Source organism: Brachyistius frenatus, unplaced genomic scaffold (genome assembly GCF_029030835.1).
Source record: "Brachyistius frenatus isolate BFR_SWC_R1_liver_20210118 unplaced genomic scaffold, ASM2903083v1 Contig_13, whole genome shotgun sequence".
Taxonomy (NCBI): Eukaryota; Metazoa; Chordata; class Actinopteri; family Embiotocidae; genus Brachyistius; species Brachyistius frenatus.
This window is the reverse complement of record NW_027210612.1, coordinates 4,127,785-4,271,963: the sequence shown is the minus strand read 5'-3', so window position 1 is coordinate 4,271,963 and position 144,179 is coordinate 4,127,785. Positions and strand designations below refer to the sequence as shown.

General features: G+C 41.6%; 7 protein-coding genes across 13 annotated transcripts; 3 read left to right on the top strand and 4 right to left on the bottom strand.

Annotated features, from left to right (window-relative positions):
* Positions 1 to 45,255: 45,255 nt before the first annotated feature.
* Positions 45,256 to 52,456, bottom strand: ubac2 (UBA domain containing 2). Of its 2 annotated transcripts, XM_069692859.1 has the most exons (10): positions 52,294 to 52,456; positions 51,725 to 51,849; positions 50,632 to 50,751; positions 50,185 to 50,291; positions 49,592 to 49,715; positions 49,400 to 49,447; positions 48,628 to 48,736; positions 47,583 to 47,725; positions 47,064 to 47,210; positions 45,256 to 46,886 (listed from the first exon to the last, which is right to left on the bottom strand). In XM_069692859.1, exons 1-10 carry the CDS (start codon positions 52,322 to 52,324, stop codon positions 46,779 to 46,781), a joined length of 1,062 nt encoding a protein of 353 aa, XP_069548960.1. In that variant the 5' UTR covers positions 52,325 to 52,456; the 3' UTR covers positions 45,256 to 46,778. The 2 variants fall into 2 exon arrangements, with proteins under 2 accessions (XP_069548960.1, XP_069548961.1); XM_069692860.1 differs by lacking the exon at positions 51,725 to 51,849.
* A 3,282-nt stretch (positions 52,457 to 55,738) lies between these two features.
* Positions 55,739 to 82,631, bottom strand: dachc (dachshund c). Of its 6 annotated transcripts, none has more exons than XM_069692884.1 (11): positions 81,107 to 82,631; positions 73,439 to 73,548; positions 69,966 to 70,076; positions 66,550 to 66,728; positions 64,514 to 64,652; positions 64,254 to 64,388; positions 59,595 to 59,791; positions 58,817 to 58,967; positions 57,907 to 58,035; positions 57,594 to 57,698; positions 55,739 to 56,326 (listed from the first exon to the last, which is right to left on the bottom strand). In XM_069692884.1, the coding sequence occupies exons 1-11, from the start codon at positions 81,688 to 81,690 to the stop codon at positions 56,292 to 56,294; spliced, it is 1,875 nt and encodes a 624-aa protein (XP_069548985.1). In that variant the 5' UTR covers positions 81,691 to 82,631; the 3' UTR covers positions 55,739 to 56,291. The 6 variants fall into 6 exon arrangements, with proteins under 6 accessions (XP_069548985.1, XP_069548988.1, XP_069548983.1 ...); XM_069692887.1 differs by having other exon boundaries at positions 64,514 to 64,634; positions 81,107 to 82,630; XM_069692882.1 differs by having other exon boundaries at positions 55,739 to 56,329; positions 81,107 to 82,628.
* Positions 82,632 to 90,012: 7,381 nt separating this feature from the next.
* Positions 90,013 to 92,151, bottom strand: mzt1 (mitotic spindle organizing protein 1). Its single transcript, XM_069692594.1, has 3 exons — positions 91,865 to 92,151; positions 91,562 to 91,707; positions 90,013 to 90,536 (listed from the first exon to the last, which is right to left on the bottom strand). The coding sequence occupies exons 1-3, from the start codon at positions 91,914 to 91,916 to the stop codon at positions 90,513 to 90,515; spliced, it is 222 nt and encodes a 73-aa protein (XP_069548695.1). The 5' UTR covers positions 91,917 to 92,151; the 3' UTR covers positions 90,013 to 90,512.
* A 483-nt stretch (positions 92,152 to 92,634) lies between these two features.
* On the top strand, positions 92,635 to 96,428 carry bora (bora aurora kinase A activator). The gene is made up of 11 exons (XM_069692593.1): positions 92,635 to 92,784; positions 93,326 to 93,432; positions 93,616 to 93,661; positions 93,770 to 93,848; positions 94,006 to 94,050; positions 94,162 to 94,218; positions 94,316 to 94,578; positions 94,953 to 95,115; positions 95,232 to 95,794; positions 95,928 to 96,068; positions 96,258 to 96,428. The coding sequence occupies exons 1-11, from the start codon at positions 92,635 to 92,637 to the stop codon at positions 96,276 to 96,278; spliced, it is 1,635 nt and encodes a 544-aa protein (XP_069548694.1). The 3' UTR covers positions 96,279 to 96,428.
* An 849-nt stretch (positions 96,429 to 97,277) lies between these two features.
* Positions 97,278 to 104,182, bottom strand: dis3 (DIS3 exosome endoribonuclease and 3'-5' exoribonuclease). The gene is made up of 21 exons (XM_069692858.1): positions 103,777 to 104,182; positions 103,204 to 103,361; positions 102,844 to 103,040; positions 102,656 to 102,729; positions 102,304 to 102,471; positions 101,952 to 102,119; positions 101,643 to 101,756; positions 101,350 to 101,487; positions 101,045 to 101,191; positions 100,839 to 100,955; positions 100,636 to 100,737; positions 100,173 to 100,237; positions 99,881 to 99,965; positions 99,598 to 99,725; positions 99,384 to 99,470; positions 99,136 to 99,292; positions 98,689 to 98,903; positions 98,346 to 98,514; positions 98,082 to 98,240; positions 97,843 to 97,965; positions 97,278 to 97,635 (listed from the first exon to the last, which is right to left on the bottom strand). Exons 1-21 carry the CDS (start codon positions 103,993 to 103,995, stop codon positions 97,567 to 97,569), a joined length of 2,859 nt encoding a protein of 952 aa, XP_069548959.1. The 5' UTR covers positions 103,996 to 104,182; the 3' UTR covers positions 97,278 to 97,566.
* A 335-nt stretch (positions 104,183 to 104,517) lies between these two features.
* Positions 104,518 to 121,001, top strand: pibf1 (progesterone immunomodulatory binding factor 1). The gene is made up of 18 exons (XM_069692857.1): positions 104,518 to 105,143; positions 105,298 to 105,398; positions 105,863 to 106,061; positions 106,195 to 106,314; positions 107,328 to 107,461; positions 107,711 to 107,819; positions 108,008 to 108,127; positions 108,232 to 108,293; positions 108,435 to 108,560; positions 109,050 to 109,148; positions 113,079 to 113,244; positions 114,276 to 114,426; positions 114,715 to 114,805; positions 115,489 to 115,591; positions 117,695 to 117,825; positions 119,135 to 119,219; positions 120,328 to 120,507; positions 120,796 to 121,001. Exons 1-18 carry the CDS (start codon positions 104,862 to 104,864, stop codon positions 120,847 to 120,849), a joined length of 2,313 nt encoding a protein of 770 aa, XP_069548958.1. The 5' UTR covers positions 104,518 to 104,861; the 3' UTR covers positions 120,850 to 121,001.
* Positions 121,002 to 122,421: 1,420 nt separating this feature from the next.
* On the top strand, positions 122,422 to 130,996 carry LOC138617675 (Krueppel-like factor 5). The gene is given in 5 exon segments (XM_069692856.1): positions 122,422 to 122,528; positions 122,530 to 122,934; positions 124,017 to 125,130; positions 126,483 to 126,542; positions 129,512 to 130,996. Coding segments are annotated over 5 exon segments (1,833 nt in total). The 5' UTR covers positions 122,422 to 122,453; the 3' UTR covers positions 129,691 to 130,996.
* The last annotated feature ends 13,183 nt before the right edge of the window (positions 130,997 to 144,179 follow it).

Below are 144,179 nucleotides of genomic sequence, written 5' to 3'. Positions count from 1 at the left end.
GCACATTTCCATCCCATATATTGGTTTACCTTCTAACATGCATATCTAACAACTGAGAGGGGTTTATGTAAAAAAAAAAAAAAAAAAAGTGGATTTGAGATGAAGCATAATTAAATGTTTATAATGAATTATTAAAAGATTACATGAAAAACAGTGAAACTCTTAAAGAAGAATCAGATCATATTTACTGAAATGCAGCTAAAACCACTAAGAGCCCTCAAACTCAAACACTCTCTCCTGACCAGAAACCCATCTATATTCAATGCACTGATGTGGTTTCATAAATGTGGAGCTAAGAAGCACCATTTATCTCGTCTTAGGTAGCTCAGAAAACAAAACCGATGTCACTGCAAGATGAGCCTCGTGCTGCCAACATCACAGAGAGGCTATCATTCGCGCTATCTGTGAAAGCAAAGACAGAGAAAGAAAGGAAGAGGGAGAACTTATCAATGTTCTCCCCCCATAAGCCATAAAGCTGCGAGATCTTGCCAAGTCTGATAAGCAACATCCAACACCCCTCGCTCCATCTGAAACATCTCCCCCCGACCCCTCCCTGCCGCTCCGACTTGACAGCTGGGGCCTCGGTACCACATCAGTGGAAATTTCCTGAACTGTCACTCCAGTAGATGGCCTGAGTGATTGCATAGCGTGGGGAGTATTGCTGCAAAGGCCATACACACAGACGTGCGCACAAGTCTCCCTCAGCCCATTGTCCCCAGTCCCCACACGATGGCTGTCACCCCAACTTCAGCACTTGGAGGCAAAATTTGTCCGGCCATGCGTGTATCTTTCTGTCTGCAGCCCCCGCTGTGACTCGCCTTGCTCAACCCCTTTCATATTGTGTCCTCACCTTAACGTTCTTACAGTTCAACCTGTCACGGTAACTCAGCCAGGGGCCAGAATGAAAAGGTGATGGGTCAAAGGGGACAATGGAAGTCCCTTGTGCCAGCATCCTCTATCAATCATTATTTTAAAGGTTAATACAATATAACATTTGGACAACTGGGTTCAAAAATGGTAATAAAATCAGAGTGATCACTTGTAAATGCTCATAAGGAAGGCTGGTGACGTATACCTTTTAAGATGGACTTCCATGAAGACCAACACTAAAAGTCTTGGGCCAAAAAAAAAATGCGAACGTCTTGGTGACACCAGAGAAAAATTCAGTGGATCATCAAATACAGAAGGATTCATCTTCTGATTGGCTGCATGACCCTGAGTAAAATAAGAATGATGATTTTCTTGCTTAGAAATGGGATCATAATTCAATCTCATGATTTTTTTTTTTTTATGTAATTGTTTATTGCATTCATTTCCCTGATACAGAAGGAAGCGCAACAAAAAATGTGATTATGCCTGAAATAGGTCTGACACATCAAATTTGGACAACAGAACGGGAATGCTCTTATTTTTAGCTTCAACGCAACAGCTTCATGAATCTGACGCTTAACTGAAAAAATGAACTTCAGTCTTGTCTTCTTTTATGAAACTCAGCCTCTGAACAATCATTATTCTGTGTTTTCTTCTCTTTGGTGTCTCTCTCTCGCACTCACTGGGTTTATTTTCCTTACTGTCGTGGCGTAACGCTCCTATTTTCGCTCTCAAAAAAAATGAAAACGTAACACTTGTTTTGATGGAACTGATGAATGAAAATGTGGTAGTATTGTTGTCATTTAGAAACGAGATAGAGTAGAATTTAAATCAAGGTTGGTTTTTAAATACGAATAATTGTGCAGGCCTATCTTCTGGGGAGCAAGAACATCTGATTTAATAGCAATTAAAACAGCAGATGAGATACTGTATATCAGTCTGGACCAAAGTGGTAGAAAAAAACAATAGACCAACAGATCTACTGCTGCTAGGATGGCTAAAAATGAAACAAAAGCAAAGTGAGAGGAACTGTGACAATGTCGTTTTATTGGATTGAGAGCTAGTTTGCTAAATCTACATGTTGGTCAACTACAGCAGCTATTAAAGTAGACTTTCACCTCACTGACCATCATTTCAGTGACCAAAGAAAGCTGCATGGATCTTGTCTGACTTCACTTTACCTTTACTTAGACCAACACTGGCTCATTTTACTGGCAGATTAATAGGTTACCAGTGTGTTTGAACAGGCCTGGTAGCCCTGTGTTAGCCACTCAGTGGGAACGTTGGTCCTGTAAGTAGGCCAGCCTTTATATTAAAGAAAATCACGGACATAAAGAAAAACACACAAGTCCTATGTGACTGTGTTTTTAAACTCACCCTTTCAACTCTTCGCATCTTCACTTAATCCTGCCCATGAGTGACATTGTCCGCAAGTTCACCAGGTTCAAAGAGGGAAAGTGTTATCGGAGGCCATGAACCGATCTAAGACGTAAGAGTGTGCAGCCGTGGCCAACCCACTTCAGCAACGTAGCAGCAGGGGTTACTGGCAGTTAATCAGACAAGTGCTAATCTAGTTAGGCGATCAACAAATGAGCCACTCAGTGTTGAAAAGGAGGACACAACCTGGCAGACAATAGAGGAGGTCAATGCCTTTGTGTAAGAGAACAACAGGAAGGACAGAAGGGTATTACTGTCATAATTCAGATCAAAATGAGGGTCGAGCGTGCAACAGCAAAATTAAACTCTGCTTTCTAGTGGGAATTTCTATTGGAATCATTTCCATTGGACTGACTGTTGAGGTGACTTCATGTCTCGCAGCAACACATTTAAAGTCTGACAGTGACCAAATCTGAATGTGCTCATTTCAAAGGATACTATTTGATATTTTAGATGTTTTAAATAATGTATAAATAGGAGTTGAGGCACTGAATAACTGGGTATTACAAATAAAATCACCTGTTCTTTGTCAAACAAAATTTGGTTTTGCAGAGAAGCTGGGCATGAAGGGCTATTAAAGGTAAGTGGCTGGCAGCACATATGACAAAGCCAGAGACCACAGAAGGGCTCCAGGATTCTCCACACCTCTTTTGGTCTCCATGGAAACAAGGACAGAAACGTTCAGGCGCAAGGGAGCTGCGAATAGACCATCACAAGGGAAGAGAAAAACATGCGTCCTGCTCCTGGAATTTCACAGACTCTGGTTTCAGACGTATTCTCACCCCCTGGAATCAAAATGTTGTTTGTATGCTACATATTCAGATTAGACCGTCTCAGCATACACCTGATGCCTCCCATCTTTCACTGTTTTTCTTCTATACTTGACTTTAAAAACAAACAGGCAAAAAAAACCAAGCCCATAGCTGGATGAAAAAATATCTCAGACATAACAGTGTCTGGCATATTTAACTACTGCAGGGCTCTGCTGCCAGTCATTTTAATCCATTTTTAAGCTCACACAGATTCCTTTTATAAGGATGGTTCACATTATTGACTGTTAAAACACATTTTGGCATCAGTTGCGAAAATGAAAGGTTTTTCTTGAAGGCCAAAACAGGATAGAGATAGCAGCTGTGCTTATAACTGTTATAGCGCCCATAAATAATCTGTTATTCTTCCACGAAGAGCATCTGTAAACTGTTATAAACACACTAAGACAGTGTTTGTTAAACTCTACAGTCACAAAAGTGGAAAATGGCTTTTGCTGTCAAGCAAATGCAAACAGTGGCTGGTCTGTGACAACCAAGTGTTTGACCATGGCTTAAATGTCTTAGGGAAGAACAACCTATTTTTAGCAAGAACGAAAACAACTGGCTGTATGGATAAAATGGTTTTATACCACTTTTTTTTTTTTTTTTCAAACTGAGCTAATTTATTCAGGTTTATGCGGTTTCATGCTCCCATATGCTGTTGTGCTGTAGACGCATAGGGTGATAAATGTTTTGCAAGGGAACAGATGATAAAGTATCAGTGGCCGACCCAGACAGAGCAGGTGAGCGAACGAGACAGGGAACCAGACAGAGAGAGAGATGCTCAGAGACAGGCCATGTTTACACCTGGCATCCTGGGTGATCTGATCACAAGTGGACAGCAGCAATGGTGTGAAGGCAACCAAGACGCATTAAGGACGCATCGAGATACTACCCCGCAGAGCACATTCGGAGGTGGTCTGGACCACATATGTGTCTCAACTGGTGTCCTCCTCGTAAGCAGAGGTACGTACTCTTTCGCACGCCATCGGTGTCATGTTAAAACCGGAAAATAACAAAAAGAAGTCAAGTGTTTTGTTGACCTCTTTTTATTACCCACCAAACCAGACAGTAGAAATTAATTTCTGCCTTGCAAACGGAAATAATGGACGTTTATTTGCATTTGTGAGCAACGTGAGTTTTGTTTAAAAGCGGCCACTTTACGGTAGGCTACATCAAAATGGATGTAGTCTTTGGGTTTGAAAGGTGAGGCCAATGTGGAAGTGCCTTTAAGTGCAATACAACATGGAGCCTCTAGGCTTTAAACTCCCATTTAAAAATGTTCAACTTCTTTCATCAGATACACAAGTCATTATGGTGTCATTTGCTAAATTCACTCCTTCCGATCAATGTTCTCGTGGTCCTTCTGAAAATGATTCCATCATCATCTATCCATCGATCCATTTCCTTCCGCTTATCCGGGGTCAGGTTGCAGTTGCAGCAGGTCGACCAGACTTCCCTCTCCCTGGCAACATTTTCCAGCTTATCCTGCGGGATCCCAAGGTGTTCCCAGGCCAGATGAGATATATAATCCCTGCAGTATGTTCTGGGTCTACACTGGGGTCTCCTCCCAGTTGGGCATGCACAGAAAACCTCCTGAGGGAGGCGCCCAGGGAACACCCTGATCAGATGCCCGAACCACCTCAGCTGACTTCTTTCAACAGAAGTAGTACTTTCTCCAGTCCGAGCTCCCTCCGGATGTCGGAGCTCCTTACCCTATGTCTAAGGCTGAGCCTCACCACCCTGTGCAAAAAAATAATTTCAGCCGCATGTAACCGCAATCTCATTCTTTTGGTCACTACCCAGAGCTCATGGCCATAGGTGAGGGTCAGAATGGTAATAGACTGACTAGTAAATTGAAAGCTTTGCCTTTTGACTCATCTTCCACTTCACCAAAACAGTCCGGTACAGCGCCTACCTTCTTACACCGCACCGTTCCACCTGTCAATCTCACGTCTATCCTGAGATAAATCAACTCCTTCACTTGGGGCAGGTACCCTGTCCCCACCCAGAGGGAGCAATCCACCGTTTTCCGGCAGAGCAACATGGCCTTGGAGATGCTGACCCTCATCCATCAATCAAATTTCCATCATTAATTAGATATGAGGCCTCAAAGAGAGGTATGTTTGGGGACATGCCTGGCTTGATTGACATGCCTGGGGTACAGTCATGTTGCTTGAATAGGTGGGTGGGAATAGCATCCACGGTCAGGTCCACCCCTCGATCCTCCCCAGCTTGTCCAAATATGGTCACTTCTGGCTCCAAAAAAACAAGATGGCCACATCCAAAATGTCAGACTCAAGGCTTCAAAAAAGCATTTCACACAGCAACGGGTGACGTCACGGTGAGTTGCCAGTTGCTCAAGGCAAATGTGGAGACGAATTCTAATGCCAGGTGTGAACTGACGTACTTGGAGCTGTTCACTTGTGATGCCAGGTGTGAAGAGGGCCACAGAGAGAGAGAGAGAGAGAGGTGTCTTTCCTCATCAACAGCAGTAAAACACTGTCCTCTTCATCTGATCTCAATCACAGCTCATGCTATTTGCTGCCTTTAAGATCCAACAGATGGAAATGCAACAGTAGAAATTGTGAAAATACACATTTGCAGCCTAGAAATACTGAAATGTTCACTATCATACACATTTAGTAACAAATATGTACACACACACACACACACACACACACACACACACACACACACACACACACACACACACACACACACACACACACACACACACACACACACACACACACACACACTCAGGGAGCCTTGTTAGTGTGCTTGCAGGCAAGTTCCAGATGCCACATGCTGTGTTGAGTGGCTGCTGGCTGTGCCAAAAGAGGAAATAGACATACAACTCGGCTTAACACAAACGTTTCCACTATGGCTTCGTCGAGCACGGATGAGCATACGCCCATCGTGATGCCCAGACACGTAAAGATAAGAACGTTTCAGTGGTGATCTGTCAGCTTTACAGTCTCCCTCCAATCTCTTCCTCTCTCACCTCCTCTTCTACCTCTCTCTTTATTCTCGACTGCCCAGTAAACTGGTTTGTCAGCAGGCTGAGAATGACGGGAGCTTTGATGTTGAAACAGTGTGTCTCTGTTTGTGTGTGCCGCTCGAAATTCTATCGTCCTTCAGGTTTTCACAGCTTCTTCCCATCACTCTGAGGCAGCTGCGAGAAAACAAGCAGACTGACAGTGAGGGAGGAAGCTGAAGAAAAAAGTAGACAGTTAGAGAAAAAGCAAGGGAGAAAGAGAGAGCTGGTGGTACAACAGGAGGCAGCGAGTGTGAGGAGAAAAGGAGGTCAGACAGTGGATAATGTTTTATTTGCACTGAGCCTGATAGTGTGAGCGCCTGACGGTGGAGGGTGCTGCTTTGTTTTGAGAGGCAAACAAACCTGGATGGATGGATATTGATTGAAGTAAGTCGGCACAGGTGATACGAAGAATTTATTGTTCAAAATAGATGATTTTAAGCAACTTCTAAATAAAGATATCAACAACAACGCAAGAATACTCTGGCCCTTGGAGCCACAAGCTGTCATTATAAATCTTTGCCTTTTCTCACACAGAAAAATGTAAGCCTTCAAAAGTGTTCGAAGACAAATCAAAAGAGCAGATGAGAATTCTTGAATTACCAATCTGTTTCATTACATTTTCTGTCAGACAAACTGCCGTTTGGTTTGGCCTTTTCACTCACTAGCTGCACGATTCTTTTCATTTTTTTCTGCCGCTCGTACTCACACACGCTCACAGTTAATCATCTCTCTTAGAAATGTGGAGTTTGTGCATCGCGTTTTTGAACGGCACCGTCTAATACAGATTATCAGCAGGCTGGCAGCTCCAATTAGCTGGTATTGTAAGGTAAAGTCGCACTGTAGAACGCAGATCATTCCCCTTCTCCTCCAGTCTGATCCCTGATGAGACTGGAGCAAATCCCTTCTGAAATTCATATGAAACACTCCCCGGTAGGATAATCTAACTACAAAGTCACATGGATATTATATCCAAGAGTGCCACCAAAAAAGGGCAACTCTCTGTCTTGGCCTCAAATGTCTTCTTTTTTTTTTTTTTGCTGTGATTTATGATTTATTTGCTGGTGCTGATTTTAAAAGTGGAGCAGAAGTCACGTTAACTTCGTTTGCCCCCCATCTCCCACACTGTCTGCCACATCCCTCCAGCTCTCAGCACATTACCCGGTCACAATCTCATGTAGAATCAATACTAATTCTGTCTTTATCTTATTCTAACTGTGACTGTGCTGGTAAAGCAGACAATTAGCTGCCAGTTTCAGTTAGGAAATAATATTTCCTCTGAAACGTATTAGACAGCCTTGTGTAGGAGCATCAATGATGATACAATGATGCTAACCAGGAAACTATCTGGGTGGGGGATGTTATTGAATACAATACAAGCTCCAAGCAGTGACTCCTTGTAGCAAAGAGAGTCCCACTTCTCACTTTGATAAATGATATGTGGATAATCAAAATTAGCAGCTTGAAATGTCTTTCTGGCTGTGCTTTTTGGGTAAGTAACACATTTTTAAAATTTCTTGCCATCTGGAAGAATGAAGTAGGGCACCTAGGAAACCCTGGAGACGCTTCAGTAGTCAGCTGCTCAAGAGGATGCTTGAAGCTTCATGTCTTACATACAGGGACATCGTCACGAACAGGAAGTCAAGTCCAGGACGAGTTCATGACTGAGCTCAGTCAAGTAAAACAGCCTGCAGATGAGAGGTGGGATAACAACCATCCTACACTGCATGTCAAACTGCAACATGGGTCTAATAACATCTCAGTCGCAATCTGTCAGACTTCGCAACTTTCAGGCATGCCAGATGGTGAAATCAATACGTGCACAATATAAATAAAAAACAAAATAAATGCAAGCAAAGACGTGATTAACTGACATCATTCTGTGTATCTCTTAGTTTTCAAAATGTATACAATTTAAACATGCTTTGGCCACAGTGGTGACACTTCTATGCAATTAAAAAGCGGAAGAAGAGTAAACAACCTAGTCTCACATGTATAAAATGTATAATTGCTACCTTAGTCCAAAAAAATGCATTCTTTCACTATAAGAGCCCACAACACTGGGAGATGCCTGTTTTTCTTGGCCTATTCTTTTCCGTTGGCCTGTATCAATGTGACATGAGCTTCCCGCGAACCCCGCTGGTGTTTCAGACGCATGCCTCAGGTTCAGGCACCAAAACCATGTGGTTAGGTTTCAGAAAAGATCCTGGTTTGGGTTAAAATGGGTATGTTACTTACCTAAATACATATGAAAGTTAATCGATGTTATGTACAAGTAAGATATAAATATGTGTGTTTACTTATTATCGTTACTTATAATAAATCCCTGTTAATTTTTGCTTCCTCTAGGACCAAGTGGACCAATCTGTGGACAGATTGGCTGATCTAGTTGTCTCGTTAACAATCCAGTTGACTGACAACCAAAGATTTAATACTTTTCTACAAACTAAATCCTCTTTCAACATTATGCTCAAATGATTTGATATTTTTAATTCTACGATTCCACAGTCAGTGTAAATGTAGATTTACCCGCAAATAAAATGGGATCTTCCTCAAAACCAGACTGATTATGCCACACGTTTGCTGTCTGGCCGACTACACCAGAGAAAATCCCACATAATCATGCCTTTATTTAAAACGTACCTCAAACCACCTCTTCCACGTAACTCTCTAAGGTGTTGTAACCTAGAATTACTGTGCATTGAAGATTTTTTTAATCATTTTTAGGAATGTGGAATTTTGCTAATATCAAGGTGTGTTGTATGAGAAAAAGAACAAGCATATTTTTCAGGGAAATAGCAGTTCTGCTGAAATTAAAGTGTCTTAAAGAAAGGTGTTTGGACAACTGGGGTGGGAAAAGACACCTCCTAAGAGATATCAGAGAGATTTGTGTTCTTCTTTGGCCTGACAAACTACTCGCGTTATCTTTGTGGGAGAATTATAAAAGCACTCTAATGGAGATGGTCCAGCAGTACACAATCATATGATTCAGATGACTCAGGAGGTTAAAGGCTGAAGAGAGTAACCAATCATTTGTATCTTCAGCTCTCAATTGTAGTTTGTTCTGTCACACTTTCTATCTCCTTCTTTGTCTCTGTCTTTTTGTCTTTTATATCCCACTGCAAGAAGGAACATACAGACACACACACACACACACACACACACACACACACACACACACACACACACACACACACACACACACACACACACACACACACACACACACACACACACACACACACACACACACACAGCCCTGATGAATAACATAATCAATCAAAGCCATAGTAGGACGTAGGTCTTTCCAGAACCACTCACTCCCTCTCTGCCTTGGCCAGTCAGGAGGATGTCTCCATTGTTTAATGACACTGAGGGAGGAAATGGTTTCTTTTTGTTCCCTTACAACTCCATTACTGTGTATCGGTGTGCGGTACTGTACTGAGCTGACAAGACTACATCATTTAGTAATTTTGACTCAATTTTTGGCACTGATCTTGTCTTCCCACTCGCTTTTATATAACACCCTCCTCTGCGACTGTTATCAAAGAAGGCAGCAATTTTTAGAAAGGCATGTTATGTTTAATATTACAGGATTCAGGTGCATGTAATGTAGTCAGCATAATCTCAATACAAAATATAGTTGAGTACTTGGCCTTCCCTCTCTATCTCATGGTTGTGTTGGTATTTGTCAGTGTCATTTAGTTTCCTTTGCACAGTGTTTTTCTCTTGTTCGTGCAGGTAATATTCAATAGTGGGGGATGCCCACAGTGTTAGACTGGCTTCCCCTGCATACTTCAGTTGTGCTGGCTAATTGATGATGGATGAAGCAATCATAAAAAGTCCCCAGCTGGTAAATTATGACTTGGCTTATCCTCTGTGGGTAAACTAGGCCACCTGGGATGAACTATAACTATGAAAGCATACTGGTCCATGCTGGGCTAGACAGCGAGGAGATTTCAGCAGTGATTTATTCATGACACAAGTGGGTGAAGACTAAGCCTTCCTCTCTATTCACTGCTCCCTCAGCTTTCTCTCTCCCCAGCTGCCTCCTAGACACATCATCCTCACATCCTGCTGTGTCCCACCATATTGCCCACACTGCCCCTCCCTCCTTTCATTTTCTACCTACTCATATTAATCACTGGGAGTCCGGCGCAATTCATTTTCACATCCTCTGCATGTACTGCATGTATGCAGAGAAATTAGTGTGAGCGGAGACTATTTCAACTGCATCATCACATACAATTTTTTGACTTTATTTATTTTAAACTGACTTTGTAAAACACAATCCAAGACAATAACTTTAAAATAAAAGTGTTACTTTTTGCGCTTATTCACTTTCTTGCGTAAGAGCTAGGTTGAGAAGGTTGAAACCACTCACTTCTGGTCGATAGTTTTCTGCTTTACAAGGGCTTGTGTACTAATTATTGGCTGGGAAAAGTAATTTTCACAAGTCGCAGCTGCTGGTCAGCAAATTGGAAAGAACCAGGCTAGCTGTAGCTGTCTGCTGAATGTAGTTTCATAATTAGCAAACAAGAGAGTGTTATCAGCCTTGCCATCAAATTCTCTGCAGCAAAACAAGCACATTTCTCAAAATGTTGAACTATTCCTTTATCTGTTCCATTGAAAAGTGGCCGGGTCCATTTTACTGGCTCAATAATGTATCTACTGCACTATTGTAATGTTTGATGAGGCAGTTGATGACAGAATGATCTCTGTATCGCCTCTTGTAAAATGTCCATGATGTTGTTCAGGTCATTGCATTAACAAACAAGTGCTGACACACACACACACACACACACACACACACACACACACACACACACACACACACACACACACACACACACACACACACACACACACACACACACACACACACACACACACACACACACACACACACACACATCCAAAGGGCATCTCATTAGCAGACTCACACCCTCACAGCTGGAGGTTGCCACATTGTGTGTGCACTGTCAGTGAGCACAGGGCAGGAGAAACCCTGTCACTGTTAGGAAAAAACAACCCACACACCAGTCCTCTGCAACCACAATATACACACACACACACACACACACACACACACACACACACACACACACACAAAATAGAAATGGATATATATGTGAAAACCTCATGCTATCCCTGTTCAACTCCCACATGCCTCATCTAAGCCTCAGGCAATGCTACTTTCATGCTTCCGCTTAGTCCAGTAAACACAGTTCCGTTATAGTGTTGTGTTGACACAACGATGGCAACTGTGCCTAGAGGGCCCTTTGCACAGGGGCCATAATCACTGGCCAATTTCAAAATCCATAATTTCCACTCTGTTTCTGGTAGCCATCCATTCTTAAGTAACACCTTTCAGAGTAAAAAGAAAAGTGATGACAATGAAAATGAGACTGTCCCCTTCTAAAAACGAGTACAGTGAACCCTCGTTTTTCGCGGGGGTTACGTTCCAAATAGAAACCGTGATAGGCGAAATCCGTGAAGTAGTAACCTTTATTTTTTTTACAATTATTATACAATGAAATACTCCATAATACATTGAAACCAAAGAACAAAACCTTTTTACAAGCCCAAGCATTTGTTTAACAAATAAAAGTACTGTATAAATGTTTTTTTTACAAATAACTACTGTACTGTAAAATAATCATTTTAATCATCAATACGAACTGAAAGCTTCAAATTGCTGAGATCAGCACCGCCCCACTGCGACCCGAGTCATTGGATTAGAACGGGAGGAAATGAAAAATGATTATGAAAAAAAATACAAAGTACAGTAGGACAAATAATGACTCACGTGTATTTCACTGCTCTTCTGACTGAGCCGCTGCATCCTGACTCCGCTCTGGAGCGGTTTTTTCTTCTAAAGCCCGCGGTGCAGGTGTGGTTTTTCGAGAGAAGAACATAGTTATCGGTAGTTGTTGTCGCTCTTTTTTCTTCTGGGCAAAAAGATTCTTATAAACCGACATGCCACCATCGATTATTTTTAATTTGGCAAGCTGTTTTACATACGTGTACATATTAAACCGCAACGTTATTGACAAACAGGTAGAGAAGAAGCGGAGAGACTGTTTAGCCAATCAGAATGCAGAACACAATGCACGATGCAAATCCGTGAAGCAGCGAGACCGTGAAAGGTGAACCGCGTTATAGCAAGGGTTCACTGTATATCTTTTGTGCAGGAAGATTATTATGACCCATAGTGACGTTTTTAAAATCAAGCAACCTCCAGCAGTTGGATAAATAACGACAATCTGGTGTCCTGGAGAGATGATTTAGTTCGGATGACGTGGGTGGATGGTTCAATACGATATGGACTTGGGTGCAGAAGACCACTGTTTGCTTCCTGTTAACAACCATAAGTCGGGAGTGTTTTTTTACTTCACGAGCAGTACTTTTAGTGTTTGCTAGACGATGAAGGTTGCATAACTTGAAGGAAGTAGCAACTTTAACGCACTACACGGTTCAAGTCATCCTTTTACCCCAAACCTTACCTTTTCCTAACCTTAACCAAGTGAGTTTGGTGCCTAAACTTAACCACAGGCGTTAATTCAGGAAGCACTCTTGTGGTTCGTATTTGAGGTTAGAAATAAACAACATATGCGGTCATATGATTAAGGACATATTGGGAAGAATCTAGCTTTTCAAACACTCTGATATGATTGTCAACCTTCATAGACATTTCTGAGTAGCAGCAACTGCCAGTAAAGGATCTCAATGTCAGGAATAACAGTGTTTTGCTTAGCACGAAGCACTTATCACATTGAATCAATTTACTATCGAAGGCTCATGGTCTTCTCTGACACAATTACAAAAATGTGCCAAACACCACCTTCATTCTGTATTAAGCCTTATTAAGACATAATAGGTGATAGACTCAGAAAAAAATTCAAGTAAAAGCTGCCACAATGGCACACAGTGGGCCAGATAAATAGGGCTGGAGTAAGAGGTGCTTGTTTGCTCTCTGAGGAGCATGGACTATCATCAAAGCCAAACCACATTGGTCTGCCTTCAACAGAAATTGAGTTATCAATATCAATAGCAAGTGAATCCCATTTGTCTGGCTCCTCCGTTATGGAGCTGTAAGAGGAACGTGGAAGGCAGAGCGTTAGAGAACAGGCAAGGTGAACATTTTTGTTATTCCACTGAAACCTGACAAATTTCACAGTTTTACTACAGAAGAGAGACGATTTTTTTTTTTTTTTGAGTTATGTAATAGTGTGATAAGGAAAAACTCTACGGTGCCATTACTGACACGGAAGCTCCTGAAAGTGTGGATCTCCAGCATGCCTGTCGGGGTATATTTTAGGTGTTCGTGTGAGCATTTGCTTGCATACATTCTTATACTCCTGCACTTCTGCAGCTCCTCTCCTCCCATTCCCTCCTTTGATTAACACCTCACAATCCTCTTTTGATTTCACCTGTCATCAAACTCTACACTTTGCTCTCTTTTAAAGAGGTGATTCTCCCAGTCCTCTTCTGCCTCTCATCCATCATCTTCCTCCACCTTCCGTCTCTGTACTTCTTCATTCCTTCCAGTCCACTTCCCCACTGCTACTGCACAATGTGGTGTTGCCTTGGGGCTCACATTATGCTGCTGTCATCCCCGAACTAAAATCTAAAAAGAGGGAGCATTTAACATGGTCCTTGTGGTCCATGTACCTCCATCCACCCCTGAGCTCCTTCTGTTTGTGCTGTTTCAAGAGCCCTATGAAAGGGTTGCCCCAGTAGAAAGCCACCAGACAGCCTGGGAGAATCCATAAAACCACGAATAAGGGAAGCATACCATTGTGGAACCCCTGCTGAAGGCTGATGGAAATCCCACTTTATGTAAAATTTGACATACACACAAGAGTGTTAATGGGAATTCTTGCCCCATGTTTCATTGATCTTCAAAAAGCAATTCTCTTTTCACAGCAAGGAAGGCATTTGACCAAAGGCCCAGAACAATGGTTCGCTATTTTAGGGAAATGGAACCTTTCAAGACAACCTTTTTACCACACTATGATGCCAATTATTAATATTAACTAATTTCTCCTCTCTGACTCTGAACAACCAACATTTATATTTTTCTCATTTGCAACAGCAAATACATTTGCAAGTAATGCCAGACTATATTATTTTAGCAAGGTTGTATTGAGGTTATATTTCTCAAGTCACAATATGTCGATACTAAACTCTTCAGTAAAATGATGATTTAACTTTTTTATGGTTATGTCTAGGTACTCTTTGAACTCTGAGAAGGTTAGGAGAAGAGAGTGGACTAGATTTAATATTGAAAAGGTCGACAGTGACTGTGGGCACGAGACGCAGCTTTACTTCAAAACATGTAACTAAAACACAATCTTTCTTTCACCTCAACCAAAGCACGTTTGTTGCCTAAACCACAGACAGGATTTGGGAACCCTGGCCCGTTACCACCGAAAATCGTGAACATATGGATCTGACTACGCTCCATTAAGGATTGTTTCCAGTTGTTGTATCCTAATGGGCGTAGACCTCGCATTACATTTGAAACTATTGGAGCAGCCTCTATCCAATCAGCATTGACCGCCATATGATGTATGATGTACACTGAATCTCACTAACTTGTAAACAGCAGAAACCGTCTCCAGTGTGCAACGACATGTCAGTAAATGACAAGACTTTGTAACGTAGATTTAAGGATACAGGAAACTTTTTGCTTCAGTTTCAATCCTTCAATATTTATTCGCGTTTCTATAACTGTTTTTATCGTCTCATCTAGCTTTACCACCAGCCATTGTTGGAACTAAATTACAGAAGAATATTTGACCTCAACATTGTTCCATCTAGCCACCACCACTGGTTGCTGATTGGTCCACCCTTTAGAGCGGCTGAGGGAATTTTCATGCAAACAGAGTTTCCAGACAATCATCACAGCACAGACTGAAGGTGTGAGCAATAGGTGGGTGGACATTGACCATGTGAACACAGCTGTCTCAAAGGAAGACATTGCACTTTCTATGGCCATCATCCATCCAATCACCCTTTCAATTTCCATGCACTAGAAGGACATTGCACATTTCACCCTGGACAAAAGATTCCCATTGAACATAATTCAGGCAGAAAATAGATGTCTAGCAAAAAGTAATAAAATAGTAGCATAGAAATGTAGTCTTGCGTGTGTCCAGCATGTTTCCCTCACCTGGTCTTCGGGCAACAGTTTAGCACTACATTTCAAAACACAGCCTCTGATCTGTGACTATCTGTCAGACATTTTGAATTTCAGAGGAAGCAAGATCTTGCTGTTAAGTGCATCGTCAAGCTGAGAGCCAGCAGAAGGGTCTTAACACATGGCAGCTTAAAGAGAGTCTGCAGCTACCGCCTCACAGTTGATTTTTCATTTCATATACTTATTTTGTTCACTTGCAAGCTTTCATTCTTCATCCCATGGAGGAAGCAGGGGTGAGCCATCTGGATTGGCTCTACTGTGGGTGTATTCCTGATCCCAGAATAGATCCTCCGACTTAAATAAACAACACCTGAGAAGCAGAGGAAAAGTGAGGGACGCAACCCCCTTTTATCCTCTTCACTAAATTATGTTTAATAAGTTACAAACAGTGTTGTTTTTTTCTGTCACTGGCACCATTCAGGTCAAAGCAGGGCCACTGTGCTGAAATCTGAAACTGAAATCTCGACTGTGAACACCCACGACATCTTGCTATGCGTATTTACAGTGAATAAACACAATCAGCCTGCACATCACACGTGATGAACAGAAATACATCACTTGGCAAGATGTCTTTACTGTGGGAATAGTGTGGTCTTTGTCAATTGTTATTCCCCGCATTGTGACTTATTAACAACAGTCATAAAACAGTTTGTGTATTTTTTTGTGGTGATGAACATTTAACATCCAATGCATCTGTGACTCATTTCTTTTAAGTATGGACTTTAAAAGAACAATTGATTTTAATGTGTTTGCGTACAGTGTCTCTGTCAGCCGTACTTATAACCACGGATGTTAAATAAAGGAGAAAAAAGGCGAGAGAAAGCTGCGGGCACATCAGGGTCGGCAGACAACAGTGAGCATAAACCACTGTTGTTGCTTTTGGTACGGAACAAAAGCTTTTGTTATCCAGCTCTGTTGCATTTAACGGTTGCCACGGCAACACCGGGCCAGAAGAGGCTTGAAGGAGGATCCCAAACTTGATAAAAAAAAATTTTTAAAAAAAAAAGGGGTTTCTAAATCTGACAGTGAACCTCTCTATTTGACTGCCTTTTTCGTCTCTTGTTTTCCATTACTGACTCGTACTGTGGAGCCTTTTTGAAGAAGGGAGACGAGGAATAGAAAAGAACACAACAGAGTAAGATGTAAAGAGCCTTCCGGACGGAGCAGTGGGAAACGGAAGAGGCTCCGGGGTTCAGGCGGCAGCGACTGCCAGCAGAGGAAAACACCATTCGAGGGGATATTAAAACACACATTAATACATTGTAGACGTTTCAAAGCTACTGGAGACTTCAGTCTGGGTCACCAAGCACTCCAGGTTGAAAATGTTTGGGCCTTTTTACATTTTAATTCTGTAGTAATTCAGTGATTCAGTTTTGTTTTGTTTTTTTGCTATATTTTGATCAAAAGTACACGCCAAAGATATTATTCAGCAGTCTGAAGTTGAATTTTCAGACTGAGGTCTAGCCTTCCTTATAATTACAGACAGGGTTCCACATGTGTTTAATAAGGAGCATTCTGATACGAGATTACAACCCAGCGCTGGCTATGGCTGTTATTTACAGGGAGAGAAACTCTTTTTAAATTTTTAAATCACTGGTATTGATTCATTCTCGCCGACAGACTTAAAAAAAACTAACCATGGCATTTCTTCAAATTGCTTGCTTTTGTTGATGGAGGGGGATGAGAAGGAGAGGTTTGTCGAGGGATAGAGCAAAGAGTGGCGAGCCCTTGTTAGTCCTTTCGGCTGATTAGGTCTGGTTCAACAGCCTTGTTAGCCGACCAAGGCCGCTCTGGCTTTATCTGAGGACTGTGTGTGCGTTTGTGTTTTTGTCTGCGTGCATTACACTTATATTTAAACTGAAGCCTGCTTGAGCTTATAAATGCTTGTTTCTTTGTCTGAAAACAACAGCTGCCTCAGGTTTGTATCCAGAGAGCAGGACTCGTAAGGTTCAGGTTAAGGTTTCAAATGTAGTGAAACTTGTGACGTAACCATGGTAAAAGGCAAACATTTTGTTGAGGTTGTAGTGAGAAGCTGGCCGACGCAATGACGACACTTTCTGATCATCTCTCCTCAAAGACGTTTTCGAAGTTATTCTATAAAAGTATCAAAAAAGAAAGCTAAAGGGACTAAGTTCAGACCCTGTTAACTCTGTAACCTTGCCACACTGACACAGATATCAATTAAAGTGGAAGTAATTGTTTAAGTTTTGGCGAGCTTAAGTGAAGATTCCATATAGAATAGATTCAGATTTTCATTTCTTTTTTGATTGTAGAGCAGGAATTGGCACTGTACAAATACTGTGAACATGTCAGAACGCTCAGTCCACAGAGAAATGCACACAGCCTGTATTCAGCAATTATGCCATTTGGACTTTCCTAAGTTTGTGATGCCTCAAACTCCCCCCTCATGTCATATATTTGCCTTCAACATGACCCACTGTCCAACCTTATAAGTGCAAGAAAATGCAGAGCAGTCATTCTGTCACAGAGCTAGCAAGCTACATGAGTGAAGAAAAGAGTGAGTCACTCAGCAAGGAGACATGCAATACAGAAGACATGGTACTTCATACCATTGTGCATTAAAGACACAAATCGGCCTGCTGTTAGTAGAGCTCCAAAGAGAAGCTTCAGAGTGGAGATGGAAACTACACTGAGATGGTTTTTGGAGCTTAAAAACACTAAAGTCTGTTATTATGGACATCAAAACTGCAAATAAAACACAGGAAAAGTGTAAAATACAGTACCATTGAGAAATACATCGTCTCCACCAGTTCAACATCAGTAAAGTGCGGGGGAAGAGGGTTTCTGAACCCCTCTGATGAAGCATGCTGGCCCCTTAAACCTACCCTACAGCAGTTTGGAGATCAAGGGAGAGCTCCAGAGCGACAGAGTGAAACACTCCTCCTTCACACTTCCCTCTACCCTTCCTTTCCATCGTCTCCTCTGTCACTCCTCCAGCTCGCACCTCACTCTCACTTCTCCGTCCTCTGTCAGTCTTTTCTGCCCCTCTCTATTTCACCTTCTTCTCTGTCTTCCATATCCCCCTCTCCCCTGGCTCCTCTCCTTCTTCACCTCATCTTTTTCTCATCTTTTTCTACCCCTCGCTTCCTCTCTCAGTGCAAAGACAGGAAGAGAGACGGTTCATCTGAGAGTGATGGAGCTCTGACAGGCTGATCCCTCTGCCCTCTCCCCGGGGCGTACAGCTGTGCCCGGGCTCTGCGACGCCTACCTACCCAAACACACATCCACACAGAAAGGGTAGGAATACACCCACCTACACACATGCATGCATAAATTTATAGAGCTACCGAGGGAGCACACATGTGCACTTGCTCACACCTCCACACTCCAACCAATCTAGCACATGTGCATGTGTGCGTGTGGCTTTATATAAGTCATCACATTTTTATGCAGCACCTCAGATCTGTTGTACAAAAAAGAAATGTTAAGGAGGTGTGATGAGGAATCCCAGGTTACAGATTTTTTTTTGGGGGCCTGATACCAACAAAGCCCAGCTTTAATATTTTTTTTTTTTTTTTTTTTCTGGTGCTTTCTGTGTGTGAGTTACTGCAAAAGCTTGCAGAGCAAACTTGCCATCCCACTAAATAAAAGTTTTGTAGAGTTAATTCAACATTGACTCCAAGTTTTTATATAATTTTAGCATCAAACTGTGTTCCATTCTTGCAATATCAAAACATAAAATATTCAACACCGTAGTGACAAAAGTAAAAATATCTATCACAGTTCTCCAGAGCAAATTTTCACATTGCTTCAGCAGAATCAAAAGAATCTTTGTCAGATGAACTAAACAATTAAGTAAATCTGCTTAATATATTAAATATTAAAATTTATAAAAAAAAAATTAAATATTGATCAGCTCAGCTCTATTTACCGTATCAATACTGTATTTTGCTCTAAACGTTCTCCACATACTCTCCAACAAACAGCACATGAAACACAACCTTCCCCTCTTAAGGATTTGGTCTGTGCCAAGTACATTAGCGTAATCTGAAAAACAAAAGCAGCACTTCCTTTGCTTTCTCTTAGTCTCGCTCCACGCACACACTTCACATCTTCCATCAGCACATTCACCAGTGCCCTGCTGTTATCTGGGGGGGGGCTGTGACGTGCCATTTCTCTTTGAAGGCACTGTCACAGAACGGCTTATTTCACCAGTCCTCCAGACGTGGGGCTCTCTGTCTCTGGCAGGGTTTTTCCATCCGAGACAAAGAACAGAGCTGCCCGAGCCTTGCTGCCTGGCTGCCTGGCTGTCTCATTAGGAACAAGACAACAGAGGCAACACAAAAGGGAGATGTGTTCAGCCCAGTGAAAAGTGGAAGGATGGACAAAATGAGCAAAAGTCATCACTCTTTTTTCTGTGTTCATTTTTGCTGCTGATTCATCTATATTACAATAAAAGATTTCACATTAAAAGTTCAGCTGCTTTGTGCAGGCTTATAAAAGCTTGCATGTCACGGCAAAAAATATGGCAACAAGTAAATGAACTCTCAGTGCTGCATGTAGTTGTGTTGGGAGCGTAGAAATATACTGTAAGGAGGAGCGGCAGAATATACTGACTGTGGAGAAATATGATCAACAACAGTGGTTTGTTTTGTGACAGAATTTCAGTGTTTCGGTGATACCACGTTCCTCAGCTGTCTCCATGCATCAGCGTGTTTGACAGAAGCCCTGTCAGAAGCAGCTCTGCTTAGGTTTTTCTGACAGAAGCACCTCTGCTCCGTACACAATCATCAGAAAGTCTAAACATGCAGTACATCTCGCAGTTAGGAGCAGTGTATTTTTGGAAGGTAAAAACCCAAGAAAACTACGGTGTTTTACTGGGTTTCAGTGTGAGCATCCCTTACGTAACGTTATGTTTACTTTGCTGGGGAGATTTATTTGGGAAAGCCAATGATGTGAGCAAACTGTACAGTCATCTTTTGCACTACTCTTTCTCTTTGTAGCCTGGCTATGTTTGAATTTTTTATTAATTTAATTTACAAGCTCTGTGTTTGCCCGTCATTGGAAACATGCTATACATAAACATATGGAACAGTTATGTAACTAATACATGAGGCGAAATAAAAATGTATTTTTTTTTACTGTTCCTGTTATCTAAGCTTTTTCTTTCTTCCTTAAGTCAAACACTTGAATTTTATTAGCTTTAGTTATTGGGATTCTGAAGGGGAGATACTTTTTTTAAGTCCTCCGGGGTCTTCTTATCTTGCAGACACACTTTTCTGCCTTATATCCTGTTCTCTTTTTGTGCAATGAAACTGTTCTATGTGCAATTTAAGCAGCTCAACTAACTACACTGGTATTCAAAAGAGCACAGCAAACCAGAAGTCCGTTGACAAGCGTGTACATGCACGTGTGCACGCGCACAAATGCACACACATGTTCAAATATGAAACGGGCTTCACTTGACCCAATGGCAGCTTCTGTGTGGTGGGAATATATGCAACTGAATTCCTGCTAATTCTGTGTGTGTGTGTGTGTGTGTGTGTGTGTGTGTGTGTGTGTGTGTGTGTGTGTGTGTGTGTGTGTGTGTGTGTGTGTGTGTGTGTGTGTGTGTGTGTGTGTGTGTGTGTGTGTGTGTGTGTGTGTGTTATGTAAACCTCATTATCTCTATCACTACATCGAATTCTTATCATTAAGCCTCTCTGAGATCATAGAGCAGTTGGAGGAACATCAAAGTGCTACACAAAAGCAGACAAACCAGACATGCAACACTTAAAACACACAAACACACACCCACACTGATAAGCCCAAATCATCACAAAAAGGCAAGCACAACATTGTGACTGATGTTGATTTACAACCCCTGTCATAATCAGGATAAGTCTGGGACCTTGAGTCAAAAGATACTTGATTGTATCCTTGAGCTTCTCCCGTCACAGCAGCTGCCTCATGAAAAATATATTTCTGTTCTGGCCACCAAGTTCACCAGTCCACCCCCTCTTCACTCCCTCCCTGTCCTCTCTCCCCAGTCTGCTCTCACCCTCGACATCTTTCGCTCAGAACAGAAACTAGTTGCCATGGCTACAATCATTAACACATCTGGCATAGTTATCTGGCAAGACACATGCGCACAGAGTGAGTCAGTCACACAGGCAGACTCACATTTGCGAGTGCACTCACACAACAAACAAACAACATACATATGTAAAAATCATTGATATGCATTATTTTTGCTGTGCTGTTTTCAGCTTCATGGCTGCAGACTGGAGCTTGTGTGAGAGAGATAACGGGTCGAGGCTTGTTGGGGAAAACACATCGACAGGGAACTTTGGGCCTCAGTCATAATCCTATTGGTGAATTCAACCCAAACTCCTTTATCTTAATCCGGTGGGGAACGGAGTTGGAAATGGAGAATCGTCATATTTTTGGTATTTTCCAAAGTGATATTAAAAATATAATTGAGGTTTTCTTTGTCTCTGCTTAATGAACAAGAGCCTCACTCGTACGGGATTTGTGACGCTGCACTGATGTCCTGAAGAGTTTTAAAAACTGATAATATTATATTGGCTGATACTCTTGAACCTTGGAGACACAATGTCTCTATCGTATAAACTGTATGTTGAAAGTTATGTATCATATTCCTGCACTACAATTTTTTTGTGACTTATTGGCTGATATTTAAGGTCTTGCCACACTAGGGGCATTTTTTTAATTATTTATTCACTTGTCAATATATTTACTCTCACTGCTGTGTTGTGCTCTAAGAATATTATGCCCTGAAAAAAACAATGTCTCATGTTAGTACTCCTAATGATAATGTTTATTGTTTGTGTCTGTAGCCATGTTGTGTTATATGACAAAGGACACACAAATGACAGAACGAGACTATGAGAATCATGAGTAGTTTTTGTAGTTTACTTTTGGATGTAGAAGTTGAAGTACACAGGCAACAGTGTCGTAGCAGGTTAACGTGGCTAACGAAGCAAAATCTTGTCTGGAGGGACAAAATCATCACTGGAAGATGTTGAATCAATTATTTGTTTTACGAATGAACAGGAATTAATCTATCCGAAACTTTTTTTCTGACAAGTGTTGCAAATTTACATCACTGCCAATGCTAAAAGTTTTGACGTGAAACTTTCGCTGAAACACTTAAGAATGCCAACATCGATGGATCACAAACTGACCAAAACATCCTGCACACTGTCGATCACTAGTACTCAATATATTGACAATGTTTTTCTCCTTAGACCTTCAAACAGTTCATGGGATTAACATGTATTTTGTATAAATACATATTTTGGTTCCATAAGGTCAAAGAAATTTCCATCTTTAAACAGGTGATTTAAAGAAATATTTCCAAATCCATAATTTTTCATATTGGCACTTTCTCTCCAACATTTATCTGAAACATCTGATCTTTTTTTCATACTGTTCAACTGGTAAACAAGGTCCAGTTCGCTCACATTTTCAGATTTTTAACAACCCACTTAATGTGTAGCATTCCACTGTGTGTACATTATTTATTCAAGTCAATAAAACATCTTGCCACTTGTCATTGAGGAACCAGACAGACAGCTTTACCACTGAGGGTGGCACATATTAAAGCAGCTATAAATTATTCAATTGGAAATAAAATACATTTCTCTCTCTCAACAACAGAACCACTCACCATGTAAAATGCATCGTTACCATCCTCTGTAACTGTGTCTCTTTGTGAGGCTTTGGTCTTTCCCCATCCTACAAATCCCAGATCTCAAGGGCCACCCCGAATGTTGTTTTAGCTCCAACCCAGCTCAAATGACCTGGAAAACACTCTTTGTGGGTGTTGTGTGTATTTTGTAAGACTGTTTGTGCATAATCAGTGGCTTTCACCACCAAAACACATTTATCATAGGCCAGTCACATTGGCACAACAGCATGGGTAGTCACCGGAGCAGGTCAGAGATGTGCTTTAGAGACCGCTGATATCACAAACAGACGCGCTCAAAGTATTTTAACTGCAAACCACAGCCAGGCAATCATATATAAGTACGCACACACACAAACCAGCATTCCACTTCATGAGTCAAAACATGTTTCAGTGGTGAACACCTTCAGTTAAAAGCCATAACAACAACTCCTGAGGAACACAACAGGATGCATGTCATATACAGCGCATGTATCTCACATCACAGACTCAGCTGTGAGGGAGTTTGACAGGTCAACAGATGCCTGTGCAGTTCCTGCATTATCCTGCCCCCTCCATAACCCCTAAGGACATCCCCTTGCTTTCCATTATACACACACACTCACTCTCTCTCTCTCTCTCTCTCTCCACTTTACATACATACCACGGCTCCCCCCGCCAGTCACCCACAGCAAAAACAACCAAACCGACCAGTTGCAACATCATGATTACAATAATCGGTGACTGACAGGTGGCATTTTATTTGGCTTTGGTTGCATTCCGGGTGAGGCTAAACAAATATTTTTGCCTCATGTCAAAGCCACAGACAGCAGGGTGAAAAAATGTGAGAGCACTTGACAGTAAAATTCACAGAAAAACAAGCAGGTGTTCTGACTGTACTTTAAATCTATCGGCTCGTATGTAATACAAATTTAATCAATCTCATGTGAAACCTGATGATCCAGCAAGACTTGATCCGAATAAATGGTCAAACAAACAAATCTTTTAAAAAAAAAACACACACCTTCACTCACTTTGTATTGGGTTCATCAACCTCACCCGTGAATCTCATCTCATTCAACAACCTCTTACTTCCCATACAAACACATATTTGCTGAGCAACAACAGATCAAAAGGAGGCACACCAAGACAAAGAAAGCTCTTCCTCTCTCATACCTTTTTGCCTTTCTTCTTGCGATGGGCTCCTTTCCCGCCGCCTGCTTTCTCCTTAGCTTCCTCACTCATATTCAGAGATCTCCCCCTGTTCCTCTCCTCTCTTCACTTTTTTTTTTTTTTTTTTTTAAATCCAGCATGTAGGAGCTTGTGGAACGGAGCGGCAGCAGCTGCTGTCTTCACTGGTGAGACGTTGCCACAGAAATGTCCACTTAGAAGCAGTGAAGGAAGGATTGTTCCATGCAAAGTGGGAGTGCGCGTGAAGAAGAGGAGAGGCTGGGAGGACTGTGCTGATGCTCTCTCTCTCCTCCTTCTCCTCTGCCCTTCCTCTCCACGTTCACAAAACACACACGCTCACACACACTTGCAAGCACGCTCGCTGAGGTCCACTCCCACTTGCTGCCTTTTGCTGTGCGCAATTGGCGACTCTCTCCAGCGCGCTCAGAGGCAGGGTGTGGAGGCAGGAGGAGAGTGGAGCTGTAGAGATGGAGGAGGAAGATGAGGGGGTGGAGGAGGATGTTGATATAAATATTAAGACGAAAGAAAGACAAGATAGAGAAGAGAAGTGGACTGACGGAGTGTATTCCTGGCTGGCTGTGGTGCTGCCTACCTGAAGCTGGAGACTGGAGACACTAACCGAGAAGAGAAAGGGACAAAGACACACAAAAAAAATGGTACATGGGAAGAGAGACACAAAGAGAGACAGAAAAGATGGAAAATTGGTGGATTAGACAGAAAGAAAGATAGAAAAGAGTGTGTCGCTGGTGTTAGTGAAAGAGAAAAAGGAGCATAAGGCTAAGACAGAGAAGAGAAGAGGGGAGGGGGGGCGTGATCCACAAAGTCTCTTTACTCTGCCGGCTGGATGATCTCTGCTGTTGCTCCCTGCCCAGACGTTCTGCTATGAAATGAGACTCTTCTCGAACAGGCCAGCAGAGAGACAGAACGAGAGAGAGAGAGAGGGGAAAGAGAAAGAGAGAGGGCGGGAGTGAGAGAGACATAGAGAGAGGATCATTAACACGATGCATCAGGTCCTTCCAGAAAAGGAAGTCTCCCCACTAGCCTCTGCCAGCAGGATCAGCTTACTGGAAACTGGAACAGAGCAGAACTGCACCCAGCGCTGACTGACTGACTCACTGACTGAGTTGAAGTGTGTGCGTAAAAGTGTGCGTGTCACACAGAGAGACGGGCAGGCAAGCACACGAGGTCGATATTATCCAAAGAAATATCCAAGCAATAACCATTCAAATGTCCATGTGACGTCTCATCAGAGGCCGACTTTAAAAAGAACACGCCTTCCAGGATTCAACAAGCTACCACGCTCCACCAATGAGGCATCTGGCTAATGAAGCAATCGAATCAGAGAGAAGGGGAGAAAATGGGAACAAAAAGCGCTGGGTGACACAGGACAAGAGATCAGAGGGAAGGGTGGGGTGAGCAGAGGGTGAGAAACGGAGAGAGAAAGTGACAGTGGGGAAATGGGGAAGAGTGATGTAGGCAGGGCTAAAAGACAAAGCAATATCAGTGAGACAGTCAAACCAAGGCGGCGTGGAGAGGATGAAAGAACAAATGAAAAAACAAGTGAGCAGACGGAGGCACAGAGAGGAAGGGTTTGTTGTGATTGCCTTCCAAACAACAGGTTCTTTATTCTAGAGGGTATATTGCTGTTAACCATCTCTGTCCTGCTGCTGCCCCTGATGAGCTGTATGCCATCACCACCATGCTATTTGATGTCAATTAGGCCATGACACCGCCCCCCCCCTCAACAGAGAGATTAAGACCAGTGTTTTCAGAATTTTCAAAAAAGAATATTTCTCCAATGAAAAAAGCAACAACAACAAAAAACCTCCTCTAAAGTTACAACAAAATGCAAAGGAATCAAACCAACAAGTCCTCCAACTCCACATTGGTTGTTTGTTCCGATCCTCAAACGCGACCCACGCACAAAAACAGCTAAGTTAGTTTTAGGCAAAGATAATGTGCATTAAAGTTGCTACTTCACGATGTGACTCAATAGCCAAGTGGTTGGGGTACATACGACAAGAGCACAAACGCCTTTAACAGCGATCCATCGGTTCGAATGCAGGCTGAACTTTTCCCTTGTTGTCTTTACCACCATTTCCCTTCTGTATTCAATTTTGCTGTCAATATAAGCATTTAATTTCTCCTCCCCACCCCTCCATCCCTCCCCGCCCCCCACAAAATAATCCTGAAGTTACAACTTCCTTAAAGTTATGCAACATTCATTGTCATGGCAACAGTAAATATGGTTTTAAAAGCTGTCCCGAATCAATAGCGATCTCTTACATCCAACATCATGCAATCCTCATTGTCATGGCAACAGGAAACGTGGTTTAAAAAAAACCAACAAAAAAAAACGGTCCAGACTTGTGGTTGGAAACGAGAAGCGGTCATCAGTCTCCTGCACTCAAGTCTTCTATTACTTGAAAGCATCCACCCAATCCTCCTCACAAGGGAAAAACTCCCCATCATACAGACATCATCTAAACTGCATCACTTCTACAGGACAGCAGACTGTCGTAATTTATAAGACCACGAGAGGTTCCATTAACTGTAAAGCGTACTGTAGGTCGCAATAAGCTGCTTGGACAAGAGAACTATAGAGTTGTTTTTTTTGGAGGATAGTGTTGGCTAGCTACAGCAGGCAATCCACATCATCTCCATCTGCTGGTTGAGGTTAAACAAGAACAGACTGCCAGAACGCTCCAGCAGTCAAATCCACACAGACAAAACATGACAAAAATATGCTCACTCATGGACTAAACCACATTTAAAATCCTGCAGCTAACACTGACAGTCTTGAACAAGGATTACTTGAGCTAGAACAATCAACCCGAGCAGGCTGACATATCAACCGATATTAGCTTGTTGAATAAAGTTGCGTATACGTCAGACGATAAAAGCTAGAAATTCCAGAAATGATAACATCCCTCAGAGAATTTAGAGATCATCTTTGTTGCATAATTTGTCCACCAGAGAGGACTGACTGTAAGATGGACCAAAATATAAGGGATCCTTGCCAAAAATGTTACACACACACACACACACACACACACACACACACACACACACACACACACACACACACACACACACACACACACACACACACACACACACACACACACTATATGAAAAACATAAAAGAGGATATATGGTAATCAATTGTTATCTTTTTACCTCCCATCAATCAAGTGGTAACGTCACCGTGATGACATCATACAGAAGGGAGCCAGAGTCAGATTAGGGTTAGATGTGACAGGCTGTGACCCAAAAGATGGTCCACTAACAACAGGCCTGGTGGTTTGATCCCCGGCTCCTTGGGAAAGACAAGGCCAGTCTGTGAGTGAGGGTGTGTCTGAATGCTTTGTCCATTAAGAAGGCAAAGTACCATGTAAGTGCTTTTACCATTTCTCACTAAAACATCCTGGGTAGTGTCATCCACCAAAATACATAGTGACGTCAATCTGATAAAAACTAGTTTAAATCAAAATCTGTTGAACCTGAATGTTTGTACTGACAGCAGATAAACATCAACATTCGAAATCAAATCAAATCATAGACATGCTCTGAAGTTTACAGTACGTTACCCCACGAGCTTTTTAATGTCGCTGATCTTGAGAAGCACGAGACGCAACAAGTGCTGAATGAAATGACGCTGCATGATTTCAAAATCAATACTTAAATCAAACTAGTTAAATAGTCCAGGTTTTTATTGACAATAACTATGATTTTAAGATTTGTAAGACTATCAGTATTAGGCGTTTACATGGCAATGGGTGTTGCCTAAATGGGCTCATGTAATTATACTTAATAACAGGTCCCCATACCTAATGATTAAAATGAGAGTGAGAGAAGATAGGAGCTGTGCCACAAACTTTGATGATGCTGTTCAAATGTGTGTTGCATTTGACAGAAAAAGTTGACTTTTGCTGAAAATAAATCTCTTTATAAATGTGGTTAGTGATGTTCATGAACTTAATAAAATGCACAAATAAAATTCTGATCTTGTCTTGTACTTTTCAACATGAGGACAGACCTTGGGAACAGGATTCACTTTCAACAAACGTTTCCTGAACCTGATATCTCAGGGAAAGCCCACGACAGATTACCAGCTCTAGCATCAGTCACATATGATGTCCTCCTCCAGTCGAGACTATCATCCTCCTCTCCATCATCTGCTCCTCACTCCACCTTCCCCATGTACAACATCAAGTCCTCAAAGTAAGAGCCGAGGAGGATTACACAGCTTCACACTGTAATCTGCAGCTGGACATGTTCTCTTCATTCCACTTGGAATGTACTAAAGTGTGCACGTTAGATTTTTTTTTTTTTGGGTGCTTAGGGCAGATGTGCACTGTGCACAATTGTATGATTGTGTGTGTGTGCGTGTGCGTGTGTGTGTGTGTGTGTGTGTGTGTGTGTGTGTGTGTGTGTGTGTGTGTGTGTGTGTGTGTGTGTGTGTGTGTGTGTGTGTGTGTGTGTGTGTGTGTGTGTGTGTGTGTGTGTGTGTGTGTGTGTGTGTGTGTTGCAGGGTGTGGTCTCTCTGAGTCTGAGTGGTTATTATTGATTCAGCCAGGTGTTTATTAGGATTTATAAGCCCCACACTTCACACTGGGAAACATCACAAATTCATAGAGAATTTAAAACCTCTCATACCTGCTTGTCTCTATTTAAAGCAGCGTATTGCCACTCAGTTTTATGGTAAAATAAATCACTAAAATAGAAAGATAAGCTACTCAGTTGCCAGTGTGTTAGTTACACCCAACTAAAAGCAATGCTGTCTGACAGTCCGACAATAAATCCAGCCTTCATGTATGTTCAGTATTTCTCGAACGTTTTCGAGACTGATTCAACAGATTATTTTGAAGGATGCAGTTTGCGCTGGTGTTAAACTGCGTTGCAATACACTAGCAAGTGTTTCTTTCCATTTTTTGGGGGCCCCTCATTTACATCAATAACAGCAGACTATACTTAACCTCTCCCCTTTATTTATTACAAAATGTCAGCATGACAAGGCTTAAAAATATACATTACAATTAAGGGAACACTTAGCTTGGCTTGCTTTGTGGCTAGAACTCCTGGCGCAACTTACAGGATATGTGAACTTCCTGCTGTGCTTTTTAGAGCTGCAGTTATACATGATTTGTGGGGATGTTGGATTTTTATATCAAAAGGAGTATTTCTCTCCTGGCAGTAGGCTGCCGTATTGTCTCTGATTTCACATAACCTCCCTGATAGTACAGAGAGGGCTAGAGTGAGTAAAAGATACCAGACTAACTGATGGCTGAGTAGAAAGAGAGAGGCAAAAAACATGGAGTCAAATTTAGTGTCACCCATTCCTCTTAGTGTCATTCACCTCTCAACACTAGTTCTGCACTGTTCCTGTCTGCTTTTGTTTAGATAATAATACTTTATTGAATAATGTTTTTATATTTAGTCTACAGTTATTGTAATTTTTCCTAGCTAAAAAAAAAAATGTCTAGCAAGTATCTTTTTGTCCTTAATTTTGGCAATCACCAACAATTGAACCCTGTAATCTGGTGTAAGAATTACATCATATACACCATATTCCCTTTCAGATAGTGAGCATCTTAGTGTGAGCTGTGTGCTTGCCTGTAGGAGGGGGGGGGGCATAGGTTATCATTGTAAGGAGATACTCACTAGGTTATCTCAAGTATAGTAGATAGGTTATCTGCAGGGAAATCAGTCACTGTGGTCATCCATGATTACCAATCCATATTAAGTGGTTTACAGTTACCAGTTGCCCTTAATTACTTGGAAAAGCTCTGCTGTTGTTCCTATTTTGCAAGGTTTTTTTTAGAATGATTTGAAAAATGTATTTTGTTCAAAAATGAAAAGACATTATGTCAAGATATTCCCTCTGTGACTTTGGCTCGGACAGTATTCACTGAGAAATTAAAAGAGACAAACTTTAAATGGTTTCCATAATCTATCCTCATTTGAGTCCTGTCCTTGATTCAAGGAACAGACAATGTCATGGGATCAGACTGTGATCTCTTGGCTGCAGATTCATCCGTCATTATTGTGACTTTGATCACACACACAGTCAGACACACGTGTGATGTCCACAAATCCAATTTTTTTTTCTCTCTTTGCTTTGAGACCTCAAAAACCAGAGATGTGAGTGTCTCAGTCGAGAATTGTGGAGGATATTAACATTTTAAGGTATTGTGAAGAGATGAATACAAAGACTACAAAGTTAAAAAGATGTAAAAGGACATAATCTGCTGTCACATGGAAATTTGATGTAATCAAATCCCCTGTGTGTCTACAGAGTCTATAGCCATGCAAGTAAAGAGTTATCAGGGACACCAGGACTTAGTGGCAAACACTAATATCAGCATGCTATCCTGCTCCTAATGACAATGGTAGCATGCTGATGCTGAGCCAATATAACGCTTATCATGTTCACCATCGCAGCATGCTAATTTGCCAATTGGCACTAGAGGCTGATTAGAATGCCGTCAGTCTTGCAGGTATTTAGTGGCAACCCACCGAGACATCACACATTGATTTGTGAACACATTTTGACCACCGCCATCTTGGTTTTTTGAGACCAAAAGTGACCGTATTTGGACAAACCTGGGGGGGGAGCGAGGGGTGGGTCCGGCACTATATCCGCCTACCTATACCGGAAACCTGACTGCACCTCATGCATATAATCAAACCAGGCATGCCGCCAATCATACCTGTCATTGAGGCCCAATACCTGATTAACGATGAAATTATTTTCAGAATAATCACCACATCACTGATCAGAAGGAGTGAATATAGCTCATGACACCACAATGACTTGTGGAAAAAAATGTATCGACTTTTTATTTCATAAGAGAAGTTGACACTCTTTGCCAAAATCTTTTCAGACCTAACCCTACTGGCCCTCGGTGGTATTGCACTTTACGGCACTTCTGAACTAGCTTAAAAAAAATTTTAGACCTGAAGACAACATCTATTTCTACATTCTATGGTATCTAGCAATACAATTTAGGAGATCTTCAAAGTCATTAGGATTTATTATCTGAGAACCCAGAATATCTCAACACAATTTCATGACATTGCATGCAATAGCTTTCAAGACATTTATAGAGATGTTTTACTTTGGACCAAAGTGGTGAACTGACCAACATTGCCATTTATAAAGTGAGGCTGCTAGCGTAGCTGAAATATTGAAAGTTACATTAATTGTGCAGATTACGTATGTCCTCTCCGGGATGCAGTACCGATTTCACTAGTCCAGACTAATCACAGAATCTACACTAATAGACAATTTGCAGTGACATGGATTAGCCTTTGTTAATGAACATGTAAATCTAGGATGGAATCTCCACCACAACGTTAACTCAGACATGTCAGCCACTCAGACTGGGACTACAGCCACCCTGTAAGCCTATGCACTGGAGTGTCTTCTCCCATCCATCATGCTTGCGATCGAACGTCTCTGATCAATGCGCCGTACGCCAAGGCCAGATAGGGACTGACAGACAACTCCACAGGGGGTTCCTACCCCAGGCTCACAAAGGGAGGGGCTCCTTACAAATCAAGCACTCCTCCATGAAAACCACCCTCCAATGAACAAAACCAAGTTTAGCATCAATTCAGTCGTGGACTTAGTGCAGAAAATAACAACGAATGCAACTTCTTTATCATTTCAACTCATATTTCAAAATTGACTGGCATGTTTATCAAGGATCAATGACTGCAATCGAGGTCATTATTATCCCAATCAGTTCTCCTATGACAGCAGCTCTTGTTTTATTGCACTAATATGCCGAGTCGGAATCTGCACAAAAAACATACAATTTTAAGACCTTAACCGAGCAATTTTGGAAAACTACTCGTGTCTTAGCCACCTTTGGGGTTAGCAGCAGCTCGCTGTACTTATGAAATGGATGACACTTTGACATTTTCTGTGCTAATGTGGGAAGTCAGTCTCTGAGCCAGGTCAGATTAAACATATTCTAACTAAAATAGGCACCACCCCAAGAATGGAACTGACAATTCACCTATCAATTACAGGTGAAACAAATATTACTGTTCTATGTAATTGTGTGCAGATATATTTAACCCATAGTAATCAATGGAATGAAATGTTTCCTCTTAATTAATCATTCAAACACACCCATTAGCTTGCATAAAGGACAGCGGTCTGGACATCACATTAACTTTTAACCAGTTTTACTAATAATCAACAATTAATTAACCAACTAGACATCACCAACCATACAAATATCTTCTAAATTAATCTTTGAGTAAATCTATAAACAATAAATATTCAATTTTATTCAAGTTCAATTCAAGTTTATTATTTGTGTCTCATTTGTTTAATAGGGTTCTCTTCTACTTTTAGGACGTGCACAAATTTGATGACATTTTTGGACATTTTTATGCGGAAATGTAGAAAATTAACTTTAAAGGGTTCACAAACTTTCAAGCACCACCGTATGTTGTACTTCAGAAAGAAGAAAATGTCTTTTCAATTTGCAAAACTGTCCACATGCTGTACCTGTCAAAGACAGAAATATACGACTACAGACAGCTCCCTTTCAGCTTTCAGAGTGAGGGGCTCATTTTTAGCTGTGTCCTTTCAGGTAGTCTGATGGGTTGAGGGTTAAATTCAGACCTACTTTCCTCAGAAATCAGGTCAGGTCCGGACAGGTGCTCCCTGACTGATAAAGAGCTGTGGAGATGGGGGGCTCCATTTTTACTGATGATTTTAACGTTTGGAGAGTAAGTTGCAATATTAACCAATATTTTCACACAACACAGTGAACCTGCTATTTAGCTTTGATCCAGAGGGATTTATCTAGATTTGAGAAGAAATTTAGTAATTGTTTTCTATATTTAGTCAAACCATAGTTTCACTATCATCCGTCTTATCTTAGCAATAAATCTAAACTCCTGAAATAACCAAAGAGGAGAAATTGTCTCCATTATATTTCCTAAGCTTGTAGAAATATTTAAGATGCTGCATAATTAAGCTTATATTAGTTCCTCATTGCACTGGAGTCAAGTTCTCCAACCAACCAAGTATATTTTCTACTGTGATTCCACCATCGACAGGTCAACATCATTTATCTGAACCCGCAAAAACTGCTAAAAATTACAGCTGAAAAATAAATCTAGTGTATTAATTGCCAACATGATGTTTTTATTGAGGTTTAGTCATTAAAATTACTTAAGTTCATGGTTAAAACAATCCAATGTTGAGTGTCGGTCAGAAAAGGTAAACACAACATCCTTTTCCAACCTTTTGTTGACCTATCCATCCACCCTGCCGACGTGGACTTTGTAGCTCTATAAAACATCACCCCACTTTCATTTTTCTTTTGTCCATTTGTGGTATTTTTCACCTCAACATAAAATGTTTTTAGGGATTTGCTCAAATTACTGATGGCGCCACTCTTCTTGAAAGTAGAGTCACGAAAATCAACACTGAAACTAAAAAAATGCTTTTCTTTTTCTCAAAATATTCATGCTCAGTCCCTTCACGAAATTTGTTCTACTTGTTTCCCTATCCGTGGAACTGTATCGCCTTGAATCACTTCCTCACAGTCATTTATTCCAGTGTGCAAATAATGTAAAGCTCATACAAACGCACAATTCAAATAAACATGACGTCTTTTAATTGGCGGAGACACATTCCGCACTCAAGTTTTCAGTGTTCTTAAAAATCAATACCGTTGTATTGTATTATTCATTGCATTGCTCCTCATTCCAAGCACTCCCATCACAACTGGCTGCCTGCTGTGAAAAATAATGCCGCATGCAATGCAAACATGACAAAGAGCCGAATATTGATTTGTGCATTTTGATTTTCCTCGACTCGCAGTTTTATGGTTGGGGTGTTGAGGCAGAGGCTTTCCCTGATGTCTGCATACATTTCTATACGCTATATGCACTTGCAAATATCTGCATTCATCTTCCGCTGTGCGTATCAGTGGGAGAGGGGCTTTATGAGACAGATATGTGTTCGTCTTATTACTGGCCTGTATCTAGTGAGCACAGTGTGAACGGTAGATGTGCTGAGAACCTTGCACTTGCCTTGCTGTTGCTGACATTGCAATGTCCAGAAGCTGCCTGATCTCTCCAGTCAATCCAGTCTTCATGTGCTGAAGCTGCCAAGGAAGAGCAGAGCAGAGGAGGGCAGAGTCAGAAAGCAGATCTACTCAGTCATGACAGTTAACTGCTCTAATTACTCTTATTATGCAAAATGACTACTTTTATGAGAAGGAGGCAAGTAACAGTTCAGTTGTGGTCAGATGCAGCATAGAAATCTACATTCGACCTCAAAATTCCAGTAAAACAAAAAAGGGTTAACATTTAACATTTTACCACTGTTAAATTAAAATAATTTCTTGCTTTGACAGAAACAGATTCTTTTCATTCCAGCTCCAACTGACATGATGAAACCTGAAGAAACCTGGACTGCAGCCAAAGATAATTGAAATGTTAAATACACCCAGAGGGCTTTGACAAAAAACAAGTGCTTGTGAGCACGATCGGATATATGCGTTTCCTTATGATTAAATGTTCTGGCTTAGCAAACGGCTGAAGTGAAGAAAAAACATTGAGGCTTCTGTTGTGTAAGTCAGGTTCACTTTAAACTGAATGTGTTGATCTGGTTGTGTGGTAATTTAACTGCTCATTTCATGTGATTAACAAGGTTAGTGTGGGAGAAAACTTTTTAAACGTACCTAAAATTCTGCCGAAAATTGTATTTATCTTCCACTTGAGCTCCACTCAGTTAGCCAAAAATACTCAGAGTAACACTTTGGGAGGCGAATTAATAAACCAATGGGTTAAGGTGCAGACCATTAAACGTTAGTAATTATGTGGGTTTGGATTTGGCACATTCCCATTGTTTCATAATCACCTCTCTTCTCTGCCCCAGTTTCTCAGTTGCTCATCTTTGTTACCTATCGAGCGCAGCAAAACAACTCTCATCTTTACACCAATCTTATTGAGTATATTTAAACATCTTCTTTTACACACAGTTCCAAAATCAGCTCATTAGATACAGTATAGGGTATCATTTAGCATCAGATTTAGATATAATTCATGGTACCTTAAAAATAAAATGAATTAAATAAATGTTCGGCAGATAAAACAAATTTGTTTGTACTTTGTTTTATTCCAGCAGTAAGTCTTTAGTAAAATTCTGCTTTATAATTTTTACATGGTAATCACAGATAACATAAAGCATCCAAAAAACATTATAAAAAGGCGAACTTTCTACAACTAAATTACAGTTACTGTTTGTTTGTTTTTTTATCATTAAATAGAAAAGCTTTATGATCTGCAGTAAATAATGCGGACAATCAATGTTGCTTCGCAGTTTGATTTTTCTGTACAATTAAAATAGCTGACTCATGGGATGATTGAACGAGATAGCATTTGGATCATACCATTCTATGCTGGGAATCCTTATTCCCGTGACTAAGCACAAAGCACCATTACTTGCCATTACAGCTTGACATAACATTGTTTGAAACAGCATGAAATTACATTTACCTGCCTAAATGGGCCATTAACGTCTGGATGGCATTCCCTGAAGATGGAGAACTGGTCTGGGAGAGCTCTTGTTTTCTAAGGAGGCCAGAGGCAGTGGAAACAAATGCAGCACTCATGAGTGACGTGATGAAAGGAAAAAATGTGAGGTAAGCTTTTTAATGAAGGCCTATTCGAGAAAACTATAACCCCTGGGTTCAAATAATGAATCAAGTACAACCCATATCTGTATGAAAGACTCATTTTTAGATGTTGTAAATATGAGGCGTGCTGTTTTATGCACCTTAAATTGTCATTTGTTTCCCCCTACGGCCCTGCTGCTACATCACTGTCTTCATGTTGAGGTCATGTGTTGAGAAATCTGATTATGCCAGAAGTCTGTTACCCCTCCAGTTTTAAACGTCAGTCATTGTTGTCTTGCTTAATATCATCATATCGTATTCTGCTATGCTTTAGCAGCCCTTTGGCACTGGAGTTCTTTTGCTGTGCTAAGCCCTCTGCACACGCTCACTCTGACAAACAGGGAGTTGAAAGCACAACAGAATCAAGTTAATTGGGCTGCTGTTGCTGCCTGTTGCATTTTGTTTTTAGGCAGCAAACATTTGGTCAATTTAGTTACTCGCAGACTCACCTGAAAGTTGCCTGGATATAGCCACTATAGCTACCTACCCTTAATGCAACGTTCCCTTAAAATGGCAGACTTGCCATGTAAAGGCTTGGCATGTAAAAATTATTATCCAGCAGTCCTCTTGTAGTTGAGATACCCCGTGTCTGTTAGGCAGTCTTTACACTTCCTGAACTTACATTTCTCTTCGGTAGATTAATACAGTCTCCTCTGTGTATTTTCTAAGCGATCATGAGAGGCCATGTCAAGATGTAGGGTGTCGTTCAGTGAGCTCGATCAGTGAAAATTTTGAGATATAGGTGTCCAACATTTCCCTTAGATGTCCACCTGCAAGCCAGCATCCTATATTAACTGTGGGTTTTGCATCAGGTCTTTTCTTAAGGGACAATGTTATTAAACTGATAATATCCTCTGATAAATCTGAAATTGTGTCCAGGTCTAGGTCTAGTGTTTTGGAGCAATACCTGATATTGTATGGACTGGATGCATAATACAGCATAATGTAAAATATCATACAAAAGAAGTTCTGACACAAAAACAATGGACTCGTTAGATGGAAGCTTTATTTTTCACTGCTATCTACCAGTCTGTCCATTTTCATCTGCAAGTGAGTGTCATTCACTCATATCACATAAACACACACCTCATCCTAAATAATGACTAACCAGTCCTCCCCTCGCTTTCCACCTCCGCCCCCTGCGAAATTGCCATTTACGCCTCTCCATCACCATGGCATCCAAAGCTTTGGAGTTTAATTTTAGTGAGGCAGGTCCACTGTGGGTCAACAAAACAATGTTTCTAGTGTTAAAGCCTGTGTCTCTTTTAATGTTGACTCACCAGCTGCATTGTGCAACATCATTATCATCATCATCACTGTCATCACTGCAACTCGGCGTGCACTGGCAACCTGGATTTGATAATTAAGATAATTGGCGGTTTAATATTCAGTTGAGAAATTAATGTGCTCACATGCAAACTCTGGATGCCACTTTTTGCCGCTCATCCTCTGACAAATACTCTCAGGTCTCCATTAAACTTCTGGATCAAATCCAGGGCACCAAACATCTTCTGGTCATTCCAGTTCTGTAGACCTGCAGTTTGTTTCTGGTATAATATTGAGTATCTGAACCCTACTGTAACTGTAAAACCAGATGTCAGGGTTGTCATGTTTCGGTTTTTTTTTTAGCTCCTCTGAAATCAGGTCCTGTGTAGAATTTATAATTGCTACCTGACAGATTTCAAACCTCTAATATCCATTTTAAAGGAGATGAAAAAAAGGGACCAAACCATTATTTTTGACATCTCAGTTTGAGAGCCAGTTGTTAAATGGGGCTTTTCTCTGCATTGCTTATCTATAATCTGAATATTTGAGAATACGCACGTCGCGAGAAATTGGTTGCACTCTCAGCTTACCACAACTTGTACCATCAATCAATGTTGAGCATGGCATTGTATATCAATACACGCTGTCTGTCTTTCTGCTGGGATCTGGCAGATCACGTAGTGATCCTCCCTGCCAAAAAGACACCTCGTGTGCATCGCTAGGCAACCAAATTACCCTTCTTTTGGAGACGGAAAATATAATCTTTGTGTGTTTGTCTCCTGTAATACCCACACATCCACACACTGAAACACATGGTTGATTCGGGGACTGCTGTTCTGCCAGCAACATCATCACTCTCCTTCCCACCCTTGTCTCCATGGAGACAAGCTTCCAGAGCTGGCTGGCTCCAGACCGTTGTGAATCAGCACAGACTAAAACGGAAAGGGGAGGAGGGTCTCTTTGTGTTTAAACATGACTGAAAGAACACTGTGAGCTCGGCGTTATCTTCGTCCCGACACTGAGGTGATCAAAGTGTCCGACCGTTCCTGCATGCAGATGTGAAAAGGAACCAGGCAGAAGATTTATGTTGCCATCAGTGGTCTTCACATGATTTGGGTGCCACCATTTTTCTGTGTGAAGTGAATATTTCCAGTTCTTCAACTAACACCACACCATTCATTCACCCACAACTAAAGAATATCATTTTGATCTGGATTTTGTTCATTTTCAGGCCCTTTAAAAGCAATTTCCACTTTATCTCATTTACACAACCAGACGAGACCTCGTAAAATGAGGAAATTAATGAGTGAATATTCTTTTATTGATTTTCGTGGCCTGACTGACCTGTTGTACTTACTACTGCATATGATTAACATGATCTCTGCATTTTACATTTCACAACTCCACATAAACTTGATGTGCTTTTATGAGTCATTTGCTTGCTTGCTTGTTTGTTTTTTTTTTTTAAGTGTGACAGAGAACTGAAAACACTATCCTATTAGAGACAATTTGATCTATATTATCATTGTTTTTAAAACCATACTAGCAGCATGGCTCTAGGAACACCAATGTCAGCCTGTAGGTTGGTCAGCCACTTTGTTCCAGACTGACATTACTCATCAATTAGTCAAGGGATTGCTGTGAAATTTGGCAGACACTTGTGCTTCCTCGGGATGAATTTGAATTATCTGTGTGAGCCCATAAAATTTCACCTAGCGCTATCATCAAGTCAAACATTTTTAATTTAAAATACTTTGGTTTATGGCCAAATGCATACACATATACAGTAAGCTACATGTACTTAAGGCAGTCAACTTAAGTCCACATTAATCTCCTTGCCGAAACATATTTTGTACATGTAAGTTGTTCCATGTAGAATAGACTACTTCTGCTTAGTTTATTCTGTCGGTTCTTGTGTCAAGCATTGCCTGTCTTTTTTTGGATTTCAGTTCTTTGCATCTTTGTTCCCTGGTTTTGTTTTTCTACTCTTGTTCTACCTCCTGTGTCAACTCTTGTATGTTTGGGTCCTCATTTCTGTTAAAGGTCAGAGTCTATTTGCCAAATATAAGTACTGTATATTTTCTACATTCAAATAATAATCCATACAATGTGAATAAACAGACTTGAATTGTCTGATTGTCTGCTGTTATTCTGTCTTTTGACTGGTAGCATTCAGCTTTTTTGTTTTATCTTGCACCTTTACTCCCCAAAACATTATACAACAACAATTTCAAAAGCATTGAGTATTTTAAAGAAAAATAGGCCCTTTATTCAAAAGATTAATTTCTCCAAACTAAAGCTATGATTTGACCAAGTGACAGCTGAAGTAGCAGAGGTGTTCAGAGCCTACAATGCCTGAAACAAGATGGTGACTCCATGATTTTCAGAAACAGGAGTTAGCACTACTTAGAAAGACTGACGGCGCACATAAACAGGTAGAGTAAGATCATGAGTAGGCAGAAAGCACAAAGAAGATGGCTCTGCTAAAAAGGCCTCCCTCACGGTTGTTGAGTCAAGGAAACATCTTCCTGCTGTGTGTCAGTGGTGCAGAAAGACAACCAGAATCAGCTCTAAGCCTCCATGATGAATGTGCAAGCAGCTGGACGCTTCCACTGTCAGGACAATGTCGGAAATGTTTAGTGAAGTCGGTTTTAGGCCGGATGTAATGGATCTGCGGGAGCGTTTGTGTACGCGTGTGTGGAGTTCACTCGTAGGGGCAGCGGAAGAGAAAGCTTTCATCGGCTTAACACCTTCACCTTAACTAGAAGTCTGAATGGGTACTCTGTGTTCATCACATTTATAGACACACACACACATGCATGCATACACAGAGGCATAAAAATAAACTCTCCTGCTCACTAAGCATGCGTTCATGCCATACCTTGCGTGTGTACGATTACAGAGGAAGTGAATCTTATTAAAGGTCAGAGGACACGCAGATATTCTTGGGAGTGTATTGAGTGCTATGAAGAGGCAAGGAAAGACCAAAGTGTAGTTTATTGAGGAGAAAGACGGCAACGAAGACTCCTGCACATCTGAGTTTTGCTATGGGTCTGTGGTGTATCGCAATTTCAGCAGGAAATGGAGTGAATGGAGTCAAAAAATGCTTTCATGTGAGATTTTATGAAATATTTTTCACCTAGAGTTACTGAGGATTGACTTCAGATGAAGCCTAAACAGAGGTGGTAATTACGTGTTTGTCCCAACATGCAAGTGCTGTTTATGAGGTGCAACGGAAGGAAGGACAACTGCTCCCAAAGCGTTCAGAATTTACAGACACAAGGACGGGTATAAACTTGTTTCAGGGACAGTTGATGGTCATGACGATTATCTCACAGTATTGTTGAACAGGGATTAAAGAGCTGGAGAAGACGGTGGTTTTTTCCAAGAGGCTGCGGTTACAAATGACTGTTTTCCAGAGCATCATGGAGGATTGTGGGTTTCTTATAATTGGGCTCAGGTAGGTCCAAGTGAATATCCACCAAGAGCCGTCAACAAACAAAAAGGAACGAAAAAATAAGACTAAAGGGGGGGGGGGGGGGGGACACATCCACTAGCTGTCATTATCACAGAAGATGAAAAACAGGTTGAACAAACCCACAGATACTAAAGTGAAGCCAAGCCCTAATGAAGATTGCTCTCCTTTTGACGTAAACGAAGCAAGCACAGACTAAACAGACCACAAGTGGCACACAGGACCCGGCGCACAATGGAAGTGAAATGCCAAACCTCCGAATGGCCTGGAGGAAGGTACGCTGTTGTGCCCCATTAACTTTGAAGTTCCTGTAAAAATGACTTGAGGAAAACATCAGTGGCCTTTGCCGCTCGCTCTCCGCCCTAAACGAATGGGATGCAAACATTCCCACATGTGCTGCACAGTGCACTCAAGACGCAAGCCGCCAGACATACATGCACGCACGCACTCACAAAGACACAGCGCCCGGTGAGTGTGAAAGACATGGACAGCCTGTGACTGTTAGGAGGAATCAAGCAAACAAATGATGTCATTATCTCAGAGTGCAGCAGCTTGAATATTATTACCATATCAGTAGGAGTCATTTGGCATTCTTGCTTTCCAAAGCTTTGGACTCACTATTGAGGAAGAAAAACAGACTGCATTGTTCTAAACTAGTCTCGTACATCTGACATATTTGCTCTCAAACATGCTAACTCGCAGTGAGGAAGTCATTCGGCTGGTTGGGTATTTTCACCATCCTGTGAAACAGCGTCAGGAATACCTGGGCCGTGTTTCTGCAGAAGGAAGTCCCTGAGGGCACTTCCCTGCGCTGCTAATGCTTTAAAAAAAAAAAAAAAAGCATTAGCGGTACAGCAGGCATACAAATGATCATGCAGAAACATGGAGAGAGCAGGCAGCAGGCTGTAATACGGGGTCCCCATGGCAACCACACAAAACGGCATGCACTCACCATGGCAACAGAGTTGGTGAGGGAATATAGCGGAGACAGCGCTGGAGCTGCTGATGGCCTCTGGGTGTTTGAAGTGATACATGCATGTCAGCAGCACAGCATCAGCAAGTAGTTCAGTCGCGCTGAGACATCAACACTAATAAAATACATTGGTGAGCGAATATGGCTTTTATTGGCATAATAGGTGCATATTTCAAAACCTGCCGAATTATAGCTGCATTAATCCAATATTTCTATATTAATAATGGATAACTGTACACTGTTTAAGAGAATCCTGCACTTTCCCTTTCGTCAAGAGCTTAGTTCTGCTTTTTACTGTTTTTGTTCACTCTGTATCGATCAGCTTATGTGCTGGTAGGTTAAATGTGTTACCTTCCCTCAGAGCAGTAGTGTCAGTGATATTTTTATCTAACTCTGCCACAATGTGGATAAGTGTATTACCAAAAATGGGCATTTCCTCTATGTTCTTCGCCTTTATCCAAACCCTACATGATGTTTATTGAAACTCAGCCCAGAAGCTAACAAGCAGTGCATAAAAGAATGAAACTCAAACCACTGGTTTCTGCTGAAAGACGCAAAAACAAGTGTTGGAAAGTAACCAAGTACATTTGCTCAACAACTGTACTCACGGTAAATACAATTCTGAGGTATTTGTACTTTACTTGAGTATTTCCATTTTATGCTTCCGTTTACTTCCACTCCACTACATTTCACAGGCAAATTTTGTACTTTGTACTCCTCTACATTTGCTTTGACAGCTTTAGTTACTTTTCAGATGAAGATTTGACATAAACATGATAAACAAACTTTCAAAATACTGTTGTTAAATTGTTAAAGATTAAAACCGGTGGTCCTCAACTTTTTGGGGGCTTTTGACATCTTACAAAAAGCAGTGTGTTCGACATCACACTTCAGATGTTGTTAACAGCTCCACCAAAAAGTTATTTTCCCCTCTAAACTTGTGAAATGATTTTATTTCAATAAAAGTCCAAATGATCATGATCTCAACAAAAATTAAAGACGAGCGAAAAAGTCCAAAAACTAAAAACAGAATTGTGGATTAGAACTTTCTTTGACCTTCTTCCCTCCCCCACTAATTATTTATCTGTTGTCTCTGTATGTAGATCTGTACACAAAGTAGTTAAACTAGCTCCACCTGCAGCAGCAGCTGTAACAGTAATATGCTGCTCACACACTGACGCTTCAGTATTACTAATCTAATGTTGTCATATGTTATAATACATCAGAGGGATCAGCCAGGACTCTTACTTTCATACTTTAACTACATTTTGCTGCTAATACTTATGTACTTCAACGGAAGCAGGGTTTTTCATGCAAGACTATTACTTGAATTGGACTATTTGCACAATGATGTATTGGGATCTGCATTGTTCTTCCATCACTGGCACAAACTCACAGACTCCACTCTGCTCCCATACAGTAGCACTCAGTCATGACCCACAGAGCCGTGGGCCTTGGTTAATAGAGTCACAGACGACTTACCTGAAATGACAAATAGCTCTCCACAACTGCTGATGCTTCAAGGCCGCAGTCAGCTCTCCTGTAATGACAATGGTTTTCCTACCAAACAAGGAGGAAACCCCCTCAACACACCATACATCATTATTCTGTTAGTGTCGCTGATGTACCTGGTTAAACACAGGGACATGCAACTACATTTTCACCCAGTGGTTTGAATATAAAGGCATGCTTTGCTTTACCACTTATGGACACCCATGAAGATGCATACTTCAACACAATTTTGAAATAAAAACGGCCTCAAACATTCAAAAAAAAAAAATCTAACTAATAACGGCCAAACCAGGCGTGATTAATGCTGCACATTAAGTGGGCAGTCCACAAAAGAATCTCCCTAATGAGTTTGGTTGTCAGTGAAGTCTTTTTGTCTTTAATCATTGTCTTTAATTAAACACTGAAACACAGACACACAAGAGATATCAATCACTCCGGATTAAGCTGCTTTTCAATTCAGCAGCCATTAAAAGTTGCACCGCTTGACTGGTTTCCACATCAGCTGAGGTTGTGGATGAAACGGTGTCACTGTGAACTCAGGAGGTCGTTCAGGATAAAAACAAAACAAACAACAACAAAAAAAACATTGGTGTTTGTGGGAGTTCAGATGAGATTTCGAGTAAAAAAATATAGGCTGCTCAGAGTCAAATTTGTTCTCTGTTTTTCAGGAAATAGTTGATGAACCATGCGATTATGAAATTGTTTGGCTTGAAGATATGCGTAATTTCTCTGCCTTCATATTTAAGACTGTCTGCTGGAGCTGTCTGCTCGGTGGGATAATGAGAGCGGGTGGGTGTGGCAGAGGCATAAGAGGCAACAGCGCTGCCACAGACCTGACTCAGTGTCTCCATCTAGTGACCAAAGGAAGCTCGACATGAACAGGTGGATTTTTTTTTTTTTTTTGCAGAATAAGAAAGCAATTATGGTTATTTTGTTTCTTAAAAAAAAAGCAAAAAAAAAAGCAAATCTCTTACAGCATGTTTTATAGTCAAATTGCAGACTAATGGTCTTTTACCGGCCGAAAGATATTTCTCACTTTTTGGTCAATATTATTTCTTTAATCTATTATCTACTGCATAGATATCTACTGCGATATACACAGTATTATGCAAGGCATGACAGTGTAGAGTAAAATGTAATAGAAGAGGTCTCCATGCATAAGTAGAGCCCATTTTGTAATTTCCCTCCTGCATTCCTACATTGCCTTTAATCCCAGATACGGTTCCACGCTGAGCTTTCCAATAACGGCCTCTGGCTATGAGAGATATTTGTTTTTGTTTTATACGTGAGTTTTTGCCCTGCTGCAAAGTGTTCTAAAAAAAAATATATATGCACAGGTTTGTTGTAATATGCATACAGGACTTGTTTTTCATTATTCAATACAAAAAAAAATACAAAATTTCTCCGAAGGCAGGGAGTGAGTCAAATCAGATTAAATGCAACGGCTCAAACAAAAATGAAGTTATACAGTGGTTTGTGCCAGACAAATCAGACTGATTGGCGACAGCTAACAGTGAAATGAGAAATCCTCAAAACAGTGGAAATATATATAGTGTACCTAGTATTTTGTCTTTATGCAAATTAACCCATATCTAATCTTAGTAAAAGAGTGCCATCGTGTGTTGAAAATAGGTACGGCAACAGTGTAGCGAATCGCTTTTCACCTACAGCATAGATTATGACATTAAAGCTATTCATCTATTGTTTTTATTGTCATGGGCTGCATGGAAAAAATTATGGGAATAGTCTTATAAGGCAACAAATTTCTGAAGATTGTAATTTGGAGATGGTGGTAGAAGATTAAAGAAATACTCAGCAAAGTCAGTATAGGATAAATTACATGTCAAGAAATAACATAACCAAACAAAAGTATAGTTGATCTCCTTGACCTTTCTCTCTGTTGTTAGAATATACTCCATAAATCATAGTCCAGTGTTTTGCATTTTTCCATTTCGCACACTGACTCAGAGTGGCCAAAAACGAGTGGGTGATTATGTCTCCACAAACCAATGTAAAAACCTCCAATCTAACTTAATGACCAATATTCAATTTAGGATTCATTTTAATCTAAGCGTTACAGAAAACACTGCGGAATGTTTGCCTCTCAGGTAAGCGCTCATCATGATAATGCAATATGACTCACTCAGCAAGATTTATTCCACAGATCAAGTATGAGTCATTACAGTTCATCAGAAAGTTGTCCATGCAACAACTCCCTCATCACACCCATATACTAATATATCACTCTCAAAAAAAAATACATACACACAAATGGCAGACTCATTTCAGTTTTCATATATTATCAATATTATTATGCACAAAATATAAAACTAGCATCTGTCTTTGACATCAATACACAGTGGCTGCAATATGACTTCTCTTACATGTATGTTTATACACACAAAGTAGTTACTATACAGTAATTTCTTCTGTCATGATATTGCATAATAAATATCAACCAACTTTTAAGACCTGCTATTATTTAGACAAGTGGGCTGGCAGCGAAAATGCCTCAGTTAAGATGGAATAAATAAAAGTCTGAGGAGTGTGTGCATGAAATGATGGAAGAGGACATTCAGCGGCTGCTGTAAATCTGTGTACGTGCACTCATGTCTGTAAATGTGATGTCATTAACAGAAGAAGTCGCATCACCAGTATCCTGCCAAACAGCCTGTCACCAAACTAGAATTAAATATGGGCCAAACCAGTCAGCTCCAAAGAAGTCTGGCTCCTCCAGTAGCTGTCAGTCAGCCCTGCTGCTTCCATGAAAACACTGAAGAAGTAGCAACCGCGCAGCGAAGTCATTGTGAAGTAGGTTATATTCTTCATGGATTCTCTTTAATCATAAATACTGAAGCTGTGATCGTGAACGCTGCACCTCCTCACGGAGTGCGTGGCCTGAAGTTCTCTTCACAGTCTTCTACTTTACCCAATGCGAGATCAAAAAGAAAAAAGAAAAAAAACCTGACAAGTGACGTATTGTTCTCCGATCCGTTATGTCAAAAACCTTGTGCACTTTATTCTCTTCAGTTATCAGGGTCTGGAATTCTGGTTACACAGTAGCCATGTTGGAAGTGGCACTACGTTACATTGGGATACGTAAAACTGTATGTCACATAGCTTTAAGCTGGTGTCCGTGTGGAGGGTCTGTGGCGTCTCAGCTAATTTCAGCGTCACTTCTGTTTTAAAGAAATAACCCACTTCAGGTTTCCTCCACCGGACTTCAAACTTTTTAAGATGCACTGAGAGGAAAGCTCGGACCTGTTTGGTTTCTGTATATTTTTCATGTAGCACCTCTTGGGAGTTAGAAGTCTAACCCGCCTGCCTTGAGCAATGACGCCAGTTTCACACTACGACGGTCTTGAGAAAGCTATGACGCAAATGTCTTCCACTTTGTGCTTCACACTTTGTCATGAATCAGCCTGCTATCAGACTCAGTTCAGGTCGAGTTAGCCTGACACTGCTTCAGGAGAGCAGTGGCACTGCCTCACGTGACATGGATAAATTCTATTTGTCTTCTCTCCATCATTCACCATCTTTACATCTTTGCATTTTGATTTTTGCTCCACTGCTTTGATTGCTTCTTTTCCTGCTTTCGTTTTGTGTCCTCACTCGCCTATTTTTTTAATTTTTTTTTTGTCACTGAGCTCATTCCCTCAGTGTTGCAAGAGGAAGTTAGTTGCCATATTGATGTCATTATTTGAAGCTCTGAGGGCCTCGAGGGCATCAATCCTGGAAAATCCCATTTCAACTAAACGTGCAACCTGGGGGACAAAAAAAAAAAAAAAAAAAAAAAAAATCAGAACAAAATTCTGCTGAGAGGAACAGCCTCTCTATGAGGATTCATCCAGGTCACGTGTGAACCACAGAAAGTACATTCACGCTACCGATAAGGAATAACGACAAAAGACACAGAATAAAACACACAAGCGAACACCCACCTGTTCCTCTGCGACAGGAGAGTTGTCCAGTAATGGTGGCTGTGTGGATTGGTGTGTCTGAGCCTGAGGGCTCGGCTGTATTGGGGGTTGGTTCTGTCCTCTGTGTCTCAAGGACGGGAACAACCTGGTCCACTGTAACAACCCAGCCTGCACACACACACAAACACAGAGGCAGAATAGTGCTTTGTATGCACGTAGAGACTGTGAAGGTACTATAACCAATGGCATTTGGTGCTTAAAGTCAACTAAGTTCTGATGTTGCGTGGTTATGTTTATGGGAGGTCAGTCTGTGCATCAGCGTGGTAATAAGCAGGACGGTACCCGACGAGGAATTCTATCAGTGAATCACATTTGGGGTATAGCTCAACCGTAAATCTGAGAAGAAAAAAAACAAACAACAAAAACGCAGCTACTGCTTGACTTGAAGAATCTCGGTCGACTGAGGGGTCTCCGAGAGAGGATTGGACTTAATAGAATTTTAGCAGGCAGCCCCAGTAATAAGTCTGTGCGTCCACCTACCTGTGGCTGAGGTCTGGTGTTCCTCCTGGCCTCGTTGTATTGGGCCAGCAGCATTTGTTGGTCGAGCAGGTCCATCCTTTGCTGCCTCTGAATGTCCAGAGTGGCTCCCATCCCCAGAGGTGTCTCATTGGTTGGTTGGGAGCCTTGACAATCATATGATGTTGATAACATGTTAATAGGCAGGAAAAAAACAACAACATATAATTCTCTGTCAAAGATTTTGACACAAATAGATAAAAGTGTAAAAAAAAAATTGTGTAAAAGAAAAATTGAAATATTCCTTTAGAATTAGTGACAGGTTTCAAGATATTCATATGTTGCTGCTCCACTGATGTCCCGTCTTCCAGACACAGAAACATCACAGTGCCCAAACTTCATAACCATAACTATTATTGTGCTCCATTTCAGTAATGGAACAAAATGTGGAAAGTAACATTGTTAGGCGCTGACTATTTTGAGGCAGATAAGCACTATTTCACAGCTAAAAGGCTTAAAATGACCATGAAGGACATCAGGGATTGTGGAGAGGAAGAGCCACTTAAGGCAGAGCATTAAATGTAAACAACCTTTCAAAGAAATGTTTTAAGAGCTGAAAGTAATGCGTGCATTAGTATAAAAAAATAAAAATGCACATCATCAATCAACTGCTCTTATTAACAAATCTCTAGTGTTATCTTGCATACTATAATTTAAATGATTACATTTTTAAATGAATATAAAAAAAAAAATCTGTGAAACCTGACTAACTTTGGCAGTTGTGAAGTATAAAATAGCAGAGACAGCTGATCATCTTAACCTTAGTTTTTACTTGAGGGATTTTATTGATATGAAGGAGAACAAAGAAATATGAAAGAGGATTTTACGTATTTGTTGCAAGTCATTCTGCATCATAGCACTGGGTAAAAGCCTAAAACATACATACTGTAACTGTTTATTCTTTAATTAGACAGAGAGACAACAACTCCATGTCAGACCCGGCAACACTGGTCACTCAGCAATGGATTAACATACAAAGGTGTTTGCGATCACAAACAGATGGACTCACTTGAGAAGAGTGGCTCCAGAATATAGCGGCCAATACAAGACACCCAGGCGGGTACAAAGAGGATCTTCTGTAACCAGAGGACATTGAAGTGGTACAGTGCACCCGAGATCTGAAAGGCAAATTTATATATAAAAAAAAAAAAAAAGAAAAAATATACATGTGAATATAGTATGGAAATCACAAGCTGTATGGTATGTAGATGAATCCACAGAGTGTTGCTGAGGACGCAAGGCAATAACATCTTGGTGAATCCATGTATTTAAAACATGCATAAGTAATCTGTAGATTATTTTCTCAATTAATTGTTTCTTCTATGAAAAGTTTTAAAAAAAAAATAGTAAAAAGTGCTCAACCAAGATGACATCTTCAAAAGTCTTGTTTTGTCTGATCTACAAACAAATATATTCAGATATGAGCTTTTTTTTTCTTTTCTTTTTCTTTTTTAAATGTATGATAAAGCAGGCCTGGGTGCTATAAACACTGTCAAAGGGATAAATGCACCCAGACAGTTTTCAGTAACTGTGTCATTTGAGCTGTTTGTACTTCTCAACGTTTGTGATGTCACAAACTCACTCAGAAAAAAAAAGTCAGCCAATTAGAGGTGACGGCCAATTATATTGAGATATGTATTGTGATGGTTTTTGGTACCTAAACCCACAAAAATATCTTCTCATGGATATCAAGACTGCAAAAAAAACCATAGAAAAAGTGTCAAATATAGAACCTTTAATGCTGGTACACGATATATGACAAGAAGAATGAATCTACTCACCAGCCCACTGAGTGCAAGGAGCCACATGAAGAGGCTGGAAGTCAACAGCTGCACCACAGACCGGTGAGAGAGGAAGACAGACGAAATGACGGTCAGATTAGTTAAAAGAAGCTATTCTGAAAAGTCAAGAGCGAGTGGGAGACAAAACAAAATAAACACACATGTGGCCACACGAGAAGAACGTGGGTTTACCTGCAAGCCTACGATGTAGACCAGAGACTTGTTGGTGATGTCGATGTGGCCCAGTACCTGGGTGACTGGCATCCTGGGAATGGACAGGTAGAAAGGCACAAACAGAGAGAAGACTGGAGCGAGCCTGTGGACAGGAGAAAAGAGACAGGGAAAATGTCAACACAAATATGAACAGGAATATTTCAGGCAATCTGAGGGACACGTTCTTTTTTTTGAAACTTTACAATGAATAATATCTAATTCTTTCACTAAGTCTGTAAAGAGATTTTTTTTATTTTATTTGCCTCCCTTTGTGGAGGTAGATTGTTTGCTGCTGTCACAGTCCACCACCATCTAAATACTCAAATTTAAAAGAAGCACGGGGATTAAGAAATGACATGGTGATACAGGCTTACATGGTGACATGGGGGTGGGCGGGGCGGGGGGGTTGAACATTACAGATTTTCCACTAAAATGACACATGGTTTGAGACCTAACTAAATAGTAAGATGATCTATTTTCAATTGGCGGATACTCAGTGGCCGTAAACCTGACTAAAAAAACAACTCCCTTTCATAAATGCAGCACGGGCATGACTTTTACATCCTACTTACAGTCCTGAAGGCAGTTCCTCCACCTCATAGTCAAACAGAAACTGGAAAGCCTGGACCAACAGAAAGTCCATCAGCGCAGAGAGACACCAAGTGCCCAATAGGAAGGACTGGATTTAAGAAGAGACCGTATATGATGATTAGAACAAGACATACATTGAAAACCAAAAGTTTTACCCATCTTCAGACATTTTACTGCAACCTGGAAAGAAGCAGTTGCTACAAAAGTGAACCTATATTAATTCTGACTGACGATCAGACTTAAAATCCTGATTGAAAAGAACTAACTTTGAGCGTTTTGGTATGTAAGTGGTGAAGAAAAAAGAAAAGAAAAAAAAAGAAGTAGTAAACCGAGTCAGAAAATATACCCAAATTTGTGACACATCTATTGTACATTTTTGGGGCATTCTGTACTATATGAATTCATATGTCGAAGGTTTTGGTACTCACAGCAAACTTCCTCGTGCCGAACCTCCGCTCAAAGATTCGAAAGTTGTAAATGAGCAGGCTGCTGCAGAAGGAGTCCTTCATGTCCAGACAGACGAGTCTGCCACACAACAACCTCCACACCTACCGCACAAGGGAGCGCAGAGTAAGACGCGCACACGTTCAACGCAGGCGCAGGGGAACTTAACAGCCCGGCGTAATCATTTCTTTTCTCAGTAACACAGTATATATATCACACAAATGTTATACCAGAGTCGAGTTCAATGCCAAATCATCTTTAAAGCAGTTTGATAAAATAACATTATGTCAAAGTCAGATTAGTAACTTTTGCAGAGCTTTCTTCGTGAGCAAATGCAAATGAGAGGGTGTGAGAGGAATTTATGGCTCTGGCCCACCGTACAGTCTCTCCTGGCGTTTTGATTGCTTTCCCTGCCCATGGCCAGTTTTCATCTAGCGGTGACCAGCAGCTAATGTTGTCATGGCAAGGCAATTGCAGTTTAGATATTCCACTACAATAAATAAAATATTTTCCTCAGGCTATTTTGCAATACAGCACCCCCTATCCTCCACTGTGGATTCAGATGATAAAACAAAATAACCCTTAAACCTCAGAAAAAAGTATTTTGCTCAGTGTCTTTTGTCAAGGGGTCTTGCCGTTTCAACTATTTAGTTCACGCAACACAGCAATGATTTTTTTTTTTACTGCCATTATGTGATTGATTACAAATGTAATACGATAAGCTTCCTAACCTGGTGAAGACTGTGAGAGGTGGTGATGGTCTTGTCTGTTTTAAAAGCTCTTATTTATTTTTTTTTCAAATAATTACTTTGCGTTCGGATGAGTTTGAGCCAAAGTGAACGGTCTCGTCCTCTTGTCCTGATAACGTTCATTGTATTAGTCTCTCCAAGGGAAAGATAACTTTTTATTATTATTATTATTATTATTATTATTATTGACGTTAAAGGACGGATCTACACAGAGCAGAGGGGACATGGCACCTACACACTATTGGATGGTATTAAGATATTGGTATTAGATGTTGGGTTTGAGCCTCTGTGTCGCCCACAAACACACAGCCCGCTGCTGGAGACATACCTGGTGTTGCTGTGTGATAGCCTGCAGGTTGTGCATAAACAGTTGTTGGTACTGTGGCAGCAGGGTGAGCATCACAGTCAGCCCATTGAGAACCAGCAGGAGGCTTTTACACAGAGGAGCCTTGTCTGGGCAAAACACACACACACACACACACACACGCACATACACCCAGTTTAAGATGACACGATGACAGTGACTTCAGCAAACTGCTTTGCAAATGATGGCATTTACAATATAAAGCAGGAGCTTTATGATGGGGGCTGCTTTGTGTACGGAGGCGGGGCACGTCTATCCTTGCACGGTGGTACGAATACGGCTGGATGTTCGTATTATTTCAACAACAAGACCTCGGGTGAATTAGGCTGCTCCCCCAGAGGTTGTTCATTAAGTAAACGCAGCAGTAGCCGACCGATAAAACCTCGAATCAATGAACGAATGACAGCGCAACGCTTTCCTTTCCTCGGCCGGCTAAGCTAACGTGGTACCGTTGAAGCTGACAGTGGTGGGGAAGCCGTGAAAAGACTGCGACAGCCCCGCTGGAGCTTTAACGGCGGATCCGGGATACTTACAGAGGCCTCGAGAACCCGTGGTGGTGAACATGGTGTCCGGGTGAGTTACGGAATTCAGAGGAAGACCGTTAATCCCGAGACAACACCAAACTAACACTATAACACCGAAGTAAAGTTGGACAGAGGATCCATGCTGTCACTGTGACGAAAAAAAGGGGGGAAGAGAATTTTCTACGGAAGCCCGACAAGGCCAAAAAGGTGTTCTTTTGCGGGTTCCTAAAATGAGGTATGAACTGACCTGTCGGGGGCGCTGTTGCTCTATGTTGAAGTCGTAATAAGGCTCAGAGACAAATGTATCATGAACTTAACACCGCCGATACATTTAAAGCATTTACAATTGATAAAACAATAGAGAATGTAAAATATATTAAAGTTGTTTCTGTTATCACTTTACTGAAGCCATGCAGCAACATTAAAAAAAACATTTTCCATTCACCGTTTTCAGTTTTAAACCACTAATTTATTTTAGGACACAAATACAAAAACTTACAAAGTGCCCAACAAATAAAATAAAATTTTTTTTTTTTTTTTTTTTAAATGGAAAATGAGCTTTGGTATATAGTAATAAACTACTACTAATACAACTCGGCCCACATCTACTAGACCTACTACTTCGACTATTAGTAATACTACTACTACTACTACTACTACTACCACTAATAATGCACTTTTAAAGCAAGGCACCAAACAAATGAAACAAACAAAACTAAATGCAATTAAATATGTATATATATATAATCACAGTAAAATAACAATATATATATATAAGCATAGTAGTTTATAGATTAAGGAGGACTTAAAAAGGAAAAAAGAAACCTCTCTGGACAGCAAAAATGCAAGTTAAGAAAAGCTAATTATTTTGAGTAAACCTCTGGAATTGTTTTAAGACAGGTCACGGTCCCCGCACACCACATCACTAGATCTCCATGTGCTAAGTGATCTGTACCCCCAGGTTGAAAACCACTGATGTCATGACTGCAGCGTCCCTGCAGCTGGGATTTAGTGTCCTGCTCACAGGCATTTCAGCAGGGCAGATGCTGTGTCCGAATGATCCTCCTGATGGGAGGCAGTCCCCTTTCCCATCTTGCCACCCTGCTGTTATCTTATGATGCTCAGACAGGGCATTCCCAGGACCTGAAACGCAGGTCTAATCATGTTTGATCTTTAGCCTTGTCATCTATGACCATTTTCTAAGTACGTAATATGTATTTATGGACTGGGTGTGCATACAAGCAAGACAGGTAGTGTTTCATGTCTTGAAGCCGTGTGGCCAGCTTTCTGAGAGTGGTAACGGTGTTAATTATCCTTAGGGGCCTTGAGCAGGATGTGGCTACACAAAGTCCAGATTAATGTCTTTTTTCTTATGGTTCTCTGCCAGTGTCCTATCTTGTCAAGGTCCAGACTTCCTATGCGAAGGACCTGCTTTGTCTTATGGTCCAATAGCTGTTTATTCACATCAAACAGTGTGTGTACTTCTTGCCCTGGCTGTGATTGCTCCTGAGCCAGTTGATACAGCATCCAAGCACATTTGAAAAGATACGGTGAACAGCTGTCTAATAGTGTTGCATTTCCCCATCATCCGCAGATGCAGTGGTGTGTTAGTTCCCATTGGTTAGTTCCCACCCATTAGGTCTATTTGGCTGCCTGTGGTCAGATGTGACTGCAAAGCAGATCTCAGTAACAGCTTGCTAATTGTGTTTCAGACCTTCTCTGTCACTGATGTAGGAGTGAGGTCTAAAAAGGTTGCTTTGCCCCTGTTCTCAATCAAAGATAATCAGATTAAACAGCGCGGAGATGTGTGTATGTGTGTGTTTGTGTGTGCTTACCAATAAAGAGACTCCAGATTTGGAGACAGCCTTGACTCCTGCTGTTTGCTTTGTTCATTAAGAGGAGATGAGCAGATGGTTTGCTGGTCTGTTGTGCAGTGCACACACGCGGGCACACACACACACACACAGAGAAACACACACACATGCAAATACACATACACAAATGCATGCTCGGTCTTGTCACCTTAGCTTTATCCTCCATTTATCTTTTCCATTACACATCTCTCGGCAGGACAATGCCACTCTGTGAATTGTGAGGGACGTGTGTGCGTGTGCGTGTGTGCGTGTGTGTGTGCGTGTGTGTGTGTGTGTGTGTGTGTGTGTGTGTGTGTGTGCGTGAGAGACAGAGAGAGATACAAGGGAGCATGAAAGAGTAGAGCGGTACTGAATGAAGTCACAAACCTTTTTAGTGAAGACAGTGGTCATCTGAAAAGCTGATGACTCATTCACACATTCATTTGTGAATCATTCCTATTCACTTGTCAGCCTCTCTGTATTCAGGAAGAATTGCTTGTACCGGAGGTATTGTTTCAGTCCTGCATCACAGCTTATCTGCCGGTGTCCAGGAAATGGCACACCGCACATTTAGACAAGGTTGCATGAACAAAACCTGGCTTACTGCAAAGATTTTTTTTTTGGCACAACAAATGGGCTCAGAACAATGTGAAATGTATTATTTACAAAACGTAATATTCCTTGCCAGTTAAGTTCAAAGAGGAAATTGCTTCTAATACTTCTAAACAACTGGCATGTTTTACCTTTGACCCCTTTACATAATTTATTAAATATTCACCCTTTTAACCTCTGCATCAGTTAAGGAGCACTTGGTGTATTTTTGCATGTCTTGGGCCACACAAACACACTATTTACTTTCAGTAACAGAACTGGTTTGACCTCAATTTATGAGTTTTTTTTTAAATATGTCTTCTATATGCATGTATAAAGACTTTTTGTAATTCTAAAATGCACATTGAGCTACAATTGATTTATATTTTCAGACATTCGGAGGGCTTTAATCCAAAATGAGTCCGAAAATCTTCTTCATTAGTTTAATTATGTATGGTTCCATCTCCTGCAATGCTAATACTGTATTTGACAGGCAGAGATCATAAAATAGCCACAAATTTTCACACAGTAAAATTGTTACATAATTTATTTTGTCAATCTCTTGACTTATCTTTCTACAAATTTACAAAAGTTTTTGTGTTCCTAACTATCTATTGACCCAAGTTCAACTTCAATTCCCTTAAGCGTCACGATCCTGAGGAATACAGGAATAAAATGAGTGCATCCACAGAGAGATACTGCATCGTCAACATGTTTTACGAACCAACAGCTTACATGTGACCCTCCGCACCATCATCCTGTCTGTCTGTCAATACTTACGTGTATGTTTTTTGGAGAGGGAGCAAGAATCAATGCCACATCAGTCCCCACAGCCTCACACACGGCACGTATTAACGATGCAAACACGGACCTTCCCTTCCTCCACAAGCCAAAAACAAATCTATATGGTTAACTAGCACAGAAAGACCCAAATCAGCTATAATAAAAATCCACACTTCAGAAATCGACATAAAAAAAAACATAAAATAAAGAAAGAAGCAATGACACGATTTAATAAAAAGGATTTGTATTGTTTGTATTGTCAAACTGCACTACTGCATAACATACACAATACAAGTCATTTACTGACTGTACAACATGCCATTATGTGTTTTTTTGATAATAATAATAATAACAAAAATGATGACTATATATATGTACACAACTCTGTTACAAGTTATATTCCTCACTTGTGTCCAGATAAACAGCACTGACAAAAAAACAACTATGGTCATCTTCACCTAGGATCTAAAAAACCTTGATTGAAAGAAAACACAGTCAAACACAACATCGGAATAAAAGTACTCGTCCCACTACGGCTGAGATTTGGTGATAAATGCAATAAATTAAACGAGAGAACAGTGGAAAAGTTCAAATGTCACCCTTGAAATGTAGGGGGGAGTCCTCTTGAGGAGGTGGAGATGTGTTATCTCAGATGCCACTGCACGACTGAGCATGCCTGTCGATTGTATTTCTCATAAATGAAGACTCCTCATCACGCTGTTCTTCCATCCATCCATCCATCCATCCATCCATCCATCCATCCATCCTTCCACCTCGTCTTCAGTACATCCCAGTGGTTTGCAGGAACACTCTGCCTTCTGAAAGAAATTTAGATTCATAAACATTAATTAAAATTCTAAACATTTAAGTTGTGATCAAATTTGATTCTTCAGCCTTGACCACCGTGACTTGGAACAGTGGAAGGAAGAATGTTTTCTGTAATGAATTCATTCATATAAATATTGAAGGAGGTCCTATACAGCCATGACTGAAGATCATTAACAAAAGAACATTATTAAGTGAGGCTCAGTTGAAAGCTTATTTCGGCCCCTGATCCCCGTTTTTGGCGATAAAACTTCCTGGCACAAAGGAAGCACATCCTGCCCTGCTGTCTGACAGACAATTCCCCTTTAAATGATTTATTACTGGGTGTTAATTATGCAAATGATGTCCAAACAAACTCGTCATGAGGACAATTAAGACAGCCATTAATTAGTGGCCAGTTCTCTTCTTGCTTCACTGACATTCAATTAAAAATTGCTTTTGAACAAGCACTCTGTCTGGTATGGCGGTGTTGGCACAGCGCGGAGCAGAGGTGGGCTGGAACCACGCACTCTTTTGATGAGGCCGGGCTACAGATCACGGCCATTTCTTTTTTTTTTTCTGTCTGTTTAAGATGTTACATTTGGGACTTTTCTCATTAATCTATCCCTGTGAAGACAACAATGTTGGCTAAAATAAATATATTAAACGCCTGTCTCCATTAAAACGGTAGCCCCGGTGAACTGTCTCATGCTTCATTTGATTTTGCTCAATTTCTCAGGAGCGGTCTCCCTGTGAAATCTTTGAAAACCCTTCCAGTAGACTGGTTAGTTAAGCATCAAAAGCAGCGAGCAGGAGAAATAATAAAATCTGTTGTCTTAGCTCAGTCGATAGGAGCAAAATAAATCCACATCAGCAGGTAAACCACAATTCTTACACTGAAATGGATTTATTTTTTTAAAGGCATGACAATCAATTCATCCCCCTTAATAATAAGTAAATCCTTCCCACAAACTTGAAGTGCCTATACAAATGTTAAGACTTTAATGTTTTTAAGTTATTATAATATATGATTTTTAACATGGCACAAAAACAAAAAAAAGTCAACTCTGTAATTCTCTTATTTCTCTGTAATTCTCATTTCTCTGAAATTCTTTTCATTATCTATTTGGTGACAGCATTTCATCAGTGACAGCTTTTCTACTTCTGTCTTTTCTGTCTCACAATTTCACAACTACAACATTTCTACATATTCACACCAGAGGCTGTTTTCAGAGCTGCACACTGAGGAAGCTGTGTTTGTTATGTGGACACTTGTACCTTGTACTGTTGCCTTGGTGTCTAGCCTGTTGTCATCGTGGTTGCTCCCATCCGCGTCCTGGGTCACAGATTCTGAGTGAGGCAGGGCTGCCGATGATTGATGGCCTGCAGTTTGGTCATTAATTAATAAAGACACTTCATTACAGGCTAATGAACAGTCATGGCTAAGTTGCAGTGAAAGCCTGGCGACATTTATTATGAAAATGAGAATGACACTTGTTACTGTAAATTTAAGATCAAGTTGGAGTCAAAACAGAAATATAATATCTTAAAATTTTTTTTTTTTTAAAAAGGACGTCTTTGGTGTGCGTACCTGTGTGTGTGTTGGCGGTGTGCAGCAGGCTGTGCTCTGCCTGATCACGGAGTTTGACCTCTTCTTCCAGGGCCTCCTGTAGTCGCCTTTTACTCCTCTTTTCCTTCTTCAGGCGTTTCTGGATCAGAACTGAATAGAGAAGAAGATTTAGAGGTAAATCTGCTTTGCAATTAAATGCAGGGTCCTCGTAATACTTTTAAACTTGACTTGTATTTTTGTTGTTGTAATTAGCTTATTATATTTCTTGTGTGCTCTCTCTGCTTCCTGACCTTCCTGGATATTTATGTCAGGAGATTTGAGGGACTTTGAAGCTGTTCTTGGAGTGCTTGCTGTATTGTTGTGCTTTTTCAGAGAAACAGTAAGTGAGGCCAAAATGCTCCTGGCTAACCATTTGCAGTAAGGCGTGAAATAAAAAAAAATTCAAACAGGTATGCAGCATCATGTGACTGGCTGTTGCACATTGTTCCACCCGGTGTGACCTCATCAAACAAAATGTCCTTGATTGGATTTTGCTCCGACTACGCTGTCTATGACGGCTTTTGTGAACTTGCCAAACTTGATTTAGTTTGTAGCATAGTGCCAACCTCAGTCTAATTCACCTCTGCAGATGCTTCGAGGGGTAATATGCAGTAGGTGTCCTCACTTCCTTATCTGATTTTCAAGTTAATGGACACCCTGTCAATTTAGAAGTGGATTAGACCAGCCTTGTTTAGCTGCGCAGCAGAAATGTCAGTGTTTAGCGGGTAAAATCCACATCATGCCAAGTGTTAATAAATTCAAGAGGGGAAATGTAGCACTTCAATCAACACTTGCCAGCTAGGATAATTTCCTGGGAAGTTAACACTGACAGTTGATTCGATGTCTACCAGAGCGTTTTTCTCTCTAAGGTACTGCACGTGATGAGGTCTACCTCTGTTTTTCTGCTCCATGCTAAGCTGTCTCTCCAAAGTCTCTCTGAGCTCCCTCTCTCGGACCAGCTCCATCTTTAGCTCCGTCCTCTCCAGCTGGTCCTGCTTCTCTTGCGCCCGAGCATTCTCGATGGCAACCCTCAGCAGACCCTGCTTGGAGACACACAGGCGAACACCAACAGGTTACACACTTAACAAAGTCAAGAAGATGTGTCCGTCTCTCCCCAAAGAGACCACTTACGTTACCAAATCACCTGAAGCTGAAGGAAATATTTCTCTATTATATAACACTTTAAAGGCATCATGGTTTTAATATTGAAAGATTAAAATAATTTATGATCTGTAGTTATTTTAAGAAACAACATGCAAAACATATCAGTTACATAGAAAAAGATTACAAAGATTGTGGCTCCTCTTCAGGCCATATGTTAGTGTAAAAATTTACTGGGGTGTCAATTCACCCAGATATATATAAATCTGATTTTGAGTGTCATTAAATTCAACGTCGGTCTTTTAAGTATCAGGGTCAGATGAGGTTAAGAACATGTTTTTTTTTTTCTCCTATGAAAATCTGACCTGCGCGGGTTTTCATTGTGACTGTGCTAACAAAGACATGTAAAATGTGAGAAGCAGGTCAGCACACGCCCATCCCAATTACCGCATATCCTAAATGTCTGCCTCGTCTGCTATTTACCATTTCAGGAAATCCCAAAGAGTGGCTCATCTCCCTTCCTATTCATCTTAGAGTATAATGATAATAAAGCCCCGGCAGAGCCTCACCTGGATGTTCGTGAGCAGTGTCTCTATGGAGGACAAGCCTTCCGGGAAGATGAAGGGAGTGTGGTGAAGACCTGCTGGGAGCTTCTGTCCTGCAGGGTAAGATACCCTCTCGCAGCTCTCCCTGCCTGACGGGGGTTTCTGGTAGACTTGTCTATCACAGCCCTCCCTGGTTGTCTGAGTGGCCAAGGAGCTGTTATCTGGAGGGCAGAGAGACAGTTTGATGTCTCATCAGTAAGGCTGAAACACTCCTGACTGCATCAGTTTCACACAGTGAGCTCATGGTTCACTTGGTCTACTTCGCCTCTGCAGACACTCTTAAGAAGTGATACACAACGGCTGACTTCACTTCATTATGTGAAGTAAAGACATCAATACCAATAAAACTAAGACTGAATTTGAGTATGAAACGTCAAGACTGACTTTGGAAAAAAGACAGGAAGAACATAAGAACATAATTCAGAGAATATGTAGGTGCTGTGGTTCACAATTTGCCCAAATAAGTTTAATTTGATCAACATTTGTCAGGGTGTGAAACCTTTAATTTACACACACATTTATATACATAACTATATTCACTTTGATCTAAATCAGACTGACAATACAAATCAATTCTTGACCTTGGGGAAAGCAGTCTGACAAAAATATTTCTAACATTTAACAGCTTTTTCTGAAGCGATCAACCATATCCTCAGCAGATAGAGGTTGTCATCACATGATCTCAGTAAAGAGACATGAAACAGCTGATTATTTACCCTTGCTGAGATACTGTTGAAAGCTCTTTTGTTGCTACACAACTTTGCAGGAGGTAGTTAGGTTAGGTAGTTAATTTATGTTAGGTAGTTACTTTATTAATCCCCGAGGGGAAATTTTTTCGCTACAGCAGCATACAGAAGCAACAAGATAATAATAGAACAATAGAAAAGCATAGTTTGCCTCCTGCAAAGTTTAAGAGATAAACTAGAATTACCGGCTTGCGGTTGTTTGCCTCCACCAGTCAGTCAAAATGCAGTTTATATCCCTGTCTGTCCAAACTATATCAATCCTTATATGTGTTTACATGCTTGAACAATAAAGCTGATTGACAGCACACGATGCTTTAACAATGGATTTTGCTGCAAAGAAGTTCCAAACTCTAGAAGCTTCACACACATCCTCAACCCAAGAGCACAGAAGATCTATATAATAAGCACAGTTTCCACCGAAAAGTGGGTTTGCAAAATATTATGATCCCACAGTGAAGTTGACCTGTTGGAAATAATTGTCATCACTTCATCATTTTATCCAATTAGACATTTGTATAAATTTGGTCATAATTGCTGCCTGAATTCTTCATTTTGGCCACATCCATATTTTGTGAGGTCACAGTGACCTTTAACCTTTTAACACCCAATTCTAATCAGTTCATCCCTGACTCAAAATAAATGTTGTGCAAAATTTGAAGAAATTCTCTCAAGGTTTTCCAGAGATATTGTATTTACAAGAATTGGAAGAATGGGTCCATACGTCCAGTTGTATACTATGTATACTATATATATATATATGTATATATATATATACAACATATACTGCCTATGGCCACAGCATGCGCCCGCATGGAGGCATAAAAAAGTCAGCGAACACTTATGAAAAGCATCATACTGTATTTGTTTGCTGATCTTCCAAATTATGATTTTGTGGGCTGTGCACCGCCTTTGTTTTTATACATTGTCTTGTTTGTCTTTTATTCTTCGCTTTTTTGTTTCCCTTCTGTATGGCACATTTTTGAAATGTGCTATATAAATTAGGTAAACTCACTCACTTATTAACTTGTCAATCCTTTGTTAACAGTCTCCACTATCTCCTTAACAACTCTACAAAATCCCCTGATTGGTATAACGTGTGGTTTCCAAGCCGTCAGGTGTTATGTTTGTTTAAAACCTGCAAAGGGATCATCAGACCTGCAACAACATGTAATCAAAGTGCAATGCAAATTTCTAGCTTCCTAAAACATTTACTTCATTTCTTGTAATCATATCAAGCCCAACAGCAAATAGGTGTTTACACTAATTACTGTGTGCAAGTGCACGCACACGTACACAAAAGTCCAGGTTTGGGGTTTTAAAAATGTGGTTACCCTTTATTAGATGGCAGTCTGCCTATTGATAATGCATCCCAGCTTGACATCTCCCATAAAAGCAGCTAAGAACCTGCATTATGGATGACCATCTGTTTGTAAACCTGAGAACTGCGTGTTCCCTGATCGTGACAGTGAGGGAGATGAAGAATTTTCAGCATTTTCTTTTTCTTTTTTTTTTTTGCTCTGCATCAGGCAGTTGCTCACTTTATGTGTTTACTGTCATCCGAGCCACTGAGGACCAAGACGTCCTGGGAGTCCGGCGGTTATTGAAGCAGAGACGAGTGCGAACGTGCGATGTGATATCTGGCACTTTTCTCTGTCTGTGACAAATGACGGTGTTTTCTCCACTTAGCTGACCACAGCATCTTCTGCTCCAAATCCACCCACCTTCCCCACTCTGCCTCGGCCTCACATCTTGGCAACTGTCACATTCAAGGTGTTTCACAGATGAGACGCAATACCCCCCACCCCCACCCCACCACCCCTCCTCCTCCGTCTCCTCCTCCCCTTTCTCCCTCTTTCTTGCTAAAAGCATTGCTCTGTAGAGAAAGGTAATTAGCAGGTGCTGGCGAGCTCAGCGGAGGGCATCCAACTACACTCCTGTGGCTCACATACAGAGACACACACACACACACACACACACACACACACACACACACACACACACACACACACACACACACACACACACACACACACACATTCGTAGCCGCTGAAGTGCGCAGTCAGCAGCGTGGGCTCCCCAGGCTCCTTGGATGTGACTGATCCTTTATTGAGTTACTGTTTTACGCCTACTTTACCTCACACTCACACACACGTTTGGCATAAATACACACACACACACACACACACACACACACACACACACACACACACACACACACACACACACACACACACACACACACACACACACACACACACACACACACACACACACACACACACAGACAGACACACACACACACAGCTGCCAGCTTGTTTGATCATTTACCCATCTCCCTAACCAAGGTCACTGTCTGTTTTTCTCTTTTCTCCTAACTTCATCTCTCTTTTTTTTCCCCTCTCTTATTCCTCTCCCAACCGTCCCCAGGGCTAATGAACTTCAGCACGTGAAGACTGCCAGTCAGCGGAAGAGAACGGGGAAGGGGGGGGGAGGGAGGAGGGAGGGGGGAGACAGAGAGAGAATAAAATTCTGCTGATGTTTGGTTAATGGGAGTGAGGTGTCAGGGATGGCCTCTGATCTTTGCTGCATGGATACGTTGTTCAAAGACCACTGAAACAGCCCACACAGCCAAAACTGACTCGCATACACACTCACATACTATTATAGAAAGGATTGACAGAATGACAGGGCTGAAGTGCTCTTTGAAACTCTGTTCAATCCACGATAAACCTATCCTGTGATGTTCTCGGTCAAATACAAAAGCTTGCAATCCCGCAAATGTACATGTGTTTCATTTGCATGCAGGAAAATCAATCGAAAACCAATTGCATAAATGTGATGTGTGATGCATGGCATTCACGTTGTTGGTGCCATCACTGCTTTGTCAATACGTTCACAGATACCTGACAGCATCTGAAACCTTGCCTTGGAAGCCTTTGTGATTTTTAGATTCGATTACTGAATAATGCGATTCAGTATTAGAATACATTTACAAAGGTGCGTGCACACACATACAAACTCACATACAAACAATCTCTCCCTCTCTCTCGCTCTCTCTCTCCCTCTCTCTCGCTGTAGATTTCTGCTGACTGTTTGTCCTTGAGCAGTCCTCATTAAGCTAATGCAAACCTCCCTGACAGAGAGAACCAAACAACTGACGTTGCAGCGCCGTGGCAACGCGGGCCCTAACGACAGGGAGGCAGTCGTTATGCAGATGAGGTCCAGCTGAGAGCGCGGGAGGCCGCCTGGCTCGTTAGGCCGCGGCCCGGCAAATGGCTCGCTAATGTAACACCGCTTTCTGGTCTAATGGAGTCCTGTTTTGCAGAATTATTTGTCTTTGCTCTCCGCGGGAAGTCGGGGGGCCACTGACAGCGAGGAGGAGAGGATGTGGAAAGAAAAGGGTAAGACGGTGAATCCTTATCAACCCGTTACTGATATGTCTTTCTTTAACCGTTAGAAAGCCTTTCTCTTTTAAAATAAAGGGTTTCAGAGAAAACGGTTGCCACAGGTGTTTAAATCCACCGAGTATAAATGATGACATAGATGGATGGGTTGGATGGAAACTGCTTGTTGTCCTGTATTGACAGACTTTGTTCAAAGGCCATTGATTTGTCTGAGAAATAATCATTTCTCATTAATAATTATTAAATGATTAATGACTGTAATAAGAAATTCTCAGAAAACAGCAAGAAGATGACCTTTGAAGTGAGGTCGACACTGTAATTCAATAAACTTGAGTGATGCAAGACACTTTAAAACCAGACATCTACATACAAGATGAAAGATTCATATTTGAGATTTTTTTTTTTTTTTCTTTTCTTCTGCTGGACGAGAACTCAGAAAACGAAAGCGTAATAAATACACTAGTGTGTTTTACCTCTGTCACTGTGGCTCCTCTTGTTTTCCTTGTTGTATTCCACCGAAGTCACATCTGTCTCTCTGGGCCCCTGCACCAAACCAGGTGAATGTCCCAACACGCTGTGACTCGACGACAGGCCGTCATGGAGTGCGTCTGGAAAGAAAGATCGAAACAGTCACAAAGATCGAACTCATATTTCTCACAGGTATCGCTACCAGCTGAAGCATCCTTCATTTTTGCGAGAGTTGCGCCGCCAGATCGCACAGGTAAGTACGTACGTGTGGTTTCTGCAGTACGTTCTGTGTGAGACGGCGAACTCGACCCGCTGCTGCTGTGATTGGACGACATCTGAGCTTCCTCCAGTGAGGGAGTCGGGGAGGGGCTGTCACACATTCGCTCCTGACGAACAACAAAATGCTGTATAGTCACAAAATGTACCAAAAGTTAGGGCTCATAATATACAAAAGTTTCAAATTAAGAAAAACACAAAACATAAATCGAACTTTATAATGCTAGTATTAACTATATAAAGTCAGGTTGGCAGTCACAGAGCTCGTAATGCCTTTTGTGCTTAAATTGAATGCCTTTATGTTGATTTTTCTACTCAGTGAAATCAGACCAAATGTGGAATACAAGAAGAAAATGTAATATCCACAATTAAGAGGTATTATTTCAACGTTCTTGCTCATTACAATTAGATGGTATAAGAAAACAATAATAATTTATTGTCCCTAAAGAATCTTTTTTGCTGTTCCGTAACAATTTCAACTACTTTTTCTTCAATTTAATACATAATATGCGAATTAAAGGGAGCAAACCAATTTGGGCGACTTCCACTTTAAGGTTACAGGCTGAGACAGCATTTACTGCTGCTGCCGGCGAAGTCGGAGGTGTTTACCGTGTTCTCCAGGAGGAGTTTTTCCACAACATCTAAATTTTCTGAAGGCTCAAGAGTTCAGGAGTTGTGATTTGTTTGCCGACTTTTTTCAGAAATGGTGGAGCCCATGTCAGTTCGTTTTTCTACAAATGTCAAATTAATACCATTTTAGCCTTTTTCTTCACAATGTATTTATACATCTGAGGAAATTGTTGATGTTCTCCTTATTCTTTACTTCTCTTTTATTATGCCTTTGCATCTCCTGCGTAATGTTACCCGCCTCGTAGCTTGCTAAATTGTTCGCCTCTGAGGCTTACCATTAATAGGCTTTTTAGTTCGGCGTCCATGCTGTCGTTGCCGAGCAGCGATGTCTCCACGACTCAATCACACCGCGCACACACAACTTCCCATGTTGTAACCACAAGCTCATCACTTCCATTTGAAGGCAGCACGCTACTCTGCTAGGCTAACGTTAGTTCAGCTGATTTCTTCATCAGAACTCCTATTTAACTCCTAGTTACAATTGGTTATACATTGAATTACTAACAATACCATCACAATGGCTATTTTTAAATTACAGTGAGAGCTTAAGCAAGGTTTAGCTTGTGGCAATCTAACCAGCTCTTGATTTAGATGTTTTGTGCATCTCTGAGTGCAGAGTGTGATGCTGGGTTGTAAAACAAATGTTTTTTGCAATAATACATTTTATACAATTGTCAAAAGATTTTTTGGGATTTAGTTTTAGCCTGCGTTGTGGCACAAATCACCTGTAGTAAGAAAAAAACAAAAAATGCTATTCTAAAGGGACATGGGAACGCTTGGAAACATTACGGTATTCTTTTGTGATTATGGGAAAATTTGGCCCTCGTTTCAACGTGTCTCGTAAACCATCTTAAGGATCCAGCTCAACATCTGAAAACAATGGTCTGCAATCGTTAAAACTACGACCGGGGACACAGCTTCCTGCAACTGATGAGGACATGATGTCATATAATAAGACTGACGCCTACATTGTCAATTTTTTAAATGCGTAATCCCTTTAAACCTCATTTAATTAAACTTAAAGACTTAAACAATCTTTTTAAGCCAAGTGAAGAACTTTGTTAAGAGGGTTGCAGTTCTTGTCTGAATATCTAAAAAATGTCAGCTCTCGAATTTGGACGAGTGGACAGTTGCTGGTTTTTAGCCGTGACTTGATTCTAAATTCTGCATGCAAAGGATCAAAAGATGAATTCATGTTGAAATTTAAGGGGTAAGAACTATATTTCTTTGGATGTTTAAAGTAAATTGGAGTTGTGTGACTGACTAATGTTTTTTGTTTTTACAAATATTTCATTTTGAAGCAATATTTCTAAGTACATGTCTCTAAAACTCTGAGCATCAGGTGGACTCAGGCACATGGTCAGGTCCATTGGGCTGATGGGCCACTGAGTTCACCTTAATGACGGAGGTGGGAGCCCTGGCGGGGGGGTTGGCGTGGAGCTGCGCCACGTTGGCCATGCTGGCCAGCGTGCTCAGTCGGTTCATCTGGCCCATCGCCATGGAAACGGAGGCCGGCGCCAGGCTGGCAGGGATCAGGGGATGTGACATCATCATGAAGGGCAACTGATCCAAAACTATAAATTAATAGAATACAATAGAAATTAATAGAATGCAATAGAGTAGAAGGAGGAAAAAGTGCAGTAGAATAAGTCTTCTGCTTCTCATAGCAATGCTCAGACCAGCATTGTTTGAAGGCCATCGAAGTTGCACTATATGCAACCAACATGAAACCGGTCCTCTTTCATTTTTGGTTTCAGCTGTATTTATTCATTACAAATTAAAGGCCTTTTTCCACTCAGTCCTGTGAAATTAAACCCTCTCAGAGTCTGATGGCATAGCGAATCATGACACCAATGTCAGTACTCTGTGATGTAAGTGTTACCTTGATGACTGCTCTGCCTCTAAAACTCCAACTTGAAAAATGCATGTGTGATGTGCAGCATGGAAAAAGATGAGCTGTGATGGCCTCAAGATGTTTAAACATAAATTCAGTCTCCTTGGAATCAAGAAAAACTTTTCTTTTGATGTCTCTGTGTTCTTTATTGTAAATCCATCACGTTTTTAGCAGTCAAAACTAAGTCTTATTATCTTTGCCAATCTGTTGTTCAGACTTCTCTCTTTAAGACAATCATCCACTATCTTTTAAGAAAATCCTTCCTCTCAACAGCACCCTAGTGGGTTGTTGCAGCCCTTCTATTCATGAAACAAACAATCCTGTTGGGGGGAGGGGAGAAAATGACATAAATATTTATCATTTAATAAAAGGAAAAACAAAAACAAAAGAAACACAGGGAGGAAGTGGAACAAAAGAAGCTGATGGCAGTCCTGGTGCTGGGCCAGCAATGCACGCTGGGTAATTATAAACACAAAGGAAAAAATCTTGGACTCTATTCCGCACAATTGTCACAAATAATAGAACGAGTGCATGGAAACAAAAAAAAAAGGCTATCCAAAGAAGAGAGATGAAACAGAACAAATAAAAGGGGAAAAGGGAAAGAGAGGGAAAAAGAAAAAGAAAAGGCAAAGGCAAACTAAGAAATAAAGGGTGAGGCGTTGACTTTATGAGTCGGGCTCGCTGGACATATGTGCAGTGCTTTGTGCATTTGGCAGATTAGTCTCTCACTTGCCCAGAGCAGAAACCAATCCAAACAAAAGATCTGTGTGAATGGAGCTGAATAACCAGATGCTCCGACAATCAACTAGCAGCCAAGTCCAAATATTAAGCCTTGGTTAGAAACCAGCGCTCCACTTTGGTCACCCCCCCTCCTCACCCACCCACCCACCTCGCTCTATAATTTCATTTTCACTCTCATTCTCTCCCTCTTCTTGACTGTTTTTTTTTTTTTTTTCACCCCCTTCTCTTCCCTCTCTCTGGCCTCCTATCACTTTCTCTTATGTTTCATTAAAAAACATCAAAAGTCAAAGTGCCTCTCTTATGTTCATCCAAACAAACCATTACTGTAAACAAACAGTTACTGTAAATTTCCCAGAAGATCTTGTTAAATGCAGAAATGGCTGCTCCCTGTTCTTCCGCGGTCCATAAGGTGTCACACTCAGCATTTGTGAATGTGTGCGTGTGTGTGTAATCTGAGATTGCCTTTGTAGTGGTTGAAGCTCTGGTAGGGGCCTGTCCTTCCCATAAGGCCGTGGGTGGCGGTATGGAAAAAAAACACATCGTGCTTATGTGTGTATGTATGCCTGCGCTGTGTTTGTGTGTTTGTGAGTGTGTGTGTGTGTGTGTGTGTGTGTGTGTGTGTGTGTGTGTGTGTGTGTGTGTGTGTGTGTGTGTGTGTGTGTGTGTGTGTGTGTTTCCACTTGACTCTATCATTAACAGTGATTAAGCTTTACAGGTTTATAATGGCTGGTGGTAACCATGCCACCTAACTGCGCACAGATGCTGGCAGTCGTAACTGAGTGTATACAATGGTAAACAATGCTAAATACTGGGAGTAGAAAGAAAAATCACCACAACACAAAGCCAAAGAAAAGCGCAACAGAGGGCTTAAACACAGCCGATTTACTTGTGTCTCTTTTTGAAAAACACAAGGACAATTTTTCATTTCTGTCCTAAAGCCTTGCAGTGTGCTCCACATGTTAAGTGTGCGTGTCCCAGGTTGATAGCGTATTCCACACAGACCTCCATAAGCCCTGTCATCTGTCTAAACACACTGATGTCGCTTTAACCTGTCGATAACAGTGGGGGCAGTGTGTCCGATTTGTTTGTGCGTGTGTGCGTGTGTGCGTGTGCGCGTGTGTGTGTGTGTGAGTGTGTACGTGTTAGCGCGTGTGCATGTGCGTGCGTGTGCCCATCCCGCCATCGATTGTCCAGCATTTGTCGTTTGCATTCAGGATAGTGAATTAGAGAGAAGACTATTGATTTGGCTTCAGCCTCTCATCTTATTCATCTCTCTATCATCCCAGTGTGCTTACTCTTGTCCACTGATGCTGGCCGCTCTCCCTCACTGCAACGCCGGAGACGGGTGCAGCAAAGGAAGCAGTTTTTACCGACACGTGACGAAAAAGTCTACCTGCACGTGCCATGAGGAGCCAAAGGGATTCAGCTCCAGAATGAGGTGATTCTCTGTTTTTCAGGGACAAAATGACTTCACTGTAAATGAGAACATACTGCTTACTCCACTCTGACAGGCAAAGGCTTCCTGTAAATCCTGATTTAATTCTACTCCATATGATAGACAAATATCTCAGTCATATTGAGGATGAGTAACATGGCTCGTTCGGGTTTACACTCTTTCGATGTGGTGACTAATAAGTAATAATGATTTGCTGGCAGTGTTTTGAGACTGCAGAGCAGATGACCAACTGTGTTTTTTAGGAAATGTTTCCTGAATCTTACTGAATACCACAAATGTGCAAATAAATCCAAGCTGAGGGAATATTCAGCTGAATGCACAGTCATTTATCACAAACAAGAAAGAAAATTGGTGGTGACAAAATACTTATTTCTACTCTTTATGTTTTGATTGTTTGGATCACCTGATCCAGATGTTTAAGTCTGAAATTTAGCTGACGAAGTGGCTCACTGCTGCTGTAGTTTGTTTTTCATTTGACATCTCTCAAAGGAAACGTACAAGCGGCCGAGGTGATGTCACATCCTGGTTTTAATCAGCTTGGTTCAGCGGCGGCACGTAAACACAGCTGCTCAAGTTGTATTGACTTGGCATCACAGATGTGTACAGACAACAGGCGTGCGACGTGTTATACGACCGTAATTAAACATTTCGTAGGTGTGTGTGTGTGTGTGTGTGTGTGTGAGTGTGAGAGTGCGGATGGTCAAAACGGATGAGACTCACCCAGGCCGGCGTTGTGATCACCGTTCTCGCCGTTTGGCCCGCCATGTTGCTGGTTGCTGTGGTAACTGGCCATCGCCTCCAGCTTGATCTTTTTGGCCAGGGCAGAGAGATCTGAGAGAGAGACAGATATATAGAGGAAGAAAAAGAGGGAGAGGAAGAAAGGAAAAGGAATCAATAAGAGGCAGATCAATGGCCCCCGGTGGAGGATTAGAGCGGTGGGTAGGCAGGAGGTTGTCATGGGAAGACAGAGGCCAGCCATTCATTCTGACTGCACCGCTGCACTGGCCATTTAGTCTGCCAGGGAATCAGCAGTGATAGGAACAAGCCAAGACATTCATCTCTCCCACACAGGGATATCACATCTCACAGCAGAGCACACAGGACGACACTCAGCGGCAGCAGCAGCTCCACCTTTTAGCCACAAAGAACTTCTTTATCAGTACGAATTAGAGGCCTGACACAAAAAGTGAAGATGCTTTTTAATGGGGGTTGTGCACTTTTGAATAATATGTAATGGAGAGTGACAAAATGAGGCAGGAGGGCTGAGCCACATTTTAATTTGTGTCTTGAACCTCAGAAGGTAGTTTGACCCACAGAGCAACCTTTGAAATAGAAAATTAAATATCTCTTGCACTAATACAGACAAACATGGTGAATTATTAAAGTTGGGACAAACCACACAACTGTGCAAACACCGCTGAGGAAATACAAACAAGCCATAAGTCTTAATTTCCTGATCTTGGATACATCTAAACATTTGCAACAAACTGAGCTGCTGAGTGGTTTTTTTTTGTTGTTTTTTTTTCTTCCACAGACAATGGGTGTCTGAAGTGAATAGTTTGTCTGCCCGAGACGTCGACAACCACAACAAATTGTTCCTTTTCTTCTGATCTTCTCTCCGTCTCTCTCCTGCCCTCTCCCCTCCTCTTCTCCCATCCCCTCTACTTACTTTACCTTTTCAAATGTCAGCATCACAGCGGGACATAAGCCACCGTGTTGCATGTGTGTATGTGTGAGCACACGAGGGAGAGAAAAGGAGACTAAGGAGGATCACATCAAAGATTCTTCCTGCCTTTTACGCTCAAATGTCCTCCCTCTCGCTGTCTCCTTCTCCCCTCTCATGTGGCCAGTTCTAATCAGTAGCGCTGACATTGCCGCCGTGCCCTCTCCTTTGGTGGAAAAAGACTCTTTTCCCACTGAGAAAGATGCTCTTGAACGTTCACACAAACACAACACACACTCGCAAATACACACACACACACACACACACACTCAAGCACCTTTGAACAGTGAGAGGAAGCGGAGGCTAATAGAAAATGGCTTCTTTTGAGGCGGGGAATGAAAAGATCAGGTTGCAGCAAAGAGCACAAAGCCAAGGGCAACTTTGAGAGCAGTGAGGTGCTAACAATTACTTTTTCCTCCCTTTCTCTGTGAGACACACACACACACACACACACACACACACACACACACACACACACACACACACACACACACACACACACACACACACACACACACACACACACACACACACACAAAACAATAGGGACTCAAACACAAAACTGTTTGTGACGAAAACAAGCAAAGCTCTATGGCCTTTAGCAGGCAGTTGACTGAGACTGCTTTTAGAGAGTTAAAATATGAAAGTACAAACATACAAATCTACAGATTCTGGCAGTACAAATAACAGCCTTCCACTCAGACACAACGCATATCATCTGCCACTGCATTTATAAATACTTTCATTATCCTAAAACTTTCATACATTAAGACAATTATTGGGTTTGTCATGTTTACACAGGAAGTGTTAGTCAGTAATGTATTCTCGCTTCAGAGATAAAATGAATTTCAAAGGTACTTCAGAGGTCTAAAAATTAAGAATCTCACTCAACTTAACAGAGGACTTTGTGTACTTGAAATTCAAGCAAAAAAAAAAAGACCAAGCTTGCAAGTTATGAGTTGTTTCTCATGTGTCAGCAGTGTGTATGCTAATTTTATTAATCAACACACCGGTCACCTCACAGAACCCCGCCTCCTCATACTATTGACGAGGGGTGAAATGTGTCATTATGGGGGCCTGAAGGAAAAGATGAGAAAGACGCCCCATCCTGTATCTATTCTGCATAAGCAACCTAATTTTTCTGTTAACTAGTGGGACGACTCAGCGGGTTGCAGGTCATTGCTTTCACTTTCTCACGGCTAAAAAGAGAACATATCTTTGCTGTGGGTTCCATGACTAAAAGGGGAATTTCTACTTTGTACAGTACTGAAGAGTTACAAACCGTGTCATTAGGAAACAATTGTGAAATAGCGGAATTTAGAAATTTACAGAAGCTACATTTTCCTTTTAGTAAATCTTTGGTACAGAAATCCCCAGCTTATGAGTGGATGTGTCTATTTTTAAACTTAAAATAGAATTTTCTTTTAAGATGTAATTAAAAGTCTTTAGTTGAAAATTACTTTATTATGTCACTTCACTGGGCTACACTTACAATAAAGTAATAGAGGTGGTAGTGGTACTGTTAAAGATACATTATTATATCACAATTACAGATAAATCGTTTTGTAAAATTCCAGAACCCAGATGACTGAAGTGCTCTGCAACACGACTGAATTTACTCGAGTTAAAAATGTTTATAAAAAGTAATAAAATATATTTTTGTTGGGCTCATTATTGTATGCTTTTTGTTTTAACTTTGCTCAAAAAACTATTCTTTGACTTATTTGAATAAATACATTTCCACATGTTTAACATTTGCACTGAAATACTGCACTCTAACTACATATGTAGTAGTAACTTCAATTCTTTTGCCAAACATGGAGCATTTTTATCAAATTATATATGTTCCTTTCTATTTCCTTGTTTTCCTAATTAGAACTATGTTCCAGAGATGCCATGTGGTTGGACAAAAGGCTCTGATGAGTCACTGACTGATTCATCCTCACTGATGTGTTTGATTACATGTGTGCTGATCCTTTGATTGACCTGTTGAGACAAGCACAGAAAAATAAATCTTAATTTTTCAAACAGCAGCTGTAATTTTGTTTTTCTAATATGCACAGTGCTTGACAGACTGTTAAGGGATCCTGCTCATGACCATTTTAATAATATTAATAATAAGGTAAAAAAAAATCTGTTGAAACTGAAGATTAAAGCCCATCAAACAAGGCAAATTGGAAAATAGGATAAAGATCTTAGAAATGGTGAAGTCAAACGATCATGTGAATCTTGAGAAGAAACAGAATTGAAACCAAATGAAAGATTTGAGTAAAATAAAATAAAACATATTTTCTGTTATTTTTCAACACTTTTTTGGAAAGTGCCGATGGTGGACTTTGTGTATGATTGCCCACAAGTCAATTTAACTCAAATTAAGTTGACAGTTTACAATGCTCATGCACTTGTGTGATATTGTTTCTACAGTACATACAGTATGTGCTGTGTTGTGTGACGAGGCCTGGGTGGTCACCTGCAGGGGGCATGATCCCAGCGTGTATCAGACCACTGTGAGACAGCATGTGGTGAGTCCCGCCCTCGGTCACACTCTGCAGCCTCTTGGGCGGTCGTCCAGGCCTCGAACTGCAGGCGGAAAAACACAGGCTAAAGTTAGTCATTAGGCACTTTTATACTTTACCCCCGAGTCAGTCACTTTGTCATGCTGAGACTGAGATGGGTGGCCTGGTTTGAGAAAGTGTCCTTCAGTCTGTAAACCTCTGATCCTGCTGAAGTGTCAACAAGCAAAACACTGAAACCTGACCGGTTCCAGGAAGGCTGCTGTACAGCAAATCTGACCTCCCTGTGGATACGAGCAAGCAAAAAAGGAGTTTCCCTATGGCATCAATAAAGCACCTCATTACTGTTCAGCTTACTCATTCGTTTGTTTGCTTATTAAATGTGTTTGCTCGCCTCCTTCTTTTTCAATCCTTTCCTCACTTGGCCAATTCTTTCCTCCCTTTTCCCGCCATGTCACAAATATTCACATGGATTTTTTTTTTTGTGTCTATGTGTGTGTGTGCGGTTTGATTGAGCCGGGCATGCTCAATCAATCCTAGAGGAAGTATGTGAAAAGCTGTCAGACATCACTTTGGCTCTGACTAAACGCTGTGAATGTCCTGACAGGGGAAATGACACGGGCCACATCAGGCTTAATGACAACCAGCGTACCTCATCTCCTTTCATAGCAGCCTGACATAACATGAGTCTGCGGGTGAGTGTGTGTTTCTGTGTGTATGTGTGTGATATCAAACGACAGAGCGAGTGAAAGAGGGTGGAGAAAAAAAAAAGAGGGGAAAGACGAGACGAAGAAGGTGTGACAGAGTGCAAAAAGACACAAAGAGCACAAAAAAGTTGAAAAAGGAGATGGAGGGAAAGATGAGGAGGTGAAAAGTGAGAGGAAAAGATGAAGGGGAAACATATAGAGGGAGAATCCGAGACACTGAGGAAAGGTGGGAAAGAGTGAAAAAAAAAAAAAAAAAAAAAAAGAGGAGGTAGAGATAGACTAGCAGCAGCAGCAGCTTCCTAGCGTGGGGTGTCTTTGAGCAGATTTTAATTAGAATCTAATCCAGCCGTCATTAAGGCCCCATAAACGAAGCTGTCAGTCAGGAGATTAATGGCGCCTCATTTGCATATTGCATATAATTCATCAATTACCCAGCAGAAAGGACCAATCCCCTGTTGACACACCCACTGGCTGAGATGGAGGGAGACAAAAAGACAGAGAGAAAGATTGTGTAGTCACTAACTGTGGGAGAAAAACAGGTAGCTGGTGTGTGCGTACCGGTATGTGTGTGTATGTGTGGGGTCGTGTCTGACTTGTGTGTGTGCGTGTGCGTGTGTGTGTGTATGAAGTGTTCAAAGGTTAATTTGATGAGCCGATGAGCTCCACAGTTCCTGCCCTCGGTTTTAATGAGTTGTTATTATTGTCTCTTATTATGGGCCCAGACCGACTGGGATGTGACAGCTGACATCAGATATCACACACACACACACACACACACACACACACACACACACACACACACACACACACACACACACACACACACACACACACACACACACCCAGACAGTGAGAGACACGCACACCGGCACGTAGACAGTGAGAAAAATGCACTCAGGTAGAGACACATTCATACACACACCCACGTGCACAACATGAAAGACTGACTGTAGGAATGTGCAAGAGGGATAAAGTTGTGATAATGTGTGTGTGAGTGGGAGTGTGTGTTATTTTTGTGGAGATGAGGAGGTGCATTCAAATTTTACACAATATATTTTTGCCGTGCATGTACTGTAGAGCAGCATACTGGGCTTAACAAAAGCAGGAAACATATTTTTAGGTCTCAAGTTTGAAGGTAAAGCAACACAGTTCCACAGCAACTGATGTCGAAGCACCTCACATGAACACGCGCGCGCGCGCGCGCACACACACACACACACACACACACACACACACGCAAACCAACACATGCAGATGCAGAAGTGAACATCAGCGGGGGAAAATAAAATACACAGACCAAAGGCTGTGGTCGTTTTTTACTGCGGCCGCTTCCCTTTCCCTTACTACTGTTTATTTGCACCCACTAATTAATGGCCTCTGTGTGTGTGTGTGTGTGTGTGTGTGTGTGTGTGTGTGTGTGTGTGTGTGTGTGTGTGTGTGTGTGTGTGTGTGTGTGTGTGTGTGTGTGTGTGTGTGTGTGTGTGTGTGTGTGCCTTTATATATGTTGCATTTTAGGGGGCATAAAGAACTGGGACCTAATTTTGTGTTTAGTCTGCAAGTGCGTTGATACATCAAAGTGACCCGTGGAGGGAGGTCTATGTGTGTGTTGCGCATGCAAGTGTGTTTTCTGTGTGTGTGTGTGTGTGTGTGTGTGTGTGTGTGTGTGTGTGTGTGTGTGTGTGTGTGTGTGTGTGTGTGTGTGTGTGTGTGTGTGTGTGTGTGTGTGTGTGTGTGTGTGTGAGGTTGGAGAGCACCGGTTCCCTGAGGTAGGATTAATGAAAAAGCCTTTCATGGAAAAGTCATCAAGCTGAGGGGATGGAATGAGAGAGGGGAGGGGGAAGAGAGAAAACAGTTCATTGTGTGTGTGTGTTTATAAGGTGTGTGTGTGTGTGTGTGTGTGTGTGTGTGTGTGTGTGTGTGTGTGTGTGTGTGTGTGTGTGTGTGTGTGTGTGTGTGTGTGTGTGTGTGTGTGTGTGTGTGTGTGTGTGTGTGTGTGTAGAGGAGGGGGTGTATGGCTTATGACCTCTTTGTCTCAAACTTTAATTAAAATCTCACCCAGACGTCCTCCCTCATGCCAACACTCAGGCCACACACACACACACACACACACACACACACACACACACACACACACACACACACACACACACACACACACACACACACACACACACACACACACACACACACACACACACACACACACACACACTCCCTTAGCTTGGAGGGCAGAACTCAATGTACAGAGTACCTTTGTGGAGAAAAAAAAAAAAAAAGCGTGTGTGTGTGTGTGTGTGTTACCTGAAACATGAAACGGCAAACATGGCAGCTGGAGCTTAGCACAGGTGGAACAGAAACAAAACACAACAAAGATGACAGATCTCTCTCTCCTCCTCGCTAACACACACACACACACACACACACACACACACACACACACACACACACACACACACACACACACACACACACACACACACTGAGGGGAAAGAGAAAAGTAATGAAAGAAGAGGAAGTGTTACAGTCAAAACAGTGGAACAGCTACTGGCTTGGAGGGACGGAGGTGCTGATAGGTAGCAGCTGTGTGTGTGTGTGTGTGTGTGTGTGTGTGTGTGTGTGTGTGTGTGTGTGTGTGTGTGTGTGTGTGTGTGTGTGTGTGTGTGTGTGTGTGTGTGTGTGTGTGTGTGTGGGAGAAAGAGAGAGGGGAAAAAAGAGAGAACTTGCTCAAACAAGATTTTGTTTGGCATATATTAGCAGCGGTTTACAGCTCCCCTGCTCCCATCCTTTCAATCTGTGTTTATCACATGGGTTTGTATTCGCCGTCACGGTCCGGTTTGATAAATCATAACGTCGTAGCTGTGCGCGGGAAGACTTATGTTGCTGGTTAGAGAAGGCAGGGAAAGATTGATGTTGTGATCTTCCTTTCAGATGGAGGGCTGCAAAAAGCTTTACGCACCATTGTTATTAGGAAAGCCTGTGTGATGATGTCATGAAAGAAGCAGGCAGGACAACACACACACACACACACACACACACACACACACAGACGTTTGATCATGGCAAGAATCTGATCTCCCAAACTGATACTGCCTTGCATTCCTCTCCCACATTCCAGGGTCAAGAAGATGTCAAGACTGTGTGTGTGTGTGTGTGTGTGTGTGTGTGTGTGTGTGTGTGTGTGTGTGTGTGTGTGTGTGTGCGTGCGTGCGTGCGTGCGTGTGTGCGTTGCGTGCGCGCGCGTGTGCCATTAAGGCCTGTCACAGGGGAAGACATGGAGGCCCTTCTCTATCTCATCGTGCTTGTCTCTATAAAACATCAAAAGAGTGCGCAGGTTAAAGTTGAGCTAACCACCCTGCCTAAACACACACAGACACACACATGAACCCCTACACACACACAGCCCTCCTCCCCTTCATCCTAACACTGCTGAATTTGACAGTGAGTTATGGCATGGCAGTGGGGCTCAGCTTTGAAGAGTCCACCTTCCTATGCGTACGCGTACCCACACACACACACACACACACACACACACACACACACACACACACACACACACACACACACACACACACACACACACACACACACACACACTGCCAACTTGCAAGGCTGAAAGTTGCCACTGAGAACCACAAAGAGACGGCTTTTGTTGTACTCCACAGGCCACTTCGTCTCATTTATCGCCTATCGTTTGATTCAGTTCACTTTTTTTGTGTACGTGTGTGTTTGTGTAATATTTATTCTACACCTGCTTTTGTAAACATCCCTTGTTCTAAAAGCTGCAAAGATATGAACTGTGAAGGCTCAGCTAACCTTAATTACTAAAAAAAAAAAAACAATTATTTTCCCTGTTACCTCTTGTGGTGTCTTTGCCAGTTTTGAGGTGAAGAGGTTTTGAATTTTCTGCTTCCACCACAATATAACTGGAATTTTGCTCACGGTGTTAGAAAATGATATTTTCAGCGATACATCTTTCCCAGAAAATGTGACCTTGGTACCCTGGTATCAGTTTTGATAGGGACTGTTTCTTTGGAACAAAAGTAGCTCCTTTGCCACATTGCACTACTTTTACGTAACACATGGGAGGGTTGGCATTTTAGGATTTTATACAGCGTATACATATACGTGTAAAGTAGATGCACACACACACTTTGACCCGAGCGAGCTGTTTGATGTGTGTTGCTAACAGAGAATGAAACTGTTCCTTTGTGAGGGAGAAAGAAAAGGACGGAGGATCAGGTTGCCTCCTACACGCCATGTTCTCTCTGTGGAACTAATGTCATTTAGCAGCAAAGCCAGCAAACACACAGGCGTGACCGTGTCAGTGTGTGTGTGTGTGTGTGTGTGTGTGTGTGTGTGTGTGTGTGTGTGTGTGTTTGCAGATGACAGTGTGTGTATATGAATTATAACTAGGCTTTGAGTGAGGGTGAAGTCGGCCCTTCTTCATGGTTTGATGAGTCAGTGGTCATGTTGTGTGTGTGTGTGTGTGTGTGTGTGTGTGTGTGTGTGTGTGTGTGTGTGTGTGTGTGTGTGTGTGTGTGTGTGTGTGTGTGTGTGTGTGTGTGCGCGCGCACAGCAGGAGTAAAAGAGTGAGACAAAGAGGAGAAGGAAAGACAATGATACAAAGAGGACATTTTCGTAATCGCTGCTTCTTAAAAAAAAAAAAAAAAAAAAAAAGGAACAGATGAACAAACAAATAGGCAGAAGAAGGAAGAGCAGGAATGCATGTAAAGCCTTCTGTTGGTCGCGCTAAACTATCAGACAGAGCTCTCATTTCTCCGCCAGTCTGTCTGACTGTACTGAGCTGGAAAATAATAAGTGATGGCTGTCTTAATCAGTAACAAAACCCTCACTGAGCCTTGACGCTGTCAGGAAGCCGTAACATCATATTCGCGGAGATGTTTTTGAAACTTTAAGGCTCAGTCAGCCGGCCTTCCTGCTTCCACGACAACAACCAGTCCCATTTTTGTTTTCACCTGCGACTGAATGTACCACACGAAGGATCACTTCGAAACTTCTAATGCAGGGGACTGATACTAATGGTTGCACATTTGAAGCCCTCAGACAAAGAATGACGGAAGTTGTTTGAAGATTTCAGAGGAGTGATGTTTTCAGATCTCATTAACTAGAGGCTGTTTGAGTGTTGTGTGGATAATTAGAGACGGCAGAGGCTGTGTATTTTCGGGGCTTGTATAACAACGTTCCCATTAACACTAGAAACAGAAGAAATCCCAAAGCAGCCAGAAGATGCATCTGGAGTTTGTCTTGGTTGGAGGGCCGCAAATGCTTAAGCACAGGTGTTAATCCACAGACATGGAGCTGGAAGCTGATTCTCACACGAGTTTGTTTCCTTTTGAAATGTGTTTCTGCTCAACAAGTCAAAGCTTGTCTTAACACCTCACACCTGGTTCTAAAAATCAAAACACAGCTCAAAGATATAAAAAAAATTGTGTCATCAAAGCCACAAAATGATGAAGGAAACATAAAGAACTGAGAAAAAAGTATTTTTTTTTTCTGTGTTTATCTTGGCACATCTTGATGCATCCTCTATCTGAATTTAATGGCAGGTGTAAATTGGATCATTCATGCTCCAAGGAGCAAGGATTAACCATCAAACAATATCAATTCCCCAAACTAAGGCTAATCCACACTCCTCTGGATTCAAACTCATGCTGTTAAGAGCATGTGGTCTGCACAACGGCAGACTGAAGCACCAGGAAACCACAAATCCCGGCCAATTCAGCCCCTTTATCCAAACATCTCGGCAGCACATTGGTTTGATGACCCATGTAGTTGGTCACCATCGGAGTTCTGCAAAACAGCTAATTTACATAATCGCATCATAAATACCGAGAATTCATTTAATCATCTCCTCTGTTCTGATGCTCAGGGCTAAAGAGTGTTGATATGATAAGACAGCGAGTTATTAAGGATGGAGAGAGAGAGAGAGAGAGAGAGAGAGAGAGAGAGAGAGAGAGAGAGAGAGAGCAAAGAGATCAGTGAGTGAGTGAGTGAGCTTGTCCTGATTTAAGCTGCCGCTTGGGGCCAAATGAAAATTAATTAATTTCTGTGAAGAATCAATTTCTCAGAATGACAGTGTCAGACTCAATGTGTGCATGTGTGAGTGTGTCAGAGACAAAGTATGTGAAAGAGTGTGTGTGTGTGTGTGTGTGTGTGTGTGTGTGTGTGTGTGTGTGTGTGTGTGTGTACATGTCAGAGAAACAGAGAGAAAAGAGATCACATCCTGTGATAACATGACAAACTTTTAAGAGTGTTTTTTCTTATAAGGATTACTAAAATTCATTATCGTCAACACCATCATCACCATCACAACGTTTATCATCCATTAAAATGGTAATTAGTAACAGGCCTAGCAGCAGTAATGTGGCAAATAAAAAAAAGGAGGGGAGTGAACTGGACCTCCAGTCAGACATGATCAAAACCAGTACAACCTCTACTACAAACAAAACTATTTATATTGCAAAAAAAATGATTTATGGAATGTTTGTTTTTCCTTATATAGTTTACATGTTCATCAGAGACTTTCAAAAGGCCTCAGTAGCTTTTAATTTAGTGAAATCATAACTATCGACAAATCCTGAAATATTTCAGAAAATGTTGATACCCTAATGAATAAAACCTAACATGAGGTCATTTGATTTATTGTAATTTGTAATATTTTTCAGATTTGTATGATTCTTTGCCATTATCTGCGGATTGAGATCAGATGAAAAGTATAAAAGGTGAATTAAAATCCCAAATATTCTACTGTCTTTGGCTCTGGATCTCTGATACCTGCTAACCCCACCTGCTGCACCTGCACCTCCCTCTCAAAAACAAGCTAAGTAACCCTCCATCAACCGGGTCATACTGTCACCCCCCGCCTTCCCCTTTCTGACCCCCCCACACCCGGCTCACCTTGCGTTTGTACAGTCGTTGTAGAGCGTCTCGAAGTCCTGCCTGGAGATAAGTTTGCACCGGTTCACCCCGGGCTGGATGGCCCCGAGCCCCCGCAGCACGCGGACCTGCTCCACGTTGCACACCACCGGGGAAATGTCCAGCCGTTTCAGCTTGGTGTAGACGGTGTGAAGCCCGCCGACCAGGTGCTTGAGGAACACGTCGAAAGCCTGGGGCAGGCAGATGAGCTCCATGTCTTTCACCGTGAACGAGGCCAGCTTGGCACCTTTCACCTCCACCAGTTTGCACTCGTTATTCTGCGGCGTGCTCTCTACGGGCGACGCGGTGGCGTACACCGGCTTAGCGCTGCTGGACACCGGAGCTCCTCCGCTCGTCAACGGTGTCCCGTTCGGTAGCAAGAGGTCCGCCCGGAACTGGTGGAGCAGCGCCGGGTGCGCCACCGGAGGAGCCGGGGAAGACGCAGCAGAGGTGGCCGCAGGTGGCGGAGAGTTGGTGGCCGGAGAGACGGAGCTCGGCGCCGGGTGGTGGCCCAGTGGAGCGGCGGGGAGCAGAGACGGAGCAGCAGGAGTTGCCATAGTGGTCATGTCCGAGAATTAGAGAACAAGTAAACTTCAAAGTGAACTATTTAGGAAAGTAACTTCGCCGAACACACGCAGATGTTGTGCGAGTGTGAACTGCGCATTGAGTGTGCTGAGGAGGAGAAGGGGATAAAAGAAGAAGAAGAAGAGAGGAGAGGAGACAGGGTCCGTGTGTGGAAAAACAGATCACATAGTTGAATCCGAATGAGCGGAGGCTTGTCTCAGAGCTGGAGATGCTACTGTCACATTATCATAAAGAGGAGGAGCCTGGCCATGTTCTTAGAGAGTGAGAGACACGAGGAGAGAAAGTAGAGGGAGAGAGCAAAGATTAGCCTACATAAACTTTGGATAAGCCTATTTATGAACGCCTAACCAAAATACACCTCAATGTTTATGCATCTGATTGGACCTGGAGTGTCTGTGGCACCAGAATCTGGAGTCCTTATGGCATTTTACAATCTCCAGATTACTGTAATCTTTCTTTAACATCTTTTAATACTTGTATTATCTTCTGAAAAATATATGATCCGATTAATGTAGTGCTTTTCCTAAAAGTAAATATTTTTCACGTGTAAATAGGCTACTAGTTAAGATGGACATCATCAAAGAGACTTTTGTAAATCAGATTATTGCCAACAGGGCACTTCAAAATGAAGTACAGAAACAGTCTTGAGCTGAATGGAGCATGTTCATCACAGGGAAGTCCCACGTATTCATGGTCATTTCAACATTTTTATGAATCCAAGATATCAAATCAGAACAGTTTGTAAAGGAGTGACGTGTTAGATCTCGATTAGTGTTTGGCCGTTTATGTGCAATTTGTCTTTACGTTTAAACAAGGCAACACATACATTCATAAGTGCTGGAAAAAATGGGGTCTTTGCACCTATTTGCAATAACTGTATTTGTTGTTTAAAAGTGAAAATTTGACTATTTTGAGTTTGTCCACCACAGATAAGCCCCCCCCCCGCCCCAAAAAAAGTAAACCAGGTGCCTGTTTATAGAACATATACATTTTCTTAGTCCAATTATGTCGCCTCTGCTCTCTATTGAATGAATCTGAATCTGAGCGATGAAACGGGGGCCAATAACCTTGGTTTGACAAATTGACCCCTTTACCTGTTCCCTGTACCGCTTCCTCATCCAGTCCTCTCTCTCTCTTTCTCTTTTCTCTTTCTCTCTCTCTCACACACACACACACACACACACACACACACACACACACACACACACACACACACACACACACACACACACACACACACACACACACACACACACAGAGTCCCGTCATTTACATATGGAGCTTGCAGTCCTTTCAAAGTGGCTTTCACGGAACATTGTGTTGATAATGATCTTGGTCGTGAGGGAGAGAGAGACACAGATCTCCAGAGACCATCTCACCATAAGACAAGGGGGAAGAGGATAAAAACTCCGACTGTACTCCAACTCAAAGGACTTTAACACTCTTTTCCTCCCAACCCCCCCACCCCTCTCTCGAATAAGCCCTCTTGTGTTTTTTAATTGGCAGAAATTAATCTTTAGGATGTAGATGGTAGATTTACATTCATTAAAAGTCAAGAGAGGAAGCCAGGCTTGATGCTAATCAAATCTGCTTAATTATGCTTAACATGAGTATCTCCAGGGGAAGAGAGAGAGAGAGAGAGAGGGAAAGAGAGAGAGAGATAGCGAACTCGAACTTTTTACTTTTTGCCTTTGATAACTCCTGCTGAGTATGGCCTTTTCCTTGCCAAAAAGAAATGTCACGACTCTCTTTCTCCATCTGTGGAAAAAACAGATAAAGCCATCAGTGTTAAGCAGGGTTGATTCCTGTTGTACATTCCCACCTTAAAGTGTTTAATAAGCAGTAAAAGGGTCTTTAAACCATCCAAGGCCAGTGCTTTGCAGCTTTTTAGGCAGCTTGTGATAATAGATTTACTGATATACAATGAACTCGGTTAACGTACAACAGTGGCATGAGCAAAGACCTGATGAGTAATATGCCAGCGTAAAAAAGTTTTATTTGTGCTCTTAACCCCAGACGCTAGATTTTAATTCAATACAAGTTTAGCTCATCCATTCACATTCTCATAAGCAAACAAAGTGTTTAAGAAAACACTCAGTAGGTTGCAGGATGCCCTGGTGGGAAGTGACTTTGTCTCACAACAGGAAGGTTATAGGTTTAATTCATACTGCAGCCATTGTGCTTAAACTCCCCTGAAAGGAAACAATGAAGTTGAGTTAATGGCAAAAATCTGTCCTGTTACTCCAGTGTAAAAATACAGTGTGCTCATATGGAAGGAAACAAATTCAAACTTGAACTGTGTAACATTAAAGGGGGGCTCCAAAATTGTATGCATGCGGAAGTGTTTACAGGTCTTCAGGTGGCCGAATTGCATTGTGGGCTTTGTAGGCGCCATTTTTTCACACGGAAGAAGGTATGGAATGAAAAAAGAAAAAAAACGAATGAGTTTTCTGCTGCTGCTGCATTGATTTTTATCTTTCTTTTTTTAAACCGTAAGTATGACAATGTCATCGGACGCAAAATTGGTGTAGTAGTCTTTGTCTTTGAAATGATTTAATATTCTCCTCCTTAGACTGCCAGCCTATCCTGACCACCCGGGAAGAGACCCCCTTCACTGAATATTTCCAACTTAATTAATGTTTTACATCTTCTTCGATTCCTCTAATTGCTCCAGGACTCTGTGATGAAGTTTTAACCTCCAACATTTGCCTCACTTCACATTTATTGAATTATACAGAAATATTAGTTTGTTGTTTGCATGCTTTAGAAGTAAATAGTTGGACTGTGTTTGTCATTTTTATGATTAAATTAAAGATTTCCTGGGAAAGAAGAGTCAGATACGAAGTAGGTCACCCTTCTTGACGAAATGTGCTCGCCATTTAAATCTGGTTCGGGACACTTTTTCCCCTTCATTCGTACACTGTCTGAAACAAATGCATGCAGCCTCCTTAAATAAACTAAATCTGGCTGCAGCTTCCCTCCTGTTTTAACAGTTCATATTTATTTTGCCGAGGTGCCATCCTGAGCCAAAGAGGCAAAGATAATGTTCATGTTGCGTCGCTGTTTGAAAGCCAAGCTCTGGTTCTTTCCACATGTCTGTTTTGGCCAGTGAGCAGCAGAAGCATGAGGGAAGTGTGTAGGTGGTTAGATCAGCCGATGAAGTGTAAATACCACTCAATCTGTTCTCATTAGAGGAGTAAAAACATACGAATCACTTCGCCTCTATTAAAAATGCCCCAGGGTCCTGGTTAAGTGTGTATGTGTGTGTGTGCGTGTGGTCATATATTGTATGTGGTTGTGTGAAAGAGAGGGAGGGGGTGACAGAATGATGTTTTGGCATTTGTGTCTGCAGTGGGGATCTGAAATGCCACCACCATCAATGCTGCTTAATTCTCAGAAACATACTCTTAATCTGAACAGACAATCCGTTCCGACAGCGACTGTTATGATTCAAATCATCTTGGAGTGAAGTGTGTGTGTGTGTGTGTGTGTGTGTGTGTGTGTGTGTGTGTGTGTGTGTGTGTGTGTGTGTGTGTGTGTGTGTGTGTGTGTGTGTGTGTGTGTGTGTGTGTGTGTGTGTGTGTGTGTGTGTGTGCTCTTGTGAGTGAGAGAGTATGTCATTGTGTTTTGGTATGTGATTAGGCGTCTGTCTGTGTGTGTGTGTGTGTGTGTGTGTGTGTGTGTGTGTGTGTGTGTGTGTGTGTGTGTGTGTGTGTGTGTGTGTGTGTGTGTGAGTGTGTGTGCGCATGACCAAGATATCACACATCCATTCCACATTCCCCTATGATAATGTGGATTGATTATGGATATGATAATGAGAGGCCGGCGCGGCGTCGCGACCTTCACAAGGTCTAATTGAAACAAGCGTTGGTCCTCCGAAGCACTTATCAAGTCACACAGCACATCATTAATCACGGAGAATACAAGCTGTCACTGTAACACACATGCACATACAGAACACAGTCTCACACACACACACACACACACACACACACACACACACACACACACACACACACACACACACACACACACACATTCTCTCTATATTTTTCTGTTTTCCTAACATGCACACACACATGCTCTCTTTACCTTCTGCTTTCTCTCCCTCTTTCTCTTAAACACACACACACACACACACACACACACACACACACACACACACACACACACACACACACACACACACACACACACACACACAATGCAAGCTGTCACTACAATATGCCTGGTATTGTCTTCTTTTAAGGAGAGTGGACAGCTCGTCCACCCTCCGTCTCTATTTTCTACAAGAAAAGTTGAAGAACAAACAGGCTGTTGGAGTTAAACCTTTAAAAAATAAGAAAGAGGAGACGAGAGGAGAGGGGGGAGAGGGTAGGGTGTTAAAACAATTCAACAAATATGAACAGCTGTTCACTTCACCCAAACTCGCCTGAAATTGAATTAACTCAAGTTGTTTTACTACCTGCTTTTATTAGAAGACAATTTAACAACCAAATGTGATTCCAATGTCTGATTAAGGCAGCATATGGTGCCTACCTGTTAAACACAACGTGTTCAATACCAGCTTAACGCCTCAGTGAGCCACTCGAATAAACTAATAAGCCCGATATCATATTAGTCATTACATAGTCCAACACACAAAATTCCAATCTGATAAAAAGGTGGTTTCATTATCATCATAGGGAAAACACAAGGGAGTTTGCATGCACGGCGTCGATAGCATCATCAAGTTTGTTAATTGTTATTCAATTAACTGCTTTTGTTAATGAAACCAATTAATAGTTTAAAACAAGCAAGGAGATATATGATTATTATGCATCTATGCAGAGTACAGCTAATTACAACTGTAAATCAATCAATTCTACATTAATCAGCTTGGAAAATGTCCAAAAACAACAAAGTCACTAAAAGACTTTGGAAGTTTTTTTTTTAGTTTTTTTTTTACATATTTTGATTGCCATGCTATTATCCTGTCTAATGATTGTTAACGATCCTTTAAAGAGTTTATGATCCAATTTCCTTGCTATGAATTTAATTGGGACCTAAATAGTATTGTAAAAGTGTGTCCTGTATTTAATCAACGGTGGTGCATTGGAGAAAGCGCTAACAAGGTCACAGAGCTCCTCTCAGGGCAAATACAGTCGCTGAAGCTTCAGATTGAAGGATGAGGGCCAGACAAGCTCGATCAGTTACAGAAATACTCACAAATCAATCACTTCAGTGCCAGAGTAGCGGATCTAAAGGCATGATCTCCCCAGGATATACACTGCTGTGAGGCATTAAGAACATGCTCAATCTTAAACATCTTAAAATAAACTAGAATATATTCCTCCACCAACTAGTCGCAAGTTGCAGTTTACATCTACGCCGGTCCAGACTCATAATATGTAGGGACCACTGTGAAGGAATTTAATAAAACTTATTAAGAATATTTTTTTGCCAAAATGGGCGTTATCGCCATGTTGACACGCGTTACTACATGTGGAAAGAAACATGCTGTCTTCACTAATTTTTTTTAATTTTTTTACAGAGGATACAGAGAGCCTGAGAACAACAAACACCTGAAGCTCAATATCCACAAAACCAATGAGCTTGTGGTGGATAGCAGAGGAACAGGAGACACCCCGTTACAGTTGTCTTGGCCAAATACGTGTTTTGTGAGGTCACAATTACCTTTGACCACCAAAATGTAATCAGTTCTTCCTTTAGACCAAGTGTATGTTTGTGCTAAATTTGAGAAAATTTGCTTCCAGCGTTCAAGGGATATCTCATTCACAAGACATGGGGATGAATCTGGACAACTTGAACACGTAATGCCTTCATCCACAGCTGTCACTGGGGTGGACACTTAAAAAATGTAAGAGTCATTATTCTTTACAAGAGGCCACATTGTCACACAAATAAGAGGGCCCTACATTGTTAGTTATTTTTAATGCCTCTACGCTGGAAGAATTACGTTTTCAGGCTGTCTGTTTATCTGTCGCAATACCTCAGAAACGGAGGGAATTTCTTTCAAATTTGGCACAAGCATTTACTTGGACTCAAGGATGAACTGATTTGATATTGGTGGTCAAAGGTCAACATCATTGTGACCTCTCGTCTATCCCATTCTTGTGAATCCAGTCTCTTAACGAATCATGGAAATGTCCTTACATCTGGCTCAAACAATCCCTAAGACTCAAAGCTGAACCTAAAGACGTATAAAGGAGTGTAAAATTAAAATGCTGTAGTAAAAGTACTGGTAAAGTGTACTTAGTACTGGTACTTAGTTAAATATCCTTTGTTACTTTTACAGATTTGTCCACAAGTACCCTAAAATACTGTTGCAGGGGTGAAACACTAGCTTTGTCTCTTGTCCAAAAACTCTTTGAAGAAAATCAGACACAAAAAAGTTCCCTTCAAAAACACAACTTATTCAAACTAATCATCCAACTGGAAAAACTTATGAGAATTGATTTTTTTTTTTTTTTTAACAAAGAAATTCAAGCTCTGAAAGGATCATATAATGAGTAATAAAACATGAAATGGACAAACGAAGCCTTGTATCTGCAGGGAGACCATTAAGCCTACCTGTATATTGCTCAAGGTAATTAGTGACCAAAACATAACTGTGCACAAAGAGATCTTTGACTTCTGGTTAAACTCTGCTTCAAATAAGGCTCTGCACTGTAGTTGTTTTCATGAGACAATACGGTTGTAATTGAGGTCTGTAAAAACATCAACAGACCATCTTTCTTCATACATAAGGAACTTCTAATCAGTCCACTCTAATTATTTTCCTAATATTCGTTACACACACCTGAACTGTAATTGCCACACATAGATCTTTCACTTTTAAATGAGACTGCCCTCATTTATCAGAAAAATAATCCTCGGCCTGGATAATTATCAGACGTACAAATATAAACACCTTTAGAAGTTGTGATGTGAGGACCTGCTTGCCTCTTAAGTTGATACAGTCATGTGACCTGACCAGTGCCCTAGTTGAACACCTCTTAGATGTTTATGCATATATGGACGCTAATCTCTGTTAGGACTGTGGGATTTGGGAATATTTTGTTTAACAAAGATCAAAGTAGCTGACTTGGATAAAGAGAAACCCTTCAAACACATCAAACAGAGAGCAATGCATCCCGAATCCCACGCCCATAGTAGCCAATCAAGCCATGCATAACTCTTTTCCTTTGTAAAAGAAGAGGATTCTCGGTGTGGGTCTCCCTCCATCAACATCTCACGCAGTGCACCCCCCACCGAGACCAGGCGTTGTTTGGGCTTATGGACTATCAAGGAGAGCCACAGCACCCGATCTGTATGTCTCTCATAGTTGGCTAACATGATGCTGGTATTGAGGAACAGAGAGATACTGTGTTAGGAGATCAAAGCGGCGGTGCAGAGATTTAGCCTCGCAGCCTGTCCGTCAAGATGGCGAGACAAAGCTAAAGGAGACAGAAATGCTTACACACACACATATCGCTGGCTTTCTCCGTGGTGTGCCTGTGAGGGGTGAGGTGTTACTCTCACATGGCTTAGGGGCTACTCATTTGTAGACATTTTCAGCGCTGCATGAACAACTAAACTCTCGCACACACAGAGGGACACACACACACACACACATACACTTTACAAGCCTGCGCGGTTAAGAGGTCGCTTCTAGCCTCTGCTGTATCTTGGCCTGTGGAGGGATGTGTTCTGTGCTCTCAGCATTTTCCCTCGTCTAGAAGATGAATAGAGCTATTTCGGAGACAGCGGAGAAACAAAACATAGCGGTGTGGTTGGATACATGATGCAGGGGCTTCATTTCTGGTTGATCAAAGTTGTCTTTTTTCTTTTTGTCAAGTGTGCAATACAGCTCTCGTACTGTTTTAGAGCAAAGATTTCAGATCAACAGGACGTCCTGCTGTACACTCTGACCTTTATCCGTCTTCTTTTTTTGTGAAGTATGTGCAATCACTCCTGCGATGTGTTTTTGTATTGTGTTGTACAATCTTTTAAAATCTTTTTCCCTTTCACCTAGTCTGACAGGAAAGATCACTTCCTTTGTAAAATGCCTGAAAGTTGGCTCCTATTAAGGGAAGGCCTGTATATCACCAGGACGAAATTATTTTATAATCTAAATGTAGGACAAATTAAGAGGGTAAATATAAAAAGTACCTGCGAAGACCTCAGAAGCTGTGATTCATCGGTAAAAATCATGAGACAAGTTGTAACTGTGCAGGTTTTCCTGCAGGTTTGGGTGCAGGTTTTCCAGCGCCCAATGAAGATCGACAGATTGGAAATAAGAAAGACACAGCACCACCTGGTGGCCACTGACAGTAACAGTTTAATTTAGACACTCCATCCTTGATGGTCACATGAATACAAATGGGGAAAGGATTAAGTTTGAAAAAAACAAAAAAATATGGTGACAGAAAATGAAAAACAATTCATAAGAAATTACAGACATTTCAAAACACCATAAAAACATTTCCTCATGAAAAGTGCCACACAAGTTGAAGATCAGAAAGTAGAAGTCTGCTCTTAAATTAAGGCAGGATGTCGATGTTAACCTGAAATAACACTTTACAAAATGTTTTAGGAACAACTTGGAGTAGGGATAAATCTGAGGTAGAATGGCAGAGCCTGCCCTCACGAAAACCCAGACACAAGTTAAAGCGCAGCACAGGAGCACATTAGTCACCAAGAGGAGGACAGAGTGCCAAAACACAGACAAATCTGATTGGCTGAAGAGCCCATGGTAGACCCAGGAACGAGGCATGATCCCCATTAAAAGGTCCCAAACTGAGGTGATCACTTTTCATCTTCAGTTTGTGCAGTTCTCAGAAGCCTGGAGAAAAATAAATAGACACATCAGTGATTCATCATCACGATTCAGTGTTTGATCATTTTAATGTGTACAAAATGTTTGCAAAACTTGGTGAAAACGAATGGGTGGGAAGGGACCGCTGGAATGTGTCACAAATTACAGTTTAAGAGTTCAGTATACACCAGTCACCCGCCTAGGCTAACTAACTCGTGCCACCTTTTGCCATCAAAACAGCTCTGACCTGTCAAGGCATGGAGGTATTATCCTGCAGAGAGAGGCCGCTGCCATCAGGGAATACTGCTGCACGAAGGACGATACGCGGTCTGCAACCAGGTGGTATCTGTCAAAAGTAGCTTCCTGCCGGCCTGCCTTCTTCTCATCATGCATCCTGCTGCCGTCTTTTACTTTTCTTTTCCCCGAGTAAACGATGCGCACGTATCCAGCCGTCCGCATGATGCGTGTCAGTATGAAGGTTTATAGCAACATATGCTGCAAAAGCTCTTTTTTGGGATAGGACCACACTGGCCTCCTTTGCTCCCCACACCTGGGCGCCCGTAACCCAGTCACCGCTTCACCAGTTGTCCTTCCTTCGACCGCTTTTGGTTTGCATCAACAACTGCACACCAAGAACACCCCGTAACACCTGTTTTTTTTGTGTGTTTTTTTTGGGGGAGATGTGCTGACCCAGTAGTCTTGCCATCACAATTTGACCCTTGTCAAAAGTTGCTAGATCATTATGCGAGCCCATTTTCCTGCTTCCAACAAGAACTGTTCACATACTTGTCTAATATATCCCACACCTTCACGGGTGCTTTGCAACAACAAATTAAAAAAATATATATATATATATAAAATACAAACTGGTTACGGCTTCTCAAATGTGTTTTTTGCTCTCCTCCTAGTTATATCATCGCACACTGGGAGAGTCAGTGTTTTCAACTGTTCATTAGGCAGTGCAAGACATTGTATTTTAAGACATCCCTTCGATGTCTAATTTTTTTTCTTCAAGAAGATGTGCAGGCTCTTTTGAGAGCCGGATTTCGTACCTTGAGGGACTCCGAAGCTTTACGCAGTTCTTTGATGACAGCAGACAGGGCTTCGGGGTTGATGCCCTGCTCGCACAGTCTCACACATATCGACAGAGACTCCATGTCCAAACCGGTGTTTAGCAACCTGGAGATCTCCAGCAACACTGTTGGGAGAAAGAAAGTGACGTGGATGAATTGTCTGATGACAAGACAAAACTCTCATGCTGTGGGTTTTGCTAAATAGCCTGCCTATTAAGAATTGAATAATCGTTTATAAATATATGAATTCGTTCACGTGACGTGTATTTTATACATATTTACCGTCCATTGTCTCCCGGACTGCGTTTAGGTTTGCATTTGCTGCACTTGCCATAGTGAATGGATATAAGTTAGCCAACGCTAGCTAGCAGGTGGCTGGCAAATGAAGAGTTGAAAGAAGTTTTTGACGCGATACAATGCGAGTAAGTGATCACAACACTTCAGCTGGAAATTAAACGTTTCGCATTCATTTTAGACAAGTCCTCCAAAAATAAGAAACGCGCAAACATTAAGGAACGACGTTAGCAGCTGGTTAGCCGCCTATCTCGCTGAACACTAACGAAACTGTTGGCGGAAGTGACGACACACACGTCCTCATTGGCTCACAAGAACTTCCTGTAGCGTTCCTATTGGCTGGCAGACCTTGTGGGCGAAATTGAAATAAACGTTGGAACTGTGCCTGGTGATTGTTTGCTGCTCTATGAAGATTGTTTTTTAGCTGCGCGTTCAAAGTCCTGGTCCCATAACAGTTGTAAGTACCGACGATTAAAACAAAAAATTAAAAATTAAAAAAAATGTATGTAGCTCATATATGAATGTGCCGATGATTTGTTTGAGTAAAGTTTAAATACCGTAACGCTGTAACCAACTTCCTTCTTCAATGGACGCTTCCTTCGAGTGCCGGTGAGCTCTATAGAAACGGAACTTAATGCAGCTAAACTACCAAAGCAGAGAAACAAACCGTCGTCTTGGTTTATTGTGTAATGCCAATTTCCTGTTTTAAATGTCCTTTTCCTTCATCCTGACTGAGCTATTTGTCGTTATCAGCTAAGATGGGGGATCATGTTGAGCTCCAGATCACTCCAGAGACTCCAGGCAGGCCTTCCATCAGAAACCCCTTTGAAAGTCCCAATGACTACCACCATCTCCGGGAGCCGCTGGTGCCGAGCCCATCCGTCTTCAAGTCCAAGGCTTGTAAAGCTGTAAGTCCGAACACATCTCATACCAATCAGTTCCTTTATATCTTCTTAATGCAATGTGACACATGCACAAACGCACATGTAGGGCTCTAAATAACAATTATTGACACTGATTCATCGTTCCATTATTTTCTCAATTAATCAATTGGGTGAATGTCAGAAAAGCGTGAAAAATGTCAATCAGTGTTTCCCAAAGCCTACAGACTAAAATGTCTTCGTTTGTCCTGACCAACAGTCCACAACCAAAATATATTCGGTTTATTTTTTTTAGGGAGAACTAAAACAACCAGGAAATACTTCCATTTAAGAAGTTGGAACCAGATCATTTTAGCTTTTACTTTTATTTATTTTTTATATAAAAAAAAAAATATGACTCAAATCAATTCATTTTCTGTCAATCATCTAATGGACTAATCATTGGGGCTCCTCACATGTCTTCCGTCAAATAGCTCAATTCTCTAAAATATTGTGCTGCATTATGTTCATAAGTTTTGATTTAGTAATAGGTGGATGTGGTCTTTATTCGCTTCTGTCTCTTCTATAGACTCCACCCAAGTTTAACTGGTCTATTGATGAAATGGCCAGTCTTCTACCAGTGCACATAGACCAAGAGGATATCCAGCGACAGTCTTTTTACCTCAGCCAGACAAGGTATGTAGTGAAACACACAAGTCATAGTGGTTGTTGTGGTTATCAGGATGTCATTGTGACAAGACTCAGAGGAAGGAAAGTGTTCTTCTTCTTAACCAAGACAATTCTGGTGCGATAAATCTGGTGAGCAAATTAAAGACAGCAGGGGATTTGAGTATGAAATGTCTTTATTCTTTCTTTTAGGATGGATTCTGATGTTGAGGAAAAATGTCAGAATGCTATTGAGCAGGTACGACAATCTAATCAGTTCTCTTCTTATTGCATAATGACAATTTATTTTAGTGTATTGCTGATTTATAGTTTGTCTTTGTAATCATGTCATTTCCTCCCAATAAAGTTTTTCACTAAAGGAGCCATTGTGCCCTCCCCCTGGGCAGCACCAGACACCCGAAAAACCCTTCAGCTCCATAAGAAAAGTAACTAAACTTACAGTTCATGTTACTGTTTAACTCCTGGAAGTCCTTCATAGTTTTTGATCACACTGTCTTTCCCACATTTACTTTTCCATTTCACTTTGTACTCTAATTTTGTGAATTATTTCATGTTAATGTTATTGTGTCTGTGGACTTGTAGGTTCTCTGTCGGCAATGATTGCAGAAGAGCCAGAAAAGATCTCAGGTTGGTGTATTTTTGAGAGGGTTTGAGGGTTCAATATTACTTTCTAAAATCTCTGCCCCAACTCTTATTTCTTTAAACTATTTTCTAACTTCTTTTTTTTTTTTTCCACAGTGTCTTGTCAGACAACCCTTTCCCTGCCTTTAGCTTTCGATCTGGAGAAAATACTCGGTAAGTCTCAGCTAAATGCCAGCAGAATCAAAGCTGGAAAATCTGTTACGACAGAATATCCACAATCATAATTGTTGGTCTGTTTCTTCTCTCTCAGGGGAATATTACCGCTATGAGGAAGCGTACGATGCTGTGCAGGAGAGTCTTAGTTCCTCCTCCTTGAGACGAAAACTCTTCCTCGATGGCCAGGGTGGCTCCGACAGCTCTGGCCCACCGAGCCCAGAGAGGGGCCACACCAGACTGGAGAGGCTATCTGTCAACAGAGTGGCAGGAGCTGTCAGGGAAGTTGAAGGTTCTGAGGGAGAAGCTATGTTTTCCTCCCCTTTGCCCTGTGATGTATCAGCTCCGACTCCCCCTACGGTGAGTGAAGAAGTGTAGGGATGCAAATGACGATTATTTTGCCGTACATTCGGAACTGAATATATCTTAGTCGCGCTATCAGCTAAAGCATCTCATTGTTAATCATGAAATTGAAGAAAGAAATTGGAAATCTGTGGACACGCAATCAGCATACGTTTATTGCTGAAATTGTTTACTACTTGAAATTCTTAATCCACCTATTATTTTAATAATATCTGCAGATTTTGGTCTCAAAAATAGTAACTTAACTAATATTTTTAGTGTTTTTAAAGCAGAGAATTGCAGTTTTTTTTTAATAAATTTTGTTTTAATTTGGATCAAAGTGAACACCTACGCTATTAAACAAAAATTGACTTGCATTGTCTTATTTATAGGGTCAGTTCTCTTCCAGTCCCATCCAGCACGGCTGCTTCCGGGACTGCAGCCTCGGCAGCATCAGCAGCCCTCTGTTTCCTGATTGTTCATCTCGTGCTGGCCTCGTCTCCCCCACCACTTCTCCTATTGTTGCGCATGCAGAGCGCACACCTGTAGGCTCAGGTAGACCATTTGTCTGTTTCTGACAATACAAACATTTCCAAATGAAGCAGAGTTGAGGAAACAACTTTTTACATTTTGAACTAATTTTCATCTCAATTTGAATCTGTGTTCTTTAGCTGAGAGGAAACGGCAGAGCAATTTGACCCCACACGGAGTTCCCCATGATATAGACCTCACGTCCTGCAATGAGAGTCCATTTGTCGAAGGTTGCTCTCCCATTCGTGGCTGTTCCCCACACCAGCTCTATTGCCACAATGAGCCGCACCACAGCGCCAGACCCAAGCCCAGATCTAGAGTCCGCTGCTGGGCTTCCCCTCCCCTCATCTCCCCGATCCTCAACCCTAAGTTCCAAGACAATCAGAACGCTGAAGAACACCTCCCCCCCTCCTCATCTTCCCTCCCCTCTATGGACCTAGATCCATCGTCACCTGTGGCCCGAGACGCTCACCCTGCTGACACAGAGAGAGTCACCCTGGATCCTATGACACCTGTGAAAATGGAGGAGGACAAGGAGATGGGAGTAGAAGGGAGGCTGGATGATGAGGAAGATGAAGTTGTAGGGCCTTTGGGACAGTTGACCAGCTCTCGTATGTGCAATGTATCAGCAACAGAAAGCTGTCAGATGTTTGTATCTCTTCTGACAGAGGGAAGCAGCATACGCTACGATTCCAGCATGCAGGTTTGTGAGAACAATTGCACCCACGTAGAACTAAGGGCTACTTTATTTTTGCATTTAATTGTATATCTAACTTAAAACTTTTCACAATGATATGTTTAATATTTCTCATTTCCTGCTTTTTGTGTGCGTTCAGGTGGATAGCGGCTACAACACTACATCAGTGGGCACAGCCAGTCTTATTGATGGCCTGAGCTCAGACTGTCACAGCAAAGAGTCCTTCAGTTCTAACCCGGTGGAAGAAGCCTTTCAAGTCGCTCGGTACACTAAAGTAAAGGTACCGTTGACCCTTTTACATACAATCTCAAGGCTGTGGATATATAAATTGGTGTCTTTAGGTTTAATTTATAATCAAATGATCAAAATCTGATGATTTGAAATACATGACTGATGGTATATTGCATATTTTTGTAATTTTTTATTTTGTTTTTCACCTTTGACTAAAAATAAGTTTCTTATTTTCCAGGTATTTTATCCTCACCACTGATCCACCTGGTTGATGCATTTAAAGGGATGCCTCTTCCAGTGGAAGCTTAAGATGATTTTTATTTTATTTTTTTTACAATCAAATACAACAAAGTTTATATGTTTGGAGCATTTATGGAAAATGAATTTGGTTTGAATGCATGTGGTGAACTGTTGAATGAGGTTTGAAGAGAACTGAGGGGGTTCACAAGTGGTTATTAGTTCTTTTAAGGTTACCTGACTTGAACTCTCTACCAGAGTTAATTTTATCGCAATTTATTAAAGGGAAGTGTTAACCCATAGACCCTCTGAGTCCTGCTGTAACACACTGAACTATGTCGTTCTCAGTCAGCAGTACTTTTAGATCCAGTATGATTAAGAGAGGAAAAATATGAATTCTGTATCAAACTTGCACATTAACCTTCTTGAATGCTGTATTGATGCTAATGTCAATATTTCAATGTATTTGTTGCTGACATGATAGATCCTGACTTTCCGATGACATCAGATCTGTACTGTATTTATAAAACAGTTTGTCGTGTTTTTAAATAACAAGAGCAGCTTTTTTTCTTTGTGAATGATTAAGAATTGGTCAAATTCAGGTTACTTGTGGATCTTATTTGTATTGTTAGAATATTTATTCTAGAATAAGACACGCTGAATAATGCCACTAGTTAATTAAAAGCTGATTGAGCCATTTCTTTACCATTTTTCTATACTTAAGCGTGAGCTGGATTGTTGTCACATTAAATTAACTTGAATTATTTGTTTGGCTTGAGAATACATTGTTTATCTTTAAATTAGATATTTCTTAATTGTTTTTTGCAGAGCTGAATATTTTTGGGAAAGGAGTATTTTGACCAGAAATAAGACAGAACATTGAGCCCCTAACATTTATATAACATTACCTTCTTGTAAGTGCATCACTTTGACATATCCTAATCCTGTGGTTTTTGATATTTTGTTGAAAAAAATAATTCAGTGGGAAATTTTCCAGAAAAGAAAAACACACAAAATCATGTAGGTAAAAAAAAAAACACATTTTAATGACCGAGTTGCCTACCACACAGTTATTTGACAAGTTACACTGTATTTATCTTTGTCTTGTCTTGCTTTTATACAAGCAGAGTGGTGCATGTGAGGTCAGAGCAGTGTGTTTGCTGTGGTAGATTTGTTAAATGGGCATCATTGCCTGAAGTTTACCAGTCAACTGTGTCAAAAGTCCAGACTGGCTCTTTTCTAGATTGTTAGTTTTTCGATTTTGAAGGGTCACCTTGTGGTTTAGGTGAATTACGGTGCTACTTCCTGTGTCAGCGGTCCAGCTTTGGTTTCTTGGCCTGTGGTTCAGTGTTTGGTGCTGGCACACTCACACCAGTGATCTAAAAAGAAAAAAAAAACCATTTAATTCTAGTAAATTCTGGTAATTTGGAATTAAATGAAGGAATGCTCTTATCAGAACTTGATGAAAACAATGTGTTACTCTTAATCAAATCTAAATACTGGCCACTGTTTGGCTAAAGTAACAAATGGAAGAACAAAAATCTCTTTGTCTGAAATTAAAGTTGTTAATTTCAGTGTGTCCTTACCACAGGGTCAATCAGAGACATGCGGATCTTCTGGTGCTGAATGTTGGAGTCATCTAGGCTGATGGTGACCTTCACCTTGTCAAATATGTGGAATGTGTGCTGCTCCACATTCAGAGTTGGACCCTGCACATATACAGGAGAGATATTTCAACCAATGTTGAGTTACTTGTATAAAACAATGACATATTAAAACACAAACTGATGATATCTTGTTGTTGATAAATAATAAAAGTTTATACCTCTTCATTAAAAACCATGCTTGGGGCAACTTTGTCTTTGTGGTCAAAGAAGACTGTTCCCTCGAGGCCGAACTTTGGGATGAGTACGATGATGGCGTTCTTCCTCACAAACAGAACGAACCCTTCTTCGTTCAGAATGCCTCGAGTCTTGAAGAACAGCTGGAAAGAGACGACTTGTGTTAAACAAAAAGCACGGCGTGTGGTGAAGATGGTTCAGGACAGTTGGTTGTTTATATATTTATATTCAAGTTTCTATGCGTTTACCTGTGTGTGGAAGGCCACGGACGCCCTTTGTGCGTACTGAGACATTTTGTGTCTGTAGTTGAGATTGTTGCAGAGGGCCGACTGCTTATGTTTGTCCATCAAATCGGCGTATGTGCTGTCTGCTCCGATGGCCACTGCCAGCAGGCGGTGCACGATGATATCTGCGTACCTGTGCAGGAGAGCAGAGAGACCGTGGAGGCGGTACGGGTTTAGACAAGAGAGGGGAAGGAATATGGATGACATTAAGGAAGTTAAAAAGAACTACGGTGTATGCACCGTTCTTTGCGACAGAAGCCTGACCCCACATATTTAGTCAAGCTGTCTAGAGTTTCTGTTTTCTTACCTCCTAATAGGTGACGTGAAGTGCGTATAAATGGGCGAAGCGAGACCGTAGTGGTGGAAATCGCTGTCCATGCCGGAACAAAAGTAGACGGCTTGCATCATGCAGCGGGTGGCCAAGATGCGCAGCAGCGTGTTGAAGTACGGGAAGCCGTCTACTTTGGCTCCATCAAGGGAGTCGGCCAGCGCCTTCGCCGAATCAGTGTGGATGTCCACATCCTGATGAAAGATGGAGAGGAAAAATGTTGCTAACTAAAGATATTTTAATAACAGAAAACCTAAGGATGGAGGCCAGTGTTTGTACTCGATAAGTGTACTGCAATGATTCACAAACACGGATACCTTCGCTGTTGCTTTAGGGGTGCAGATGAACTAAATAAACCATAACTAGCCTATAATTTAAACATAAACCAAAGCATTTTTTCCTGCATGGTTATTTGTCTCTTCTCACCTTGGACTTTCCAGCCTTGAGCAGGATATCATAGTTGGATGGAGGAGGTGCCGGATGTTTCCTCAGCACAGCACATTCTGGAAATTCATTGTAAATCTTCTGGGCGACTGAGATATTGGCGAGCAACATGAACTCCTCCACCATGGAGTTAGTCTCCCTGATAACCAAGAGATGGGTGAATTTACATACATCTAAAACACAGCATGACTTACACAGATGCACTTCATTTTCTTTTTCAAGTGACCTACATGAGCTCTTTAGTCTGGAGGTCAATGGGGTCGTGGGTTTCACTGTCTATGTGGAAACGGACTTCTATGGACGACAGCGTCAATGCCCTGAAAGATATTAAATGCAACACAAAACACAATTCACGTCAATTACAGCCAGTTTAAATATAGAGTTATAAGTCTCTGTTTTTGACTCTTTCCTCATGTCTCTGAACGGATTTTTCCAAGTGCATACCCTTTCTCTATCCTCTTCCTCTTGAGGATTTTGGCGAGTTTGTTGAGACCCCGCAGGCCTTTGGTGATGTCATCATCCATGTTGGTGTCATCAATCCTCATCTGGGCCTCCGCATAGGTCAGGGATGCCTGGACCATATCAAATTGAAAATCGAAGAAACATAACTAAATGGAAACTATGCTTGAAAATATCTTGAGCAGGTGGATGTATCATTTGCAAGGAATTTAATACAGGCACTTCTACAAAAAAAATAAAGATAGTGCAAATTTTGTTGGAACTTTACCTTGGAGTTAATGACACTCTTTGTGAAGCGTGTTTTCAGGATTTCAGCCTTGTGGTTCATTTCCCAGATACATGAGAAAGCCAGCCTAATAAGAGAGTAAAAGCGACCAGAATCAGAGACAAACATTTGAAATACAATCAGTATCAACTGGAATGGACAAAAACAGCCCGCTCGCTGTAGTGGTTATAGATTGTTTAGGTTGTTTAAGTACAATAAAAGCACACCGGATTATCTACTCCATGGAAGTGAAAATGTTGATAATTGTGTAAAAGTGTGTCTTTTCAGTCCTGACCTCTCCACGTTGGAGCGCAGAGAACAAAGATTTGAGCTGAGCAGCTCAGGAACCATGTCGATCCTCTGTTGGACACAATAACAAATACAACAGTCAAGTCAAAATTACTACTATATCTATAAATTGATAACCCAAATTTCAATAAAAATCCAGTTTCCTTTTTTAAAAATGAGTTTAAATTCAATAATAGACCTCATAAACATTCATTGCTGTCACCATATGTCTTGTGCACCTCCAGGGGGCATTTATTCATAGATAAAGAGATAACTGTCTAAAATAGAGTCAAATAGCTAAAAAATTAATTCATGTACATGCTAAACAGATTCTCACATACTTTTTTTTCCAATCATAATGCTAATAACACAGACTCTCATCACATCTTCAGATTAAGAATTTAATATTGGCACTAAACTTCAAATTGTGATAACACAAGGATTCAAATGAGTGAGTCTGATTTTCTTACTTTGCCACACAGGTACACAGTGGTGCCACGATTGGCGGCCTCTTTGTCCAGAGCGTTGCCAGGTCTGATGAAGTGACTGACATCGGCGATGTGGACGCCCACCTACAGCAATGAAATAGCATGCAGAGAGACTCACATGTAATATAGTCACAAATAACTTACCGCTGTTGATACTTAATAGCGTACGTGTACAATATGTGTACCTCAAGGTTTCCGTTTTCCAGCTCTCTGCAGTGCAGCGTGTCATCTATATCTGTACATCCCGGAGGATCCACACTGCACACTGTCAAATGCCTCAGGTCCTCTCTCCCCACCATGTCCTGTGCACACATACACGTTCATCTCTACACAGAACCATTAAGAAATGAACAACAAAACTGTAATAGTGTATCTAGAGGGAAAACGTTACCTCTGGTGTGATGGCCCACGGCGTCTTGGGAAGAAAGCTGAGCACCACCTGAGAGAAGGCCTGATGTGGAACGTCGTGCTCCAGCAGCAGCACCGCCTGCTCTGTGTCCTTGTCCCCTGCACCTCCCAGGCTGCGCACAAAGTGACCCTAACAAACAACATGGCAACAAATGATTTCCCTCCATGGACAGACTAGTGAAGTGTGTCTTCATTTAAATGTAGAGAATATGGACAAATTTATTTCTTGTTGACAAAAGCAAGTTTTCCAAGTTCCAAATATTTGACTGTGAAGAGGTTCCAACTCACATTAGGGTATCTGGAGTCTTTGGGCCAGCCATCGATGGCCACCATGATTCTCTGGCCCGCCAGAGTGGACGACTGACGTGTTTCAATGCGAATGCGCGGGATACGGCGGTCCGCTGGGGTGAAAAGATGCCGGGTGGACTGAATGAAAAAGGAAACAAGAGGGACGATAAGAGATAAGGAAGTCCTAAACAGTATAAGGTATACAGATGTATTCATTTACGTAAAACATGCAAACCAATTTTCGGGACAGCTTCATATTTGTAAACCGAGGATAAGGAGCAGTCCAGGCTCACCTCTTTGATTTGGGAGACATTCAACATGCCGCAGAATGGCCTCCAGTTTCTTTTGATGATTCCCACAACCTTTCCTGTGGGCTTTCTGGCTGCTTCAGCTGCTGATATCATCAACTGCACAGACGCACAGGAACAAAGCGGTCACTCAGACACTAGGCTCTCTTTCAGCAAAACACAGTTCCCAAATACTGTTCATTCTCCTGAATTTTACTCCAACTATAAGAAGGGAAATACCCTCCATCTCCTCCAACTGTAAGCAGAGACATAGGCTGGCAAATCATTCTCCCTTTCAGCTCAGCCCAAATTTACCACATTCTTCTCCTCTTCTTCTTCTTCAACATTGTCGTCCTTTGCTGCGCCTTCATCCTGCAGCACGACTGAGGAGGGCGACACCCACTGATTCCGTGGCAACAGCTGCAGTGCAACCACATCCTGGTGCACTGCTCTGTTGAGATTCTGAAGACCCTGGACGAGAACCTGGCAGCAAGCCGAGAGGACAGTAGAGCTTTTAACAAATGCGTGTACTTCACTATTTCTGTAAGTTGATTATGTTGTTAAAACAATGTATTCTATACCCTTACATCACTATACATTCACAGACATACACACACACACACACACACACACACACACACACACACACACACACACACACACACACCTCTGTGCTGTCTTCCCCCTCTCCCTGGACAAAGACCGTGGCCTCCAGATAGTTGTCCCTGCTCGCCCTATAGGTGCCCTGGAGGAAGGCGCCACTCTTAATTCCCGCTTGGATCCTGGACAGAGGGATGTGCTCTGGAAACAACACTTTACTGCTAGTGATCTCGGCCTGTGGGAGGCGAGATTAAAAAAACAACAACAACAAGGGAACACAAGTGAATGATGTCCTGTGGAGTTTGGGAACACAAAAAAGAAGGAGGTGCAAACAGGAAATAGATATTTTTACGTACACTGTCACTTTAAAACTGGAAATAGCATTTATTTCTGTGTGACAAAATTGTGCCAGTGTTTACCTTGTCATCATTGGACAAAGCCAGATGATCCACAAGCTCAGGATTCGCTGTGAGACTCTTGATGTACTCCTCAACTGGAATGCAAGTCAAGTGAATAAATAGTTGTGACAAAGAAATTTGAAACGGTGTTTGTATCCAGCAGAACTTAGTGGGGAGGCATACTCTCACTGAAAATGACTTTTAATTACATTTGTACACCAGCAGGCCGCTCTCCGCTGCTTTCTGTTTGTTCCCTTGATCGTTGGTGAGGAGGACCACCTTGAGCCCATCTGCGTCCGACTCGGATGTCTTCAGGTGCTTGCTGTACCATTTTGCTGCCACACGGATGGCACGGTCGTTCCGGTCATTGGCCGTCTCCCCCGGTTCACGTTCAATGAAAGTCTCTCTGGTCGAACAGAAATGATACGAATAAAGATACAAAGGTATCAAAAAAGGAAGCATATTTCATGCCTTTCAAAACAAAAGTATCACGAGGGAGCAAGTGGGCGTGTGTAATTAGGATGTTTTGACGCAATATAAAAAAAAAAACATCTGCAGTGTGTTTGTACCTGTGGTGTTCGTTGGTAAAGGTGTAAAAGTGTTTCTCTTTCTCATGTATGATGTCCTTCAGGCGTTTGTAGACTGGTGCGCTCCGGTGCCGTACTTCCTGCAGTACAGTCTGGAGGATGATCACGTTACAAATCCCAGGATCTTCCAACACGTCAATCTGCAGGGACAAATTGTAATATTTGATCTTTTCTTTGGCTCCGTGGGACCCCACTGTAAATCTCATGTCAGGAAACATGGGTGTTATTTTTGATTCACTTCAAGGTTTATCTGAGCTTTCTCAGAGGCAGCTCTGAAATGTAGTCATAGGCTGTATATAAAAGGGATGAAGTATGCAGTAGCATCAAATGGAAATACTTAAGGTCCAAATACTTCAAAATTATACTATAAAAATGTAGTTACATTTCACCAGTGGCCTCTCGTATATCATTATAATGCATAAAAGCATAACGCTGCGTGAGCTCAACATGAGGCACAAACTGAGACTACACATTTGTACGGATTACATATCTAGAAATCATCACGCCGGACCTCTGGATTATTCAAACGCCCCTCTTGTTTGCGAATGAAATTACCTGATGCAGCACCACGTTGGTGTCGGGGATCAGATAATGTGGATAAGAGCAGAGATCGCTTTCAATACGAGCGTCTTTCTGCAGCACCGTAGCCTCCTGCTTGCAATCCGTGCAACATTCACATCCACACCAAATATCGTCTCTCAGATAATGCTCGCGCACTATTTTCATCACCCCACCCGATCGGGTCTTCTTAACAAAGGTTTTAGATTTCAGCATGATGCCGATAAAAGCCTCAAAAAGTTAAATCCAGATTTTCTTCTTCTTTTTTTTTTATATCCGACCACCTGATGGCAAACAAGCAGCTGCCCATGTGTACACGAGCTCACTGGCCAGTCAAAGCTTTCCAGGAGTTTAGAGCTAATCCGTGAAGTCGTATTTGTTTCAACCACGTGTTTTTCCTGCGTAATAATCTCTATTTAGAAACTATGTTGGAAAATAATACACAATCTATACCTAAAAAAAAAAAAAAAGACTATGATATTTTCCGTGGGCTCTCGTGTAAACGAGATATTAACGGACGTGGTTAGTTTTGGTTGGCCATGTAAATGTTAGATGAAAACAAAGCGGAGGAAGGCAGAGGAGGGCCTGATATGCCAGGAAGTTAAATATTTAGCGCGACCCTATGTTGGGAGGTGGTACTGCATGGCTGGGCATTATATTGAATGGGCGTTGATTGTACTGCACGTTTATCACCAAGTGGGGGCGCTGTTAGTACACAACAACACGCCAGTCGAACGGTCGGCGGCTAGCAGGCGGCTCGAAGCGGGACTCTTGAAAACACAAGTGATCCACCGGTGTGGTCTTGTCAGCCTAACAACGTTATGATTAGGTTTTATATCCAGTGTACAGAAACAGAAGTACGTAGGTGTTGAGTTTTGAACGATGCAGTTAAGGTGGTAGCCGGTCGGCTTTGTTTTCGTTTCTTCGTGCTGCTAACTGACGTTGAAGTATCTCATATCGCGATGATTAACTTTCTAATCTCAAAAATATCCTAATTTAGCTCACTGGTCTTGATACTTAACATTTAAAAAAAAAAAAATTAAAAAAAGAGGACACGAAGTCGGGACCGAAAACAATACACAATGCCTCCGAAGAAGCAGCAGCAGCAGCAGCAGCAGCTGAAGCCGACGGCGGCCAACGTCTCCAGCTCCCTGGACCTGGAGTCCGAGGACATCAGTCTGGAGACCACCGTGCCGACCACCGAGGACGTCTCCTCGTCCGACGAGCAGCGGGGCGGCTCGCAGAAGGTGACCCGCCAGCTGATCGAGAGGAAGGAGCTGCTGCACAACGTCCAGCTGCTGAAAATCGAGCTGTCTCAGAAGAATCTCATCATAGATAACATGAAGGCCGACCATATGTCTAAGGTAAGGTAGTCTGAGGTTACCCCCCCCTACCCTCCTAACCCCCCAGGTTGTCGCCCTCATAGTAACTCCTAGGAGAGCTTTTGGATACAGTGAAGTACAGTAATAGTCGTGTGATTGTTTCCATGCATGTGATCTGACACGACTTGTCTTCCAGATTGAGGAACTGGAGGAAAGGCTGAATGACACCCTACATCAGAAACAAGTTTTGTCCCTGAGACTGGACAGCCAGCTGAATCTCGCTCAGGAGGAGAACAGGTGAGAAAGATCGAGCCTCGGGGTGGACTGTGTCTGTAACACAAGAAAATGTAGATGCCTTTTGTCGTAATGTTGCAAAGTCTTAATTCAATGTGATCTGGTTTTTGTATTTGTCTTGGCCTTTTATTATGACCGGTTAGAGGCACACCTGTGTAACAATCATGCTGTTTTAATCAGCATCTGGATGAGCTACACCTGTCAGGTGGATGGATTATCCACACTGATGCGGATTTTAACAAATTCGTAAGCGAGATTTAAGAAAACTATATCTTTTGTGTTCATAAAAGAAGTGTTAGATCTTTAACTTCAACTCATGAAAACTGGAAGTGAAAAAAGTGTGCATTTTATTTTGTTCAATATACATATACATTTTCCAAAATGAACGCTCCCTTCTTCAACTCTTTAAAATGACTTTAAAAGATCATTTATCTGTGAACTGTGTTGACAAAAACCGCCATCACCAGAAAGCAGCAGGTTCTGCGTAAGCAGGAGATGGAAGCCATCCTGCTGAGGCAGCAGCAGCTGGAGGAGACGAACCGACAGCTGTGTGAGAAGGGTGGAGAGCTGCGGAGGTCTCTGAGGGATCTGGACATCTCCCAGGACAGGTACCAGGAACTCTGCGGCCTCCCCGACGACAAAATCTCCATACAGGAATACGTAGCTGTAAGTATGGTGGAGCGCTGTCCGATACAGAGAGAGAGAGAGAGAGAGAGAGACACCAGATATTCTGCACACTGAAGCTGTGAGGGAACGTGGTGATTATTTACGTGTTGTGTGTGTGTGTGTGTGTGTCTAGATGCGTTTCTTTGAAGTGGTGACTCCTCTGCGGGCTCAGCTGTCGGATCTCAGAGTGAAGAAAGTTGATTTGACCGAAGAGATGGACATACACAGAACCCAGATGAAGACTTTGATAACGGTACAACACACACACGCGCGCACACAAATTTCTATTCCACCTTTCCTAATTAACGTGTTTGGACATTATTGACTACACCTTTATCATTATATCTGACTCGTGTGTTATTTTTCGCTATATGTTTTATCATTATTTGTTGTCTTTTTCTCTTTCATTTCTGTTCATATCATAAAGTGTGTACAGTTCAAATAAATAGAACCGTTCAACTTGTTTGTGTAGCTTATCAACAAGGCACTTCACTTTGTAACCGTTTCACGTGAGCACACACACAATATAATGTGTCAGCATACCACTCGGTTACTAAACACTCACGAACAAACACACTTTTAAACTAACGCTGACACATCCAGTCTTTTATTCACATATTTAGAAAGCATGACAAATACACAGGGACAAAGGGCTCAATTACTCTTCAGTCACATCTAAACTGTGAAATACACACGTGGTTTAAGACGTTTAAGATGGTTGTCTTCATGTTAGAAGTGTCAATTACAGTGTCCTTGGGATGGTCACTTTCAAACCCTTTGTGTGCTTAGAAAACAGCCGTTCAGTCAACATTGTCAGCAGTCGCCCTGGAGGCATAAATGAGACGGTGGCATAAGATATCAATGTAACATGCTGACAGCAGTGTTATAAATTTGGCAATAAATACAAAATTAAATAATGACATGGTACCAGGCACGGACTGCTGGTGGTGTTATGTCTTGTAAAGGAGACACTTTGAGACTAAATGAGCATCGTTTGAATGCCGCACAGCATCTAAACGTTGTTGCTGAGCGGGTGCTTATCCAGCTGGGAAATTGCCCTTTAAATCAAGATGGACGCGGGAACAGGACGTGATTCTGCTGTTTGAGAATCTGCAGGAGCTGTACGACACCGTTAAGACAGCACGGACCAAGATGCTTATGGACATTTTCTTGCTGAATGCCTCCCCCGTTAAAAAAAAAAAAAAATGTAAGCATCTAATGACATACTGTGTAAATGTTGTCTCTTCTGTGTACGTGTATCCGCAGAGCTACGAGGAGGAGCGGCGGTTACGCACAGAGCTGGAGTTGAGGGGCCAGAGACTGACTTTAGAACTGGCCGATACCAAACAGCAGATCCAAGAAGGAGACTATCGCCGAGAAAACTACCCAAAGATAAAACGGTGCGTGTTTGTGTGGCAAAATGAGACAGGCGACCCCTCTGTGGACTGTGCTTCGAAGGTCGTTTAATTACTTTAGTATCATTTGAATACAATATTTCATAATGATAGTGGGGGTTTTTTGTGGTTTTTTTTTTTTTTTTATCATGAAAGCAAACTTCAGAGCACCCAAGGTTGTTTGGTTTGTATAATTATAAATATGTATGTTGCAATTCAAAATATATGTTAACATTGTATTATGTTGGTTTATAGCGAGCGTGACAACTTTGAAGCAGAGCTGAAAGAGATAAACAGGAGATTTGAGACCTTACATGTGTCTCACACCGCACTGGCCAGAGAAAGGGACACACTCAGCAAAGAGGTGCATCACACACACACACACACACACACACACACACACACACACACACACACACACACACACACACACACACACACACACACACACACACACACATATGCACTTATTTTGTCGTTATAATACTCATTAAAGCTTCTTTGGGTGTACTGTGCTCGGTTCTATTTTTTTTAAATTTTATTTCCCTCCAGGTGGCGACATTGCAGCAGTCAGTGACTCTCCTACAGAAGGACAAGGAGTACCTCCACCGGCAGAACATGGAGCTCAATGTCCGCTGTGCACACCAAGAAGACCGCCTGGAGAGGCTGCAGGTCCATACAGCTCATCAGCTAGAAGGCTCATGTAATACACAAGGCATTCAGTAATAGGAGAAAAATCATTGAATGTGCTCTCACTTCTTGTTCTTGTTGTTCAGGTTCAAGTAGAAGACACTAAGAAAGCCAGGGAGGACGCTTACGAGAAATATGTAGCATCCAGGTTAGTTTTACACCAGCAGCCGATACCCTGGTGTTTTTAACATTGACCGAAGCTGTGCAAAAATTATCTCTGATCTGATCTGCATGAAGGAATGTTGTTCCCTCTGTTCATATTTGTTTATTCACCTTCTCTCCACTACAGAGACCACTACAAGTCAGAGTATGAGACCAAGTTGAGAGAGGAGTTGGAGAACATCAGGCTGAAAACCAGCCAAGAGATAGACAACCTGCAGAGAACCTCCAGGGAGATTTATGAGAGGGAGAACAGGTGTCACTCTTTTTTTTTTTTTTTTTTTTTAAATTATCTATATGTATATATAAATAACTTTCAAGAAAAGATATGTAAAGGAAGTCGCATCTTTTCAGAGAGCATAAGACTAATCAGTAAAATTGTAATTTCATGACATCCGTTCTTATACATCCTAAGAATCAGTGTTGTTTGTACTCTATTTTGTTGCAGCACTGCTGTTGTGCCACACTGTCTGAGAATTCAGAAGATATTTTTTGTTTTTGCATTCTAATGCGTAACACTACCACTTCATTCATATTTACAATTTGGAGCATTGAATTGGGCGCTCACCAGAATTAGTGAAGAGAATGTCTAAACTGTCTTTTTGTTTTCATCCACTCACCTAGTAACACAGCATTAGTCAGCAACTGAATTAATTCACACATATGCAATAAGAGGAGGAAGAGCTTCTTTCTTTCTTTTTTTTTTTTTTTTATACTCTGTTTGTGTGTTTTTGTATTCGACCAGAAACTTGCGCGAGGCCAGAGACAACACGGTGCTGGAGAAGGACCGAGCAGTGGCTGCTGAGAGAGACACTCAGTCCAGATACGACCAACTGCTGGAACAGTGAGTTTTACCATCCGTCACACACACACAATACCAATTTAATACAGGTGGACAGTTAACATCATGCTTTGTCAATATACACTGACTGACAGGTAGCCATTTTGTTCTTCTGCTATTCATCTGTGACTGCAACTCGTACAGTACATTCAGAGGTGTCAGTCAAAGGGTTAGTTCATCCAGCTGACAACAAAACCGGTCTCACTTTTGTTTATATTTATGTTGTTTATACTCTGTATGCTGCTCTTTATTGTGTTGGTATGGAGGAAGCACAAAGACACAGATACCTGGAACACCAAGGCAAATAAATGTGCGCATGTGCGTTCCTGAATACCTGTTGGGTGTAACTCAGAATGTACGAGTGAATGAGCCTTTTAATAGGGCGGTAAATGGGAGCCTGTAAACAACATCAAAGCAGCCGGTGTGGAAAAAGTGTTTAGATGTTTTACTTAAGTGAAATGAGCAATGTCAAGACTGTAGAAAGTGAATGAAAATACCAAAAGTAAAAGCAGATTGACCATGTATCTCATATCGTGCTGAAGTACAGTACTTCCATGTGCTTTGGTAGTGTTCGCCTGCTGATAGCTAATTAACGTGCGAGCATGACTGTTTCAGCACCAGTGCGACTGGTTGTAGCGTTTTTGTAAACTTGCCCATGTTCGACACCTCCGGTGGCATCATGGGAGTTTACGATCCCAACTGTTCCACTTAAATGTAGATTACTTCCTGGGTGTCATGGAAAGTTAACAAACTCCACCTGAGGGCAACTGGCGCCAATTGTACCAATTTATTTGTCGACGATAACCGCATCATATTTCAACTTCATTTCTCCTCTTGGCTGACTAACCAGCCAATGTGCAGATAGATAGATAGATAGATAGATAGATAGATAGATAGATAGATAGATAGATAGATAGATAGATAGATAGATAGATAGATAGATAGATAGATAGATAGATAGATAGATAGATAGATAGATAGTTACTTACTTACTTACTTACTTACTTACTTTATTAATCCCACAAGGTGCATTTTGTTTTTCCACTACAGCAGCATTATAGATACAGGTAAAGAAATCAAATAACAGTAAAAAAATATTAAATATGAAAATGCACAATATATACAATGAAATAGAATAATATCAAATCAAACTAACTAAACAACAGTGCAAGGATTTAAGCAAGCAAACAACAGCCATGGGTATTATTGTTGGGTGATGGATTTGACCAGAGGTGAGTTACTGTATAGTCTGATAGCGGTGGGCAGGAATGATCTCCTGTATCTGTCCTTGTGACAGCGGAGCTGGAGGGGTCTTTTGGAAAAAGTGCTCCGCTGTCCCTGCAGCAGGTGCAGAATCATCGCCGTTCTGGTTTTGTGTAACATTTATAAGACACACTTTTACTCGGTTTGAATTCCTCTGCGTTTCCCTGAAAGCTGCGAGCTTGTTTTTGCGCTGACGCTGGATGTGTGACCCAGTGGCAATCTGTCATGAGCAAACGTTGCAGGCTGTGGTTTACTGTCTCTTACTAAAGATCACATGAGCGCTACGCTGCAACTGTGGGATCAGGAGGTCGCATAGGAGTCAGCGTAGTACCAATACGTATCACCGTCCTGGTCATCGGCCTCTCGGGAGTGAAATACTTTGAGCGCAGGTTGAATGCGGAGCGAGAAACGATACTGTGCAGTGCTGATGACCATTTATATATCCATATATATGTGTGCATTTCTCTGTTGACTAAGCGTTTTGGCACTTTGACCGTATTAGTAGCACCTCGAGCTGCTTTATGATCAGAATTTATACAATATAGGGACTTTAAGCCTGTGTTTTATTTCTCATTGGAGGAGGAATTTCAGTCTGCATCCTGGTTTTGCTCTATATTTCCTCTACCTACACACAGCATATATGTGGCATTGTGAAAAAAAATTGTGAATATTTGCAATTTTATGTAGAGAAATATGTTTCCAAAACATGTCTTTTTCTATTTTACTGTAACTTTTATTGTGTCGACAACAGACATACAGACACACACACACACACACACACACACACACACACACACACACACACACACACACACACACACACACACACACACACACACACACACACACACACACACACACACACACACACACACCAGCACCACCAGCAGCAGCAGCAACAGCAGCAGCAGTAGTAGTGTCGCTGTCCTGGGTTACTACTACATGCCAGGCATTTCTCTAGATCCAAACCACCAGCTGTTGGTCTTTCCATACACACACACACACACACTCTTACAAACACACACACACGCACACATGAACACAATTTACTCTCCCTTGCACTCTCTCTGCTGCGATCACATTCCCTCTCTGCGTCGCATCGCAAGCCAGCAACGACAGATGCTAGCTCCAAGCCTTTAACCCCTAACCCCACGCATGCCCCTATTTTTGGGGCAAAGAATGAGGGGGACAAGCTTGAAAGGGCGTCAGATGATTGACGCGTGGAGAGCCAGCTTGAATCCCCATTTCAGAATACTGGCTAACAGGCCATTTACGATGATCAAATTGTCCAAAACAAAACCAAAGTGTTAAGAACGGTTTTCCTGCGTAGAAATTGGCCTGGGGAGTCCCAAAATCAGACTCTCTTACCTGCTGTAGCTATAAATATTACCATTAAATTTGGCATTTGAAAAGACAGCGAAAGAACATGGCTGACTACACCCCTCTAGGAAAGTGAGCGTTCCTTTAGGAAGATCTTGTCTCTTTGCTTCAGGATTGCAGCCGCCATTGATAAAAGAAGGCATAAAATGTCGACCATGTGTACATGTCTGTCACTGTGAGCGCATAGCTTAGGCCTGCGCACTATGGATGATGAAATCTTATCAGGTCAGCTGTAATCGAGAGTTATTAATATTATCCAGCCAACCTCCATGGTGTGAAAGAGTCTGTGCACGCTTGAAAGCTGCCTGCGGAGGAGCTCTGAGCTTGTAAACCGTTGCTTGTCCCGGAGCTACAGCAAATGACTGTGTTTATTTTCCATTGATCAGTTGCTTGTTTTCAGTTAGTCAATTCATTGTTTAGTCTATAAAATATATGAAAATAACAAATCATGTGTCATTCATAATTCCCCAGAGCACGAAGTGATATCTTTGAATTTTGTTAAACTAATAGTCCAAAACCCTGCGGTGGTCAATTTAAGGTGATATGAAATAGAGCAAAGAAAAAAAAATAATTCATCTTTGGGGGGGTGAAATAAACAAATGAATAAATCAAGAAAACGTGTTTCTACCTGATAGATGAACTGAAACATTAAACTATTATCATACACCTTCATCCATCTTGTTGTCTGTAGGCAGCTTTTTCAATTTGTGTTGGTTTGACTAACAGGTTTTTTCTTTTTCTCAAATCACGGCGCTTCTGTCTTTACACTGTCTAACCAGTACATTAGTAGAGGCTTCAACGGAACAGCCTCGCAGTTGCTATCAACTACTGTAGAAGCACTGAAAATCAAACGATCAAACACTGCTCCGAGCGCCCTTGAGAAATATAGTTCTGTAAATAAATGATTTAAGACTTGGCATTCCTTCTTGGTGACTTATCTCAGTTGCCAAACTGTGAGGGCGCCACTCAACATCTTTAACATAAAACCTCATAAATCGCTCATAGCACAGGGCACACCAAATAATTACTTCCTTGCCAGTTTCCAAAAAAACATGTCATCAAGCTAATTATCACTAATTGAATCTACTGCATAAGAAGGAAATTTGGAACATTTGCTCAAAACCACCGGGCATGCCCGAGCTCAAACAGGGGTCGACAGCCCAATTTACTCTTTGTGTTTTATCTAGACATGTTCACATAATCTGCACCAAAACACGTGATCTCACTCTTTTAACACACCTACTCGCGTATTCACATTCATCTGTGTGTCTCCATCCGTCCGTCCTGTAGGTTTCGTCGGCTGCAGCTGGGGACTGACGGCCGGGTAGCAGAACTGTCCAACCAGGCCAAGCTGCACTCCTTCGAAGCCGAGCGCGCTCACCTGGTGAAGGATGAGACGGCGAATGCCCTGGCCCAGTGTCAGGTGGAGTGTGAGAAACAGCAGAAGAAACTGGAGGTACTCTGACAAAAAGGAGCGAGTGTTTCACAGTCCAGTTTTATTTTCTCCTTGCCTCTTCCTTGAGTTAACGTCCCTCCTCAGTTTGAAGTTTAGACTGCTTGACGATTCAACATGTAGAAGGTTTAACGCATGCTAGATAATGCACCCAATTTAGGTATACATTTCATTAACGGAGTGAGAAATCCCCAATATCAACACTTTGATCAGTTAGTAATGATAAGTTTGACTGGGGGAAAAAAAATGGAAAATCAGTTTTGCATCAAATGTAGTTTTTCCAAACATGTTGTAGAATGTTGTTGTTATGAATTTTGTGAAAAGCACACGGTACACAGTGCTGAAGGTTCCTCTCCTGTAAAGGTGCAGTCGATGGTCCTTTACTCTCGTTGTGCTGCATTTTACCAAATACAAGATTCACTTGGTTTGTAAAGGCCATTTGTATCAATGATTACAGTCACTTATTCCTCCCAGCATGTTTTAATAAGGCTCAGTGCACCCTGTGGAGGCTTGTGGTACGTTGATTACAGAGAATAACCCACCCTGTTGGAACGTCCCTCTTCATTTGTGCTCTGATTTTTAGTTTGTTGCTTACATCAGATTATGCTCCTTAAATGATTAACAGTGTGAAAGCTCGGAAAGACAGAAGTAAAGTGGCTTACTGGTTGCAAACATCGCATAAATGAATTCCACCAGATATGCATGACTTATGTTTAAATGAGTTCACCCACAGTTCCTCGAAATTATTACAGCTATCAGTCTTCATATGTCGCTCCAGTGACTCCATTCTTATCTCTCTCCACTGTATCACACCCATTTATATGAAGAAGTAAAATGAGTACGGCTTGTCCTTGATGTCTGGACGCACCGAGCTCTCACCTCCACACATGATGAAGAAAGGAAGAAGACCCGTGCTCGCTTCAAAAACACAGCGAAGGGCTATTTCTAGCAGGTCAACAAAGAAAACAGTGCCTAACGTTCATTCATGTCCATTCTACCCCCTCTCCCCTCCCTCCTCTCCTCCGGTCCCTCAGCTCCTCACTCAGGAGTTTTACAGGCTACAAGCATCATCAGAGAAGCGGGTGACGGAGCTGCACGCTCAGAATGCCGAGCAGGCGTCTCGACTGGAGACGTACGAAAAGCTGGAGCAAGAGTTGGACGAGGTCACCATGCAGGCTGCTGAGAGTAAGAACATGAAGCTGTGAAGTCAGATAGAGAAAAGCATAAACAAGCAGCCGTTGATAACTTTCAAATGCGTTGAACTGGAGCCCGGCACCAGAGATTGTGTGTAATAACGATGGCGGATAACATCCCGGATTTAGATGAAGACAAACCAAGAAAGACGTTGAGTAAAGCAACAGAATTTTACTTCAGTTTTTGTCTGGTAGATTTGGAAACGCCAGCCACACGTTTATCATAATAGTAGGGGAGATATACTGTATATGAAGTATCTGTGTTTCTGTCCGTTGCCAGTTGAGGATGAAGAGGAGGCAGAGAGAGTTCTGTTCTCATACGGCTACGGAGCCAACGTTCCCACAACGGCCAAAAGAAGACTAAAACAGAGGTAGAGTAACAGTACATGACACACTTCACATTTCTGGGATAGGGCACATTGTAAGTGATGATGCCGCTAACTAAAAATGTTCCATCCTAACTGCTTACAATATCTTAACCACAGTAATGTTGGTATTGTGTGTATTTTAATAGCAGTTCTCACCAAATGCATCCTGGCAGTATTCTTCTTCTACTCCTTTATTGGTGGAGTTCTACCCATTATGCTGTAAGATTATTATCACATTCAGCTGTATTTGCATTACCGCCCTATGCGGTTGGAGAAAGTCGTGTCCACTGGCATGGCATGTATTGTGAATCGCGGTTTCCTAAACACTGCAGGCTTCCTTTACGGAGTACCTTGAATAGCAGTGTCCATCACATGTCACCCGCATTGTTTTGCATACTTCCTGTAGCAGCCAATATGGTCAGTCTAGATTTTCTTTCGTAAAAATCCTCATCAAACAATTATGTGACGGTAGTTTTTCTTTAAAAACAATAAGTTGCGACGACTGGTCATCATCCCACGTCTTTGATTTGAAACGTGAATGTGCAGCCGACAACCCAAATTGATCCCGCCGTCACGGCTACAGGAACTTTCGGCAAAATAATATGGTAACACACACTAGTGTGGTCATGTTGGCGTCGTCATGTTTTGCATTTTCCACAAGTGTGTTTTTTGTGGCTGTTGTGCAGCGTTCACCTCGCCCGCAGGGTGCTGCAGCTCGAGAGGCAGAACACGTCACTGAGGAGGGAGCTGGAGACACACAAGTCACAGGCAGGACAGATATCTGAAGAGGTACACACACACACACACACACACAAAACATCCAGGTGTGTGTCTTCCTCGGGACATTTATTAATGGGTTCTAAGTTCATTTAATGTCCATAAAAAATGAAATGAATAGACAGCAAGTCAGCACCTGCAAACACATCTGTTTTCCCACCATCACAAATCTCCCACAGCAACTCGTATTGTAGTTACTCCCCAGCTTCTATTAAAATTATAATGATTTATCTTTGCTGGCTTTTACGTCCCTTTCATGACATAACAGAGTCGTTATTACAGAGCCAAGCTTGGTGGCTCCTCTCTCATCACCCACCGTTTACCTTCTCACGGCATCGGGACACTCGACTAATCGCCCTCTGACAGACGCAGCAATGACATTAAAGCACATGTGGTGCGACTTGGAGAAAGAAAAAAGAACTTGAGCAGCTCCCCCGCATACAGTTAATTACCACATATTCTGCAAAACTGTTAGGCACTACAAGTTGCAGCATGACGTTGACCGCGAACACCTTCAGCAGCTGGAAGAAGAGTGAATCCTGCAGCGGACGGCATGTCTGGTCTCAACCTTGTTGAGTCAATCTGGGATTACGAGATAGAAACACCCAAGACACCTTTAATCCAATGTACCTGTCAAATACTTTGAGAAACTGTGCACGTGTACCGAGAAAACCAGTGCTGATTTAAAGGGCGGTGACAAATCTCGATTTGATTTGGATTTGTTCCGTTTACTGCTCGCTAGTTAATAGATTAAAACTATTTATGGCATTGTATTTTAATGCATCCTCATGTGTTTAAAATGTAAACACAGTCATTGAATGTCATCAAACCTACTTCAGGACTTATTTGTAAACATCTCCACCGTTTTTTGTTTTTTTCGTTTTTTGTTTTAAACCCAGTCCCGTCCTGTCCCGTGTCCCCCCCCCCCCCCCCAGTTTAACAGTTGTCCTCGGCAATCTCTAAGACCGTGTGAGGTCGTATGAGGAAAATGACAAATTGTTTAACAGCAGACTTTGTATTAGAAGAGCAAGAAGTTTGTCGCCATACCTGTCACACTTGTTGACACGCTGTGAAATAGTGCCAAAAAGCGTGACGGCTACGCTCGTCACTCCCCAAACACTTCACGGCACCAATCACTGAGCTTTTATTGTGTTTGGCACACCATGTGCATGCATGTGCAACGCAGAGATTTCACATTTTTGGCTGCGTGTATTTAGTTCGTGTTCGACCGGGTGTGAAGTCAACATGTCTCCCATTCGTGCGCCGGTGTCTCGAATCGCCCAGTACGGTTCGAAGTGATGAGAGTGACGGCTCCGGCAGCCAGTGGGCTCGCTGTTCCCTCGCTCCTTATTTTAATCTGAACGAGAGGAGAGGGCGTGCGAGGCGGAGGAGAGAGGGAGGGCGGATTGGAGACTAAATAAACCAGCCATTCAACTGTCAGCCGTGATTGACTGGCACTCGTCATGATTCGTCGAGTATGAAAGAAAAGGGTGAAAAATGGCGTTTCCTTTTCACTATAAAGTGCAAGGGTGTTAACCACTTACCCACCCACACAAATGCTCTGACTAACTAACTATTGTCCGCACCCTCCCACCGAAGTCTACTCGGTACTGGCTTGGCTGTAAAGGTGGTTTAATGTGTAACACCCTAACTTTATTTATTGTTTCACAGATTTTAAGCATGATACCACTTCAGAAATATTGTGCACGCTTTTAATAGAGAGAATACAACTAAGATATGGCTTCATAAAAACTCACATTTATGGGCCTCTCAAGCCACCCCTGATGACATCAGAGATAAGGATACACTGGCCGTGGCTGGTGCTTTAGGAGTCATTTACAAATATTGACAGATTTGCACTATTTCATAATATTAACCACATGTCAAATGAATTTAAAATAGTATTTCTTAACTGCTGACATGCACCTAACGGTGAAAGACGTTGAGCACTCGGTGCATCGTACAGTAACTCCGTGAAGACGCGTGAAAGACAGGTCTCCGTTGTAGTATTTAGCAGGAAGCAATCCATGAACCCAAGTAGAGCTCAACATTGTGCATGTGAGGAAACTCTTCTGTAATTGCTTAAGTATACACATACTGTGTGTTTTTCCTCAGTTATTGGCTGCCAACCAGCTGTTGGAGCAGACACAGCAGCCGTACAGCTACCTGATCGAGACGGTGAGACAAAAGGACGTCCAGCTCAGCATGCTGAAGGAGCGAGTCACCTCGCTTGAGGACGATGTCAGGTACCCTCACGGAAACACACAAAAACAAAAGAGAAAATTTGGCGCGTGAATGAGCTACACTAAAAGATAATCGGCACTCGTGAAGTTTTTATTTGAAGGTAATGAAGTCTTTTGTTTTGCGTGCCAAAGCTTCTTGGTCCATTTCATTTGTGACATTTTATATCTTGTAATCTCCTTGTCGCGCAGCAGGTTATACCGCTGCGCCCTTTATGATGCTCTTGTCATCTTCTGTCCCTCTCCCGCCGAGACCGTTCTGTCTGTCTTTAGTGCAAAACTGCCCAACAAGTGAGCGTTTTCACGTCAGCAAATCTTCAGCTACCTGACCTAAATCCCTGTTGTCACCGTCTGTATTTTAGCCTGACAAATATGCAAACTGACAGACTGCAGGTTTTCTCTTGCTGCTCACTACCATTGAGGGCTCACCCGGGGCAAGCAGCAGGAGGAGGGAAGAAAAAAAAAAAATCCTTTTTAAAGGCCGTCAAGCTTCCCAGAGCTCCCTGTCTCACGGATATGTTGAAGTTGTCCCGTGGCGGTGCAGATCTACCTGTTTAACAACACAGACACAGCTCACAGCAGATTCTCACCTTTGTATACTAAAGTCTCTCTGTTTTTATCTTTACGCGTGTTTTCAGGTTTAGTCGTATTATTAACAGCTTTTTGTTTAAATTCGCAGTGCAAATTGGCTACCATCAGTATATCGGGCTGTAAGGAGTGTAAATAGTTGTATTCAGTGATCATCGGTGAAGCTATGTTATTTTAAGATTTGCAAGATGATTTGCTTTAAAGCGCCTTCATTACAAGCTCCTGCTTGTACGTTTCGCAGCCCCGGGAAAGAATATTTGGACAGCAGTGTAGAAAGATATATAGTAAACCTCAGAGCTGTAAAAGGCTTCTGATTATGTTGTATATTTTAGAGAGTTGGGACTTCTGTGTTTTTTAAATTGTTGCTTGGCTGTTGATGATGATGGTGATGATGATGATGGTGGTGATGATGATGATGATGATGAGTGATTTACACTTTCAGAAACCAAACCACTGCCTTTTTGAGTTATTGGCTTCTGGTCCAGAATTTTGTTTTGCATTTTTACACTTAGACAAACGAAATAACATTAAAATTACAACGTATATACCTTCACATCTGATCCTGTGTTCACATCTGCTTATTCTTTGTAAATTGTAACTTGAAGAACCACATAAGCCATTGATCAGTGATTCAGAAAACTAACGATGCCAGCGTACTGAATTAATAACGTGTAGTAATGTTTTTGTACGAACTCTGAGCGATGCCTGTATTTGGTTGTAACACCAGTTCTCTGAGGAAAGAGCGGAACGGTCTGCAACAGGTGAAAAACAACATGGCTGCCGATCTGGAGCGACTTCTCAACCATCGAGAGGTACGCGCGAGGCTGATGTTCATTGTTTTATCTTAGCCGTTTGTTATGTTTGTGTAGTGATTGTTTTCCTTATCGATTATTCTGCTAAATCTTTTCACAATGAATCCCTTATTCTTCCCATCAGTTTAATGTGAAGGGGGAAAAAAACTAAACTAAACTAAAATGTTTGAATTATCATGTACGACAAGAAACTAATGCTGACATTTGAGAACCTGAAACAGTTCAGTATTTGGTCATTTTGCGTGAAAAGATGGACAAATATTTGAAAATAGTTGCTAAATCATTTTCTGTTGATCAGCTAATTGATAAACTTGACTAACCGACTCTTCAATTTTCACACCAGACAAATTATTGCACTGCGTCGCAATGTTTCCTTCAGGATTGCGTGTGTGCTTGTCCGTGTGCGCGCGCTCGTGTGTGTGTGTGTGTGTGTGTGTGTGTGTGTGTGTGTGTGTGTGTGTGTGTGTGTGTGTGTGTGTGTGTGTCCCTAAGCCAGTCGTTTGCTGTATTAAGTATGTGCCCTGTCATAGACAGCTGTTCCTCTGCTTGGCTGTTTGGGATGCCACCAGGGTGCGTGTGTGTACTTGTGTATGCATGTGCACTCGTGCGTGTGTGCGTGTGTGTGTGTGTGTGTGTGTGTGTGTGTGACATGCTGAGGCTCATGTCCTCAGAGGTGATAAATAGAACCATGAAATGGCCCAGAGTCCTCCCCTCTGCCCTGCTGCTGCCGCCACCCCTGCAGAGCCTTCAGCTTGTTGAACGTATCGCAAGTCGTTTGGACAGTTGGACTTAAAGAGTTCAGCTGTGTTGGCCTGTGGTTCAGGACAAATATGTCACCAGAAAGCGGCAATATAAATACCGATGTTTTGTTTCAGTAAATGCCCCAAAAAAAAAGTTGAGCGAAAAGCTACATTTATGATATTTATGATGTTTAGTTCATTGCCGTTTGAATTTAAATGAGATGACGTACGGGAATTCTCTTTTAATGTACTTTATTTACCTGGTTATTTAGTTGAAATCGGTGGCCTTTTGGACACTACCGGCAATTTCTCATACATTACTATTTATTGTTACCGTCTCTATTTTTATGAACCGTGTGATTCTCCAGGAGTTAGCTGTGATGAAGCAGGTCCTGATCAGCATGCGGTCCAGACCGGGAGATGCTCTAAACCTGTTGGAAACGGATAGAACTGCGATCGGGACCTCTGGCTCAGGAAAGCAGCCGTTCAAACGGACCAACAGGACCGCAGAAGAAGAATCGCCAAACAAACCCAAACCCACTGTGTTTGTAAGTGTCTGACTTGGCAACACCCTTACATGAGTCACACCTCGTTAACCTGCTCGGGCAGAATTTCAGACAAAAGAGCACTAGAGCATATGATACATTTCTTTTTTGTCATTTAGTTTCATTTGAGCTTTTCAGTGCTTTCAGCTGAGCAAAGACATGCTGTAGTATATCTCTTTGAATCACGAGAAAGTCAAAGAAAGTGAGGATATGTTAAGACTCCAAAAAAAAAAAGAAGCTCCTGCTGTCATGCACCTCATACTTTCCCCCTCTTGTCTCTTTTGTTTGCAGACCAAGAAAGAAGCGCCTGATTGGTATCAAAAACTGAAGCAGAAACCCAAATGAAAGTTTGTGTTACTTCTTGTGCTCACTCAGCCACTCAGGACTTTACCTTGTTTTTTATCAAGGCTTTTGTATTTTAACCTTGTAATTTTTTTTTTTTTTTTTTTTGATTTTCTGACCTCAACAGCCTTTCAAATACAAAAGCACAAACAGTTTCTCGCGTCTGAGTGTTTTGTTTTTCTCGTCCTCGGTTAAATATTGTTCAGACGATAAATTCCCTGCGTGCTGGTCCAAAATCGGAGGTATTGCCTTCCACAGGGTACACATTCCTCGCTAACTGACTGCCCAAAAATTCTTTCTTCTTGGCAGTGGTCTGTTTTATTAGGTCTGTCTATCATTATTTTCTCATCTTTTCCAGGTTTGCACATACTGGTTGCTACAGACAAACAACACTGCAGGAACTGTAGCCTTTGACTCGGTCGAGCTGAGGCTCCTTTGGCTTTAAATAGAGACATCGTAGGCATACCTTTATCATTTCAGACCATGGTCTTATTGGTGTCATATTAAACTCGGCCAGAGGACCACTGCGAAGCTCATTTGTGCCTTTTCAGCAGTTTTTCTCTTTTTCATAATGAGCTCACATTTTAAAGCTTTGAATATGTCTTTCATATCTGTGTTGCTATGGTGACAGCTATTTCCCTGAATAAGCTGATGTTTGGCGTATGTAAATAATGTGGGGTGTGAGGTGACGGGACTTTTCAACAGTTTTAAGTACCATCCACTTTAGAGTACAATGTAATGGATGTCCTGTTGACTTCCTTTAAAAATCGTTATCTCATGTTAAAAGGGCCTTCCACCAAGTTCAGTTAACTTGTCGCTGCATAATAACGTCTTCTGAGGCTTTTGGGGGAGAAAATAAATCATGTTTCAGCTTGAGACTTAAAACTCTCAACAGAAGGTCTGCAATGTGAACTGGAGGTGTGGGGTTTGAAAAAATGGAAGTCAATTCAAAGACTTACTTGCATTTTGAGAAATGTAGAATCTGGTTCCATGCTGGGAACTATAAAGTTAGGGCATCCCAACTTTTTGTTGCTGTAATTTTGGCCATTTTTATTTTAGTGTGTCTCTACTGAAACAGTGAACTTTATGAAAGTGACAGACTAAAATTAATTACCCAATGAGTCAGTCAGAAACTAAATTAAATGTTCAGATTTTTATTAATCCCACAGTGGGGAAATTTAGTCATCACACCCACATATTAAAAAAAAAAGGTTCACACAATATGAGAAAATTTTACACATACATATAAGAAATAAGATTTTTTTTTAAATACAGGTGAGATACTTTTACTATTTATTACACTACATTTATCAGACTAATATTAAATATAATCTATTTACAAAATAGGATGTAATATAATAGATTAAACAACATAGCAACAACCCCACTTTTACCAACTGTAACTATAAAATAATATACATGAATTGTAACCATATAATACATAATAGACTATAGGCCCAAAAAAAAAAAAAAAAAAATCATTTTTCTGGGAAGGCTGGTACGGGAGTTTGACCTTCACTACCTTTATGCGGTCTGGCCGGTTCTGTGCACTTTACGACAGTTGTTAATGTATTTAGATGGAGCGTAGGGCGGTGGCCAGTGAATGAATGATCAAAGCGTTTGGAAAGGTTTGGTGGGCGGTCGGTGCGTGCTCTGTATTTACACTGGGCCGCTCCGCCCAATAAACGGGATAGAAAACTGTCTGCGGGCCGGAGGGATGAAACAAGTGGAAGGAGATGTGGCCGACAGGCACACTTTAATTACTCCACCACACTACACGCAACTACACCTCGTCGGCTTCACTCCTTCTCTCGGTGCGCCGTAGCATCCTCCGGGGTCGGTTTTTTTTTTTTTTTTTTTTTTTTTTTGCGTAAAAAAAAAAAAAAGGACGAGCGATCATTTGTGGTGCTGCGTCGGAGCTTCATGGCCGCGACACTCACGATGAGCGGCGGCGTGCAGGAGGATCCCTTCTACCCGCTGCAGAAGGCGACTCTCCCCGCTGGATTCGTTCTGGAGGACTCGGCGTTATTCGGCTTGGACTGCAAGATCCCCGACACGGACAAGGCTGGACAAAATGACTACGCGCAGGTAAAGAAATGAAAGCGACTTTACACATTAGTGATGTATTTCATTGAATGGGCGTGGCAGAACGGTTGTAAACCCAGGTTGTTGTTTTTGTTGTTGTTGTTGTTGTTGTTGGCCTCCGAATTTCACTCGGCCTCGCTGCGTGATGTTGATCATCACTTTGTTTTGCACTATTCTCGGTCATTAGCGAGCAGGCTGCGACCAGCTGGACGTGTAGCCGAGCTCCGCCTGCATTCACCGCATGTTTTCTATGCCAGCCAGTTGGTCACCAGTTGTTGGGTCTCTTCGTGGCGCCCCCTCTACACCCACCACCCCCCCAACCTCCCAACCCCTCTCTCACCATCATACCACGCTGACAACAACTGACTTCGGACAGAAAGGTCCCGGCAACTCTGTCCCCAGTTAGCAGGAAACTTGTGCAGCAGGAGAGAGAGAGAGCGAGAGAGAGAGAGAGAGAGAGCTCTATAGAACAGCTGGTAGGATCGGGAGCCTCAAATAGCAGCCCATCCCCAGACTGCTGCTGCCGCTGCCGCTGCTGCAGCAGCAGCAGTGGACAGGGAGGCATGGGTGTTTCCCCCCATTCCCTTTCATGTAGCTGTTTCATCCTCCGCTGCAGGGCTTCTCTAACTTTTATACCGGTTTCTCCAGATAAACAGGAGTTAGACCAGGATGAAGCATTGGCTGAACATTAGGTTGTTCACCTGTGGTGACAGTTGAGCGCTTGGCTGCTTCCTTAGTTTTAACAGAAGTGCATAACGTGCACATTTTCAAAAAAAAAAAAAAAATTCACGGGAGCGGTATTAGATCCGATTCTTAAGTTTCCACCAGAACACGGCCTCAACTGTTGGCCTCACAGCTGCTAGGTTTTTGAGTTCAGCCTTGCAGGCGGAGAGGGAATGTGGCAGCCGCCTATTGATGACTACTTGATAAATGTTTTAGCAGTGACTCCACTATCAGACCTTTTGTCTTTTCAAAATAGTGCTTCAGAATAGTTGAGCTGAAGCTGAAGTCAGAGCTGGGAACATTGCATTTGCTTTTTATGTGTCTAAACCGGTCTTTTAATGTGTTTGCCTTTTTATTCACAGGCAAAGTGTGAGATGGACCGGTATCTGTCCCCTCAGCCTCTTCCCCTTCCGCCTCCCGCAAACAGCCAGCAGAAGCCGCACAGAGAGTCTGCGGCGGATCAGTTTTTCACTGACGATCACAACGGGGCTCCCTACACCCTCAACATGAATCTTTACCTCCCCGACTTCGCCTACCTGAGGATGGGCTTGTGCCAGCAAGCGCGGCCCCCTCAGCACCAGAACCACGCAGGTCTCACTCATATTAAGACAGAATCTGCCTCCTCGTGTTTCTCCCCGAACATACAGCCTCACTGTCCCAACACAACACCCACAAGTAGCTGCAGCACATCTGGGCACGCCCCTGGCAATATTGCCATGGAAACCTCAGCCATAAACATGACGTTAACAGGGTTACCAGACTTCACCAGTGTTTTCAACCAGTCGGGAGGCAGCCGCGGTGATTCAGTGCCAGAAGTGTTTATCAAACAGGAAATGTCTTCCCAGTTTGAGCAGCATACTCTCCACCACCCTGACAACTGTGGCTCGCTGTTTCAGCTCTTAAACTCCGGCTTGGATCATCACCATGGCAATGGCATGGAGGCTCAGCATCAGCATCATCATCAGCAGCAGATACAACACACTTCCACTTCCACAATTCACGCGCCTTTCCATGATTTGCCAGTAGCTTCCTCTGCATCTCAACAAGAGCAAACTGCCAAGCCTGCCTACCGCAGCCTGGGTGGCGGGGTGTACACACATCCCCACTCCCAGGCACACCCCCATTTCCTCCAGCAGCAGGTGCCCTACCTGCCGCCCTCTCCGCCGAGCTCGGAGCCCGGCAGCCCCGGGAGGCAGAAGGAGCTGCTCCACACCATGTCCCCTCCTCCCTCATACGCAGCCACGATTGCCTCCAAGCTGGCAGGTAGCACCCCTGGACTCGGACCTGGCCCGGGACCGGGCAGCTTAGCTCTTTCCCTCGCTACGGGTCCCACGCCGGTCTCAGGCCCAGCTGCAGTCCTTCCCCAAGCCCCCGCAACAACCCCAACCCCAGCGCAGAACGCCGCGCCTGTCCGCTTCAACCGCAGGAACAACCCGGACTTGGAGAAACGACGGATCCACCACTGTGATTACCCAGGTTAGAAGAATAACACATGTCCGCCACTGTGTGCGTGCTGATTGTTGTCGCTGTCGTGTGCCTTTGTTTATTTTTCCACTGCACTGTGGTCAGGTGAATGTCTGGTCACTCACAAAGGTCAGCTTTGTGAAAACCAGCTTTATTTTAAGACACCCGGCACATTTTTTTAAAATTACATGTTGTGTTTTGAATTACTTTAACAGACCTTCAGATACAAACTACAGCCACAGCGGAGACACTCTGTACTGAAATTAGAATTTTTTTTTTTTTGCAATGCAGACAGACAGCCTGTCATAACCTTTCAATTAACTATGCTTTAAAAAAGTACTTCGCATTTATTATGGCACCTCAAACGGCAGTGGCACCTTCAGCCGTGAGCACTCGCACAATGTTGTGGCTTTAAAGTCATTGCTGGTATGATTGTGGAATGAACCTGTGTGCGAAGGGGTGTGTTAATTACTTCTCCTTCAGTCATTTGATCCCCCCCCCCCCCACACACACACACACACTTGCATACGGTTACACTTGAGATTGCTTGCTCAGTATAAAGCTTCTTTTTTTTTTTTTCTTACACACACACACACACTCACACACACTCACTTAGACCCCCAACACGCTGTGCGATGTGCAGCTACTTGTAGGACATGTAATGTCAACTAGCCTGTGGCAGCATGTAAAATAGGCTTAAGCAGAGCCTCCTGCAGCATGTTCACGCACGTCTAACTTCTTTAAAGTCAGATGAAGCAGATCCATCATATCCACAGATCCACTCTTCACCCAAGTGTATATTAGTCACACTGCTGCAGCTGCTCACAGTTTAATCATAGCAAAACGTGAAATTCTATCATTACCTTATTTAAAGTGATAATAAATCTGAAGAATGTCATCCTAAATGATAAGAAATCCTGACGATCTGTTTGGTATTATAATCTACATACTATGTACGACATCGTGTGCAAAAGGGTTAGTACTGCTGAACGTAAAATATCTCGAATGTGTCAAACTAACATCTGCGGGGAACGGAAGTTCTTTTACAAAGCACTATTCTGCGTGAGTTGTGGTTTGTGTTTGAATAATTTTTAATAAATCAGACTACGTGGGTTCCTGTTTTAACACCGTCACATAGGTTTTGAAGTGCAGGATATGTGACGGACCCGTTTTTGAGTTTCTACAATTTTTTTTTTTTTTTTTTTTTTTTTTTTAATATATTTCATTCCAAGCAGCTTCTGCTCCTCATTAGTTCAAATTTCTTGCATACCACAGCTCAGTTTATTGGGCAAATACATATCAGGCACATGTGAATTATTTGGATTAAGCCGTCTGTTTGTGTTTATCTCCCTGTTTGTCATCAGGCTGCAAGAAGGTCTACACCAAGTCGTCCCATCTGAAAGCTCACCTCAGGACTCACACGGGTAAGACGCTGCTCAAATTAATGCAGTTTTCTTTTTAACAAAAACAAAAGAGACCCATCAAAAAAATGAATCTCCCCACCGGACTCGTATTTCAGTATCTGCACTGGCACCATGTTGCTAGGCAGAGTGTTGTGTTCTTGGCATGTGTGTGTAAATGTATCCTACCCCATTCCCATCCTCTGCCCAATATACTATTCCATCAAAACAGGTGGAAGTGACACACTTCTGCCAGGGCATGACTTTCAGACTATGTGTTCAGCGCTAGACGTGTGGTGCCATCTTTCTCAGAATCCAATCGCCTGTTTATAAATTGTTCAAATGCCCTTAATACACTTTTCTGAGGCTCCTTTGGCTTGTTTTAACTTGATAAATATACATATAAAATGTGTCTGTGCAGAAACAGAAATGTATTAAGTCAACTTATTCCAAATTTCTCCGCTTTAATTGTCACGGTGTGCACTTCATGGTCCCCTTTCCTCTCTCTTTTATTCCCTTTCTTTCCGTCATTATTAGAATCAGTTTCTTTAATTTCTTCTTTTTTTTTTTTTACATTTACATTCGAACTATTGGTTTTTGGATGAGCAAAGTCAACAAACAAGTACTTAAGTGTTGGGCCCCACCTCAGCTCCAGCTATCAAAACAAAGCTTCTGTTGATATCTACGCATTCCTCACTCATCTGGATACACACACACGCACAAAACTCACCCGAACCCAGAATGTGTTCCACTTATGAGTCTGAACTGCCTGTTCTGAACATTATTGTGGGCGTGCACTTCGGTACTGGGAACATGACACGACAATTCGATCTGGCGTCATTCATGCTGCAGGCTGATTGTGGTGATTGCAGTTATTACAGACCACAAGATGAGAACACGACACGTAAAAGGTTATGTAGCAGCAACTGCACATCCTCCCTGCTTTTGTCAGCTTTGCTTGGTTATTTTCTCCCTCTTCCATTCATCTGATCGTTCTCTCTGTTTTTAATACCATCCTCCCACCTTCAACCCTCCCTGGATCCCCCTCCCCTTCTTTATTTCTATCTTTGTCCATTACTCATTCTACCGCTCTTATTCAGCTGCTTGAATGCACACTTACGCACTCGCACACACAGACACTTCCACATACACCTGTCAGTAATTTGTATGAGATGATTCCTAATGCATTTGGGTCCCAGTGGGAGTTCCCACTCTAATCTCCATCAACATCCATTACCCTGATTGTTAGTGTGTCTGTCTATCTGTGCGTGTGTGTGTGTGTGTGGGGGGGGGGTATGGGTGGATGCGTTTGCGTGTGTATTGTGATAACTGAACACTCTTTTTTACTTCTTTTTTTTTTTTTTTTTCCTCAACGTGTTTTCATTGTGTCCTGTCATTGTGTCCAGTTTCAGGTGTGTATGCTTGTTTGTGTTTCTAAGTTTAGTGGCGCTGCGGTTAATTTAGCAACAGGTTTCCTGCTCTGGTTTAAATTGCGCTGCAGAGCTTGCTGGGCTAGTTTTAAAGGGTTGGTTCACTCGAATGATTAAAAGCGTATTTTCTTAGGCAGCTCTCGTGGTAACCAGTTTAGTTTTTGTTTGTCTAGATTTTAATACAACCATCTCTGAGATTCCTGCTTTCACTCCAATTTACGAGAAGGGAATGGAGTTATATTTATTGAGCTTTGAAAACTGTTTTTTAAGCATTATTATTAGCTTCAGCCTTGTTGGCTTGAATAAGCCACAGAAAACAGGCAACAATTTATTAAAAGAAAAAAAAAATTATCCAGTGGAAACTGTTCATTGACAGGGCCTGCAGACTATCCAGAGTAATGGGTGCATTGTGTCTGGAAAGATAAACTGTTGTTGAAATATTATCTGGGTAATTGCAAATACCACACATATTTGTTCTGTTTTTGATCATTTTAAAAATAAAAATAAAAACACCCAACCAGACGGTACAGCTTCTGGTAGGTTCCATTATATTTTATATATATACTTAAATTCAAATAAAAAGGAGACAAAATAAAAGAGGAAGAAGAAGGAAAAAGGGGGAAACTAGTTAAGCAAGAATCAGCTTCCTTCCAATTGGCCACATTTTTGCATCCATTGCAACTAGATGTAAATACGAACCAATAGAAAAGTCAATATGCACAAATTATGTACACATTTCCTGTAAGGTTTTATCTTTGAAGTGTAATGTATTCGAGTTGTTTGAGGTTTTTAAATGGCATTTTTTATTCATTTAAATGCCACAAATTAGCTCACTCGATAGATAGATAGATAGATAGATAGATAGATAGATAGATAGATAGATAGATAGATAGATAGATAGATAGATAGATAGATAGATAGATAGATAGATAGATAGATAGATAGATAGATAGATAGATAATATAGATAAGATAGATAGATACCACAACAGGTACGTGCTAAAGGAAGGTTGTTGTTTTTTTTTCTTGTAATTTGGGTGAACAAAGTCTTCAAGCCCACCTTTGGCTGAGTGGATTGAAATCGTTGGAGTTGCAGGTCTGAGACAGAGCTGGCCCTACAGGAATAAGGTCTCGGTAGTTTTCGCTATGTGCCTGAGGCAGCAGACGAATACTCAAAAGACCGAATGACAGACATACATACTACAGCTATCAAAGAGAAGCAAAGGCAGGCAATACAGAGCGCAGAGGCTGTGAGAAACTTGTGCAGCACTCGATGAGTGACAGCGTTATGACTGTATATGTTGTTAGACAACTGGGGTTTTCAATGAAGCCTGTTTTCCCAGTTCCTCCACCCAACTGTGTGTGAATCATGCAAGCCAGGGAATTATCTTGTGTTTTCACGATAATCGGTGTCGTCAGTACTTGTGTGTTGACACTGTCACAGACCGCAGGAAATCACGTGATTAAGCAAGAAATTCAAGCTCAGCGCTCCCCTTTGCTCGGTTCATCAAAGGGCAGCTGCATTCATCCAGACTGTTTTGTCTTCTCTCTCCCCGTGCTGCAGGTGAGAAGCCGTACAGGTGCACGTGGGATGGCTGTGACTGGCGTTTCGCTCGTTCGGATGAGCTGACGCGTCACTACCGGAAACACACGGGCGCCAAACCCTTCCAGTGTGCCGTCTGCTCGCGCTCCTTTTCCCGATCCGACCACCTGGCCCTGCACATGAAGAGACACCAGAACTAGCAACATTGGCGCGCACACACACACACACACACACACACACACACACACACACACACACACACACACACACACACACACACACACACACACACACACACACACACTGCAGATATACAAGCACTATCTACACACACATAAAGCACTCACTCCATCTCCCACAATGTTACAAGCTGCCTGATGCAGAGCAGCTTTCACTGGCATCACAGCTCCTCCTGGTGCTGCTATCGTGTGCTAAAACAGGACGATAGCTGAACAAATGTGTCGCTCTTCACCCAGAGTGGGACGATTTGGAGGTTGTAAAGTAGGAAGATGGTGACCAGAGGAAGTTTCTGGTCCCTTAACCTCCATTCATACTTTTTAGATAGATTTCTTTGGACAAACACAAAGAAGAACAAAAAGAAAATGGTAGCTCCAAAACACGTTTCCAGTCCATTTGGACTCTTTTGTGTGACTGGAATGAAAGCACTTAAAAAAAACACACAAAAAAAAACATCCTTTGTCTTTATTCTAACATAGAACTGGCTTCATTTTTTTTTTTTTTTTTTTTTTTCAAGGAGAAGCTTTTGTTTGCAAAACTAGTCAAGCCAAATCTTTGTTTACTTATTGGTTTGTTAGTTTGTTTATATAACTGGAATACCCAGATTTTATTTTTTACCAAATCCTTAGGTTTGCACTAGAATTGTTAATCTAAGTCTCAGCCTTTTAGGACCTGTGTATCTCATTCACCACTGGAACGATCATTATCACTACTGGACTGGATCTCCACACAAATCATTGCTGTTCAGATATTAAAAATTGAAGGCATTTATACTCTGGAGAGAGGGAAGAGAAGAGCGGGAGGGGGAAAAAAAATTAAGAGGGGAGGGTGGAGATGGAGAGATAGAAAGATTTTTTTTATTTTAAAGAGAGGATATCTGAGGACGACTGAGAAACAGAGGGCGGTGGATGGATGCTAAAGAGCAGCAATTAGGTGATGAATTATTCAGTTTGTCTTTCGATGTATTTCCAACCAGAGAAATGCAAGAAGAACTGGTAGACGTATCCCAGAATTTATTCAGTACAAGCAGAATCGACTGTATTTGATGCACAAGCTTGAACAAAGCGTCTTCAAAATACTGTTACCGTACATCTCTCGCTCTCTCCCGGTGTTTTACTTTTAAACGTTTTAACCAAAGCAGCATCTTCATCATCAAAACCTTATTAAGTGCCTCCTCCTCTGGTTCATGTATTTCTGTTCTGTGGTAGCAGAGCTGTGATCAGTGTAGACCAGGGGTGTCGAACATACGGCCCGCGGGGCCGGGTCCGGCCCGCCGGATGACTTTGCCAAGTGTGAAAATTACAGAAAGACATAAATTGCATTTCTATGAGAATATGGAGGTTTATGAGTACAAATGTTTTGTAATTTTTTTTTTAATCGATCCGGTAATTGCTTCAAAAACAGCGTAAAGGCGACGTCTGCTCCGGAGGCAACAGCGCTCGCTGCTCGCGAGGGAATCTGCAGAGAGCAGCCCAGGCGGATAAACAGTGGGCTGATGTCTGAGTTTTTGCTCTTTATGTTTCTAGTTTATTGTAGAAAGACCTTAAAATAGGGTTTATCATCCAAAAACCTTCACCAATGATTTAAACATAGAGAAATATTGTCGTTACGTATGCGTTATTATGCTATGGTTTTACTGGTCTGGCCCACTTGAGATCAAAGCGGGCCGTATGTGGCCCCTTAACTAAAATGAGTTCGACACCCCTGGTGTAGACAGTCCTTTTAAACACACCTGGTGCTGTTTTTATTTATCAATCTATTGAATCTTAGGACTCCGCTTGAAAAATGTCTTTTGAATTACAAGGTTTAGCCATCGCAGCCCGTTCTCATTCCCAGGGCGATGAATACCGCCGTGTTGTCGAAGCTGTTGACATCAGAGGGATACGCACTGGGTGCCCCTGGGTGTCTGTGCCGTGATGGCCAGGGTCTAAGCAGGAGATCATGTGACTGATTAGAAGGAGTGCGAAAGTTCACGTCGGGAGGAGGTCGGGGTGGGTGGACGGAACGAGCACAGGAGTTTTATCTGGGAGACCTGTGTTGGTGTCTGCGAACAAGCATAAGTGAACGTGCATTTCCTTAAAGTAACGTCAACCGCAGTAAATTATGCCCTGGGAGGAGAACAGGTTTGCCATCTTCATTGTAATGTAACTGCTCGGCTCTGGTCACTTCACGGACAGCTGTGTTTTTTTTTGTTTTTTGTTTTTTTTACTCAGTCAGTCTTTCTCTGAGGGTTCTTACTGTCTGACTCTGTACACAGCCAACTTGGCTTGATCAGTCAATGGAACATGGACACATTTTGTTAAAGGACAGGTTCACTTCAGTTTTAACTTTGGAAGACATCCAATTCATGTTGTTATGAAATCATTGTAAATTTGATTGAACTTTAGAAGTTATTTTTCAACAGAAGGCTGATTCCTTCTTACCCCCCCACACCCCCCCACTCCCCCCACCCCACCCGATAACTTGCATTGAAATCACTCCAGGAAAGGATCTCATCAACCACAAACTCTTATATGGACATGAGAGTTTGGTTTGAAAAAAAAGCGTGAACCTATCCTTTAATATACTGTACACTTGAATGTCCATTTGTTGGTGTGATTCAGCCTGCACCTATAACTGTGTTTGTTTATTCACTGCAGGTAGCATAAAGCTAATATAGCACTGTAATGTATCCTGGTAAATCTGACTATTTATTTGATTGTGTAGAAGTGGGGGTTGTTTCAGATCAACCGTCTTTCTCCCCAGCAAAAATGCCTTAATGTAAATATATGCACTGTAAATATGTTTTTTTTTTCTCCCTCTTTTGTTATTATTTTGTAAACAATAGGGCAAAAAGAGGAAAATGCCCCGCATCCAAAAACATTTGAGCCTTTTTTCTTTTGGTTTTATTTTCTTGTCAAAGCTGTTTTGATGCCATTGTTTTATATATTGTCCTTCCAACAATTTATTTTGTAGATCCTTTTTTTTTTTCTTCCATGGTAAACGTTCCAAAGACAAAAGTTGTTTTCCTTCAACCGAATGAAGCCGATGCTAATAAAGTCAACTGACACTTTTACAGATGTGCTCTTGTGCTGAAATTAATGGGGAAATTTCTTCTTTTACCTGTTAACAGTGTGTGGTACAGTTAGTAGGTTTATATCAAAGCGAAGTCACGCTGTGAAGAAAGAAGTTTTTTTTTGCCTGTGGGATGTAAAACAAACCTCGTCAAGGCCTGACTAAAACCAACCAGACATAACCACAGAGCTGACACACTTAAAAATTCAGTTTAAGCAGGAGATAAGACGGGAGGATTTGGAGGAGAGGCGAAGCGCTCTCGTCCGGGACCTGCAAGTAACCTGCAGCACCCTTGCTGATCAACAAACAATAGTCCTTTGATATCACAGCAAGAGACAATGGACAAGAAAATAAATCTGACCACCACTCGGGGACCGGAGGGGAATCCCACAGCATTGAAATGGATGTACAAACACGCGTGTGCGCGCACACACACACACACACACACACACACACACACACACACACACACACACACACACACACACACACACACACACACACACACACACACACACACACACACACACAGCATATGTTCTTGGTTTAAGTCATAAATGTGACCCAAGGTCTCTGTTGTAATCTACCTCAGATGTCAGAAAAGAGGGAGGTGGAGGGGAGAGAGTGAAAGAAGTGAAATGCAGAACAATCTAAACAAAAGAATCTCTGGGGGGACCCAATCAACCACTTCCGTCCTCCTACATCTTCTCCTCCTCCGCGCTTCTTATTTAATTTCATTTTTTTTTCTCTCTTTGTCTTTCCATGCACCGTATCCCCCCCCCCCTCCCCCGGTGGAGAGTATTGTATGATAGTCCACGGGCGCTGCTCTGCGGGTCAGAGTGGAGATTGTTCTCATAACCTGCTCCACTCCTCATCTTTTCCCTTTTTTTTTTTTAAATCACACACCTCATCTCTCTTAAGTCCTCTCTTGTCCACCTTTCGCTCCACCTAAAAATTCATGAGAAGAAATTTTTATTTCAAACAGGTTTTTTTTTTTTTTTTTTAAAGAAGTCTTGATTCCTTCTCTTGCCAAACCCTTAAAATACACAGAATACATGAAAATGTGGACTTGCAGGTGTTTTCTGAGACTACTTATTAAATAATTAGTATTAATGCCCCCCCCCCCCCCCACACACACACACACACACACACACACACTCACACTCACACTCACACAGTGTGGTGATGAGTGAGTGGGAGCTACCGGTTCATGTTTTGGATCAACTAAATTAATGTCACACATCTGGAAGAAGGCTCCTGCCTGCTCCACCCTCCGCTGTGCTGCGTTGGTGTGATTCCCAGTTTCCCTTTGTGTGAGTGTGTGTGTGTTTTTTTGTGTGTGTGTATGTGTGCATATTGGTATAATGTTTCCAGTGCTCCTCTCTTGGAAAAGACCACCCACTCAGAAGACCAATAGAGTGACCATGGGGAGCCCAGTTAGACGCAGACACACACACACACACACACACACACACACACACACACATACGCTACTCCCTCCAAAATCAACCTTTCCCAATATTCTCAGAATAGAACATGTTGTTAACGGAGATCGAAGAGATACCACAACAGCTGACACAAGGTTAAAGATAATATCAGAAATTGAGGAGGGTTTCATTTCAAGACGTTACGTTCATTTTTAAAAATGTTGCCTCAGGTGAACTGTTCAGTAGTTGGAAAGTATTAGAAGTTTAAAATCAAATATCAGAGCCTCATCAGGGCTGCTGATATGGACTACAGTGGTTCTTTACGAGGATCATACCATCAAGTAACTTACAATGAACCACTGTAGGGGGGGGGGGGGGGCATTTCTGTCTTACAGTCAGGGTTTAGTGTTTCCTGTTTTATTTTGTAGTCTCTCACCCAGCGAATGGGTCTACTGCACTTCCTGCCCTTGTGGGACTGTCTGCCCCACCTTCATTAGTTTCATCTGTCCCTCGTTGTCTTCCTCTCCCTAGTTTATTCAGTCTGTGTGCTCTCCTCTCCCTCTTTGTCAGTTTGTCCTCTTCTGTTCCCATGTTTTTGGATCCTCACATCAAGCTTGACAGTCACGTCAAGCTGCGTCTTTGTGCCTGTTTTCATGACATTTTACACCTCTCTTATCTCAAACTTTCACCCAAAGTGCCAGCTTGTTCAATTTGGATTCATTCCAGTTTATAGCTGGTTTTACTTTTGAAAATAAAACCTTTTTATTTACTTTGAACCTCGTGCGTGTGAACATTATCATAACAGAGTTGCTGTGACGACAAACACAACCACCGGAGGAGGAAGAAAGTTCAAATGTTGCATTGTGTGCTGCGTTCAAATAGAACTTGTGAGCTTGTGGTTACAATAGGGGAAGCCGTACTCGTCATATGCTTGGTGTTCAAGTGTTCAACATGAACGGCGTGTAATAGCCACAGAGGCTAATTTAGCGAATTAACAGGGGGGATAACTGGAAATGAAAAGGCACAGAGGGAAAAGATGAGGCCGTGGGGAAGATCAACATTTTGCTCAAACGTAGGCTATTATCTAAGTTATGAGTAGAAACTATATAGGACTAAAATTACAATGTTTTAACTTAACATCCAATGAAAAATGAAAGCTTCGAGTTCCGTCGTTGTTCCTTTGGACTCTTCTCGTGTACACGGTAAATACGCCACCATTTGAAAGCAGCAATACCGTTCATTCAGCAGGTGAATCCTGAGACCTTAATTGCTCGTTATGGTTTAGCCAGGACCTTGCATGGCCCCTCACTGCCATCACTGTTTGTGTGGTGTGAGTCAGTGAATTACATTTAACTGTACTAAAGTGGAATTACTAAGTGGAGAAATTAAACAACTGGCACCAAGGCCTCCAATCACATGGATGCCTCAGTGGAACTTTTTGCTCGGCTGTATCCACGACTAAAGTGCCTTAAGGTCAATCCTGAATTTTCATCTCATAATTTTGAGTCCCTTGTGTCAAACCTAGTTTTACTATAAACCCTTTTAACAAGTGGAGGCCAGTAGCTGAACCACTCATTACAAACTGATGCTGGGTTTTTTTGGTGTTTTTTTTTTTTTTATCCAAAAGTGTTATTAATAAAACATAAGTACCCTGTATGAGGGTTGGAACAATCACTGTGAATTCACAGTGATTGTTCCAACCCAACCCAACAGTTTACATTGTTGTCACTTTGTCACTGTTCAAAACATAAAAATGTTGTCATGGAGTTTCAACATCACTCCACAGTGACTAATAAGAACAAGACGACAAACTAAACAAACCATCATAATAGTCACAGTTCCTGATAAAAGCCTATTCACTTATGCATTCTGGTAATAATTGATCTGTTTGATCAGAAATCCATTGCGACAGCCTTGACTCACCCGAGGCTACATTATTTCCTGGGTGGGTTCCGCTGCACGTGAGAAGAGTTCAAAGGACAAACCCATTAGGCTTCCCTCCATATCAGGCAAATATCTTTGCACCTGTAAAACACTCAGGGCGACACCCTGAGTGGGACTTCAGAGGATACAACAAAATCCTTTTGCTTTCACACTTGATGTGTGGAAGTGGAGGCCTTTTTGTGAGTTCTTATCATGACTTATAGGAAAAGAAAAGCATCTGCAGGTTATATATCATCCGTATTAATCAAAGCTGTTTGCTCGCTGGAAGCTCAGAGATGGCTGGACTGAATTGAACGCCTCCCTGACCAAACAGCTAACAGTTTCCACTTATTTTCTCACATGTTTTGTGGTTTCATAGATTAGAGGGGATGAAGCACAGATGGTCATAATTTGGTTAGTCATACCGTCTTCTAACTAGAAGCTCACTGGTTCAGCCCAACATGTCATTAAGCTACAGTGACAAAAAGTACATTTAGTGTACCTAAATACAGTTTTGAGGCACTTGTATTTTACTTGATGGTTGATGAGGGAGGTTTTACTCAACTGCTTTTATTTGATAGCTTGAGTTACTTTTCAGAATCAGATTAATAATACACAAATTATTATGATAATGATGTGTTAGATTTAGATCACTGGGTGGAAATTTCAAAAATACCCTGAAGTGCATGAAATAATTCAACTCAGACATCCCCACTTTTACCAGCTGCAGCATCAACATAAATAATTAGCATTCAATAACATATCATTTATTTTTATGGAAAAACATATATTCTGCATTGTGAATCCTTTTACATTTTGTACTTTAATGTATTTTGATGCTAATATTTTTGTACTTTTTTATACTTAAGCAATATTTAGCTTTTTCTATTTAGTTTTGGGAGCTGATTGGTTCCTGCCTTATTTTGTATTAGTAGGTACATTTAAATTGCTCAGCGTTGGCTCCCTTTTTTTTTTTTTATATTGTTTTGCTGTCAACCCTCACTGAAGCTACAAGATTTAAAAAAATCTTTCAAAGAGCCACCACTCTGTCGATGCTGGTGGTTCTTGTGAGGAGGGGAGTCTCATTTGCATGTCGCACTCTGTTTCTCCTACGTGTGGTCGTATCATCCAATAAATGTTAAAAGGTAAAAAAAAAATACAGAATAATACAGCTCCATCTCTCTGTGCATATGTTATATTTTTTCTAACAAGTTATTGTGATTTAAAAGTGTAAAACTAATCTCGGCCTTTCAGTCACGTGGCTGTGTGCTTCCGCCTCAAACTGTAACACTGTTTTTTAGTTCTGCATTTGATTTATCAGAAACATGTGTTTACATATTGAAATGTGTAAAGCTTCACAGTCATAAATGGAAGGCTGTGAGGAAAATTAGATGCAGTAGTGGGTCAGTGATTTGTCAGTGTGAACATACAGCAGATGATGACTCGAACCTGCGGCTTAAGCCCATCATTGTGCTGTCTGATGTTATTGTTTCAGTGTGAGGAATTGACTTGTGCTGTTTCAGAGTAAATCTCAGTGGGGGAACCTTAAATTCTTGTCATAACAAAAACCCACAGACACTTAAAAAACACAATAGTGTCATTGTTAAGTCTTTTTTTCTTTTGGAATACCAATCACTCATCTTTAGATAAAAAAAACTTCCAGACAAGGCAGTACTGCCGAGACCACCTGACATTTATGATTTGATGTGCTTCAGTTGAATTGTATGCTCAGGCAGAACATAAATCAGGCGGTATTCCAAACTGCGCACCAAAGAGATATTAGTGGGAAAACCAAGGTAATTTTGTGGGAGAGGTGAAAAATGTGATATTTTTATTGCTGAGAATTTATAAATGATCAATTGTTTTCCAAGAAGCAGAAAATAATGAGAGTTTAACACAAAAAATACAAACATATGGGAGGGTTTATCAATAAAGACACAAGTGTTTCTTATATGATTTCACCGGGATTTTAATGTTTACTGAATACATGTGCTTTTTAATGGGAAATCTGTATGTATGAGTTTTTTTCCCAGATTGTTTTAGCAATGTCCTCACACTGAAACCAGTTACTCGGGTTTGTGCTGTGATTCAAGACTTTAATCATAGAACAAGTACTTGGTCGGTTGCCCAACACGACTATAAATGCATAGATTACAGAAATTCTCCCCTTTCCTCCCACAGTAAAAACACATGCATGTTACATGGATTAGAAACCTAATTGCCTGTAAGAGTTAATGTAAGTTATCTGTGTGGATTAGTCCTATGACAAACTCCATGATAAGCCACGTGAAACAGTTTGCACTGTTGAACCAAAGCTTCAGGTGACTGTAGCAAAAAAAAATGTATCATCAAAAAACAACATTACTTATAATCTCACTGTTGTATACAGTCATGTCATAGTTTACATCCATATCTGTCCTTGAGTCCAAGTGTATGTTTGTGCCAAATTTGAGGACATTTCCTGATGGTGTTCCTGACATTTTGTGTTCAAGAGAATTTGACAGATGTAAGGTCACTGTGATCTTGACCTTTGATCTTCAAAATCATATAATTTAATCTAAAAAAAAAAAAAAAAGTCTAAATGATTGACTTCATTCTTTGGACCAAGGGAGCATTTGTGGCAAATTAGAAGAAATTTCTTTGAGGCGTTCTTGAGATGTCGTGTTCAAAAGAACAATGTGGCATGAAGTCACAGTGACCTTTGACCTTTGACCACCAAAATCCAACCAATTCATCCTTGAGTCCAAGCGAACATTTGTGCCAAATTTAAAGCGATTTCTTCACCTTTAGTACAAACGTTCACTTGGATTCCATTATGAACTGATTTGATTTTGGTGGTCAAAGGTCAACGGTCAAAGGTCACTGTGACCACGATGTATTTGCTACATGTCTACAGAGTTAACTGTTGCTTCTTGCTGTGATGAAGTCATTGTCATTATCATCATCTCATTTATTTATGAGTTTATTTGTGAATCTCATATACAGTAAGTCAATACAGCTACCTGCCTTTATACATAAGCTAATATATAAAAACTGTTTGGTGTGCTGACAGCTCACATTATATTCAGTAATTGTGATGAGAGGAAACATGACAAATGCAATAATAATGGTGGTTATGATTTCATAGCTTTTTTTTTTTTTTTTTTTTTTTGCTTTTTATGAGTGTGTATTTATTTTAATAGAAAGTTTCAACAGGGAGGAAAATGTAACATTAATATAAATATTTGGATAGCACATAATCTGGTAATAGCTACACTTTGGTCAGCCAGTTTAAGAGTTACAATAAGACAAAGCTTGAATTGGTTATAATTGGTTACAAATACAAAAAATATTTGGAAAATGTTTGTTCAGCAGTTTGAGGAACGTTACCAAACAGTTTTTAAGTTCATGTCATTCCCATCACATAAACCTCATACCTTTAAAAATCCTTTATTAGTCAGACCAGTTGACTAAGAATCACATTCTTGTTTTCAACTCTGGCCTGGAGGAGTATTGGCAGTGGGAGGGAGTGTGCAGTATACTACCAGGTCCATGCAACTTTGTCTGGTATTGGTAAAAATTGATGATCAATATTTGACTGTGCTTTATGAGGGTAAGTAAATACGATAATTACATGGTGATTTACTTGGGATGAATGATGGGAAGAACTATCAAACTGAAAACTAAAACACATACACACTGAGACATGCAGTCTCTTGTAGCTTAAGAATAAGCACATAATTCTCCATGTGAATGGATGTTACATAATGGAAAGAGGTTCCTATAGCCTGTCCTAACCTGTCTGACCAGATACTACCCTGTGAACATCATCTTAACTCGTGTCTGCATGAGTACAACCGGTTGTAAAGTTTTGTGGGTGGACAGCCATGGCAGATCTGCCCTGTGAAAATACTCATCATCCCCTGTCACCCACTTCTCATTACACCTCCGCCCCCTTTTCCTCCTCCTTTCTTCCGTTGAGATAAAGCATTATCCTATTATATGATGAAGGCCTCTGTCATGCCTGAATCCCACTGCTGCAGCCAAAATTTCCCCTAACACCTACACACAGTCACTGAACACATGGCTCAAGCACACACACACACACACACACACACACACACACACACACACACACACACACACACACACACACACACACACACACACACACACACACACACACACATATGTAAGGAGGCTAAGAATTACACATCCTCTACCTCTCAGCCCCCTCCTGCCTCGTTTTTTTTTTCTCTCTCTCCCTCTCTCTCTCTCTCTCTCTCTCTCCTCTTCTTTGGCAGCTGTGCGTCATTGTAAGTATTTTCTATGAAACCTGGTATTCATAACTGCTGGTCCTGATTCCACCCTCGAGTCCCACTAACATTATAATGGTAACGGTTTAATTTGTATGGTCTTGACCCTGTTCTGTTGTTTAGATGTGACCTGAGTGGGAGAGAAAGAGGCTCCAGCACGCACACACACACACACACACACACACACACACACACACACACACACACACACACACACACACACACACACACACACACACACACACACACACACACACACACACACACACACACACACACACACACACACACACACTACTACAGCTGGGAGCCATTGTTTCCAAGACAAAGCATCTATCTATCTATCTATCTATCTATCTATCTATCTATCTATCTATCTATCTATCTATCTATCTATCTATCTATCTATCTATCTATCTATCTATCTATCTATCTATCTATCTATCTATCTATCTATCTATCTATCTATCTATCTATCTATCTATCTATCTATCTATCTATCTATCTATCTATCTATCTATCTATCTATCTATCTATCTATCTATCTATCTATCTATCTATCTATCTATCTATCTATCTATCTATCTATCTATCTATCTATCTATCTATCTATCTATCTATCTATCTATCTATCTATCTATCTATCTATCAATAAAAACCTGACTCAGGAAGAGAAAAGATGATGAGTCATGAGGCAGCAACCACCAGGAAACATGACAGATAAGTGTTAAATCCCCTCACACACACACTCATGCCACCTTACTGGAAAGAGAGTTTCTCGTCACCTCTGTGTAAAGAACTCATTATTATAGAGGACTAATTAGCATCATCTCTGCATGTGTTAAAGGTCCACCAGCATCTTTATCTAGACAGGCTTCTCAAGGCACAAAGGCCATGTTTGGGGAAATTGTATTTCATGTCAAAATGAATGTCTGACATTTTCCAAACAATTCTGCTGCAGGCACATTTGACAGTGTCGCAACAGGGCAGCAGCCAGGGTGTAAAAAAAAAGATGTGGTTAATCATTGTACATCATCTAGGACCACCTCCTTTCTTTGATAAAAGAAATATATAACCAACCAACCAAAAAAAAAGAGTCATGTTGATGAAAGAGTCTTCATGTAATTTCCCTGTTTCTAAAAGGGGATAGTTCAGTACGTCTGAGCACAGGTGACGCCGCATGACACAGCACTCACCTTGCTAGCAAGTTGTCAAAAGAAAACCATACATATAATCATTAGACCACTGATTACAACATAATGACATACAGTAGAGGTGTGTGTGAGTGTGAGTGTGTGTGTGCAGGGTTAAAGGCTTGATTAAAAGAGTGTGGGCTGAGAATGTCATAACCTTGCACACATAGGATGGGTGGAGACTCCAGACATTGTGGAGACAGAGGTTATAAACTTGGGAAAGCGTTTTCTCACAAAACACCATTGTGAGTCCACTTTTGTATTTCAGATGTGTCCTGTTTGGTAATGGCGCTCTGAAAAATCACAAGTCTGTTTACACTGTTGTATAACAGGTGGTGTACTTATGGGTGATATCTTTATCAGTGCAACAGTGACTCTGATTTTCTAATTGTCAATAGTCTATTTGAGTGTTTCACTCAATTTACTTACAGTTTTCTTCTGTCTTCATATTGGGATAACTGATAAGCTTTATACAGGCTACAAGCTGAAACATGCTGGTCCCACAATACAGAAAAGTTTTTGTTCATACTACAAATATTGGTGGAGTTTTGACCCTTTACAGTTTGTCTTTTTCCATTCCTACAAGCCAAACGCCAAGGTCCTTGTAAACTCAAATCCTGCCATTCTCATGAATGCCATATGTCAGAAACAATTTTAGGGAAATTAGTGATATTTAACACAAGTGTTCACTTGGGCTCAAGAATAAACTGATAAAGATTTTTGGAGTGAAAAGTCAAGTCCTTTGTCGTCTTGCAGTAATTGTAGTTTATAATGAAACAATAAAAATAAAAATAGCTTGTTGGTTGATATCATTTTGTTCATCCTCCTACTTCTCCAGAAAGGTTTAAAAATCATGCTTCCTATGTTTCTAGATACAGTAAAGTCATTCTTTGAATCAGTTTATTTGTAGTGGTGGCACAAATTACGTTAACTCAAGCACTATATTGAAGTAAAAGAGACACTACAGTGATTGAGTAACTCTAGTACATTTGGGAGGCAAGTATTGCACATGTTTACTCCACCATATTTATATATACTGATGTAATATTACAGATTGAGCTACACTGCAGTATTTAAAGTAGTTACAAGTAGCCTCACCCTTACCCACATTACAGTCATTTTTACAGATGAATGTGTCCGTAGTTAATTCAATATTTTAATTAACTATGGAGGCATTCAATGCATTCAATAATAGGCAAAACAAGTTTATTTTTATACTGTAGGATATTTCATAGACAAGGCAATTTAAATTGCTTTGCACAGTTTAAAAGAATATAAAAACTGGGACGTGAGCAATACAAATTACAACCAGGCTAAATGATGCAAATAAATGTTGAACTAAAAAGATATCAAATGAGATTTTAAAAAAAAGTAAAGGGGCAATAAAAACAGCAAAAAAAAAAAAAAAAAAAGTGATTAAAAATCCATTGCAGACAGATACATCTTCAAATTATATTTCAGCATCATCTCTGTAGTCTATAGTTTGTTCCAGGTATGAACAGCATGTTTAGGGCTAACTTACATAATGTGACAGCAACAGACAGCACTTTCAACAGAAAGTGAATATTTCTACTGTGATATTACTTTTACCAAAGCAAAAGATCTGAGCACTTCTCCCGCAACTGTTTATTTCTATTGCGAGCAGGTGACATAATCTGTGTTGAAAAAAAACATGACTTCAAACAACTCTAAATTCTGCAAAGGTGATGTACAGGCGACGTAATCATTTCTACTCACTAAAGATCATGAGAACTCCTGTAATAAGTTTGTTATTTGAAGTTTAGTCAGCACTGATGCCATTTTTCCTGACACGTGACCCTCCGTCTGTCTGCGTCTGAACCGACAAGGCCTGTGTTTGTCCTCGCCTGGGAGCTGGAGGTGGTTGTGTGAGCCCCAGAGGCAAGCTGCAGCTCAGGCCTCAGCTCTATTGATCTTTCTATTGTGTAACTTCTCCCCACGACTCTCAGTTCTGTATAAAACATTTTGATTTTCCCTTCAAGCATCAGGCCTGCTTCTTCCATCACTTGCTCATCCTGTCTCTCTCTCTCTCTCTCTCTCTCTCTCTCACACACACACACACACACACACACACACACACACACACACACACACACACACACACACACACACACACACACACACACACACACACACACACACACACACACACACACACACACACACACACAGTCAGAGGCAGAAATAATATTTTCCCTGAAAGCTTCTTGAACTCTGCAGATGGGAAAACATGCCGCTATTTTTTGCTTCTTCCGGGAGGTTAAGTTACCTACAGTTTTAGGAGGTCAGCCAGACAGTCTGTTATGGAGCATGTCATCAATAAGGCGCAAAAATAATTCAATCATATCGTCTGACTTTGGTGCTCAGACCAGTTATAATCCATTTACCTTCAACTGTGATCAATGTGCCGATGGTGACTGAGGAAATTGTAATTTGCTGCCCTCTACTGCTTTTATCTCACATTACATTAACATTGAATTCTTGATAACAGTTCATACTCACTGTGGCTACACAATAGGGCCATCAGTTACAACAATATAAC

Coding starts and splice junctions, on each gene's coding strand:
- ubac2 (XM_069692859.1), bottom strand. CDS start 52,324: ATGTTCACCACCACGGGTTCTCGAGGCCTCT. Junction 49,716..50,184: donor GAGGAACTGCCTTCAGGACT/GTAAGTAGGATG, acceptor TCCTGTCCACAG/GCTCGCTCCAGTCTTCTCTC. Junction 46,887..47,063: donor CTCCTGTCGCAGAGGAACAG/GTGGGTGTTCGC, acceptor TTTGTCCCCCAG/GTTGCACGTTTAGTTGAAAT.
- dachc (XM_069692882.1), bottom strand. CDS start 81,690: ATGACCACTATGGCAACTCCTGCTGCTCCGTCTCTGCTCCCCGCCGCT. Junction 59,792..64,253: donor GAGGAGCCACAGTGACAGAG/GTAAAACACACT, acceptor TCTGCCCTCCAG/ATAACAGCTCCTTGGCCACT. Junction 58,968..59,594: donor CACTGCTCACGAACATCCAG/GTGAGGCTCTGC, acceptor TGTGTCTCCAAG/CAGGGTCTGCTGAGGGTTGC.
- mzt1 (XM_069692594.1), bottom strand. CDS start 91,916: ATGGCAAGTGCAGCAAATGCAAACCTAAACGCAGTCCGGGAGACAATG. Junction 91,708..91,864: donor AGTCCGGGAGACAATGGACG/GTAAATATGTAT, acceptor TTCTCCCAACAG/TGTTGCTGGAGATCTCCAGG. Junction 90,537..91,561: donor AAGCTTCGGAGTCCCTCAAG/GTACGAAATCCG, acceptor ATTTTTCTCCAG/GCTTCTGAGAACTGCACAAA.
- bora (XM_069692593.1), top strand. CDS start 92,635: ATGGGGGATCATGTTGAGCTCCAGATCACTCCAGAGACTCCAGGCAGG. Junction 92,785..93,325: donor AGTCCAAGGCTTGTAAAGCT/GTAAGTCCGAAC, acceptor TCTCTTCTATAG/ACTCCACCCAAGTTTAACTG. Junction 96,069..96,257: donor CTCGGTACACTAAAGTAAAG/GTACCGTTGACC, acceptor CTTATTTTCCAG/GTATTTTATCCTCACCACTG.
- dis3 (XM_069692858.1), bottom strand. CDS start 103,995: ATGCTGAAATCTAAAACCTTTGTTAAGAAGACCCGATCGGGTGGGGTG. Junction 102,730..102,843: donor CGGCCTGCTGGTGTACAAAT/GTAATTAAAAGT, acceptor CTTGCATTCCAG/TTGAGGAGTACATCAAGAGT. Junction 98,904..99,135: donor TCAAGGCTGGAAAGTCCAAG/GTGAGAAGAGAC, acceptor ATCTTTCATCAG/GATGTGGACATCCACACTGA.
- pibf1 (XM_069692857.1), top strand. CDS start 104,862: ATGCCTCCGAAGAAGCAGCAGCAGCAGCAGCAGCAGCTGAAGCCGACG. Junction 107,462..107,710: donor AACTACCCAAAGATAAAACG/GTGCGTGTTTGT, acceptor GTTGGTTTATAG/CGAGCGTGACAACTTTGAAG. Junction 114,806..115,488: donor AAAAGAAGACTAAAACAGAG/GTAGAGTAACAG, acceptor GCTGTTGTGCAG/CGTTCACCTCGCCCGCAGGG.